Source organism: Vulpes vulpes, chromosome 15, assembly GCF_048418805.1.
Source record: "Vulpes vulpes isolate BD-2025 chromosome 15, VulVul3, whole genome shotgun sequence".
Taxonomy (NCBI): domain Eukaryota; kingdom Metazoa; phylum Chordata; class Mammalia; order Carnivora; family Canidae; genus Vulpes; species Vulpes vulpes.
In genome coordinates, this window is record NC_132794.1 from 4,108,327 (window position 1) to 4,230,222 (window position 121,896).

Genomic DNA, 121,896 nt, shown 5'->3' on the forward strand with positions numbered 1-121,896 from the left:
CTACAACCGCTGAAGTCAGGGAGTGAAACTGGTCTAACGCCGCTGTCTTGCCTGCACACCTAGTCAGACCCCCCAAGTCCCCCCCCCCCCCCCCACCGCCCGTCCCTTTTCTGGTCCAGAGTCACAAGCTGCATGTCATCACGGCCATGCCTCTTTAGTCTCCTTGTATTCTGGGCTCTCTTTGCCTTTCATGATCTTGACTCTTTGGAGGAGTCCTGGTTGGTTATTTAGCAAAATGTCCTTCCATGTGCGTTTCCCAGTGTTTCCTCCTGACTAAGTTCCAGTGATGCATTTTTGGCAGAAATGCCACCTTACCAGGAGGCACTGGTGTCACTTTGTGCTGCTCCTGGGCTGTCACCTGTGCTACCTGCCTCTCACTAGTGCACTTGGGCCATGGTAGTGATGGATCTTCATACAAGACTTTCCCCTTCCACTCAGAATAATAAGCTCACTCTAGGACCATTTGCTGGCTGGCTCCTTCTTCTGGCAGTGGGTTTATTTGTCATTCATTTGTCACTGTACGCCCTGGATATAAGCTTTGGAGATACCAGCTGTCGGCATGGGCCACTATCAGTTTCCCCCCTTGGAGGGCCTGATGCTTTATCACCTGCCTTGAAGCCCTGCACAGTGCAGCTCCCTCTGTACTTGAACACAGGGAGTCCCTGTCCCTGCTCATAGGGCTCACCCGGGCTCCCAGTCCCCTCTGGAGGAGAGATGCACCATCTCCCACTAGGCTGGATGTCTCCAGGGAGTGTGTCTATGAGTTAACAGGCTCCAGGGCCAGAATGACCCGGCCACCTCTCTGTTGTCTGAGTGACCAGCAGGACTGCTTTAGGAGAGGGGATTGAATGACACTCTGGAGGCTCTGTAAGGAGATGAGCAGGGCATAGGAAAAGCTCACCTGTGCTCAGGGCATGCACCTGAGAGCCAGGTGGTCAGTGAGCAGCCGAGCAGCCTAGACACGTCCTCTCTGAGGTCTGGGCACCTCTCAATGCCCTTTGCATGCGGCTGCCAGCAAGCATCTATGCCCACTGCCTCACCAACTCTGCTTCCTCCCCTTTACCCTGGGTCTCCCCACTTCCCTGGGCCTCTGTGCTCATTCTTTCTCTTTGGAGAGGGTGTCCTGCACACAGGAAGGGGGTGAGACAAGCCCAAAGGCCCCAGCCTAGAGAAATACGTCCTATGGACTTTGCCAACCTCCAGGGAGCCGACAGTTCTGGAATTTACCTTAGTGGTGACTGGCTACGTGACCAGGAAACAGGAACCAGGTGTCTGTTTGCACAGCTCCCTTCCATAAAATGGAAATAGTGCCGCAATCTGCTTTGCGGCAGCAGTGTGAACCGAATCAAGTGTTTTAAAGCCTTGTAAAATCACCTGGAACTCAGAGGCGTAATGAAAACGCTGTTAAATGTAACCGAGCTGCATGAGCTGCCTCGAAACACCCACAAAATGCTGGTGAAGTCAAAGTACCTCCTTCCCGACAGCTCTTGCACCTCCACGTGGCCGTCTCCAGCCAGGGGGTGCGCGGGGCTGCCCTGCTCCCCTCCCCGGACGCCCTGCACTGTGCCCTCCGAGCCCCTCACAGCTGCCCAGGGTCGGAGGCCCCCTCCAGTCCCTCTCCCCTCCTTCTGCCTCCTGTGACTGTCTGCCAGGCCCCTTGGGCTCTCATCAGCTCTTGGCCCCACGGCGGTCACGGCCCGGCTTGGTATCCGGAACCCGGACCCATTGTCATACGGAGATGAGGTCAACATGCTAACGGAGTGTTTGCTCTTGAAGCTGAGCGCAAAGCAATTCCCAGGAAAATTAGGAAGATCCGGCTGGCAGCGGGGTCTGTGCAAAGCCTAGCTGTGGAAGGTGTGGAAGGTGTGGAAGGCAGAGGCTCCGGGCTGTGGGACCCGCAACTGGGGTGGCAGCAGCGGGGGGAGGACCCTGAGTCCCACAGGGACTAGGATCACCTGCTGGAGCCACCACAGGGAGTCCCCAGCAGGCAGCCACACCACACAGGGCACTGGGGCAGGGCCCCAGGTGCATGATCCCCAATCGACCCCGTGTAGCTTGGGGATGTGCACTGCCCAGGCATGGGCTCCAGCAGCCCCTTGGGACAAGCCCCTGCCGGTGGCCCACCGCGCATCCTGGCCCTGAACAGGGCTTGGCCCATAATCAATCCAGTAGGAGGAAATGGGACTTGAGGACAAGACAAAGGAGCCAGGGCAGCCTCGGGCAGCAGAGGTAGTGCTGGACGACTTCGGAGCAGGGCAGGTCGGGGGCGTATAGGGAGCTGCCTGGGGACCCAGCGGGCCTGCCACACGCGTGCCAAGTTTCCTGAGCTGGGGTCACGGCTGCTGGCCATTGTCTGCCACAGAGGAGGGAGCGGGGCAGAGGGGGTTGACCCTAAAGCCAGGCTTGCTTCTTCTGCAGTCCCCGTTCTTTACAGTGCTTGGGTACCAGGTCACTTCTCTGGGGCTTTCAGTGGACCCAGGGCCCATCTGGCGAAGACTGTAACTTGGACAAAGATTACATTCAGGGCCCTTTCGTTCCCTCCTGGGACTTTAGGTCTCTAAGCCTTTTATAACCCAGGTGCTCCCCTGCCTTTCTCTTTTCTATGTGGCTGTCAGAGGGCAGGAGGAGGGCAAGTAAATACAAATTCTCACTAAAGTGTAAAAGATGGATAGGGTTTGTGTTAAGTTAGACCTCTTGAGAGAATCCCATGTAACACAGAAACCAGTCCCTAAAAGTGGCGCCCAGGCCATTATTGGCAAGGCTACTAGAATTCATTCACTCGTTTTATTTCACTGGAGAAGCAGATGAAACCACCCCCCCACCCCGCCCCTGGCCCTGTGGCGGGACACAGGCTGTGCTTATTTCCATGCAGGACAGTGGTGCCCATTGCCCCCCACCCTCCCCAAGGGTTCCCGGGTTGGGGAGAGGCCTGGGAGCTGTTCCCTTGACCCCTCCCTCCAAGAAAGCCCCATCTAGGAAATGGGAATCCGGCTCCTGGGCTGTCCTTACTCCTAGGAATAGCCCCAAAGAATTGCGTTGCCTCTGTGCCCTTCAGATTACAAAGGAGGGTTCAAGGAGCCCCGAGGGAAGTCAACTGTAGGATAGTCATCGGGATAACTCAGCCAAGGCCAGATCTAATTTAAGAAAATGTTGAAGAAAAAAAAGCAAAAAAGAAAAAAAGAAAATCTGAGGGAATCTTTATCTCAACGGTTAAGAGCCTGGCTCTGGAGTTCACACTCTAACAGTCACCAGCTATTGGCCTTTGCACAACAAACATACTATCCCCGAGTCCCCATAAAATGGGGCAGTGCCTCCTCTACAGATTTATTTACGGTGATAAACTTAAAAGTGCTTGTGATGGTGAGTCGTCCATTCGGCGCACGTGGCCTCTGCATGACCCGTCCCTGCTTCCCGGGCAGGAGCAGGTGCCCCGGGACCCCAGACGCGTCATCCAGGCCCGCAGGCCAACCGCAAGGGGTGCGAGGGACAAAACCGTAAATTCTGGAGGCGTGAGCTCATCCGAAGGTCAGGGACAGCTTCACGGAGGAAGGAGGGCTCCGAGGCCAGGGCTGAGGGTGGTTTTGGCAAAGAGGATGTGCGGGGTGCCCGAGGCAGGGAGTGTGGCTGGGTCGGCCTGCAGGGGAGAGTTTGCACGTCACGCCGAGGAGCGGATGAGAGCTGGCGTGAGCTTGAGGGAGGGCATCCGCCCGCACTCTCAGCCATCAGCAGGGTTGTGCCAGGAAGACGACGTGCTCAGACAGCAGAGTGTATTCAAAGTTCCCCTTCGCACTCTTTGTCTCCATGCGTGGAATCTGAAAAAAAAAAAAAAAAAACTAAAACCCTATTTCACTGGATTATGGTGACATGATTCCTAAAGATCAAGTAGAGGAAGCGGGTCCAAGAGTGCGCACGGTTTAAACATTTAATTTTGTGTCATCGAAGGGAGATCCTGATGACAAGCGGGCAATTCCGCCGGCCAACTTTAGACACAAATTTTAGACATCATTTAAAATGTATATTGAGGGACGCCTGGGTGGCTGGCTCTTGATTTCAGCTCAGATCGTGATCTCTGGATTCTGAGCTCAAGCCCTACGTCCGGCTCCAGCTCGGTTCTCGGCAGGGAGTCTGCTTAGGATTCTCTCTCCCTCTCCCTCTGCTCCTCCTCACCAACCCCCCCCCCCCAATCTCTCTTTCAAATAAATAAATACATCTTTTTTTAAAATTTTTATTTATGATAGTCACACAGAGAGAGAGAGAGAGGCAGAGACATAGGCAGAGGGAGAAGCAGGCTCCATACACCGGGAGCCCAACGTGGGATTCGATCCCGGGTCTCCAGGATCGCGCCCTGGGCCAAAGGCAGGCGCCAAACCGCTGCGCCACCCAGGGATCCCAATAAATACATCTTTTTAAGAAAAAAAATAAGCAGAATAAAATGCACATTGACAGTTGCTTGAAAGACTACTGTATACTGAAAACTGGTTTGACTCTTTTTTTCAGACTGATTTGCTACAAATTGTGATACTTAACGTGTGAGTAATATTATCAGGGCTCCTACTCAGAGTTTTGGGGAGACGAAGGGGATAATGAGGGCTTGACCAGCAGGTGATGATTCTGCATGGGAACGTGTCATGCGTTGCCCTTGAGCTGTTGGGGAGGGTAAATCATGTGAAAAGAGGAAGATACGGGGAATAAAAGAGGGGACTCCCCGAGGAAGTTCATGCTGTGCTGAGCATCCCTCAGAAGCCTTTTGAAGAAAAAAAAGCTCTAAAAAGAGTTCATATTTAGAAACAAGGAAGCTATCGAGCACTGGGGAAACTTTAGTTCCCAGGTACGAGTGACTCATAAACCGCACCAGTCACCCTGGAAGTCAACCATTTTGCCGAAAGGTGGAGAAAGGCAGGAGGATGTCACTGTTGGGGCAAATGTGTTGGAGGCCTTCCCTGGGAATTTGCAAGAATTATTCTGGTGTGTCTCAGCAAGAAACTGACCGTGAGCTGGTGATGGTGACCAGGGCCCCATTGGAAAAGCCAGACCCAGAGTCAGGTCTGGCTGTGGCCGCCTTGCACCAGTCCCTGACAGCCACCACCTGCCCTTCTGGGGTGGCCTCTGCGTGAATTCCAAAATGTTTTCCTTCACAGAAAATCATGGTCCCCAAGCTGAAAGTACATATGCAGGAGGTCTAAAATCAAAGTGAATCGTAGTGAAAGCTGCCTCTTCTGGAAGCTACATAAAAATGAAGCATGGAGGGGAGTCTGGGGGGCTCAGGGGTTGAGCATCTGCCTTCGGCTCAGGGCATGACCCCGGGGTCCCAGGATCAAGTCCCACATCTGGCTCCCTGCATGGAGCCTGCTTCTCCCTCTGCCTGTGTCTCTGCCTCTCTCTCTGTGTCTCTCATGAATAAATAAATAAAATCTTAAGAAAAGAAGAAGAAGAAGCGTGAAGGGATGAAGGAGTGCACCTGTCGTGATGAGCAGCAGGTGATGTATGGACGCGTTGGATGACTCTATTGTACGCTGATTAATATGCGTTAACTTTACCAGAACGAAAATAAATCACCTTTAAAAATGAGCTCTGAAAATGACCAAAAAGGGAGGAGGTGTGTGAGTCCCCTAGATACGGCCTTGAGAACCCCCCGTCCGTCTCCTCTGTCACCGCTGGCCGTCTCAGACTTCCTGTCCCCTTCTGCTTCCCATCCCTGTGCGTCTTGGAGCACCCACTCCCCCCACCATGACCGTCCCCTCCCTGTCCCCATCTCAGAGCCCGTGCTTGCCTCTGGTTCTCAGGGTAGCCCTTCCTTACTTGCCCTCGAACTTCCCGAAAGAGCAGCATGTGTCCGCGTCATGCCCCCCCTGCTCCGTCCTGCAGCTGGCGGCCACCTAGACACAGTACCAGCTCCACGGAAACTGCTAGAGTGAGAAGCTAGAAAGGACACCTCCCTTCCAGAGCTGCTTCTGCTCCACCAGTCAGGGTCCCCATGCCTCCCAGGCCCCTTGAAACCTGAGAGTTAAGGATCTACCAGCTGGGGCTCCCGGGTCCCCCCAGGTCACAGGTCACCCCCAGTTGGGGGGAGCAGGGAGGCCTGGCTGTGCATACACGGGAGCGAAAGGAGGATGGAGGCAGGACAGGAGAGGGGTGGCTCCGTGCTTTCCTCAGGGCTGGAGCTGCTAGGGGCAAAGAATCATCTTTTCTACCCTCTGTCCTTCAGGCCTCTGCTCAGCAACATCGCCCTGGAGCTGCAGGAGCTGTCTGGCCTCCTGGGTGCACCTGAGCAGCCCCTCCAAGGACGGGGTGGGCAAGCTTCCTGGTCCACAGCTGCCCAAGAGACAGAGCCTAGGACAGAGGTGGAAGGTCCACTGGCCATGGCAGGACACACACGATGCCAACTGGTACAGTGTCAAGGGAGGGAAATGAGGAGCATGGGACCAGGGACTCCTCGAGTGCCCGCCTTTGGAGGCACAGAGGAGGAGCCAGCAGGGGCCCCGGTGCAAGACAGGCAGACATTTCGCGGAGGCACATGTGCTGGCAAAGTCAGGGTCTGGCGGGGGAGGTGGGTGAGGACTGCACGGTGGCAGGGGGACTGAAATGGGGGGAAGGCCCCAGAGCCACCTCAGAGCAACTTCCAGAGCTCCAGGTGGACGCCAGCCTGCAAGTCGGTACAGAGCTGCAGGTAGCAGGTGCTGTTCTGTGAGGTTCAACCGGGACAGGCCAGAAAGGAGCGGCATGAGACAGGGTCTGTGAGAGGCAGGATCCCACACACTGGGTGGCCTATGGACAGAGGGACGGCATTTGTCTGACGGTCCTGCAGGCTGGAAGTCCAGGATCAAGGGGCCGGGAGAGCTGGTGTCTGGTGAGCCCCGCTTCCCGGTTTGCACTGGCCGGGTCTTCCTGCTGTGGCCTCCCGTGATAGAGGGCGGCAGGGGGCTCTCCGGGGTCTCTTCTGTGAGGACACTAACCACCCCACTCACCAGGGCCCTACCCTCATTACCTGAGCATCACTCAAGGCCCCACCCCCTAATACCATCATCGGGAGCGGGAGCGGGGTGGGAGGTGGGGGTGATGCTATTTAACGTAGGGATTTGGGGGGACATGAATGTGCCGACTACAGCAGGGTCACAGTAGACACCACCTGCCACCTGCAGGAACCACATTCCCAAGTGGGTGACCTACTAGGTCAGCATTTGTGTAGAGACAAGCCCAACTCTTGAGGAGCTTTGGGGGAGCTGGAGGGGTGCCGTGAGGGCAACCTTTCGTCATTCTCTTGTTCCATTGAGCGGTTGCTATTTTCTTAAGGGTTGTTTTCTCGCTTGTAAGACAAAACCCTCCCAACTTTGGATGTGGGTTAAGATGCAAAATGCTGTGTCACATGTAAGTGCGGCAGGTGGTTCACATCACTGGCTCCCCGTGACTGTTGGTCCCGCTGGGGGTTTGGCTGCCTGAGCGCCTCGACCACGGGCCCTGGGAACCCAAGGAGCAAAGGCGCATGCATCCTGGCCACCACAGTGGGGGCCCTCAATCCAAGTCGCTGGTCCTCCCTTGTCTGCATTGTTGGGTGGGTAGTGAGGGGACGACGGGATGAAGTGACACTGTCCTGGATGACGCTCCTTCCTTTCCTCCAGAACTGTGATTTTAGCCGGAGTCGACCTGTGGAGGCCTATAATCTTGGAGGTTGTGTGTGTGAGAGACAGAGACAGAGACAGAGACAGAGACAGAGAGGGCTGTAAGCCCATTGCCCTCCTGAGAGATAAGAGTTGGGTTTGCAGACCTGCCAATTCCATTGAGGACTCACTCACGACCCTGGGGGGACAGTGATTCTGCCCCAGGTAGAACCGTTCAAAATCAGCAAGGGGTGTGGGCCATGGAGCGTTCGAGGGCTCTCCCCACTTCCACCTCAGTAGGGTCACAGTCCCCGGCTGTAGACAAATGTCTCAGAGGGTCGACACACCACAGACATCTCAGTGTGGGACCGGAGGGGAGGGGAGCCAATCCCCTTCCCGAGCATCAGTTTCCCTACGTGTAAGATGAGGGAATGGAACCAGTCCAGCGTTCTCAGAGACGCACCAATAATCCAACTCTCACAGAGGCACGCCCTTTGAGGGGCCCCTGAACAAGGCCGATGGCAGCCATTCACAGTGACAGTGTCACCGTGGCAACCGAGGCACGCCACCGTGGCGTCGCCGCACGGATACCTGTAAAGTGTTGCAGGAAAGAGAATCCATACACTGTAGTTCCATATTCTCGCAGCAGTAAGGCAGCCGAGTGGTGGATTTCAAGGTGTTGCAAGAGTGACCCCCACTCTGGGGACTTCAGCCCCAGGAGAGGCACAGCGGACACCCCCGGCCATCGGAGGACAGAGCCAGCGAGAAGGCAGGCCCAAACCTGCAGAGAGCGGAGCCGTGTTTCCCCAGGTGTGACCCCCCTGGCTTAAAATGCAGATTCCTGGGCCCTACCCCGAGCCCACCAACTCGGATCCCCTGAGGGCAGCCCCAGGGAATCTATATTTTGCACCAGGTGCTCAAGCAGTTTTCATGCAAAGTGCCAAAGACAGCGACGAGCCAGCCAGCAGAAGTTGAGTTTTAAAAGGGAGTCCTTGAACCCCGCTAAAGTTGGCCAGCTTTTATTTTATTTTAGCGAACAGGTCTCACCTAAATCAGCCCAGAAATGCCCGGATGGAGGCAGCCGTGTTGATCAACACCTTGATCTGGGTGCACACGCAAACAACAGCCCCCCATGAGCTCATCTTCTCGACCCGCACAGGACCATCGTCTGCTCCTTATGCATTTAAGTTTGCAACTCTTGTTCCAGGAATGCTTATACTTGGGACGGATTTTCAAATTTCAAGGCAGGGATGGCACCTTACTTATCCCAGACTGGGATGTGTCAGGGCCAGAGGCGGTACGCAGTGGGGGTGCTCCATGTAAATGCCTGTTGAAGTGAGTTAAAGAGAGATGTTTGCACAAAGGCTATGAGGCTTCCTCGGAAGCCCCAGATAAGCACCTTATCTTCCATCACCACCCAAGGCTTGCCCCGAGAGCACGCTATCAGGTGACTGCAGCCATATGTACACTCAGGACTGGTCGGGCCTCCCCACTTCACTGTTAAGGAAGTAACCCCAACATACAATAAATTGATGTGTCCAAAGTCCCCCAAGTAACAGCATAGTTGAGATAAAAGTTTTGAATCCATCACGTTCCCAAGAGCCAACAGAGGTTCCAGATATGAAATGCAGAAGTAGGCCTAGGAGACTTAGAAGTCAGCAATTCTTTAAATTAGCCACAGATCCTCTTGATAGTCCCAGTGCGTCCAAAAGACATCAATTTGGCCCATGTATGAATTCTTTGTTTAAAATAAAGATGAGCAGTAATTATTTGTACCTTTTAAAGGGCTTGGCGATCCGTTAAGCCCAGGTTTCCAGAGCAGTTCCACACCTGAGACAGCCTCCTCTGCTTGTTCCCATGTCCTTGGCTGGAGAACCTGTTACTCAGTGGGTGTCCACCGTGGCTACCCCTGGGGAGACCTGAGAGTCCCGTCACTGTGGCCTCACCCCATATGCACTAAAGTAGAACCACAGGGTATAAACCCCAAGCATTAAAAGGTGTGAAACACTCCCCAGTTGTCTCCAATATGCAGCAAGATGGCATCCGCTGCCTTCCTTCATGGCCTCATGCCACTAAACGGAACTTTCTCCTCCAAACAAATGCCAATCATGTCACAAATGAGTGAGAAAAATCCAGTTGAGATAGAATGAAGCCAGAGAGCTTAGATTATCCAATAACCAGCTCACCCAAACCAATGAAGCTATTATAGGGGATTATTTTTTTTTCTGCAAAACAAGAGTCCGTAATATTAACTAACATACTCTACTGATTCCCGTGCTCTTGGGGAAACTCTCCTGGATCCATTTTCCCTCTTCTTCAATTTTTTTTTTAGGTAGCACGGCGATTTCAATGCTGGCTGACTGTCAGACCCACCTCGGGAGATGTGAATGAGCGGACTCGTGGCCCTGGATGTGGCCCGGGCCCTGGAATTTTTAAATTTTCCCCAAAGTGGTTTAAGGGGCACCCAAGAGGTTGAGAGCCAGTGATTCTGTCTTTCATCAAAAGTCTGTGCTAACATCTTCATTCCTTTTAAGACTGAAGTCTTTCTTCCACATTCGATCTTTTTTTTTTTTTTAAATTTTTATTTATTGATGATACTCACAGAGAGAGAGAGAGATAGAGAGAGAGAGAGAGGCAGAGACACAGGTGGAGGGAGAAGCAGGCTCCATGCACCGCGAGCCCGACGTGGGATTCGATCCCGAGCCTCCAGGATCGCGCCCTGGGCCAAAGGCAGGCGCCAAACTGCTGCGCCACCCAGGGATCCCTCCACATTCGATCTTAATCGTAATTTGGTCACTCGCAGAATTCTGGGTTGGAAGTCATTTTCCCCTGCATTTTGCAAGTGTTCACTCACCACCTTCAACTGTCAGTGTGAATGTCACATCTTTTCCTTTGTGTGGGTCGTCTGTCTTTTTTTCCTCCCCAGCACCCCTCACATCGTCTCTCTGTCCTTGACATTCTGCATTCTTACTGCAGTGCATCTGGCTGGAGGTTTGTTGGTGGGTATCCTGCTTGCTTTTCAGTGTTGTCTATTTGGAAAATGCTGCCTTTCTTAAATTTTGAAAACCCAAAAGCTACTACATGTAGGGGTGGAGGATGTAGCCACAACATCTATCCTATCCTATCCTATCCTATCATCTGTCATCCTGGAACTTCTATCAGATGCATGTTTCAGCATCTCAGTTCATCCTAAGTTTGTTTCACTCTCTTTCACATCTTTCCTTTTTTGTCTCATTATCATTAATTCCCTGTTGTAATCTTCTCTTTCACTAACTCTCTCTTTAACTGTATCTACTTTAGAGTTAGTTGTGTTTCACTAAATTGTTTATCTCAATATTTCCAGTTTTTTTAAAATTTCCAGGCTCTCCAGTCATTTTTCTCACCTGCTTCTTGATTGCCAGCTTTGAGAGCTGTTTGTTTCTACTATTACCCCTGCCTCCATGTCTTTGAAAAATGCTGCAGTGAGTTAAAGCCCTTTAATAATGGCTCTGGTGTCACTGGCATTGTCAGAGGCATTGTCTTATTTGTTGTAGTTATTGGAAATGTTTTCAAGGCATTTATTTCTCTACTGTGTTCTGGGATGTTATTTTGCAGTCTCCTATTGTTTTGTCTGTTCAGTGCCTCTACTCTCTCCTTTTATGATTGGCAGGTTCCTGGTCAACTCCACCTGTGTATCCACCCCTCATCAAAGCCAGGAAAACAATCTTTATCAAAAGAAATTAGCTGTTTGTTCACAAGAGGAAAGCAACAGTCCTGCTCTTTGTTTCTCAGAATGAGCCAATCGCAGGCTCTTGTCACACATGGGGCACCATTGGTGTCCTTTGCTGCTTGGAAGTTGACATACTGATGGCACTGCCTGTCTGTAGGCCTAGACCCCATAGGAAGGTTGCTTTGGCCCTTTCCAAGAGTTTGCTCATTCAATTTATAGCATAGCTATAGAATAGAACAGCTGTGTATGTATAGTATTTTGTGTGCATGTGTATTCGGATGCTTTGGGGTGCTAGAAGGAGAAAAGCCAATTTAATGTGACTTTAAAGAACTTTTCTATGTCATGCAGCTGCAATCTGGCTCTACTTGGTCCAGTTGCTCTTCAATGTGTTAGGAAGCTTCCATTCACCCTTCTAGACTGTCTCTCAGCCTCTCTGGTTCCTCTCTGAGCTCTCTACCCCAGAAGCCCACCCTGGAAGTCCCGGATGGACTCCCAGTTGAATTTTCCTAATGATGGCCATCAACAGAAGATCCTCGTGGGAAGTGGCTGTGAGGTTGAGCATTTTGTCTCCCAGCTGTCTCCTTGCAGGGACCCCTCAAGCTGGCTGCAGCCCCCACAGATGGACCCAACTTCTCAGAAGGCCATCTCCACACAGCCTGTCTGCCTCCAAGTTCTGGGAGGGATCCTCTCCCCTTTCAGGACTTGAGGTGCAGAGGGCAGGATGGAACAGCTGCCCTCACTGCTACTAACTACAAGTGGGCACTGTACTCACCTCCCATATAATTTTTTAAATAATTATTTTATTAGACTCTCCACATTATCCTGATTCCAATGTGCCATCTACTGGGAACTTGACTGGTTAAAAAACAAAGTCATCAAGGATCAAGGTATTTTTTGAGTCTCCAATCTGCCATCTACACTATGACCTTCCTCCTAATAGTGGTTGGTTGTCAGCTGGTGCCAGCAATAACCGTGCATACATGTTAACGTTCAGTGAGAGAGAAGAAATCATCTCTTCAAAGATCAAGGAGTCTTCCCCAGGGCTGCCTACCAACCTCCCTTGATGTTTCGTTGTCCATAACTGCTCACGTGTCCATGCCTGAGCCAATTCCTGGCCGCCAGAGGAAGGCCATGTATTGGTTGACTTTCATGCAGTGTTCAGACCCATTGCTATCAAAGAAGCTGCTATGATTGGCTTAGGAGGATGCTCTGAGATCCATCCTCCAATCCCAAGGCTGTTGCTACATGATGGGGCAGGAGTGGAATGGGTGACAAGGAGACATTCACCATTTCCGCTAAGTTTGGAGAGAACAGAGGATAACAACTCTGAATCTGAAGATGTATTTCCATGACAACTCCCTTTTCTTGGCAGTCTATAGAATTTTGCAGCTCTTCTTCTTCTTTTTTTTTTAAGACTTCATTTGAGAGAGAGAGAGAGCGTGAGAGAGCACTACTGGGGGGAGGGACAGAGTGAGGGGGAGAGGGACAAGCTGACCTGTTGCTGAACATTGGTTCCCAATGTGGAGCTTGATCCCAGGACTCTGAGATCATGACCTGAGCCAAAATCAGACGCTTAACCAACTGAGCCACCCAGGTGCCCAGAATTTTGTAGTTCTTCTGAAGACACTTGTTATTTGAAAGTAAAGTCTCCTGTAGCCTCAATAAGTCCCCAGATCTAAGACTACTTCCAAGATGCAAAAATGCTCTTGGTTTCCTTACCTGGAAGAGAATGACTATCACAGAGCATTGCCTTGAATGAGGTCTTGTGTCCCATAAGGACATCCACACCAGGTGGGGAGGCAGCCAGCCAGGTTCGGGTATAGCTCTGGGGCTGGCTTTTATCCTGATGCAGTCTGACCATGGCAGCGATCCAGAGGGCCATTGTCAAAGGCTTGGTGGGGTGGGGGGAGTGTTGTTCATGATGGGTCCAATGCCAACTGAGTGTCAAGTGTCAGACACCACACCCTCTCTCCCTTTCTGTGAAACCAGACCTGGAGACAGTTTTTATTTCAAGATCCATCATTTAAGTAAGTTTCTTCACAAGAAGAGAAATGAGAATTTCCATAAATTACATCTGATTGCTACATATACCTATAAAAGGTGATTCTATATCCAGTGTACGAAACTTGTCCTGATTCTTCACCCTCTTTCCTCCTTCCTTCCCCCCTTCTCTTGTCAGCAGTAAAATTTGAAGCCAGCCTGCTCCCTCTGGGTGAATCTTGACCTGGAGAATAAAACTGTTTTTGTGTAAAAAGAAAACAAAGAATGACAGGAGTGTGTGTGTGTGTGTGTATCTGTGTTGTCATGTTTGAGCATACATGTGTGTGTGAGGCCATGTGCATGCATATGCATGTGTGAGGGAGCATGCCTGAGATCATAATGGGGCACGTGCATACAGGTGTGAAGGCGCATATGCATGTGTGTGTGTGTGCGCACACCATGTGCTCTCCACTATGCATAGACCTCCTCAGCTACTAGAAATTAAAAAAAAAAAAAAACAGGATTTAAAGATTAGCTAACTTTACAATCTTTTTTGATCTCAATGCATTTAATTAGAGCAAAAGGCCCAGAAATCTGCCATCATCTTCCTGTTTTTGTCCTGCAGCAGAAAAGGACTTGGTGACCACAACAAAGATGAACAGAAGTTGATCTCCACTTGTCCTGCAGATGTACATGAATCATTTAATTGTGCCTCCATTAGACAAAAGTATCAGCCTAAATATACTACCCAATATTATAAACTACACTCTATAAAACTTCAAACGACCTGATGGTTTTAGTTATACTTTCCTCGAGAGAATTTTGCCAATACTTGAATCTATGTGGATTTACAAGCAGCCCCAATAAGCTCCCTGAGCGCGAGCTTCCATCCACGCCTGTCTGGAAGTGGGTGGGTTAACACACGTGAATGCCAATGGCACAGGGCTTAGTTATTAGAAAATTCTAGACCAAAAATCCTAGTAAGGCTTTACTGTAACCAAATAACCCCAAACCCATTACATTAATTTAAAAAAACTAACCCAAAGGCAATTGATAAGCAAAAAGTGTAATAGTGATACCTAAGAGCCACCAACAATAAATCAATCAATCAATAAATAAGTAAGTAAATAAGTAAATAAATAATATATAAAAGCCACCGAATGATGCCATGACATCAAAGTCTTCATCAATCACAATCACTGCTTCTATCCATCAGGAGAGTGGCTCCCCCCCCAAAAAAATCATCCCCCAGAAAAGATGAGGCTGCCTCTGTTAAAGTTCGTACAGGGTTCCTCATCGTGTAGGGCACTCCTACTTGCTTTTCAAACAGTGTTTGTATTGTGAAGTACGACATCAGCCTCTTTTTTACAGAAGACAAACTTCTCTTTCCTAGAAGCACGGTGGCCTGAAGTGACCCCAGTCCGTGCTCAGTCCGGATGCTTTGAGTGGCCCCCTGGTTGAATCACTAACAGGAGATAGAGAAGAAAAGCTATTCAGTGAGGATTGAATTAGTCCAGGAGGTCTGACCTCACCCTCCGAGGACGAGGGTGTTAAAAGTAAGTTGTTTTTGTTTTTGTTTTTTTAAAGGCCGCACTAAAAGCCATAGGGTGTCCGTGTTACACCCATTCACCTGGGGAAGGAATGGCAAGAAACCAGGGTTGTTCCCTCAGTAGCACAGTTTGGGATAAGGTTTCTAGTGGCAACACCCTTCTCAACCAACTGGCTGTAGCTCAAAGGAATTAGACAGAACCGAAGACCCCAGGATGGACCCTGGAGGGGTCCGTGGCACACATGCGCACGCACAGAACTCAGGGGCACCTCTTCATCCAACCGGGCATATGCAAAATCAGCCCCACGGTAACTTGGAATTTATTTGTATGCTCTCTGGTTTTTTGAATGTGTGTAAGGAAATTAACAAATGCTATATATATATATTTTTAAAGATTTTATTTATTTATTCATGAGAGACAGAGAGAGGCAGAGACACAGGCAGAGGGAAAAGCAGGCTCCATGCATGGAGCCCAACATGGGGCTCGATCCCAGGATTCCAGGATCACACCCTGGGCTGAAGGCAGCGCTAAACCACTGAGCCACCCGTGCGTCCCCAAATGTTATATTTTAAGTGAAGATTTGACCATTAATCTGTCCTTAAAGCTTATATGGGATTTTTCATATGAGAATGTCTTTGGTGGCCTGTGTCCCTTGTCTTCAGATCTGAAGCAGAGTGGGAGGCACCCCGGGCATCGGCCCTGGACACCGCTTACGCATTTCCAGCAAATGAGCAACATGCTGATTGTATCTAGTGCCTATAAAACATCAGTAACCTTACTCATTCATTTCATAGGTCACAAGAAAATAGCCCACTGTTTTGCACAAAGACAAAAGCCAACATAACTATGCTTCTTTGTGGGGCCCCTGGGTGGCTCAGGGGTTGAGTGTCTGCCTTCGGCTCAGGGCGTGGTCCCGGGGTCCTGGCATCCAGTCCTGCATCGGGCTCCCCTCGAGGAGCCTGCTTCTCCCTTTGTCTGTGTCTCTGTGTCTCTTGTGAATAAAGAAAATCTTTAAGAAATATGCTTCTTTTTCAGATAAGAAGCACCAAAAAAACTCTATTTCTTTCCATCCACCGCGGCTCCCCAGGAGGACCCTCCTATCCTCTGGCTCCTCTCCTAGTCTTCAAATTTTCCCTTGTATAACTTCGAAAGTACTTTTGCAAGATCATATGCAAGATCACTTTCTAAGCTGATAGGTAAACACCCGTATGCCTGTAATCAGTCAAGGATGGAATCCAGCCCCTTGTGAATATTGACATTTTTCAAAAAAAAAAAAAAAAAAGAAAGAAAAAATAAAACCTTCTATCATCTCTAAAGTGTAACAAGTTGAATCTAAATAACCCAGCGACTTGACACCAAGCCACTGGCCATTGGAGAAGCACAAGAGCCGGCTCTTGTTGGATAGTCAGGAATTTTGTGTGGATTCTTTCCTCTCTGAACGTGGATCTCCGCCCTCCCACGTCTACCGATGTCAACCGAACATAGTATATTAAATACTGACACTGTTGAATGTTGCCTGAGGGTTGAGAAATCCCCTGACCCTGTTGTGCCCCAGTAAATGGTTCACTCCAAGGAGTGCCCTTCCTCCTGTGACTTGGTAGGATGCACAGATGCCCTCCTCGTTTACCTATGACCGGTTCAGGCACAGATCCCCCCAAGTTCCCATTCTTTGCCTCATCAATAATTAGCTCAACTGCTCATTCCCACTGATCCACTGAAACAAATGCTTCTTATCAGAATTCATTAAGGACCATCTCGTCTGGGTCACCGAGCTTTGGCCTGAGCCAACAGCCATCCCTCCTGAGCGTAGCAGGTGTCTCCAGCTTACTATGGGATCCTGCGGTCTCTCCTCCACCTCACTTCCTCATACCTTGTCCCTTTGAGTTTTGTCTACCCCTCTGTTGGAACAAACCCCCTGCCCCGGTTGCCTGGCTCTTGAGAAGCTGCCAAATCTTCAGCCAGTGTGATCTTACTGTGCCCACAGTCCCCTCCTCTTGGCCAAGGTGCCTTTCCCTCCCTCAAGACTTCGTTCAAAGTCTCTCCTTACTAAAGCCCAGATTGGTTTTTTGATTTGACAATATCCATTTACGGCTTTTTGAGTTACCTTGACATGCTTTCCTAGTCAAATGTAATTTTTAAATTATCTGGGACGTAGGGCACTGAGTATGGAAGAATGACTCTTGAATTGCGGCCGTCACTCTGATCGATGCACAGCTGGGGGCAGTGATGTAGGTCCGAAGTACAAACTTTGACGTGGTTGTAACATCTGGCTTTACGAAGTGTTTATCAGAAATGCGTCTATTAATGAGACGAACTGATTTGAGAGCAGAAGCAACACACACACTCCTCGGTTCAAGGAAAGGACCCCATCCCACTATGCTCACTAGCATGACTTGGCTTGACTCCTGGCATCTGCTCCCAGGCAAATGGCTTGAGCTTTCAGTGTAGGAAATTCCTGAATGATCCATCAACTTTCAGTGGACAGTATCCACAGACAGTCCAAATACTCTCTCTGTACCCACCCCCCCTCAAAATCCCGGCTATTTCCAACAATCCTATGACTCTAGCCATTTCCAATCAAGCCTACACCTAGCGGGACTTCAAAGTTACAATGAATCCCAACCTTGCCTTTCCCTCAGTGACTGGACTTTCCCAGTGTCTCTGTCCACCATCCACCTAGTCCTGGAGCACCTGGGACAGAGGGACCTGAGCGAGTGACCTCATCCGCTCGCAGCTGAGTCCACAGAGACAGTGCCCTCTCTGCCAGAGGGGGTGACCTATGTCACAGGTAAGCCCCCTGGGTGACATGCAGGTGAAGAGAAGGAATGCCCCAGGAGCCTAAGGCGATGGTTCCCAAACTGTGCACCAGGGCACCCCGAGGAACCTCAGCAAGCTCAGCTCAGCACTGTGGGGTATTTAAAATTTCTCAGGGGTACACAGAGACACCTGCTGGACACCAGACAGCCCGCTGTTATTGAGTTGTTTGGACCTAATAAATTATCAACAATTAATCGATCGAACTATTCGATATTTCTTTTGGTTGAGGGTGAAGGAGTTAGACAACACCTCCCCCAAGAACATGCCGCTTTGACACAATTTCGAGCTAAAGGCAACTGAGACCCTGTTGGTCCTCCCTTAACTCCATAGAAGGATCTAAATTGGGGGTCTTTCCAGAATAAGGGTTCTTAGCAGAGATAAATTCTATCTATATAGCGGAGCAACCATCTCATCACCAAACATCTGCTCTCCTTGTCGGCCTGTGAAGTGCCTTCCTTCCCTCTGAAGCCCCAGACCCCTGGCTGTCTGTCCTTCCTTCAGGATGACATCTGTGCCTCATGCTGCCTGACTGCCTGAACGTCCACATCCGTGTGGACTCCCTGATGCACGCTATTAAATTTGATTTTCTCCTGTCAATCTGTCTCATGGCAACTTGATTCTTAGTCCAGCTAGAAGGACCCTTAAGGGGACAGGAATCCTTCTCCCCGACACCCTCTGCCCCCTCCCCCATGGCACCTGCAGCCCGGGTCGGCCCCCCAGCAAGGGCGGGGCTGCTCCATCAGGCTCTGTTCCATCTTCTGCTCTCTGCAAAGGTCCCCAAATGGTTCCACGCTCCTGTAATTTTAATTCTTTGAGTGCCCATCCTTTTTAACACGCATATCATACTATACCTTTTATTTTTTTAATACAGATTTTATTAATTTAAGAGAAAGACAGCATGAGCAGGGGTAGACAGTTGGAGAGGGAGAAGCAGACTCCTTGCTGGGCAGGGAGCCCGATGCGAGACTCAATCCCAGGACCCTGAGGTCATGACTTGAGTTGAAGGCAGACACTTAACTTACTGAGCCACCCAGGCACCCACTACTATACATTTTCTTAAAAATATATAGAAAATCAGCATTTCTAATCTTCTGCAGGAGACACGGATGGCCTCTAATGATCGCTATTGTCACCTACAGTTCTGGTTTTTCCTATTTTAAACTCCAAAAGAAGGTGTGCACATGTGTGTGTGTGGGTGGGGGGTGTGAGCGCGTACATGTGAGCTTCTTTCTATATGAGTTTTTTTTGTCTATTTTTATTGTAACAAATCACCATAAGCCTGGTGTGTTAAATAATACAGATTTGTTGTCCTACAGTTCTGGAGATGGGGAGTCAGACACAGGATCCCACCAAACTAAAACCAAGGCTCCAGAAGGGCTGTGTTCCTTCCAAGGGCTGTAGGGGAGGATCCAACTCTTTGTCTTGTCCATCTTTGGACAAGTCTAGGTTGTTAAAGTTAAAAAGTGCTTCAAAGGGTTTTGTTTGTTAGACAACTAAAGTACTTGAAGGGAAAATAAAAATATTTTATTTTTTAAGGTTTTATTTATTTATTCATGAGAGACACAGAGAGTCAGAGACACAGGCAGAGGGAGAAGCAGGGTGCCCATGGGGAGCCCGATGTGGCACCCCCAAAATAAAAATATTTTAATATAAGAAATACATTCAAAATATTTACAGACATTTAATAAACAGGTTCAGAGGCTTCCTTTCCCTCCCAAATGATTACTCAAATTCTCCAAATTTATATGCAATAAGGTAAAGTAAACATAAAAGCACAAGAAAAGGGGCACCTGGGTGGCTCAGTCGGTTGAACATCTGCCTTTGGCTCAGGTCATGATCCCAGGGTCCTGGGATCGAGTCCCGCATCAGGCTCCCTGCTCAGTGGGGAGCCTGCTTATCCCTCTCCTCCCTGCTTGTGCTCTTGCGGTAGCTATGTCTGTCTGTCTGTCTCTCTCAAATAAATAAAACCTTAAAAAAATAAAAATATAATGGACAGCTGTGGATAAAGCAAACATGAGATCGTTGCAAATAATCTTTTCTATATGCAAAAATGTCCTCCAGGACATCACAATATCTAAATCGAAAAATAGAAGCTCCTCTGCCAGGTATGGCTGTGAGTAGACTTATGTACCCTATATAAAGCCTTTGTCAGGGATGCCCGGGTGGTTGAGCATCAGCCTTTGGCTCAGGGCATGATCCCGGGGTCCGGGGATCAAGTCCCGCATCGGGTTCTCTGAGGGAGCCTGCTTCTCCCTCTGCCTGTATCTCTGCCTCTCTCTGTGTTTCTCATGAATAAATAAATAAAATCTTTTTTTAAAAAAAAGCCATTATCAGTTCTTCTGTAAAATGAATTTGCCCAGAGAGAATTTTGCAATCTAAAGATGAGTTTTCCTGTGTGTCTCCCAGCATTCGAGTTTATAACGAGGTTCCTGTGTGCAGCCCCTTCTAGGAGAGCTCGCCCACCCGGTGCCCTGGAGCCCTGCAGCTCCCTGTCCAGAGTCAGCTCTAACCTGGGCATCCGGGGCCCCTTCCCGCCCTCACTGGGGAAGCTGGGTGCGACAGAGGGGCTTCTCCCATTTCCTGCTGCAGCTCTCTTGTCCACATACCTCCCGGTTTGTAGGAGCCCCCCAGGAGAGGTCGGTACAGATCTGTCCCAGCCTGTGCTTCGCCCCAGAGTCTGATCCCGGCTCCTCATCTCTCCCAACGCCCCGGGTGTCCGTCTTCCCCTCACCCCGGGAACCTACCCAGAGCACTGTTGCTCCGTGTCAGCCCCTGAAAAAGGTGTGGATCTAGTTTTTACCCTGCATCTGTCTTCTCTTTACATACTTCCTTTTCAAATTGTATTGATTGATTGATTGATTGAGAGACAGAGAGAGAGAGAGAGAGTGAGCGAGAGCAGGGGGAGGGGGAGAGCGAGAGGATCTTGAGCAGACCCCGAGCTGTGCACGGAGCCTGACACGAGGCTCGATCTCACGACCCGAAGACCATGACATGAGCTGAAAGCAAGAATCAGACGCTTAACCGACTGAGCCACCCGGGCGTCTCCTTTTACACACTCTTGTTACTACTGTGTGTTCGAGACAATGAAAATGTTTCAAGGCACCAGACAGCGTAGCAGCTTCGAGTTTCTTCTCATGTATATACATATATATTTCTGCAACATTCAAACTATTTCAAAGATTTAGGTGCCCATTTATTATCGGACAAAAATTCAGAATGCAACCTGGGAGGTCATGGTCAGTCCTCACCTGACGTGACCCCCAACAGCCTCATGACTGATTGTCCCCCACCTCCCGGGGCACAGTTTCTCTTGGATGTCTGTAGGAGTCCCCTGGGGCTGCTGAAGCAATCCCATAGCCTGAGGATCCATCCTCTTACAGTCCAGAGGCTGGAGGCCCGAGAGCCAGGTGTGGACAGAGCTGGCGTCTCCCGTGGCCTCTCTCCGAGGCCTGCAAACGGCCGCCTTCTCCCGTGCCCTCACGTGGTCGTCCTCTGGACACGCACTCCCTGGCGTCTCTGCATTTCCTCTCCCTCTGGCACCAGTGGGCTCGGGCCAGAGCCACTCTAACCCTCTCACTTGAACTGAGCACTTCCTTCAAGGAGCTGGGTCTCCAAACACAGTCACCCGCCGAGGTTCCAGGGCCCAGGCCTTCCGTGGATGAGCTTGGGGGGTGGTGCACAAGTCAGCGCAGGGCCCCACCCTGCCCCATTCCACACCTTCTGCTGTCCCCAGGGCTCCATCAGAGCTGTCGCCACCAGCTTGAGGCTCGGCGACCGGGCCCAACCTCAGGCTTTATTGGCTCTCTCTGCTTCTGAACTCAAATGATGCCCACGTTTCCACCTTCCCCCGGGTCTCTCTGAGCTCCAGATTCAAGCCTTCGTTTCCCTCCCTCAATGCTGTCTCCATCGGGCCTCCCTGGAATCTGCGCTGCAGATGGAACTATCCAAGCCTGAACGAGTCACCTCCCGGCAGACACTCAGTCTCCTTCCCACCTACGTTGATCCCCCCGACGCCAGGCCCAACGGCCTCAGTGCACTACTCCTTCTCGCTAGTAATTAGGGAAAGAGAATGAGCCACGAGTGCTTTTCTTCTAAACTAACCAAGTGAGGCTGCAGAGAAATCAGGGCGCAGAGGCTGGTCATCGCAGAGGGTGCCCGCAGGACGGGGTCTGGGCTCAGTCCTGTCTCCTGTCACCTCTAGAAAGAGACACCAGAAGGTCGGTGGTGGCTAGGCACCCAACAAGCAAAACCTTTGAAGCATTTATTCCATTTTAACAACCTAGACTTATAAACTTGCAAATCATCTTAAACATTTCTATATTATGTTTAAAACTTAGTAAAATTCTAAATAAAAAAAAAAAATTTAAGGGATCCCTGGGTGGCGCAGTGGTTTGGCACCTGCCTTTGGCCCAGGGCGCGATCCTGGAGACCCGGGATCGACTCCCACATAGGGCTCCCGGTGCGTGGAGCCTGCTCCTCCCTCTGCCTGTGTCTCTGCCTCTGTGTGTGTGTGTGTGTGTGTGTGTGTGTGACTATCATAAATAAATAAATAAATAAAAATTAAAAAAAAAAATAAATAAAACTTAGTAAAATTCTCCCCTGCAGGGAGGCCAGGCTTTGTCCTGGAGCCTCGCGGTGGAGCGCAGAGCGGGGCTCACCTGGCAGCCCTGGGACGGCGACCGTGCGGTCACAGCATTTTGCCAACATTGCAAAGGTGAAATATTTTCGCTGCAATCCTGAGGACCACAGCTTCTTTCTGCCCACACGTTGGCTTTATCCCAGGGCTCTTGTGGATGCTGCAGCCGCCGCGGGCACATTTGGACGCGTGCTGAGGGGAAGCTGAGTTGGGGGTACATTTGGGTTGGGATGAGTCATTTTGATGTTGTCTGCCGTCATGTGTAGGTCATTTGTGGTTAACTGTGAAGGGTGGGAACGGCTTCCAGGGACGCTCCGACCACCCGCAGCGCTGGTTCGGGTTCTCCGAGGCTGCCCAGAGTCCCACGTTTGTGGGTTCCAGAGGGCTGGAGACAGAAGCTTCCAGGATGGGGAACGGCAGAGGGTCCATCCATCCCCTCCTTAGAAATGCTGTTTATAAATTGTCATAAGAAGTGAGCAAAGCATACGCACCCCGAAAATGTAGTTCAAATATTATAGAATTAAGACTCTTCGGTCGTTTGATGCTGCAGTACTGCTGGTTTTTGAGCATTTATAATTCATTGCGGGTTCTTTTCTCATTTTAAATAGATACCTGCTCCTGGGCTGCTGTCGTATTTATAATTTTGTGTCATATTTTATAATTTTGTGGCTTGCTTCTTAAAGAGGGTCCTCCCACAGTGGATAAACTGCAGCCCCCGTACGATATGGGCCCGGCTCTAGTAGAGCTTCTTGCAAATACGCACGGCCCTCTTCCAGAAGCATAAGATGCTCAGGCCTTGTGTAAATAGGCCGTTGCTTCAGGGAAGAACTAGAATGTGTCAATACCTAAAAAAATCCAGTCCCACCTGTGCCCAGTTACTGGGTCCTTCCGGTCATGGTTGGGATTTTATGTTTGGTTCTGTGCATTGGTTTAGCACTTTCTTCTCTTTTTAAAATTGCCTTCTGATCCATCATGTCCTGGGACAGCTGGGGCAGTGAGGCAGGACTGGCAGGTCACAAGTCCCTGCTCGACAGAAATAAACACCGACCAAAACAGGGGCTCAGCCATTGGCAATGTGCACTCAAACCTAGGGGCCTGGAATCCAGACTTAGACACTCCAGTCCTTGCCTGGATGCACGGCCAGTGAATATGGACATACCCAGTGAGGGTCAGAGGCTGACATTTGCCGGGGCAGCCAAGATGCGTGCAAGGAAATATTCTCTCCTCCAGGCCCAAAGGAGGATGCTCATGAGCCCCAGGGGTTAATGTACCTCAGCAGGCGTTTCTGGTCCAACTGGAAAAACCAGGCCAGGCCCTGGGTGGTTGCAGGCTGCCCAGTGGGAAGAGGAGAAGTTTCCTCAAGCTAGTAGTGAGAAAAGAAGGTAAGAAAAGAAGCTGAATCACTCAGCAAGTAAACACACACCACCCAGATTCCCACTGGTGGAACCGGTCCTGGGGGGCTCTGGGCCCCTCACCCCGGGCACCCTGGCTGCACAGTCCTGGCCAAGGAAGGGTCAGGGCTCATGCAGCCTCTTCTCCTCACTGATTCCCATTTCTACCATTCCCCTTGCTCTCCATCCCATCTCCCGGCCTCCCACCCAACTCCCAGGTAGGACCCACGACCCTGCGCCTCTTCTAAGACCCCGGCCAGTTCTGCTCTTGTTGCCGAGAAGTAAACTTGGAAATGTGAGAAACCCAACTTCCCGGGCGAGGCTATCTGGGAGTTGGGGAGGGTGGGAACACAGTCTGTGGGGCTCAGGCCTGGGCGTGACTCTCCTGTCGCCCACTCTGGGTGCAGGGGTGATGGTCCAGCCTGGAGCTCCAACTCCGCATCTCGCTCATCTTGATGGTGGTACCATATGATGCCCAGCCCAGCTACTCAGCTGGAGGACATGCAGTAGATGCAGACGGACTCCGGTCTGTCCCATCTCCTGAATGGTGGCCTGGCCCCTGACCACCGTGCAACTCTGAGGGACACGCTCAAACTCTGTGTCGCTTCTGTAGGGTAGGCTAATAGCCCCCAACTTCCAGTATCATGCCCAGAATCTAAGGAGGTCATTTTTAGGAAGCGCCATCAAAGGACCCAGCACATGGTAAACCCTCTTAAACCTTAAAAAAAAAAAAAAAAAAAAAAAAAAAAGATTAAACCTAGTGCCTTAGTCCCTTCGGGTAGCTACAACAAAAATACCACAGCCTGGGTGGCTCAAACAACAAACATTGCTCACAGTTCTAGATGCCGGGAAGACTGAGATCAAGGTGCCTGCACATTCTGTGAGGTCACCTCTTCCCGGGTCATTGCCAACTGTGTTCTCCTTGTGTCCTCACATCGAGCCAGAGGCCAGGGAGCTCTGCAGGGGCCCCCTCCATGAGGGCACTGACCCTATTCATGGGGCTTCATCCTCATGACCTACGGGCCTACCAGAAGCCCCATCTCCTAATATATTGGGGGTTGGGATTTCACCATGCAAATCAAATATTTCATCCATAGCATTATTGTACTGATTACATTCCCATTAAAAATAATAAAATTTTAATTTGTGAATAAATACACAAAATTATTATTATTATTTTGAAAGATTTTATTTATTTATTCATGAGAGACACAGAGAGAGAGAAACAGAGACATAGGCAGAGGGAGAAGCAGGCTCCACACGGGGAGCCTGATGTGGGACTTGATCCCCAGGACTCCAGCATCACACCTAGGCCAGAAGGCAGATGCCCAACCACCGAGCCACCCAGGCGTCCCAACATTTTATTATTTTTAATGGGAATGTAATCAGTGCAATAAGTAGTACTGATTTAATAACTGGCATCACAGATTATATTATAAAAATATTGACCACATACTCTCCTTTCTCAAGTCTTTCTCCTGTTTGGGTTCTCCTGAATAAGAACCAACATGGCACCGGGAAATTATTTTATCCTCCCAAACTCTTCCTTGATAAACCGGAAATTACATTCGTCTAGAGTTTGTAAAAATAAGAATGTACCTGGCTCCCCTTTTACCACCTCTTTATTGGATTTCGGGAGGAGGGAAGACGTTTTATACCTAGAAGTCAAGCTACCTTTGAGTACGTGTCAAGCTTCATGTCGACAGCACCAAGGCCACGGTGAGATTATGAGTTTAAAGTTCATCAACAACCAGACAAAAATGCCCAGGTTCTGAGAATTGGGCCACAGGCTCCTTTCTCAAGGCCAGGACCTGGATGTTTTGCTTCGTTGGACGGGCCATCCGCTGGCTCCCGCCCGTGGCTCCGTGTCAGGCCGTCATCACCGTTATTCTGTAGAGGTAGAAAGACTCTTCCCTTCCCACTCTATCTTCTCGGTGGCTGGTCCCTGGAGAACACCTGTGAGGGCCTTCTAACAGGTGTCAGATGCCGTCCAGGTGTGGTAACGACAGGCTGGGCTCATCAGAGGCCGGCAAGTGCCTTTCTACACCTCGTGTCCCTTGATCGTCTCAGTAACGGGGAGCACTGGGCCCGCCTTGGAGAATGTCATCTACTTCTCATGATTACATTTCAAGGATGACGGTGCCAGGGTTTAAAACCAGTTGTCTGGCTTTAACCAGCTTGATCAGAACACACTGGTCAGGTAGCTCCTCTCCAGGGAGCACCTGCTCATCCCAAGCAAGTTAATTATTGGGATCAAGACTTGGCCGAGGGGCCATGGTGTGCGGCCTCATGGAGATTTTAGCTCCAGCAAAGGTGTCTCTCAGGTAAGGAACTGCTTTTCTGAAGACTAGAAATCACCCTGGGAGGTCATTCACTTTGCTCAGGTTGCTTCTCATCTGTCTCACACTGTTCCAGCCAGCTCCATCCATTCACAAATTAAAATTTTATTATTTTATAATCTATATTATAGATTATATATATCCATATATCTATGTATTATAATCTATATTATTTATTTATGACCCTCTGCCTCCCCAATGAGACTCCATAATGGAGTCTGCTCCCAACCCCTCCTAAAGCCTCCTCCAAATGCTCTCCTCTGCCTGGCACCCAGCAGCCCCCTAAGTCCGCCACCACTCCCCCCGACACACCGTCTGGGCACCTGGCGCAGGTGAGACTTCTCAGGTGGGTTCTCCACTCAATGCTTCCCAATGCTCACATGTGTCATTTAAAAGGAGAGTCCAGTTGGCTTTTAGTATGACTTGTGAAATACGACACTGAGGATCAGTGGTGGATGCGGTCCCTCTGGCTACTTCCCAATGGGACAGAATGTAAATCCGGTCCTCTCTTCATCTCCACGCAGGGAGGGCATCTCAGGGACAGCAGGCCGGCGACGAGGTCGGGAGCTTTGCCAAAACATCGCTTCGTGATTTAATTTAACTTTTAGGTTTAAACCCACCATCACCCCTGTGCCGGTGTAAAAGCCAAGCTGCAAATGTGCCCCCTTAAATATGCCATTTCTTTTCCAATGATTTTAAAATTTAAATCAGCATAAGGAAGCCAGCAAGAGAGAGACCTCTGAGGGCATGGCGGTCCAGGTGGTCACCAGTGAGGACCGGAGGAGAGCCCCCCGGGGAAGTCACAGTGCAAGGCTGGCCCTCACCTTTCCAGGTGAAACCATCCATCTGACGAGGACTAAAACCCTGCTCGGGGCAGCCTCCTGTCCCCGAAGCCCGGAGGCGGCTGGGAGGGGGTGGACAGAGTGTGTCCCGGACCACCAGCGTCAGCCTCACCCCTGAAACCACCATAGAAGGCTCTTGGAGGCAAGGCTCATAAATTTGCATTTTCTATCAAGCTTTTTAGGTGATTCTTACATAGAATGGCCCCCGAGAATTACTGGAGGCATCACACACTCATATATCCATACAGATGACCTCCGTGGAGGCACTTTCCCGATCTTCCATGTCTGATAAACCCTCTTCTGTTTTGTTTGTTTGCTTGTTTTAGCTGGATTCACACTGGATGGAATGAAGGTGAGGTCCCGCTGGTGCGGAGCTGGCCGCCTGCCACCTGACCCCCTGTGACCTGACTTGCACAGTTGTTTTACCATCAGGAAGCAACCGACCCATTATTTTTGAGCCTTTGGGCCACTTCTCCATGCAGGACAAAAAGTGCTTATAAAAAATCTTGTTGTGGGTCACCTGGGTGGCTCAGTGGTTGAGAGTCTGTCTCTGGCTCAGGGTGTGATCCCAGGATCCTGGATCGAGTCCCACATCGGGCTCCCCGCAGGGAGCCTGCTTCTCCCTCTGCCTATGTCTCTCATGAATAAATAAATAAAATCTTAAAAAAAAAAAAAAAGAAATCCTGTTGCTTTTGCTAATCTCACTGTTACACCTGAAGCCACCTCGCCCTACGCAGTCGTGATATCATTGATGGTTTCATGTGTGGCTGGACAGTTTCAGGTATTAATTCATCTGCTTTCCTTACCCTCTCTCTTTCCTCCTGGTCCGGACCAAGCCAGCACTGGAGCCCAAGGAGGAAAGTGGCCAGAAGTGGGTCTTTCTGGTTCTTTTAGTCCAAAAGCCTAAAGCCTTAGCAGAATGTTCTAGACAGCAGCCTTTCAAAAGGCTGTAAAATGAAAGGAGGAAGACAATTTGCTTCGAGGGAGAGGAAGTTCCCTTTGGCAGGGCAGGCCCTCCTACTGGCCCTGCAGGGCCCATGGGGACAACATTCTGCAGGCAATGCTGGTGACGGCTTCACATCTTTTTCAGCAAAACATTGAGGGTAGATGTGCTTCCTCATGGCAGCCACCCCTTACCTCTAGCTGTGCTCTGGGTTTGTGGCTTCCTTTTTAAGCAACTGCGAGGCATCTCACTGTAAATTTTTATATTGAAAAGGGGAGATTCATTCGGTTGGAAAATTCAAGAATTAAGCGTCGCTGTTGTCATGATGACGAGACAAGTCTTAAAAATAAATTTAAAACAATTAAAAAAAAATAAATCCATGTTTTATGTTTTATGTCTATGTTTTATGTCTATTTTAATCCAAATTAAAAAAAAATAAATCCAAAGTTTAAATAAATCTTTAAGAGGCTACACAATGAGGGTACCCAGCCTGAAAGAGCTGAAAGGGACCCAACAGGGAATGTGTTTGCAGAGACTGATTTATATACGGCTGGTCTCAAGAGTTGGATACAAGTATAGAATAGAAAGAAAGAAAAACTAAACAATAAGGTGAGCAACATAAAGAAACAGGACAGGAGGACAAAGAAGAAGAAAAAGCAACTGACCATAGAGGTGGACGCAAGAAATGTGCTTCTGAGCTTCCCGGGAACCAAGGGCGGAGAAGTGGGGGGAAGCTCTGAGTCCTGTGGAGGGGAAAGAGGAGCAGTTCAACTCGGCAGATGATGGTCCTTTCCAGAAGGACCAAATTCTGCACTGCAATCCCCCTGCCGGCACAGAGACAGGGCTGCGTGCGGCCTGGGAGGCCAGTAGGAACGCCCGTTCTCTACACTGGGTGCTCCTTCTATAAACAATACAGAGGGAAATCCTCTATTATTAGACTGGCTGGAAGATTGTGCCTCAGAAGGAGGACGCCTGGGTCCCTCAATGGTTGGGCATCTGCCTCCGGCTCAGGGCGTGATCCCAGGGTCCTGGGATCGAGTCCTGGGATTGAGTCCCCGCAGGGAGCCTGCTTCTCCCTCTGCCTGTGTCTCTGCCTCTCTCTCTGTCTCTCATGAATAAATACATAAAAATCTTTAAAAAAAAAAAAAAAAAAGGAGAAGGGCATGAGGTGTCACCTCCTTCTCTCATGCTCTCCTAATTCTACAACAACCAGGTTTTTGTCACCCTAGAATCCCCCTCACCATGCTCCCCGGATCGAGACAGGTGCAGCCTGGTCCTCCCGCACACCACAGGCACCTGCTTCCTTCTCCTTGGACTCTTTTGTCACGCAGCCTCCCAGATGCTCCCCTGGCTGGGTGGCCCCCTTCCTGCCTGATGACGGGCTGCACCTTCTCATCCTCCTTCTGTGGGCTCCCTCTGACCCCCTGGCAGGTGCCCCCGGGGCTCTGTCTCCCCAAGCCCCTGGCTTTTGGCAGCATCCCCCTGCTGACCCCCAACCCCCCCGTGTCCACTCCCCCGGCTCCGACGGCGGCGTCCCGACCATCTCCGCCTAGAGGGCTGATGGCCATCTCTGTTCACTGCCCAGGGCTGCTGTCACTACACACCACAGGCCCGGCAGCTGAAGCAATTTTCTTCCTCAGAGTTCTGAAGGGCAAAAGTCCAAGATCAAGCTGTCGTCAGGGTTGGTTTCTCCTGAGGCCCCCCTGCTTGGCCTTTGGGTGGTGGTCTTCTCGCCGTGCCCTCGCCCGGTCATCCCTCCATATGTCCAAATTCCTCTTCTTATAAGGACGTGAGTCCAACGGATCAGAGCCGCCCTAAGGGCCTCATTTTAACTGAACCACCCTTTTGAAGGCCCCATCTCCACGGTCACCCTGGGGCTCTGGGGTTAGGGCTTCACCCTATGGGAGGGGAGGGGTGGTGTGGGACCATTCAGCCCACAGCAGCGTCTCAGACTCAGCACGCCCACGGCCGCGTTCTTGGTTTCATCCCCCAAATCTGCCTTCCCCATCCCAGTCAAGGGCACCCCCGTTGCTCTAGCCGTTCAGACCAAAGCCCCTGGGGGCCTCCCTGACTTCTCACTGCAAGGTCCACATTCTTTCAGCTAATGTGAATCTTATCTGCTCCCCCTCCCATCCCCAGGCACCGTGACACCCCGAGCACCACTGGATGCCCCCTCTCCAAGGACCCTCTTCACCTGCACGGGGCCCCAGCAATTCAGTCTTATCGTGGCCGAGAGCACAGTCTTATTGTGCCTCCCGGACACGAGCCGGGTCGTGTGATTTCTCGGCCACCGCCCACCTCGGAATACAACCCAAAATTCTTTTTGTTGCTCGGAGGCCTTGCATCATCGGCCCTACTCCCCATCTCTTATACTTTATGGTTCTTGTCTCTTGGGCTGTTCCTCCGGGCCCCATGTGAACTCCTGCAGGGAGGGACCTCTGCCTGGAAAGCTTTTCCTCTGGCAGATGCACCTGTTACCTCTCCTACCCTACAGGTTGGACGGGAACCATCTCCTATCATCGCTCTGTCCCCTTGCAGTGAGTTTTATTTTTCTTTTTAGCACTTAGCACCCTCTGATTCCATGTGTTTATTATTTATAAGTTTCTACCTTCTCTGATGGGATGAAAACTGCACGATGACTCACAGTGGGCTCCCTCTGTGCCCCCAGCACAGGGCCTGGCACAACACAGGTGCCCAGTAAATGTGTGCGGCCACCCCACAGAGCAGAAGGAGGCATGTGGGAGCGGGGGGGCCTCCTCTGTCGTTTCTCTAAGCTGAGGAATTTAAGAGGCTAGGAGAGAGAGAGCAGAGAAGGCAAGGATGATTCCTACTCAGTAGTAGCTTCTGATCTCAGCCCTCTAGGGAGACGAGGACTCTGGGACAGGCCACGAGGCATCGGGCGTCCACCAGACCCAGCAACTTCTGGAACAGCTCATGACAGTTCTAAGCATGTTCCACGCAGGGCCAGCCCCTGGGAGGCCATCCCTGCTCCTTATGGGCTGTGCAAGCTGGCAGCCAGGTCTTCCAAGTTTTAAAGAGGAGCTGGAAAGCTGCATTTTTATGTGAAGTTTCTTGATTTTAAACTGTTAGTTCAAACGTTCTTAGCACTCTGATTCTACTAAGACACATCATAGCAGGTTTGGCCCGTGACAACCAATTAAGAGGTTTGTTATAAATCAGTCTAAAGTGGCTGGACACATTTTTAAAGTGATTGATGCCTCTACTTCTGGCCTCTAATTATATATTTAAGTCAGAGAACAATTAAGATACAAAACCATGATTCAACTTTACAAACCACGTGCAGGAGAGTAGTGCTGGAGGGTTAGTTTCTCCTATCTTTGCGACAGCGCATGGACAGGCAGCCTCATGAGGGGCTCAACGAGGAATTTTCATATGAATCGGAATAAATTGTCTTTTCCATGAGACATTTCCTGGCTTGTTGGAAACCTGCCATGTTAAAACTGCCATACAGTGTGATCCCGGGGTCCTGGGATCGAGTCCCACATCGGGCTTCCTGCATGGAGCCTGCTTCTCCCTCTGCCTGTGTCTCTGCCTCTCTCTCTCTCTCTGTGTGTCTCTCATGAATAATTAAATAAATTTAAAAAAAATAAAACTGCCATACATATGAGTACAAATGTGGAAGGCATTCCTTGGATTTGGTCAGTACACAACATGCACAGCCACACAGGCCAACCCCAGGTATGAATGTCTCTGTCCAGCCAATCCTAGGCCTAAACTGCTTGAAAGTTGTCTGAATTCTCCCTTCCTTGGAAGAGGTGGCAACTTTTACTTGCCCAGCTCTTCACGGTTTGCAAAGTCTTTCTTCATTCATTGGCTAATTGAATCCCCTGCAATACAGGTATATGTTATTATGCCTATTTTATGGATAGAGGAATTCATTCTCAGAGGATTTCAGCAATTTGCCTGTGAGATTCTGAAAGTAGTTAGAGGCAAAGTGGAGTACAAACCCCAATTCTCTGACGTAAGGAGTCCCTGAGGTCTGGGCTGTTCCACCTGGCATGGTCCGGACCGCTTTGCCCTTGTCCTCATCCTGGCGGGCACACTAACTCACGCTCGGCCCTTTAGCTCACTGAACAGTGATCTCCAGCCCTTCCCGGGCACACAGCCAGGGAGATACTGGGGGTGGGGGCCAGGGACCGTCAATAGTCCCTTTTTTAAATTAGTAAAGAAGGAAGTAGATTTTTGTTTTCTTCCTTCTTTATAGTGGAATCATTTGCTGTTTTACAGCAGACATTTTGTACCCAAGACTGAAAGACTTTTTACAACTGGGAACATGACCAGTTATATTTTCCTTATTACTTTGCTGAGTAACTTATCACTCTCCATTTACATAAAATTGTCCTTTATTGTCAGGTGCGGGCTCCCCAGATAACCGCCAACACACCCAGACAAAGACCAGCTTATCAGTCATGATGATAAGGCCCTGTGATGTCTGGGAGAGGGGAGGGGGGGCAGGACCCACCCAGGCCTGGAAGTGGAGCTTGAGGTGGGGCCTTCAGGGTAGGGTGGGGGGGTGGTTTGAGCGGAACTGGGTGTGGATCCTGTTGCAACATTCAGGACTGGTGGAAACAGCTGGGCAAGGAGTGTGAGGCAGGGATTTGAAGAATCACAGGGCATAAATTAATGATATTTGTCACTGAAGAATTGGTGGGGCCTCCTAGAGGTTTCAGTAGTGAACAATCGAGTCATTTCCCTGGGCCGGAGATCTCCTGGAATAGTGCAGTCATGCTACTGAAGACAGTCAGATCTTGTTAACGGAGACAGTGAGCTGTTTTGAGTGTAGGCCTAAGTGGTCTCTGTGCTCATTCTTTAAAGGGCAGATTCACTAAAGCAGTTATGGTTTCTGAAAACCAGTGAGAAAAAAAAAGTACACACGTGTATATACACATATGTGCGTATGAGCACATGTACGTGCACATTTAAATTGTGTCCAGCATGTCAGAGATCCCCAAATGAATAGAACGAGGAGCATTCAAGGCAAGATGAGCTATGCTGCTTGTCGATCAGTTATGGCTCGTCTTCTAGGTGGACGTCGGTGTGATAGCCAAGTTGCAATGTGGGGCGTCCTCGCGCCTGAAGAAAGGGAAGGAGGAGCAGAGCTCACTGCAAGCTGTTGGCTGTCCCCAGATGTTCCTGTTCTGCTTCAGAGCACATGGACCCACCCCAACATAGCTGTCACCCGCTTCACCTGTTGTAGTGGCTCTCATGGCTGGACATTGTGTGTCTCGGGGGAGAGAGATTTAAGAGTTTTATGAAACTTTGGGCCAACCATTACCAGGAAGGAGACAGAGAACTGGCATAGCTCCCCAAGCTGACTTCCTAACTCAGAGTGGTAGGGCTTGAGGGGGGGGGGGCGGGCAGGAAGGGACTGGGACAATGGTGACAAATTCAGCAGGTGTACCAAGGTCTGGTTACGGAGGCTCTGGGAGTCCCAAATGTCCACTCAAAATCTGAAGGATATTTAAGTGTGAATACGGAAGAGAACATATATAGAATCACCAGGCCGGTTTAATCTTCTTTTTAAAGTTGTGCATTTTAGCCAGAAAAAAGAAAATATATAGAAGCGGGGGGGAGGGGGGGATATGTTTAATGATGAGAAATACCCTTAAAAGAAAACCTTGAATTTAAAATCTTTAAGAACTTACTATGGTGACACCTGGGTAGCTCAGCCAGTTAACCTCTGGACTCTTGGTTTTGGCTCAGGTTGTGACCTCAGGGTCTTGAGATTGAGCCCCATGTTAGGCTCTGCACTCAGCAGGGAGTCTGCTGGAGATTCTCCTTCTCCCTCTGCCTCTATCCACCCCCTCACTCCTGCCCTTTATCTCTCCCTCAAAAAAAAACAAAAAAAAAAAAAACAAACTTACTATGAATGAACTATTTCTAATTCTTCTCTCTTTCAAAAAAAAAAAATTTATTCAGATCAATACCCCTAAAAAGACTTATTTTTGTAAGGTGGGGCTGGCAGGAGGGCAAAACTCCAGGGATCACGTGAGGGGTTCTGTAAGACCCATTTCATCAGAGCAACCTTTCTGGAAATAGAATTGCATTGGTAGTTAATACATTTAATTTCTCTTGATAGACCCTAGGTAACGTGCTGTTGGGGAAGAAAATTTTTCCTTTACCCTCCCAAAGTTCCTGCATCTGGTCTAAGAACCAAATTGGCATGATGCAGATTAACAGGAGAACAATAAAATTTAATTTCATGACTATGGAAGCCAAGTCATGAAAGGTAAAGTGATTCCAAAAGCAAAAGTTTCCAAGACAGAAAGGTAAAATGAGGTTGTCTATGCCCCCCTGAGCTAAGGGATGGGTTAGGGGTCTGGGTTTCAAAGGGAAAGAGAACACTTCACAGGGCGATGAGACGAAGAGCAGATGTTTGGTAATCAGATGTCCACCCTGCCCACAGATGGGTCACCCAGATAAATTCATCTCTGCTAATAACTCCAATTCTGGGAAAGATCCCCAATTTGGATTCTTCTATGGAGTTAAGGGATGGGTAAAAATTTCTCTTGAGCCAACAGGATCTTGGTTGCCTTCAGCTCAAAATAGTCCATATGCCAAAAGGGTGTATTTGGGGGAAGACATACTCTGAACCCCTTCAGTGCATTCTGAGATGAATAATAAAACCTGCATTACTGATTTAGAGACAAATTAAATAAAATGCTAAAAAAAAAAAAAAGAGAGAGAGAGAGAGAGAGATGGAAAAATATTTGCTATACCAATGAAGCCGAAAGCTATTCCTGGTTTCTAACCACCCCCATCCCCTGCAAGCACCTCCCCTCCCTGCCCTGCACCTGGGTGGGGGAACCAGAGGTGCAAATTCATCTCACCTTCCCGCTTAAACCCTTAAGGATCCCCCCACCCCACCCCGCACTGAGGTCAAACCAAATTCTTTGAACGAGTCTTTGAGCTCTGATCCAGCCCCTTTTTAAATGTTGTCAAGGAGCAGTGTTTGTCCTTCCAGCAACATCTGGCACACCCTCTGCAAAACACACCCAAGCAGAGTACAAAGGAGGGGATTTGGACCTGCTGGTGCCTGCCCTGCCTGGGTGCCCACCACAGGCATCTCCTCCATGCCTGTACAGGTGTGGCCCTGCCCTCTGTAGCTTGTCCACACACATGTAAAGTGAGGGAACAGGTCTCCCTGTCTGGGGAGGAAAAGGAAGCAGCCCCTTTACATTCCCTGTCCCACACTAGAGCCACTCGCTGCCTCCCTCTAGCCTCACCTTGATGAGACTGCCAGCCTGGCTTTGTACAGGTGCAGAGAATTCCCAGCCCCTCCCTGAAGAATCCTCATGGATAAGATGGGCAGCAGGTCTGGAGAGCAGGACGTGTGGAAGAGAAGGCTTTGTGACAGCCACCGCACCTTGCAGAGTAGCCCCTGCACGCCTCACCAGTCCCGACTTCTATAACCTTGCATTCAAAGCCCAGGAGCTGGGCTTGAAATTGAATTCTGGAGGCTGAACTTTAAAGAAGTTTGTTTAACCATGAATTGTTATTGTTAGGGCTAGTGCTGCATTTACTAAAATGCTTTAAAGGGCACTGCAGGTACCCATACCCGGTTCGCATCTGCACTCTCCTGGGAGCCTGCAATTATGCTGTCATTTATGTCCAGAATGTTGGCACTCGACAATGTCATGTAAATATTAGTCTTGACACAGTGAAAACAAGTTTTTCTTTCACTACGACGAGTGGAACATATTCCACTGGGCGCCTGGGAGAGGGTAGATGGAGGATGGACAACACTGGGGAGGGCAGACTTGGGTCCTCCAAAGTAGACCCAAAGTGTTTTGATGAGAGGCAGAGCTTAGGACTCCCCAGGCTGAGGTTGGTGGTTCATCCATCTAGAGGTTGATTCTAGAATGGATTAATTCAAAATGGATTAATTCACATAGGTAGGAAGTGAGTACCCTTACTTTATGGTTTTTAGAGCCACAGGTATCATCTTGAGAGTCTAGAATATGTCCCCATAGGGATGTGGGTCTGAGTCAGGGTAGGTGTTTTGCTAGGCATGTTTTAGGAGGAGGGGAGGCATCCTGAGCACTTTTCTAGTAGTAGTAGCAGTAGCAGAAGCAGCAGCAGCAGCAGTAGTAGTAGAAGTAGGATTAGAAGTAGGAATAGCAGTAACTGGGCATTTAGTAGGTGCTGGGTGCTCTTCGAAATCTTTAACACGTCATAACTCATTTGAACAGAGTTGCATCTCTATGAGACTTTACAGAGAAGACTAGGGCATCAGGAGGTTAGGAAATTCTGTCCTGTTGCAGGTTCTCCGGCAGGAAGGAAGTTTCCTGGGGAGTGTTACTGGGGTCGGCCTTCAGGGAGTGAAGGTGGCAGAGTCAGGCAGAGGGAAGCATCAAGCTGTGGGGCAGTCACCCAAGGTGTCCTCCACCACCCTGGGCAGCTCCGGCTCCACCTGAGTTGTCCCAAATTGGAGACAGGGGCTCCAGTCAACCAGCCATTGGATGCAGGCTGCCTCAGAAAGCGCTGAGCTCACAGGCCAGGTGTCTGTCGGCAGGACAGCCGTGGATTTTGTAGGCTGGGGTGGGGTGAGGTGGGGGGATTAGGAATCAGAGGAATGGGCTTCAGCGGGGGCCCGGGGGGTGAGGGGGGGGGTAGACAGGTAGTGGTGGGCACATGTAGGGAGCTGACTAGCCTGCATATGAAGAGCCTGCACACTTGGAGGCGATGGGCTGTGTCCCTGTCCCTTCATCCCCACGCGAGGGTAAAGAGAGTCACCCACAAGTAAGCCCAGTAGCTCAGGAGAGGAGAGAAAACAGACATCAAGCAAGAGAAAGGTCACAAAGTCATGTCAAAGGCAAAATGTGGCCTCCCCTCCCTGGCCTCCTGGGACTGGAGGGGTGTCTCAGGGAGGCGATGGGACCTCGTCCGAGCACCTCTGCTCTTGGGGACAAGACACCAGCTGTAAAGACCAGAAGACCAGGCTCCAGTCTGGCTTCAAGGACTGTGTCTGACTTGGACTCCGGTTGATGGAAACCACACCCAGGAAAGCCCAGCACAGACCCGTGGCCAGAGAAGCCCAGGTCTGGCTCAGAAAAGTCTATGATCCCTCCACCCGGAGGCACAGATGCTTCCAGGTGTTTTCATCAGGCAATAGACGGTTGCTCAAGCAGCTGGGCAGTGGGGGGAGCCCTCCCCTGCCCCACTGGACCAAGGACGTCCCCTGAGGGCAGAGCTGGGGGCTACCAGGACCTCGGGATAGCAGAGCAGGAATCCTGGTCCTTCCTACTGGACAGGGTCCAAAGGAAGCCATGTGACCACCAACTGCTGCTTCTCCTTCCCCTTCTCAAGTGAAGTTTTTTTTTTTTTAATCACAATTACCCCTATTTTTCCTCCATCCTTATGAATCAGGTGTGTTGGGGACAGTGATAATGATAACTTAGCCTCTCAATGAATGCACATCAGCAAGCCCCCGCCGTCCATATGGGGTGTTCCCCTGGGGCTGAGAACCGCTGGGAAGGAGGACCAAGGTTGGCTGGTGGGACTCAGGGCATCGGAGGAGGCTGACAAGGGAAGCCGGAGATAAGAGGTGTTCTTTCTCCGTTAACAGCTTCTGCTGGTCCTCCCCCCGGTCCCTGGCACCCTTTCCCCTGGAACTGCCCGCCTCTGGGGTCTGGAGTCAAGGGGACTTTAGGATTTGGGGGCTCCGATAGCAGAACAGCCTCCCTGGCAGGGGCCTCTACCCAAGCCCTGGGCTGGGAGCCCCAGGCCCTCATTCCCACTTAGCTGCCTAAGAGACACCCAAGACCAGAGACCCAGTTCTGGTCTCCGCACGCCTGTGTGACCCCGGGAGCTCTGTGTCCTCCAGGACACCGTGTGTCCTCAGTTGTGTCACGGGGATACCTGTGCGCCTACCTCCTAACGAGGTCACCGGCTTGGTGACTGTTTAATAAAAGGCCATTGTTATTTTCACAGGGCCCGGGACGCAGTGCATGCTGAGCCTCGGAGCCAAGCCTTGCAACTGGCTTCCACCTCGAAAAAAGAACAAATACGGAAAACTTTTTCCTTTGTTTGAACAACTGGGATGCGGATTTGTGTGAAGAACTTGCTGAGAGTGTGGTGTCTGCCTGAAGGGGCCCACAGGGTGGGGTTCCGGAGGGGCCTCACCCAACTCTCCAGGACCCGCCAAAGGTCCTGCACACTCCCAGGGATGGTTTCAAGTGGCCGAGGCCCTGACACTCCTCCTGCAGCACTTCAGTGGGAATAAATCCTGTGCCCCGCCTTTCCCAGGGATGTGTTCGGTCTCTTTCCGACTGTGGGTACCGATGGGACTCTCGGGGCTCATTAACACAACGGAAGTACAAAATTACCTTCTCCGTCATAAATAGTGCGGAGCCGAAGGTCTAATTAACAGCTGACCATGAATTATTCCCATCAACAGACTTGCTTCTAAGGGCACACATTTTATTTTATTTTATTTTATTTTATTTTATTTTATTTTATTTTATTTTATTTATTTTATTTATTTTATTTTATTTTATTTTATTTTATTTTATTTTATTTTATTTTATTTTATTTTATTATTTTTTTAAAGATTTTATTTATTTGACCCATAAAAAAGATTTTGTTTATTCACGAGAGGCACAGAGAGAGGCAGAGACACAGGCAGAGGGAGAAGCAGGCTCCATGTGGGGAGCCCCATACGGGACTCGATCCCAGGACCCCGGGATCATGACATGAGCCAAAGGCAGATGCTCAACCACTGAGCCACCCAGGCATCCCTAGGGACACACATTTTAAAACCAATCAGTCTAATGATTATGCCCACATCATTTTTATTTTATTTTTAATTTTTTCCCATCTCATTTTTAAAACTATGAAATATTCCATACATATGACAGCATACATATAATGCAAAAAAAAAAAATGAGGTATTAAGAGAAAAGGAAGGGAACACCTATGTCCTCATGGTCCCGGTTAACAATGGTCACCAACACCAGCCCGTTGGTCCCCTCACTTAATATCCTTTCCCATTACATGTCCCCTATTCCCACTGGGGGAAACCACAATATCGAATCTTATATTTGCCCATTTCGTTCTGCGCTTCGTGGTTTTATATGTATGTATATCTGCATATACCGAAAAGCTATAAATATATCATCTAATGTTGAATGTTTAGATATTTATGTAGGTGGAATCACCTGCATGTGTCCTAGGACAACTTGCTTTTTTGCTCAAAAATTTGTAGGAGTTTTTTCATCGTAATGGGTACAGTAATTTCGGTCTTTTGAATAGAGCACTACACATGTATCCCCTTTCCTATTAGCAAGAGCTGACAGGAGTTTCCTGTCCATCTTTGGGTAGTTTCCAGCTTTCTGCAATAGAAATGGTGCTTCTGTGAATATTCCTGGGGAGATTTCTGGGCACAGTTCAAGAGTTTCTTTAGGATGCACACTAAAGAAATTACCCAGAAATTAGGGTGTAGAATTTCTGGGTAAAAGTCTTATGTTTCTTCGACATGGTGGGGTGATACAGAAAAGGTTTTCAATGTGGTTGTAGCAATTCAAACCCTCTTCTTTTCTCGCCCCCTCCCTTCCAGCTGACTCAGTTTTGGTCATACATGGTATTGAGCGACTTTAATTTTTGCTTACCTGGTGTGTATCTGTGTTAAAATATGCTTGACATAAAATTTACCATTTTAACCATTTTTAGGGGTACAGTTCAGTGGTTTTAAAATACATTCACTTTATCGTGCAGCCATCACCACAACCCATCTTTAGAACTTTCCACTTTGTCCAGTTGAAACAGTTGAAACTCTGTCCCCCTTAAACAATAACCCCCTCCCCCCCGCCCCTGGCACTCATATCAGTGGAATCATACAGCATCTGTGCTATCGTGTCTGGCTTAGTGCACTCAACGTGGTATCCTCAGGGTTCCCCTACACTGGAGCACTTGCTCAGTTTTGTGTTCGATGTACTATAACGGGGGGCGTGTGTGTGTATTTTCCAGAGTTTGGGGTAGAGGACTTGAGATGGTGCAATTGAGGGAGCTGCCAACCAGCCCCTGTGTGCCCCTTGTCTCCGCATGTGATGCTGAAGCTTGATGACCACAGAGCAGGGAAGGATGTTGTCTTGGCTCGGGCTGCTCTAGCAAAATACCACAGGCAGGGCAGCTTAAACGGTGAACGTTTATTTCTCACAGTTCCAGAGGCTGGAAAGTCCAAGATCAGGATGCTGGCCTGTTTGGTTCCTGGTGAGGGCTCTCTGGCTTGCAGATGGCAGCCTTCTGATGTGTCTTCACATGGCCTTTCATTGGGGTGCACACATGAAGAGAGGGAGACGGAGACCGAGACCGAGACAGACACACCTGCAGAGATCTCTCTAGCTCTTCTTATAAGGGCCATCAACCCTGTCAATCACCAGTCCACCCTGTGACCTCATTTCTGCTGGATTAGTCCAAAATCCAGCTAAAAGCCCTATCTCCACATACAGTCACATTGGGGGTCAGGACTTCTACATGGGCATTTGGGGGATCATCATTCAGTCCACAACAGATGTAAAGTGGGGGACAGAAGAGGCAAGCTAGAACCCAGATGCATGGGCTGGAGCCCATGAGGCCAGACGGTTGCCCATGACCTTGATGAAAGTGTCCCACGGAAGCTGGGGCAAGGGCTGGTCATCACAGAGCTAAACACACACCAACAACCAAGGAGTTGGAGAAGCTGAAGGACCTGCGGGGAAATGCCTGGCCGTGCCTCGTGCAAGGAGGAGTGTCAACCGACCAGCAACACGATACGGGAGCAAAATCCAGTCCTGCTTCACTTCTGCCCTCCAGATCCCCCAAGACCCCTTCTGGCCCAACCTAAACCCGTACACACAAAGTAGGGAATTCTGGTGAAGTCGTGTCATTGCAAAGCTACTACATCTCCTAGAAGTTCTAGCACGTTTATTTTCACGCATGGTCTTTAATCCATCCAAATGGACTTACGCCTATAATGGGAAGGAGGATTCTTTTTTTTTTTTTTAATTTTTGTTTATTTATGATAGTAACAGAGAGATTGAGAGAGAGAGAGGCAGAGACATAGGCAGAGGGAGAAGCAGGCTCCATGCACCGGGAGCCCGATGTGGGATTCGATCCCGGGTCTCCAGGATCGCGCCCTGGGCCAAAGGCAAGCGCCAAACCACTGCGCCACCCAGGGATCCCGGGAAGGAGGATTCTAACTCCATCTTTTTCCATACGATCCTCGGTTTCCGTGAGACTTCTCCACAGACCTGGATGCCACCTGTTAACACGTCACATCTCCATACGCACGTGGTTCTGTTTCTTGGCTCTGTTCTTCCCCGTCACCGTTCTTCTTTTCCCCACGCCAGGACCATTGGGCTGCTTCTTATAACAAAGTCATTAGACTCATCTCCTGCAATTGGTGTTCTGAGACAGTTTATTCGGGAAGAATCCTGCCATGTCTTTGCTTTTGTTGGGCGTGTTTTGGTGATTCTTAGCTCTTTGTTCTTCCATGCTCTTGCATATATATTTTAACTCATCAGTGAGCTCCAGGACACATGCATCAGAATTTTGGTTGCAACTGTGCTCAATATATGACATCAATTTGAGGGGACAGTTGACATCCTTATAATACTACATCTTCTGTAAATGCAATGTATTTCTTTCTTTTTTTTAAAGGATGTTATTTATTTATTCATGAGAGACACAGAGAGAGATGTAGAGACACAGGCAGAGGGAGAAGCAGGCTCCATGCGGGGAGCTTGTTGTGGGACTCGATTCCTGGGACTCCAGGGTCATGCCCTGAGCCGAAGGCAGACACTTAACCGCTGAGCCACCCAGGCATCCCTCTTTCTTTCTATTTATTTAATCTTTAATACCTTTCAGCGAAGGCTTATAATTTTCTCTCTAATGGTTTTCACATATTTGCGTAAGATTTATTCAAGGCAACTAATTTTTGTTGCCATTTAAGTGGTAAACCTTTGTAGGCTTTTTTTTCCCCCAACTTTTTTGATGACACATTTCAAAGATGCAGAAAATCTGAAAGATTAGTACAATAGACACATGTCCACACTCCTCCTAGAGCCAACAACCCTTAACATTTCCCCATAGGTGGCTTTTTCTAATGAGCCATTTGAAATTAAATTGCAAACATCATGACACTTCGTTCCTCAATATTTCTACATGCCTCTTCTAAAAATGACATTCACTCACAAAATCATGCTACCATGATTAAACGATACATTTTTAAAAAGCACTTCCAGTGGCTAGTTGGTGACATAGAAGAAAGCAAGTTATTTTGCGCATTGTCTCTGCGTCTTGCATCAAATATAGACCACTAAACTTCCTTTATAATTCTGTTTTTCTCTTGAATCTTTGAGGTTTTGTAGGTACACAACGACATCAACTTCAAATAATGACAGACTAATTTCTTCCATTGTAATTTTCATCAGGTTAATTTCTCCTTCTTGCTAAAAAACATCCCATACAAAGTTGAGTAGAAGAGGTGCTAGCAACAATGCCTTCCTTTTCACCACTAAGAGTGATATTTTTGGAAATTTTTATAGATCTCCTTTATCAAGTAAGAAGGCTTCCTTTCATTTCATCTTTGTAAAGGACCTTTTTTTTTTCATTATCATGGAGACATGTTGAATTTTATTGAATGCTCTTTTTAAATGTATTAAGGTAGTTTATGATTTATGTTGTCATGTTGAACTGTAGTGAGAGGTTTTCTAACATTAAAGCAGCAGTATATTCCTGGGATAAATCCACCTTGATTGTAATCTTTCTTGTAGAATGTTGGATTCATTTTGTTAATATTTGTTTAGGATTTCACATTTATATTCATGAGTTAGATTGGCTTGTGATTTTCCCTTAACTATCTTTGCTGGTGTGGGCATTGATAAATAAATGAATATTTTCTGTTTTTTTGATTCCTTGGAAGATTTTTGGAAAACTAGAATACTAAATTTCTTAACTGCTCCTAAGAATTAACCTGGGAAATCATCTGGCCAGTTATTTGGTGTAAGTGTCTATATATGTCCATCAATAAAGTCTGCTCGTTGTGTTGTTCACATCTTTTATGTTTTCACTGATGTTTGTTTGTTTGCTTGACCTTTGATGGTCAAGAGAGAAGGTGGGAGATTTGGAAAGATTTTGTAATTCTATAAATGTTTCCTTTATACATTTTTGGAAACTATGTTGTTAGGTATATGCAAGTTCACAACTACTATACTTTCCAAGCAATTTGTTTATTTTTTATTATAAGTGGCTCTCCTTATTCTCAATAAAGCCTTTTGTTTTCAGGTCTATTTTGTCCATTATTAATATAGCCAAACGAGCTTTCTTTTATATATGTCCATTCTACATATGTTTCATAAGTAGCACAGCATATGGCTGTCTTAAAAAACTAGATGATCCGATAATCTATGTATTTTTAAAATATCTATTCATGGTAACTGGGCAGTTCAGAGTATATTTTTAAAGATTTTATTTATTTATTCATGAGAGACACAGACAGAGAGGCAGAGACATAGGCAGAGGGAAAAGCAGGATCCATGCAGGGAATCGGATGTGGAACTTGATCCCAGGACCCTGGAATCACACCCTGGGCCAAAGGCAGATGCTCAACCACTGAACCACCAGGCGTCCCCTAGTTCAGAGTATTTACATGTACTATCATTGCTCATGTATTTTGCATACACTTCTCCACGTATATTTTGTGATTTCTTTTTGTCCTGTTTTTTCTGGGTTCAGTCTTACTCCTTTCACCATCATCCTTCTTTGCTTCATTTTCTTTGGCTTCATTGAGTTCTTTCCCACTTATTACATTTTTTCTTCTTCGGGTTGGACATATCAACATACACTGTTATTCTTATACCTTATACCTTATTGTTTGTTTCCTTGTTTTAAAGATTGTATTTATTAATTTGAGAGAGAAAAAGAGAGAAAAGGCATTTATTTATTTGGGAAAAAAAAGAGAAAAAGCATTTATTTATTTGAGAGAAAAAAAGAGAGAGAAAGCATGAGCTGGGTGGGGGGAACGACAGAGGAAGAGGGAGAAGCAGATTCCTCAATGAGCAGGGAGCTCGATCCCAGGACCCCGGGATCATGACCTGAGCTGAAGGCAGATGCTTAACGGACTGGGCCACCCAGGCTCCCCTATTTCTTATTCTTCTGTAATTATCCTTTTAACAAGCATTTCAGCAATGTCGAACATTAATCAGTGTGTTTCTTCTATTCCAGAGGAATACAATCATCGAAATGCCTTAATCTTATTCATTATGCTAGGGATAACACTAAGTTTTCACGCTTTTATTTTCTGCTATCTCCTTTCTACTTGTTGCTGCTGCGGCTGCTTCTTCTACCTTTGCAAATTAAACATTATCAGAGGTGCCGTATTTTGCTGGCAATATTGGTTTAGATTGACCCACATTTTTACCACGTCCTTCACTCACCACCGCCTCTTGTGTGTCAGGCTTCCCTCTGGGATCGTTTTCCTTCTTCCTGAACTGTGTCCTTTTCAGGTTTCCTTGTGGTTAATACTGTCTTGATTTGTCCGAAAATGTCTTTTCCCTCTTTCTTGAAGGATATTTTTTGCAGGATATAAACTTCTAGTTTGACAGTCACTTTTTCCTGATGCTTTGAATATTTCATGCCTTCTTATTCTGACTGCCCTATAGGGAGCCAAGTCCTTTGCCCCAGGAGGTTTTTTTAGAGTTTCTCTTTATTTTAAGGATTCTGCCTTCTGACTATATTATGTTTAACTATGGATTCCTCTTTTTCCTGCTTTGAATTTGTTGTGCTTCAATAATCTAAAGACGCATGACTTTTATTAATTTTGGGAAACTTTTTAAAAAAGATTTGTTTTATTCTTTTAGAGAGTGGGGAGGGGCAGAGGGAGAGAGAGAACCTCAAGCAGATGCCCCGCTGAGCGCTGAGCCTGATGAAGGGCTCAATCTCCCAACCCTGAGAACATGACCTGAGCCAAAATCAAGAGTTGGACACTTAACTGACTGAGCCACCCAGGTGCCCCAATTTTGGAAACCTTTTAGTCTTTATTGCTTCTGCCTTGTTCTACCTCTTATCACATTTTGGAAGTCTAATCAGACCTATTTTATTTTATTTTTAAGTAGACTCCATGTCCAGCGTGGACCTCAATGTGGGGCTTGAATTCCTGACTTTGAGCCTAGGACCTGAGCTGAGACCAAGAGTCAGATACTTAATGGACTGATCCACCCAGACTCCCTTAATCAGGTCTATTTTAGATCTTCCTCTATCTCCACAGCATACAACATATTTTTCAGGTATTTAAAAAAAGACTTTGTCCTCTTGTGTGAATTTTGGATAATTTCTTCAGGTCTGTATTCCATATCATGAAGTCTCTCTTTGGCTACTGAAATTCTTTTTCTTCTGGAAGTTTTCTTTATTATTTCCCCCTCTAGTTCTACTAATTTTTTTTTTTTTTTTTTTTTTAATATTTGCTTCCAGGGCACCTGGGTGACTCGGTTAAGTGTCCAGCACTTGGTTTCAGCTCAGGTTGTGATCTCAGGGTCATGAGATCCAGCCCCACTCTGGGCTCCTGGCTCAGCACGGAATCCCTTGGGATTCTCCCTCTGCTCTTCGCTCCACTCTCTCTTTCTCTCTTTCTCTCTCAAATACATAAATAAGTCCTTTCAAAAAAAATCCTTGCTTCTTATTCATTTTTAGATTCTCTGTTTTCAAACATAATGAACATACTTATTGTCTCATCTGTGTCTAATAATTCCAATATGTATGGTCTGATTCCATAGCTTATTTTTCATGATGTCTTATTTTAGTTGTTTTTAACTAAATTAAAGCTCATTTTAATTGTGACTGTATGGGACTTTTTCTCCTGGGCTGAGCGGCAAATACTCAAGGTTATCCAGAGAAAACAGAACCAATACGCTATATCGCTATATCCATCTCTCCCTCCCCCTCCTACCTATTGAAATTGGAATCAGCTCATGTGATAATGGAGGCCACAATCTGTTCTCTGCAAGCTGGAGGACAGAAAAACCGGTGGCATGATTTGATCTGAGTTAAAGGTCTGACAACCAGGAGCACCAATGTTAGAGGGCTGGAGAACATGGATGTCCGAGGTCAGGCAGAGAAAGCAAATTAACTCTTCCTCTGCCTTTAGTTCTACTCAGTCCCTCAAGCGATTAGATAACGTCCATCTACATTGGAGAGGGCAATGCTCAGTGTATTGATTCAAAAGCTAATCTCTTCCAGAAGCACCCTCACAGCCACACCCAGAAATGGTGTCTTACCAGCTATCCCGGCAATCCTTAGCCCAGGGGAGTTGACACATAAAGTTAACTAGCACATGGGGCGCCTGAGTGGCTCAGTCAGTAGAGCGTCTGCCTTCTTCTCAGGTCATGGACTCAGGGTGCTGAGATCCAGCCCAGCATCGGGCTCCCTGCTCAGCAGGGAATCTGTTTCACCCTCTCCCTCTGTGCTCTGTTCCTCTCTCTCTCTCTCTTTCTCAAATAAATAAATAAAATGTTTTAAAAAAATTAACCAACACAAACAGCATTCCACTAGAGAGGCTCTGAGTATGCTTTGGCCATGTGCCTAGGGCATCACCAAAGTACACTATTTTATTTATTTTTATTTTTTAAAGGTATTTATTTATTTATTTATTCATTCATTCATGAGAGGCAGAAAGCAAGAGGCAGAGACATAGGCAGAGGGAGAAGCAGGCTCCATGCAGGGAGCCCAACGTGGGACTCGATCTCGGGACTCCAGGATCACGCCCTGGGCCGAAGGCAGCGCTAAACCACTGAGCCACCCAGGGACCCCCAACCTACACCATTTTAAACTCTTGGCCTGAGATTTTCTGACCACAAAGGTGGGAGTTTGGGTTCAAAACCTAAATTATGATATAAATTGTGATATGAGGACTCCCTTGTAATTACAAATTCTCACGAGACCATTATTCCTTCTGTAAACTATAGACAAATTTATACCTCCACGTTCCAGTAGGGTGTAAATCAATTTTTAAAAATCATTCTTTTTCTGAGGGAAGAGATTTTTGGGTGTCCACTTGCTAGAGTGATATCACAGCCACCTCGCTGAGGCCTGTGACTTTACTCACCACTCACCCTCACCCCCTGTGCACAAAACTCTGCAGTATTTGAGAATGGTTTCAGGATGCCTGTCACTAAGATTCCTTCTTCACTTCCCTAGATACATATGCCCACTTCACTTTTGTGCCTCAAGATTTCCTAAGTTTTCTTGCAAATTCAGCTGTAATTTTAGAGGACGTCACAACATATATCCTAGCCAGCCTCTTTGGTTGTTTTGTAGTATAAGCATTATTTCAAGATATCGACCCTGCCATATGAACAGAACTCTGTTGCTTATTTTTATTTTATTTTTATTTTTTAAAGGTTTTATTTATTTATTCATGAGAGACACAGAGAGAGAGAGAGACGCAGAGACATAGGCAGAGAGAGAAGCAGGCACCACACAGGGAGCCGGACGTGGGACTCAATCCCGAGACTCCAGGACCATGCCCTGGGCCGAAGGCAGGCACTAAACCGCTGAGCCATCCAGGGATCCCCTGTTGCTTATTTTTAACATTTAATAATAGTATTTTGCTTTCATTGCATCACAGCTACTCCCCTTGGTGAGCAATCCTGATTTTCCACTTGTAATCATGAAAGAAGTGGTAATGTGGGCTTAACTTCGGAGCCGATTTGAGTCAGTGGTTCAATGACACCATGAAGAACCGGGTTTCTAGTCTTCTCTGTGCTGTCGTTTTTGATGGAGGAACTTTGTTTATTGGGCTCTACCTTCCTGGTGATGGAAAGATGATGATCTGCAATTCCTGTGACCACTAGCTTCTTTTTCCAAGGACAAGGAAGTGGTTCTCTGGAAGTTTCCTTAGAAAAGTTAAAAGAAAAAAAAATCCAACCTCCTTCCCCTAAACCCCACATCTCGCTGGCCATAAGCATGTTGTGTGTTCATCCCTGAAGCGGGAATGTGATTAAGCTGCTGAGCCAGAGACTAGCTGGCTACATGCCCACCTCTAGCGCCGAGGTGACGTTGATTATGCAGGCTGACAGTCTGCCCCAGGGAGGTGTGCATACTGCAACAAAAATTCCATGAAGCGAGAGGAGAAATGCATGTTGAGAGAATAACCTTCAGGAGAGCTGAATATAGGGACCCACATACCACCTGGCGTGAAGGTGGACATTAGGGGTTTACACATTGGGGTCACTCCTAGACAGCTCCAAACACACCCCTCTGGACAGAAGTAAGCAGGTTGCCCGGAGGACGGCATCTGACCTGAGCGTATCTGCCATACATGGTCCTGAATTGTCTCCTCCTTGGGGCAACCTGGACACCTGTGAGGTATGTGAGATGGGTGGGTTCCCCGCACATGGGACGGTCCCCTTTAAGGATCTAAGGCAGAGCTGCCTCCGGGACCACCTGCCTTCTGCGCCCAGGGAGGGGGGGTGTGAATTAGGTTTTCTTCTGCTTCCACTTCATTGTAAAGCCATGGATGCTACTTAGTGTGCTGCAAACTGCATTGGAGAGAGTCTGCAGGACAGGGAAGAGCCACGCCTCTCCTGCACTGAGGCTTATCTCACCGCGTGTCTTGCCTGCCGTGCTGGGAAGACCTGTCCCCGCTCCCTGGGGTGTCAGGAGGGTGGGAGGAGCTGGGGACCTGAAGGCCAGGAAAGGTGGGCACCGGCGGGCTGGAGGGGCCTTGGCGCGCGGCGCTGTGTCCTGGGCGCCAGGGCCAGGGGTCCTGGGGGCCTGGGTTCTGCTTGTCGGGTCCAGGAGCTCTCGGAGCAGCTGCTTCTGGGGCTCCCGCGGGCTCAGTCAGTGCTCCCCAGAACTCTGCTCCTCCATCCAAACTCGAAGCGCTCACAACCGGAGCGGTGCAGGGGACAAGGGCAGGGACACACTGCTCCCAGCCCTGCACTGCCGCCCGGGGGGCCCGGAGCTCCATGGGGTTCCCCCGCCGGGCGGGGGCCGGAGCGCGTCCCCGGGCAGTCCCTGGGGCAAACTCCTCCCCCCCGCCCCCGCCCCCGCCCCAGCCGGGACCCGCCCCGCCCGGGGCCGCCGCACCTGCCCGTCCCCTCCCTCTGCCAGAGGTGACCTGGGACCGCGTTTAGGGGTGTCGCCCTGGGCACTTGGACACCGCCTCCCGGGATTAAAGCGAGAGCCGAGGAGTGCAGGGCCGAGGAAGACGAGCGCAGCGGGAGGCGGAGGAGGCGGAGGCGGAGGAGGAAGGGCGAGGGGCGGGGAGCGCCGGCCGAGCCCCGCAGGTGAGCCGCGCGCGCGGCTGGACGTGAGTGAGGCCAGGTGTGAGCAGCGCCAGCGCAGCAGGTGCGTCCTCCCGCGGGCGGGACCCTCCGGGCCGGGCCGAGCGCCCTGGGGGGGCTGGAGGGCGCGGCGCCCCCGGGACCCCTCGGTGCGCAGCTCCCAGGTCCCCGGGGCCCCACGATCGCTCCGCGCGGCCGGGACACGCTGCCCGGAGTCTCTCGCTCACTGGTGGGAGCAGGGGGTGCTCGGGGTCCCTCGGGGTCGGGCCTCTCGGCCAGAGCCGCCTCCCGGCCCAGCTGCTTCTGCGCCCCGGAGCTGGGGAGCTCGCGTGCGCCTTTATCTTGGGGGCGCAGGGGGGGACCAGGAGGACAGAGAGTGGCCTGTCCGTTTCTTTGTTTCGGGAAAATCTCTGCAGCCCCGGAGTGTTACCTGAACTCCTTCTGCTCCTTGGTTCCCTCCGGAGGTTCCGGGAAACTGGAAACTCGCTGAGATTCTGGGAGCGATAGGGCGGCGCGGCGGGGATGGGATCCCGGAGGCCCCCCACCCCGTCCCGGCCCCAACCCTGGGCGAGGAGGGCGACATCGGCTCGGCGGCGGGGACCGGCGGTGGCCATCAGAGCCAGGCGTCCTGGGCACCGGGGTCCGCAGGAGGCCGCCCCGGAGGAGCCGTCCTGACCCCCAGGGTGTGCTCCCTGCGGGGACAAGGGGACCCGGGGCGCCTGTCGGCCGTGGGCACCAGCCCGGCGGTGGGCAACCTGCCCGTGGCCCCACGGGCCCTGCACAAGAAGAGTCCAAGCGACCCAAAGCCCGAGCGTCCTCTCTGCAGAGGGCCCTTGCCTGCCCAGAGCCCTGAGCCCGCCCTGAAGCCGGCTGCGCCTCCCCAGGGCACAGCGCATTGGTCCAGAATTGCAAAGCCCAAATGCCTTTTCCAAGACACAGGCAGCGGCCCGCCGGAGAGGAATCCTAGTGGCTCCTAGTGGTTCCCCGCCCCAGGTCCACCCAGTGGGCAGGTGGCACCCACCGCTGGGCCCTGAGACTGCGGCCTCTGGGTTCCAACTCGGGCAGTGGTTGAGGGACTTAGGATGAGGACACCCCCCGGGGGGCGAGCTGAGCCTTATGGTCACCGTCCTGGCAGCTGTAGAGGGTCACCGAATCATGGAAAATTGTAAGGGCTGCCAAGCGGAGTTCCAAGGTGTTTAGGAAACTCGAAGTGAGAGCAGGCTTGTTGACTTAGCCGGGGAGGTTGGGAAGGTTCTCCAGGAAGCGAGGCTGTCGCCAGCCTCCCCTGAAGGCGAGTGGCCGCTGGGAGTGTGGGCAGAGATTACCCAGGCCCAGGAACCTGGGGGCGCAGGCCCCCATGGAGCCAGGCTGGGCCAGGTGATGGAGGAGACTCCCCCTAAGTCACTGGGGAGCTGCTTCCCTTCCTCCAGCTTTTCCAGGGGTGAGGGCTGCCTCCCCGCCCCCAGCACAGCAGGAGGTTGGGGTTATCTAGGAAGGCAAGCTTGCAGAACTGGGGGAGTCCTCACTGGTGCCTGGAGATCCATTCAACACCTTCCTCTCCGTATTTGTTTTTAGTTTTTAAATATCAATGGGTGGGCTGCATGGGCCTTCACCAGTCCAGCCCAGCAGCTTTGCTCTTCCGCATTTCCAAGGTCAGGCTTCTCCTAGCAGGGCTGTGCTGTCGCCAGAGCCCTGGAGGTGGCCTGGAACCCTGGGCTTGCCCAGGGGCTCAGTCACTGGAATGGTAGGAGAAAATGTGGCCGCGTTAGTATTATAATAACAGCAAAGGTGGATGAGGCACCTTCTTCCAGCCAGGTGTCATTCCAAACTCTTGATAACATCCTTTGCTTAGTTGTGAGTTAACTGAGGCAGAGAAGCAAGATCCTCGCCCAGGGTCCTGTAACCCATGGGAAGCCCTAAGGGTGAAGCCTGGCGGCCAGGCTCCGTAGGGCTGTGGCTGGTCTTGTGACCTCCTTTTCCTCTGAGAGATTGGAATGTCTCAGGTACAGGTACCTGGATGGAGCACTAAGGGAACTGAGAAAGGGACCCAAGGGACCCAAGGAATCCTCAGGCCGAAGGGGTGTGCTGGTGCGCTGGGCTGGTTCCCCCTGCCCAGACAACGGAGCACCTGCCTACAGCCACCCCCCGCCCCCCCGCCGGGTTCTGTGCTGAATCTTCCAGAGTGACAGGGCAGAAGGGTCTGGGACTCCTCGGTAGGGCGGTGTAGACAATTGAGCTCCTTGGAGCAATGAGGGACAAGAGTCAGATGAAAATATCCAGTAGACGGTGTAGCCTAGACACACACGACGGGCCTCCCAGGAAGTGAACACCAGGAGTCCAGGCTGGTGGCTCTCACTCTTTCCACCCAAACCTGTGTCAGGAGTCCCAAGAGAGCTTCATAATAATATGGGGTCCTTGCACCCGTTCCAGTCGCTGCATCAGATTGGCAGTGGAGCTCACTTCTCTATTTTTTTAAGCCCTCCAGAAAATCACAGATTTGGGGGGACCAGAGTCAAGTCCAAGCCTTGGCAATGGAAGCAGAGAGGAAATGGACTGGGTCAATTTAGTGGCCGATCAGTTTTGGTTAAGGACGGGAAGCTGGCCTGCTGGTGAGGAGGGTGAATTGGGGGGTGGGTGCATCTAGAGAGGCACTCAGGGTCTCCGTGCTTTCTGAGCTTTCTGACCTCTGTTTGCTCCCACTGCTCAGGGTCTCCGGGAGTCATCCTGCCCCCCCACACTGCTAAGCCTTTGCTGCTCATCTTTCCCCCTCCTTTCCAGGGCACCCGTGGGGACCCCCTGATGTTGGATCTGCCCCAGGACAGGCTGGTGGCTTCCGGGGATGGAGGAGGGAGGCTCACACCCCTCTGTGCTGTTGACCGTCCCGGCCCCAACTACATATGGAATCCCGGCGAGTAGCAAAGGGCTTGGCTGGTCAAACAGGCAGTTATAGGGGACAACGTAGAGGCAAAGCTTGCAGTCAGGAAGGAGAAGAGCCAGCCTGAGATTTGGTCTGTCCCAGCCTCCAGACAGTGGTCGGGAGCCGAGGGACTCGGACCGGTGGAAATGTCACAGTCAACCTTAGAAACACGGAGGGAGAAAGAGGTGGAGGGTGTGGGCAGTTACTTGGATTGTGAACAGTGTGGACTTCGAAGAGGGAAGGTGGCTCAAAGTCACACTTGTCGAGGTGAGTCCGGGAGGAGGAGGACAGGGCTTGCTCTGGGTGAGAACTCCAGGCATTCTGCTGGTGTGGACGGAGCCCAGCCATGAGGCGCCTCCCGGGCTGTGTGTGCAGGAAGGTGAGGGTACAGAGATGTGATAAGAAAGCACAGAATGTTTGAAGGGCACCAAGTGTTGGCAGGTGCCGGCTGCTGAAGTCTGGAAGCTCCTGGAAGTTCATGCAAATGCAGAATTGACAGAAGGATCGGGAGCTCAAATGGAACTGAGAAGAGGCGATGGCATCCAGCTCAACAGAGAAATATTTTCCAGTGAGAGCTGAACTGGAAGATAAAACGGCCCAGGTTGCACGTGGGCACGAGACCTGGTGCCAGAGGCCCTCCCGGCCACCACTCCCAGGGCACCACACCTGACCTCATGTCAACTCTCGATCAGACTCCGGGCACACAGAGCCCCTGTTTTCTAGGGACGTCGGGTTTGGAGTTCGTTTTGCGAGTGTCTCATCACAGGCGATAAAAGACCGTCCTGCCTGGCCCCCGACCAAACTCAGTTCTGTTCTAGAATATACTCGGATAAAATACGCGCGGATAGCCCACCTTCCGGAAACATTGGATCAAATGTTTCTCAGTTTGGAGAACTCTGTTCTTTCCAAGGCAACTGGTGGACACTTACACCTGCCTTGTTGGAAATGTGGTTTTCCTGGGTTGAGTTGAACCTGCCTTTCTACCACTGAGATCCTGCTTTCTTTCGCCCTTTGGATGTACACAGAATAAACTGAATCTCCTTTGCACGTATTCGTCCCTTTGATACACCAGCAGGTAAAAGCTTAGTTGCCGTCGTGATGTTATTAGCGTGTGCCATCGCGTGTCGGCCCCGGCGCTGGAAGCAGACACACTCGTTCCTTGGAAACAACCTTGTTTATTGATCATCCCATTCCACGGATGGGCCCCGGGCAAGGTCTTTAGCCCTTAGCACAGCCTGGGACTCCTCCCTCCCGGAGGGACCTGGGCACCTCTCCAGCCGGCATGCCACATTAGGTATGCAGTCAGTTTTGTGCACCTGCGCCTCTGAGGTCACCCACATCCCCACCTTGGAGGCTGGTTCTGTCCAGGTGCGGGCTTCCCAGCCTGCTCTCCTCTCTCTCTCTCTCTCTGTCTCTCTCTCTCATATTCCATCTTACTCATTTGGCTTCTGGAACTCGAAAAATATCAGAACACTTTTTTTGTATGCTACAAAGCTTAGCTTGAAAGAAAGAAAGAAAGAAAGAAAGAAAGAAAGAAAGAAAGAAAGAAAGAAAGAAAAAAGGACCCGACCCAATTCCTGGCCTAAAAAGTTTGTAATCTCACTAGGACAATGGGGCATTCATAGAAAGAGAAACCTGGAAGATGCGGGCAGTACCTCTCCGAGGTGATGTCTCTGTCTCTGTCTGTCTCTCTCATCCCCGTGTGAATCACTGCGCAGGCCTCTCGATCGCTTGTCTTATATTTGTTTACGTGGAACTGTCGCTTGCACCCTCCAGTGTCCGATAACCGGCACCTAACCTCGCTTGGTATCCGCAACAGGATAGGAGAGCATCTTTGCATATCCTGTGATTTTATGCCCTGGTTGGGGTGTAGGCAGCTCATAGCGATCGTTTGTTTATTGGACAGGGAGCGTCTATTGGTGTTTGCTTCGGGGATTGAAGGAGGCGGACAGGGGTCAAGGAAGGTAGGGCCTCGCCGTCTTGTCACACCTCCTCATGCCTCCTCACACCCCCGGCGTCTTGAAGGTGCTCAGTGGGGCTCGGGGCAACAGCAAATGCATGATAGAGGTGCGTGGTGGGGTCCACGGGGACCCCGTTATGAGGAATAATACCCCGGGGCCCCCTGGATGGGAGTCCGGGTCGATGAGATGGATCATTTGCATTGGTTGGGTGGTTTTCAAAGTACCTCTCCAGCAAATGCTTTCAGAGATCCCCAGAGAAAAGACTGTTCTTGGTTTGGAAGAGCTTCGTCATGTCATGGGGGGTGGGTGGGTGGCAGGCAGGGGCCCCGCAGGTGCTCGGGATGACTCAGCTCTCTGAAAAGAGAGCCCGGAGTGACCGAAACCAGCCAGCGTGCTGTGTGGTGTGGTGTGACTCAAGTGGGCCCTTCTGTTAGTGTTGGCACGGGAGCTGGCCGAGGGCCAGGAGGCACCAGGAGCTTTGTCACACATTTGCTCTATTGTCACTTGAAGGAAACGTGCTTTGTTAGGTCTGGCTTTCCGGAATCGAGGACAATCATCCGTGTCCTTTAAATGACAGGAAAGAACGTTCGAGAAACTGTCCTCTCTCGCTACCTCAGGCTGTCTTGCTCTGTTCAAAAAAAAAAAAAAAAAAAAAAACCAAACCAGTTAAAGAGATGTGCTTTGCTACGGAAAGACTCGGGGTTTTGTGTCTGTTTTGTTCTGTGCGGGTGTTGTGGTTTGTGTGTGTGCGTGGTTTTGTGGTTTGTTTTTTGTTTTTTTCACACAACATTATTCATGTAAATGCCTGTTTGGAAGATGAACGGGACGCAGCGGCCTCCTGGTCATTTCGGACGGCGGTGCTTCTTGTAGGTCCAGTCCCAGAGTGAGACACTTCCCCTTCCTTGCTTTCGGGCCCGAGGAATTACAGGCAGCTCGACTCCCGTCTTCTGTTCCAAAGTCCGCGGAGGCCGGTCTGGGCGCGCTGGGTGTTTCTGGTTCCACGGTTTTGCGGGTCAAGGGATCTCTGGATGAGACAGGCTTATCCTGCGATTACTTCTGGGTCCTGCGGCGTTTACTGGACAATTCGCAGCGGCGGTCGCCTGCGCTCCTTCCTTCCTTGGCTACCTGGCCCCTCGCTGTCGGGGATCGCGAGGGAATAGGAAGCGTGGATTTTGAGCGTTGACCCATCATCCCCTTCAGAGGGCTCTTAACCGGGTAAAGCCGCCAGGAGGATCGAATTTTCATTTCCTGAAACTTCACCCCAAATCTATAACTGGTGAGCTAGCTCAGAGGCACGGGGAGCTGGAGACCGGAGGGCTGAGAACGTGTGTTCAGGCGGGACGCTTCGGGAAGCAACGTCAGGGACGTGCTGTGAGGGTCTCCCCTGCTTGGACCGGAGGGGAGTGGAGGGGGGGGTCCTGTCTTGATGGCGAGTCTTAGATAGAGCCCCCGTCCTTCAAGGAGTGGACATCGGACAGGTGTCTTCATATGCGATGTATGTGATGATCACACCGTTTAAAGGCTTACACGAGGATCCTCTCACCTGTATAAGGGTCACTTTTCTTCATTCCCAGAAAAGTGTTGACCTTTTTTAAAAACTTAAAAAAGCCTCAAAGCTATCAATACGAACTCATTCTTTTTTTTTTTTTTTTTTTTTTAAAATCTGAGTGGGCTCCATGCCCAACGTCGAGCCCAACACGGGGCTTGAACTCATGACCCTGAGACCAAGACCTGAGCTGAGATTGAGAGCCGGACGCTCAACCGACCAGGCCACCCCGGTGTGCCTCATTCTCGTATCTTAGCTTCACGTGAAAAGTAAATAAATGACCTGGTGCATTTTTATTGCGACTTGTTCCTTGAGGTTTCCCAAGATTAAAAAGCCATACTCACATTTTTATTTATAGCAAGCCAATGTGGGGGTTTTTTGTGTGTGTGTGGGGGGGGGGGCGTTGTTTGTTTTTAGTTTAACGAGTCCAACAACCATTGTGCTCACGAGGTGCAAGGCAGTGAGTGGGCCGGAGCTGGTCCTGTTGCATGTAGCTCCCAGTGGACTTGGGACTTGGGGAGAAGTGCCAGATGCAAATCTGCAAACCTGCAAATGCGTCCTATCGGTCACCTCCTTCCCTACCCCCTTGGAGGCCACAGTTATCAGCTTTACAATCACCTTTATTTAACAAAAATGTCAGCAGCCCTCACCGTATGCCAGGCACCAAGAGTACATTGGTATCAACTCATTTCACACCCCAACGACCCTGCTCTTATCTCCTTTTGCAGACGAGAGCACAGAGGCCTGGGAACATTTAACCGGCCTGCCCTAGGCCCCAGGTCCCAGAGGTCATGGGCTCAACCCCCGCACTGTGCTGCCCTTTGAGCACCTACTGTGCGCCAGGCACTTGGCAGGTGCTAGGAAGCCCAGAGCCTTCTCATCGGGAATGTGGTCTTGTGGGTGGAAGGTTTGGAAGGCCGTATCCTCGAGTCTTCTTTGGTCACTCGGAGACAGCAGGGAGGGGCGGAGAGAAACCCTCCGTGAGCACCCGGAGGGCGAGGGTGATGCCTCGATGGGGGTTTTACTATAAAGCATTCCATGTTGATGGTTTTTCTAGAAATTACCGTTAACTGTTCACAAACATCTGCAAACAACAGAGCCTTCTTTTCATTCCCACTAACCTTAGAAACTGTCAAAGAAACTGGTTCGTTCTGGAATGTTTTCTTCTCTGGGTTTGGGGTAGCACGTGACTTAGTGGGTGCATGTGGGTGAGCTTTATGGAATTTTGTTACACATGTTTATTAAGAAGTGGGAGATTCCATACGGCTTATTTAGAAAGAAACGTGTGGCCTCCATCTGGTACTAAGTTCTGGACCACTTGCTGCATGGTGGGAGCGTCCCCCTCGTCCCCGTGGGTGGGAAGCTTCCCCTCGTCCCGGTGGATAGGAACCTTCCCCTCATCCCTGTGGGCAGGAGCCTCCCTCTCATCCCATGGGTGGGAGGCTCCCCCTCGTCCCGTGGGTGGGAACCTTCCCCTTGTCCTGTGGGTGGGCACCTTCCCCTCGTCCCTGTGGGTGGGAGCGTCCCCCTTGCCCCGTAAGTGGGAGCATCCCCCTCCGTCCCCGTGGTTGGGTGCCTCCCCTCCGTTCCCCATGGGCAGGAGTCTTCCCCTCGTCCCATGGGTGGGCACCTTCCCCTCGTCCCTGTGGGTGGGAGCCTTCCCCTCACCCCTTGGACCCTCTGCAGGAGGGAGCAAGGAGGGATGTCTCGTGGGATGCTGTTGCTCACCTGGAGCATGAGCCGGACCCACCTGGACCCCCTGGTTAAATCCTCACCCGAGCGAGACCGTGCCCAACTCCACATCCATGTCCATCCCAGAATCAGAGAGGCTCGGGCACTGGCGTGATGACACTGCCAGGAAGTGTCAGTGCCATGAGGTGACCCCAGGTCTTTGCCCACCCTTCCCCTCCCTTGACCTTGATGGTCTGTGAGTCACTTTGTGCTTCACGTCCCCGGGTCCCCTGTCGCCAGAGGCAGCCCGCGGACGTCTTGGCCCCGGCGAGAGCTGAGCTAAGTACAGCGGCCCCGGCCTTGAATGCAGGCAAGCACCCAGCTCCTTCCGCGAGCGTTGGGTGGGGCAAAGGCAGGTGGAGGTGAGGGCCAAGGTGAGTGGGTAAAACTGCTGTTTGCTCCGAGAGAGCTAACTCTCGTCTGGAATATCTTCTGGTTCTTTCTCCACGTGTCTCCTAAATATTAACCGGTCTCGAAATAATACAGTCTTATCATTCTTTCTTCTAGGTCATCTCGAACGTCCCAAATCTTTGCCATTACCTGATGCTGCTGATAAAATCAAGATGGCCTTAAACTCAGTAAGTGGTTAATTATTACTCTCCCAGTCTTCTCTGTTTCCTTATTCCTGCTGTTATTTTCCAAAGCGTCCGTTGGGCAGCATTTTAAGAGCTGGCTGCGGGGCTGCGTGTGCCCCGTGGACGCTGGTCCGGGCTCTCTCTCTGGGGCGGGTGGGCGGGTGGGAGTGGGTCAGGGTGCAGACAGACCCAGAGCTGTCGGGTGGGTGTGGGGTGTGTGCACTGCTCACCTGGGCCCCTCCTCTTCCTGCCCTGCAGGTGAGTTTCGGGGTGAGCTGTGGCGACAACCAGGGGCAGAAGGGTGTGGGGAGTAAGTCCCAAGGCGGAACAGGTGTGGGGGTCACCGCCGGCCGGCAGACCCCTGTGCAGCCCCTGTGCAGCCCGACGTCCTGATAAAACCGGGGGAGGCTACCCCTCTCCCCGGACGCCCCCCGACGTCCCCCCGCAACAACGCTGGGGGCAAATGCAGTCCCTCTGCTCCCTATTCTATCTCACCGACTCATCTCCCCGGGGATGCGTGCACGCGGTACAGAGTCGCGGTTCCTAACCAACAAGATTTTCCATATCTCGGATCTGGAAAACGGACCTTTTGCTTTTCCCTCTTTAGCAGTTGCTGGTTTTTATTTTCACTGGATCCATTTTAAAATTCCTGTCCATTGCCCCGGGGCTTCGCTGGGACAGACGCTGTGCTGCCACGAGCTTTCCCGGGTGGGACGGCGTGTTCTTAGACGCTTCCGATAGAGACCAAACACATGCTCTAGGTTTTTTTTTTTTTTTTTTTTTTTTTTTTTTTGGCCTTCGGTGGCCTGTTTAGATGAGAGATTACACTGTTTCCCTCTCTGTCCACTGCTCTGGTTCAGAGTTACGGTCTTTGGACTCGTGAAGGAGAGCACCGGTGAGTTATTAAGCAGAGGTGAACTGCGGCAGCCCGCACGCGGCTCCGGCTCCGGCTCCGGCTCCGGCTCGTTCCCGTATAATCTTGCTTCCCGGGAGGCCCCATTTAAAATGCTAAGCGGTGCCTGGGCTCAGAACCCGGGTCCTACCCGAGACCCCGCTCAACAAGAAGCAGGAGGAGAAGTGAACGAGGGGAAAGAAGTTTGAGGGTCCCCCAGAGAGGACGGCCCAGCTGGTGGGCGATGGGGGAGGGCGGGGGGGGGGGGCGGCTCGCAGGTGCAGCCAGAGGAGGCAGCGTTTACCTGGGCAGAGGGCGAGGGGGAGGGTGTTCCAACAAGCTGCACCTCTGCAGCTGGGGCCAGCCGCTTCCACTTCGTGCGCACAGACCCAGCGCTCCCCTCGGAACTGGCTCGTTGCAGCAGGACTCCTGTGCACACGGTTCAAGGGTCCCCCGGTAAATGGTGACACATCGCCTAAGGGAGGACGAGGTGGAAAAGGAACTTTTAGAATAACATGGATAGCATGAGCCTTTAGGTAACTTCTTAACCTCTATCACGCACGCTCCTCCCTGCAAAATGCGTCTGTCCCTCCAACCTGCATCATCCGAGGGGGTGTGGCCCGGTTTCCAGGAGGCAGTGAACACAGGCTCACATCCGGACCTCTACACAGTTTTTTTCTTTTTTTTCTTTTCTTTCCTTTCCTTTTTTTTTCTTTTACTTTCTTTTATATCATTTCTTTTTCTTTTTTTTTTTTTTTTTTACTAAATCTCGGTATTGATCATTCACTTTATTTCAAAGTAGTTTATTTATCTCTGTTTCCAAAAAAAAAATTAGTTAACAAACACACACAAAAACTGTTGACACTTTTTTTTTTTTAAGATTTTATTTATTTATTCATGAGAGACAGAGAGAAAGAGAGAGAGGCAGAGACACAGGCAGAGGGAGAAGCAGGCTCCACGCAGGGAGCCCAACGTGGGACTCGATCCCGGGTCTCCAGGATCACACCCTGGGCCGAAGGCAGGCACCCAATGGCCGAGCCACCCAGGAATCCCCAAAAACTGTTGACACTTATTGAAAGTTCTGGTTAGTTCTTGGTCTAGGTGATTTCAGTGTTTGAACCCGAGGGGAACCTGCAGCAGCTTTTCAGCACCTTGTCCAAGTGTGATGGATGCACACCTAACCTCTGGGGTAATTGGGGTTTCCTAGCACTCACCTTCTCTTTCATCGTTTAGGGGTCACCACCAGGAGTTGGACCTTACTATGAAAACCATGGATACCAGCCCGAGAGCCTGTACCCCCCACAGCCTGCCACGGCCCCCAGAGCCTACCCGGTATATCCGGCCCCGTACTACCCGCCTGCAGTGCCCCAGTACACCCCGAGGGTGCTGACGCACACTTCGACACCTGCCATCCACACGCAGCCCAAGTCCCCGTTGGGGACGGGGTGCACCGCAAGTAGGACCCTTTTGTGTTTTTTTCCTACAACAGCACCAGCGCTGGGGTCTGCCTTCCCCAGGGGGCTCTGTCGCTGACTGTCCTTCCTCTGCGGGGGCTGGTCCCGCACCCTTCCCCTCTCCCTCGCTGTCACAGCTGTCACTGCCCCTGTCACCTCCAGCCTGGGGCCCTGTGAGGGCTGCCAACCCGCAAAGCCCTTCCTTCACTTTCCTTGACCACCCGGGGTGGTCTTCCGAGCCGGGCCTCTGCCCGTTCTTGCCAATGAAGGGTAAGCTCCAGGGCAGGGATCCTGTACCCCCCTCCCTTTCTTTGTGGCATGGTCCCCTGGCTACAGCAAGTCATGTTTAAGATGCTGGACGAGGGCGTGGTGCTCAGCCAGTGAAGCGGCTGGTGTGGTTGGCGCACACGGAAATAGGTCTCGAATTCAAGGATCTCACGGGCAGAGTGCAGTGCGTAGCGCAGGGCGAGGGCTCCCAGGACTGATCCCCTCAATGCCACGTGCTTCCTTCTGACTCTCTCGTTCATCTCCTTTCTTCCTGCAGCCCTCCCAGCTCGTTGTTTTTGTTTTATTATTTTTTTAAGATGATTTATTTTAGAGAGAGCACTTGGAGGGAGAGAATGGAGAGCAGAACCCCCCCAACCGAGCGTGGAGCCCAACGTGGGGCTCGATCGTATGACCCTGAGACCGTGACCTGAACCCAAACCAAGAGTCAGATGCTCAACCCACTGAGTCACCCAGGGTTCCCACCCTCCCAGCTTTGACTGCGGGCTAGGGGAAGGGTGAAGAACTGCCCAGGGAAACCAGTATAGCTGGTACCAGTACCAGCCACTGAACGGTTACCATTTTTGTTGACGATGTTTTTATTTTATTTTGCAAGCTCGTGTGTACACGCAGCTTGTACAGTCAAAGAGCAATAGCGAAGTGAATCTCCACACGCCCCCAGCACATCGTAAAGCATGGAAATGAGTCCTTAACACCTGTGCTGCCTAAAGTCCCGGCATGCCCCTCCCCAGGCCCCGGCAGCCCTTAACCAGCGCTGTCACCCTTAGTCCTGCCCGACACTCACCTTTGCAAACGGCTCCTGGTCCTTCCTTCTCTTCCATAATCTCTACTCTCATTCATTCCCTCATTTCCTACCCTTCAGTCTTCCTCCTTCTTTCCTATGTGGTTCCCTCTTTCCCTCCATTGCTTGCCATCTCCAGGTTTTACCCCTGGAAGACTTGGGGATGTAGGAGTCAGGCAAGTGGGCTCCTCTTGTCTGCCTGGGTAGGACGGTCACTAGTATGGATTCCACCCTCTCAATGTACTAACCTCAAGAGGGGACTCTTGGTTTCTGACCATTGCCCCCCCCCCTTTTTTAGGACTTTATTTATTCATGAGAGACACAGAGAGAGAGGCCAAGACACAGGCAGAGGGAGACGAAGCCTCCCTACAGGGAGCCCAATGTAGGACTCGATCCCAGGACCCTGCAGGTTGAAGGCCGACACTCAACCACTGAGCCACCCAGGTGTCCCAATCAATAGACTAGTTTTTAGAGTAATTTTAGGCTTGGAAAATTGAGGAAAAATTGAGTCCTGAGTTCCCACATAGCCTTTCATTCACCCCCCAAGGTTTTCCCATCATCTTGCCTTAGGGTGCTACACTTGTTGCAATCGATGGACTGATGATGTGGATACATTATTATTAACTAAAGTCCATAGTTTTACTTTAGGATCACATTCCTAGTACATTTTGCAGCTTTTTTGACAAATGTGTAAAGACACGTGCAGTGCCCTCAAAATCCCCTGAGGCCCGCCCATTCATCCCCCCCTTATTCCCCCAACACGTGGCGACCACCGATCTCCATCGTTCTGCTTCTTCCAGAACGTGGTGTGGTGGGAATCGTGCCGCACACAGCCACACATAGTGTCAGGGCCTTGGCAGTGTCTAGCGAGTTACTCACGAAGCACAAATCCAGAAGAACCCATCGGGAGTGCCAGGGCCACCCCGGGCCTCACTGTATCTGTTTGCTATGGCAACGGTCCCAAATGTTTCACAACGAGTCCCCTCGCCTATACATCCTGAGGTCTGGGTTTTGGAAAACTGAAGGTCAGCGGTCTGTGAGGCAGGTCGTTGGCCCTGGACGTGGTAGGGCTGCATCAACAGACTAAATTGAGGATGATGAGGGTGCACGAACAGTATGTCGTAGTGAAATGCAACAGGAGCACGACTGCAAATCATGACCCGGCGTGGACTGAGCAGACCCTGATGGCAGGTGCCCGTCCACCAAAAGCAGGGTCGGGGCTTCCCACTGCCTACGTGCTCCTAGGGAGAGCTGGGCAGACGGCCGTACGCTCAGTGAGAGGTTAAAAATGCTTAATTTAATAGCTTTTAGCTCACCAAGTGTGTTATTTTATCCCAGATAAAATACGCAGGAAACCCCCTACTCCCCTCCAACGGAAGAGATCGTCCTTGGCGAGTGAGTTCCAAGGAATTTAGAATTTAGGATTTCCCCCGTGAGCTTCCCCTGCCACTCCACCCAGCTCAGCCCTGACACGTAATCACCAGAGGTCTGGTTCTGATAACGAGGCTTTCAGTGTCACCTGGCCCTCCTCAGACCAGTGGCCTCCGCCTCAGCAGTGCACCTGTTACGACTGTAAATTCACACCTCCCCTCTCCCAGCGGAACTGAGCTCCTGGTAAGGAGGGCCAGGAAAGTGGTTAGCGGACTCCCAGGCGATCCCTGAGCCTGCTGCAGTTCCAGAACATGCTCACCCAGAGGTGAGCCCAGTGGGCGGCTTGGAGCCCAGGCGGGTGGGTCAGCCCCGTCCACCTGTGTGCAGAAGCACAGATGCGTACAGGGGGTGGCCGGCCTCCCCGCACACTCTGGGACACCTACCTACAGGGTGTCCTGCTGTAAATTGAGGGGCTGTTGAGGGTCTGTTGAATGCCCCCACCCCCCCACCCCACCCCGGCCTCTCCACCTTTCTCCTCTGAGGAGGGCTCGCAGGAGCTGCCCTGTAGGAACTGCCGGGTGTGGTGTGTCTGGCGCTGCTCTCTGAACCTTGATACGGCGTTTGGTTCACACGCTGACCAACAGTGACCTGGCGGTGTGTTTTGACTAGAGAGCATGGGTGACTTTCTCCAAATGACGTTACTCTTGGCTGAGGTGTGAGCCCAGTGCTCCTGCCTCAAACCAAAGGGCCGATGTCAGCACTGCCGGTGGAACATTCTCGCCCCCCGTGGAATGTTCCATTCCACTCCATGGGGGGCGAGAATGTTCCACAGCTGCCCTCTCCGGTAGGGCAGCCCCTGGCCGCACGTGACTGCTGAGCTTTGGAATTGACATAATGACCTTTAATGAATAGCTACTCAGTACGTTTCATGATAAGTAATCGAAGTGCAAACAGACGTACGTGGCTGGTGGCTGTCGCTGGGACTCTGTGGGTCGGCGGCATCCACTCCCTGAACTGTCTTGGGTAAGACGATTTATTCTACCTTGAGGCCATAGTTTGGGGGCATTATGGCTGTTTTCCTATGCCTGGAATTACCAAAAACAAGGTACTTTCCCAAGTTTTAGGCGATGTTCTACATTAATCATGTATTTGACTATTCTAAGACCAGACATTTAAAAAAAATTATTTATTTATTATTTATTTATTTATTTATTTATTTGAGAGAGAGAGACAGAGAGCACACACGCATGTAGTAGGGAGCCCAGTGCAGGGCTCGATCTCACGACTCTGAAACCATAACCTGAGAGGAAACCAAGAGTCGGAGGCTTCACTGACTGACGGCACCACCCAGGCGCCCTTAAGACCATGGCTTTTTAAAACTTAACGTAAGGGTAGGTTACTTCATATCATGGCTTCAAAAAGCATGAAACTGGGACCCCCGGGTGGCTCAGCGGTTGAGCATCTGCCTTCGGCTCAGGGCGTGACCCCGAGATCCTGGGATCGAGTCCCGGATTAGGCTCCCTGCAGGGAGCCTGCTTCTCCCGCTGCCTGTGTCTCTGCCTCTCTCTTTCTCTGTGTCTCTCATGAATGAACAAATGAAATCTTTAAATGAAAAATTCAAAGTCTCATTTCTCACTGTATGAGAAATTACTGCTTGACATGCTGTACTATCCAAGTGGCGGGCACCGTTGGAGAGCGTGACTTTGAGCAAACGCTGCCGCTCCACGGTGTGCTCCCCCCTCCCTTTCCTAGAGACTAAGAAAGTGCTGTGCATCACCGTCGCCCTGGGGACCATCCTGGCGGGGGCAGCTGTGGCCGCGGTCCTGCTCTGGAAGTTCAGTAAGTGTGGGAAGGGGGCCGAGGCTTCGTGGGGGGCCCTGCCCTCTCTCTGCTTCCTGCAGTCTCTCCCATCAAACCAGCTGTCTTCTCTTCCCCTCTGTTCGGTGACAGGGAGGACCCCTCTCACCCGATCTCCTTGTCTGGGTTGTTAGGAGTCACTTGCGTGCATCATCCTCATCTGTGGGTGGTCAGCACCCCGTGATGTTGGTGGCGGGGTGACACACGCCGTGGTGACACACTTTGGGTAGATCCGGGGCGCTAGGTGCTTCCTGGCACTGGTGAGCACAGACTCCCCGCCGTGCAGCCACACCCATCCCCTGGATCTCAGCGTGCCGTGTCACCTGCTACGTGCGGGGGCGAGCCTTGCCTGTGCCACCTCGTTAACCACAGCCCGGCTTCTTCCACCAGAGCAGGGCACTACAGGCTCATGGAGTTTAAGGACCACAGGAGTCACCTGTGTGGCAGACAGGAGGTGGGGTACTATCCAAGTCCAAGGCCCCGGGCCCTCCTGGAGGTGATGCTGCGGGGGCTCCTGTGGCTGCCAGCCCTGCCTCCCTTGCTATCCACCATGGCGAGGACACATCTGCTCCTTATTAAACCAAAGGGGGGGAAAGGTTCTTCTCTCCTGTTGCTTCGGGGCCCAGAGAGTGGTCTCTGGAACTCGCGGCAGGTGCGTGAAGTTTGCTCGGTGTCTCTCGGGCTGACCGGTCTCCCTCCCGTCTCTCTGCAAGTGGAGGACAAGTGCTCGGTGTCCGGGATAGAGTGCGGCAGCTCGGGGACCTGCATCAGCCCCTCTCAGTGGTGCGACGGGGTCCTGCACTGCCCCAGCGGGGAGGACGAGAACCGGTGCGGTAAGTGCAGGGAGCCCCAGGCGTCCACCACCGACACTGCGGCCCCTACTGGGCACGGTGGCCGGGCCTGGGTCCGGCCCAGCCACCCGTTCGGGACCCTGAACCTTTGCTCTAACCCCAGATGAGGAGCGGGTCTCAGAGAGGCTGCGTTCCTGGCCCGGGGTCACACGGCGGTAGGAGGGAGACCGCGGGGCCCGGGCCATGCTGGCGGTGTGCGTCCGACCGGCCCAGGACGTCACCTGACAGCAACTCCTTGAGCAGAGGCTTTAAGGTGGAGGGTCGGGAGTGGCCTCTGTTATTTTCCAAGCCAGCTCGCCTTTACGGCGACGTGTATCTCTCGCCGCGGAGGTGGCCCGCCTCATTTTCCCATCACTGTTACAAGTGATTTCCAGGTTGGAGGAGCGGCTGTCCTGAGCAGGTGTCGTGCTCCTACCCACCGACGGCCACCCCCAGCGTGACTCCCACCCAGTCGGGCACCTGCCGAGGGGCCTGAACGCGGGGGGCTGCTTGCTCCCCGGCCGCCTCCGTGTCCTCTGGGTGGGCCGAGGTGGGCGAGCCAAGCGTCATCCGCCGCGTGTTTAACTGCTCTCTGCCCCTGGCGTGCAGCCCGCTTATGTGTTCTGACGAGCTTTTAGCTTGTGGTCCTCCAGCAGAACGAGGGAGCCAGCCAGGCCGACGGCTGCGCCCCCGAGTCCCGCTTCCTGCTGCGCCCTCTGACACCTTCACATGAGAACCTCAGTTTTCTAAACAGACAGAAATTTCAAAATTGTGGTGTCAGAGGGGTCACCAGAAATCGGACAAGCAGCTTTTCCTCTTCTGCCCTCAAGTGTCCCCTCACTCCTCAGGGCTTTGTTTAAACACGAGGAGGGCTGCGGCGGGCGGGGGATGGGGGTCCCCTCTCTTGTTCCGGGCCACCCCGGGTGAGGACTGCCCCCCTGCCCCTCCTCCCCACCCGGTCACGCCGCTGGCATGGGGCACGCCGCTGGGCCTGGCCGGTGGGACTCCCCGGAGAGGAAGGCTGGGCCCTGGCTCCGTGCGGCCCCTGGGGTCACCCGTGTCCCTTGAGCTGTGCCTGCGTCTGGAGCATATCCACACTTAGCAGCGACCCATGTGCTCCTTACACTTTCAACACAGCGCCCTGCCTGCGTGTCGGTGACGATGTGACCCTCCCCATTCTCTTAAGTAGGGGGCGCTGAGGTTCATAGAGCACCCTTAAGCTATCATGGGTGATGGCTTTTGGTGTTTTCATCTGTGTGCACACACGCGTGCAAGGAGAGACTCCGGCAAGACACATTTGTTCTATTTCCTGCAGACTCTCCGCCTCTTTCCTCTCTTCTTGATGTTTAAGTTGTGTTTATTTAAATACTTGGAGTTGACATCCTCAAGTAGATTGATTTCGGGAAGGACCATAGGGTGCAGGGAAAATTCAATCTCCCCCACAGTGTTCACACACACAAGCACACGCACATGCACGCGTGTGTGCCCAGGCACCAACCAATCACGCTACTTTCTCAGGAGCAACACAGACTTTTTTTTGTTTTTTGTTTTTAATTTTTATTTATTTATGATAGTCATACACAGAGAGAGAGAGAGAGAGAGGCAGAGACACAGGCAGAGGGAGAAGCAGGCTCCATGCACCGGGAACCCGACTTGGGATTTGATCCTGGGTCTCCAGGATCGCGCCCTGGGCCAAAGGCAGGTGCTAAACCGCTGCGCCACCCAGGGATCCCCATAGACGTTTTTTTCCCCTTTTTTTTCTTTAAGGTTTTAAGTGAAAAAGCAAATACGCGTGTGCGTATTTCCCACGGTCCTCATTTTCCAGTGGTCACTGCTTAGCCGACCACGCAGGCCTTGATGCCACGTCCTGAGGACCACTTCTGGTTGGGACGCGGGTCCCCGTGTTCCCCGCGGCGGCCCACCCCGTGCTCCCGTGTGTGGCTCCGGAGCCACGGGAGCTCTCTCTTCTCGGCGGACATAACACGCGTGTTCCAACCAAGGAGCACATTGGCAGGACACACGCCCCAGAAGCAAAATTGCCGGGTCGGAGCGTTTGCACATCTGTAATTGGATAGACTCACCTTAGTTGCGGTTTATGTCCTTTCCACGCTGATTATTTACATAAGACCAAGTAGATGAACATGACGTCGTGTGCGTGTTCTGCATCCCATCAGAACACGCATCTGGTGTGCTTCTAAGTCGCCCACCTCGTAGAGCAGAAATGATTCTCAATGAAATGCACGTCTTCTGGTGCTCAGGAACATCCCCCATCCCGTGGAAAGCGTTCAGATATACGTGCAGAGCGTTCTCTGCCTCGGAGCATATATATTCTCGAATATATTTATGTGCGTATTGAACGTGCGAGCGTCGTTAACATTAGTTCACTTTCTACATCTGTTGCCGTGGTTTCTGTGACCTTTACCTGTCACGAGAGAAACAAGAATGGCTCGGGGTGGCCCAGCGAGCGCGCTGTTTTGCACGCTTGAGATTGGCCGAGAGGGAAGACGTCAGATGTGCTCGCCACAGAGGAAAGCGAAGCCGTGTGCGGAGATGGGTGTGTCACCCCGCTTGATTGTGGCGCACGCGTCACGGCGTGTGCATGAATCCAAGCGAACGCCAGGCCGTACCCCTTAAGTATATACAGTGGTTCTTCATCAATTGTGCCTCAATAAAGCCAAACAATCCCTAATACTTAAAAAAAAAAAAAAAACAAACTTGAGCTTGAGACCATTTCCAGCTCATTGGCACATCCGCTGTCGTGTTTTCCCAAGTTGCATTTTTTTTTTAAGTTCTTACTTAAATTCCAGTTAGTTAACCTATAGCGGAATGTTGGTTTCAGGTGTACAGCATAGCGATGCAACACCTGGTACAACTCTGCGCTCATCACAGCAAGCGCCCTCCTTACTCCCCATCACCTACCCTAGTGAGCATTTGATGGAAGGGGAAAAAATAAATCTCTAAGAGGGCCACAAATCAAGATACAAATCAAATAGTCTCCTTTACTATCTGCTATGCCACAGTGTCAGTTTTATTTTTAGTTTTGCAATTATGTTTAATTCCAGTTATTTTTATTTTATTTTTTTAAGATTTTTAAAATTTATTTATTCACGAGAGACAGAGAGAGAGAGAGGCAGAGACACAGGCAAAGGGAGAAGCAGGCTCCCCGGAGGGAGCCTGATGCGGGACTCAATCCTGGGACCCTGGGATCATACCCTGAGCTCACCCGCTGAGCCCCCCAGGCGCCCCTAATTCCAGTTATTTTCTTTTAATTTAATGGACTTTATTTTTTAGCAGTGTCAAACGTACAGAAGATTGAGCAGAGAGTACAGACTTCCCGAATCCCCGTCCCCCACACACAGCTGCCCATTTTTGACCCCTTGCACTGGGGTATGGGGCTTCCATTTTCATGGATGAGCCAATGATTAATTAAGGACATTCTTATTAACTAAATAAGGACATTCTTATTAACTAACGGTCTTAGTTCACACTGGAGTTCGGTCTTGCCCTTGTGGACACGCGTATCGTGCATTTGCGTTTGAACAAACGTGCACTTTCCAGAAGCTCATGTGGGGGAATCAGTCTGGAGCCTCTTTAGGTTGGCTCCTGTCACTTAGTGACGTGCACTTAGGTTTTCCTCCCTGGCTTTTCCCGTCTTGGTGGCTCATTTCTCTTTAGCACCAAATAATACTCCATCATCTTGACGGGCCACAGTGTGTTTATCCACTCACGTAGCACGTGGCTAGCCTGCACGCACCTGGTATGTGGGATCGCTCATCCCGGAAGCATCAGGAAATAATCCGACCTACAGATGCTCACCTCACAGGGGATGAGCCCCCAGGTGTCGGTCCGAACGTCCAGCGAGTGGGCTGTGGCCCCAGACGGGGGGTGAGGGTGGAGAGTGTGAGGTCTGCAGTCACCAGGTCCTCATTTTATATTTTACATCACACGTAGTCCCCCCACTCAGACCTCAGAGCACGGTTTCACCCGCTTTTAGACTTTGCTTAAGTGACGTCGTGCGGGACACAGCACTCGGCAGCGTGCCCTCCCTCCTGGCGTGCTGTCATCAAGGTCGTTTATATTCATGCACGACACCTGCCGATCCTCGAGCCATACGGGACCCTGCTCTGTGGCTGCGCCCAGCTGCCCACACGAGGAGAATGCCCAGAATTCTGGACTGTGGTGACCTCCGGGGAGGGGAGAAGGCGCTGGAGTAGCGAGAGGCTTAACCTATGTTATGTCTATAATGTTTCGTTTCTTTGAACAAAAGAGCTGAGGTCGCTCGGGCAGAGCTGAGTTGCTGGATTTAGAGGTAGAGCCATGGCCCAGGGGACTTGACTCATCTCTGGGTGCACTGCCCGGATCCAGGGTGTTGGGCAGGAGGGGTCAATTTATTGTTCAAAATGATTATTTAGAAGATCATTTTAAAAAAATCCTTGATCCTATTCATTTATTTAAAAGCTTTGGGACGGCCTGGGTGGCTCCATGGTGGAGCATCAGCCTTCAGCTCAGGGCGTGATCCCGGGGTCCCTGCAGGAAGCCTGCTTCTCCGTCTGCCTGTGTCTGTGCCTCTCTCTGTGCCTCTCATGAATAAATAAATGGAATCTTTTTTAAAAAGCACCACATTAGCTTTATCAAGGTATAATTCACATGCCATAAAATTCATCCTACAATTCAGTGGCTTTTCCGTATCCACAGAGAAGTGCATCCATCACCATTTCAATTTTAGAATACTTGTACCACCTGCTCAGGGAAGCCGGAGCGGGGATCCCCCCACCCCCCCTGCCCCCCCGGCTTGTTCCATCCCCACCCGGGGCCCTAAGCAGCTGCTAATCTACTCTCTGTCGCTATGGATTTCCTACTCCGGGCGGGTCACAGAGCCTGGGGCATAGGGTGTCCGGATGCTCCACGCAGCAGAGTGTCGTCATGGCTCCCACGGCTTGGAGCGTGGGCCGGGGCCTCGCTCCTTTCCCGGCTGATGACGCTCCTCGGTATGGATGGACCACATTTTGTTCGTTCATCCGTTCGTGGCCGCTTAGGTTTTCCCACCTGGTGGCTGTTGTGAAAAACGCTGCTGCTGCACATCCGCGTGCAAGTCCTTGTCTGAACACCTGCTGTCAGTCCTTTGGGGTGGAGAGCACTTTCAAGCCGGGAAGGGATAGACCGGGGACCCCCCTCATGTGTGGTCAGCGCCCGGGGAGCAGGGGGCCTGAGGCCTGGCACCTCTGAGCCTCTGTGTCTGGGGCGGGGGTGGGGGGCGGGCGGGAGGGCCCGGGTGGCGTTCGGACAACCTGCAGACTCACAGACTGTCTCCCTTGGTGTGCAGTTCGCCTCTACGGACCGAACTTTATCCTCCAGGTGTACTCGTCCCAGAGGAAGTCCTGGCACCCCGTGTGTCTGGACAATTGGAGTGACAGCTACGGGAGGGCCGCGTGCCAAGACATGGGTTACCGGTGAGTTGTGGCCCCAGACGCAGAAACAGAGCAAAGAGTCTCTGAGCCCCTCCCCGGAGGTGCCACAGCACACACCCCAATGCTGGGGACAGCTGTCTCCTTCCCAGCACTGGTCGGGGAAACCAGCAGGTGCCCACCCTCCCCTTCATCTAGAGGACCCGACTCACTGCACCCAGCCCTGCCACCTCCCCACCGCCATCCGCTCCCAGATACCCGGGGGCGTCTAGTGCCGCGGCCACCAAGGTCCATGGCGCTGGCCGAGGGCCGAGGGCTGGGTGACGCCTGGCTGGGGACAGGCAGGGGGCTCTGGGGGAGACACAGGGGAACAGATCGTGCTCGATCTTCACGGCGGGCAGGCTTGGGGGATGGCCCTAGAGCTTTTGAACAGGAGAGCAGTGACATCAGATTTACACAGAAGGGGATTCAGTCCTGCAGGGGGCCCCAGGGAGGGTGGGAGAGGCAGAGGGTCCCTCCCAGGGGTTCCCAGTCAGGGGCACGTGGCAGCCGTCTGGCCCCACGGGGAAGAAGTCTGTGTGGTTTCATCACCATGGCCTCTTCCTCGGGGTGTCCCCGTGTGGCTTCCCTGCAATACTAGGGGGATCTCCATATGTCATTTTTCAGAATTAATTACCACTTGATAAGAAACTTGGCATCTTAGCTAATGAAATATTTCAAAATGCCAATCCCCAAATCGCCAGGGAATGACACAGTGAAGCCCTCATCACCGTTCAGGACCTGATGGGATCGTGTAGCTGATGGTGTCTTAATACCTGCAAATTTTCTTAAGTTACACGTACTCGTACATCCCTAACCCAAACCAGGGACGCCTGGGTGGCTCAGGGGTTGAGCATCTGCCTTCGGCTCAGGGCGTGACCCCGGGGTCCTGGGATCGAGTCCCAGGTCGGGCTCCTTGCATGGAGCCTGCTTCTCCCTCTGCCTGTGTCTCTGCCTCTCTCTCTGGGTCTCTCATGAATAAATACATAAAATCTTTAAAAAAATTTTTTTGAAAACATCCCTAACCCAAACCAGATTAGAGAACAACCGGCAGAGAGAGCTTCTCCCCGACAGTTGCGGGTTATCAGGTGCAGAGAGGCTTCTCACACCCGACGTGGCTTGATTAGACCTTGTGATCTTCGTCTTCCAAACGCTCAGCTGTTCCTCGAAGTCTGAGCACCGCCGGAGAGACGTGCGACGATAGGGCACCGGATTTGCAATGGCTTGTGACGAAGCCCTCATTTCAATGAACACTTTCTGCCTCTTTTAGGAATAGTTTCTATTCGAGCCAAGGAATAGCGGATGACAGCGGGGCCACCAGCTTCATGAAGCTGAACATAAGCGCCGGCCATATGGATCTCTACAAGAAACTGTACCACAGGTAGGTGGCGATTTCGTGTTTCCTTTAGGAAAATTTGTCCCCAGAGCGAGTAGGAGACACCACGGAGAACCACGAGGTCCCGAGGCTGGTTGCTCTGCCCCGTAATTCCTTGCATCGCTGAGTTTCTCATGAGGAGACTGGACTCCACGCAGGGCTGGTTGCTGTGGGTTCGTCCTTGGGAAGCAGCTGTGGGTTATTTGTCATTTTTTTAAAAGATTTTATTTATTCATGAGAGACACAGGCAGAGGGAGAAGCAGGCTCCATGCACCGGGAGCCCGAAGGGGGACTCGATCCCGGGTCTCCAGGATCACACCCTGGGCCAAAGGCAGCACTAAACCGCTGAGCCACCAGCTGCGCTTATTTGTCATTTGGTTTGTGCCCTTGCTGCCACTGGATAACATCATAAAATGGAGAGTCCTCCTTACTGCGTTTTTTTTTTTTTTTAAGATTTTCTTTATTTATCTGAGAGCGAGCGAGCATGGCAGGGGCAGGGGGGTGGAGGCACAGAGGGAGAGAGAGAGAAAAACAGGCGGCCTCGCTGAGCAGGGAGCCCGATGCGGGACTCGATCCCAGGACCCCGGGATCATGACCCTAGTGAAGGCAGGCGCTTCACCGACGGAGCCCCCCAGGCACCCCCCTTACTGCTATTCTTTACTCCCCAGACATTAGCATGTCAGGGTGTATCTCCAGGAATCCCAGAGAAAGCCTCGGGGTCCCAACCGGGGTGACCAACTGAGCCTGCTTTGCCCTGGACTTTGCCAGTTTCAGCCCGGACGTCCTGCTGCCCAGGGACCCCTCCATCCCAGGCGGCAGGGGCAGCTGGTCCCTCGCCCTGGGCCACCTGCCAGAGGCCGCCGTGCCGGGGGGGAGGGCAGCATTCCAGGGGCCTGGGCGGGGCGGGGAGCGATGTGTCTTGCACCTCGGAGCCAGCGTGTGGCCCTGGGGAGGTCACGGTGTGTCCAGCGGATGGAAAATCACCCGAGCAACAGATCCCGAGACGGACGGCTTGACCGGCCAGCAGGGCCGAGGGAAGGAGCGGAAGCTCCGCGTGCTGTTTGGCGTATGTTCACCGGGTGTGCGGGCTTCCTAGGATCGTCGTTACTCCGTGGCTGTCCTTTAGTGGCAAAGTCACACAGCGTCCTTTGTGCACGAGCCTTGGTCAGCTCCCAGGTCCCCATCAGTCACCCCCAGGTGGCTGGCCGGGCCGCCTCCTCCCCGCCGCCCAGGTGCCAGCGGCTGCATTTCGGGGCAGGCTGCGGTAGCCACGGCGCCCCTCCTTTCCTTCCAGGGGGAGCCTAGCGGCCGGTTTGCATTCCTGGCGGCTGCGTGGCTGGGGGGCTGGCTTCCGCCCGGCTGTCCCCAGGAATGTGACGGGGTGAGCCCGGGAGGAGGGCCGGCCTGGCCAGGTGCGCCTGCCTGCCCGCCCAGGAAGCCAAACGCAGCTGCCCGGGCTCTCCGTCAAGGCCAGGTGTTCCCGTCCTCCCCCGAGACGCTCACGCGCGGAATCAGGGCTGAGCAGGGGGCCGCTGGCACCTCCCCGCAGGAGCCTCGGGGCCTCACAAGGTGGCAGCCGGGTTTGGGGGGAGGACGAGGCGCTCTTTGCCTGGCACGGGGTGTCCCGGACATGGAGAAGGGGGCCAAGGCTCCTTTCTCTTGGCTTTGATACCCGAGCCACAGGCTCCCGGCGGGGCTCACCTGCGTGACCGCGGGCGTGTCCACACGCTGGTGGCTGCAGGGCTCACCTCTGTGTCCACCTCCACACGGAGGACAATCAGCCTCATGACTCTTAGAAAACTGTTCTTTTATTTACTTTTGTAAAGATTTTATTTATCCATTCATGAGAGAGACAGGCAGAGGGAGAAGCAGGCTCCCTGCGGGGAGCCCGATGCAGGACTCGATCCCGGGACCCCGGGGGGTCATGCCCTGAGCTGAAGGCAGATGCTCAACCACTGAGCCACCCAGGTGCCCCCAAAACATCTTCCTTTAATGAAAGCTTGTGTTCTCTTGGCGTTGTTATGTCTTGCAACTGGAGGCCACAGAGTGTCCTTGGAACTGTGGGGCCTCTCGGTGTGAGGGTGTCAGAGGTGACTTGATATATAGGACTCAGGCTGGTGTTGGGTCCTTTTGGGGAGGTTCGAGGAAGCAGGGGCTTTGCTCTGGATTGGATGCTGTTAGGAAGCGAGATGATTTTGTGATTGTTTTTTTTTTTTTTTTAAGATTTTATTTAGTTACTCATGAGAGACCCAGAGAGAGAGGCAGAGACCCAGGCAGAGGGAGAAGCAGGCTCCCTGCGGGGACCCCGATACAGGACTTGATCCTGGGACCCCGGGGTCACGCCCTGAGCCACCCAGGTGCCCCTTGTGATTGGCATCTTCACGCTTTTTCCTCTAGAAGGGGGCTGGCATGGAGCCAGGCTGCAGCGGGATTGGCCAACTGGTGCCATCAGCCCCGCTGGCCAGCGGAGGAGGCTGTCGCTCACCGCGTGGCTTGGGCACGGCTCGGCCTGGCCCCTGTGGGTCTGACCAGCTGCAGACGCCCGCACGCTAGGGCTGCTTCTCCCCCTCGAGATGTATTAGGGGCAGCTCCCCCTGGGGCAGGACGCGCGGGTTGTATGTAGCCTCGAACACTCTCCTCCCAAACAAGTAACTGCTCTTCGGCTCCTGAGCAAACGGTCGATCGGTGGTTCTTGCTGCATGTGCCGTGAGCGCACAGCAGTCGCAGGGGCCTGCACGTGCAGGGGCGGGGTGGGGGCTCCCGTGCAAGACCGGAGGCTGACTTTTAAGTTCTGGGAATAAAAATAGTAGCTCGTGTAACTGGGTGCTTCCCCCTTACAACCAGTCCAACCTGCTACCCTCATTCTCCCGCTTTATGGATGGGGGACACTGAGGCACAGGGAGATTAAGTAACCAGCCCGAGGTCACACAGCGGAGACTTGAAACCCCCCACTTGGATCCACTCCCCTTGAGTCTTCAGTCTTGGGGAGCGGGGGGGACTGAGAACACGGGGAGAAAATGTTTCTTTCTAAGAGTCGAGCATCCCCTGCTTATCACAGTGACCAGAACGTGCCCTGTTCTTTTGTAGTGACGTCTGTTCTTCAAAAACGGTGGTTTCTTTACGCTGTATAGGTAAGTGATGCTTGGTTACTCCTTTTTTTTTTTATCTTTCCCTAAATAGGAACAGTCACTCTGTACCTTCAGAAATGCCTCCCCTGGGTCTGGGGAGGCGGGGTGATGGGCTGGGATGCGCCCAGAGGCCTTGTGCCCCTTCTGCAACCCCCCCCCACCCCCCCCACCCCCCCCCCCCGAGGGAACACCTGTCTTGGCCCGCGGTGTCCTGGAGACGCCGCCTTCAGCCTCCAGTCCAGGAGCACCGTCCCGTGAGGACGTCGAGCTCGGGAGACGGATGGGCCCTGGCGATTCCCGTCTCTGTGTCGGGATTATGTACGGCTCCCACACTTTTCCCAGGGTGGGTGCACCGTCCCTGGGCTCCCCTCTCTGGGATGGCCCCAGAGCTCAGCTTTTCAGGGTGAGCAGATGGAACTAGCAGCTGCTCTGGGTGGGCTGCGTGACCCCACGGTCCCGGCCCCACGGTCCCGGCCGCCGCCTCCCGGCTGAGCACAGCTCAAGCTGCTTTAGGCCACAAGAGAGTGCGGCGCACAAGTGGCACCAGGCCAGGCATTGAGGGTCCCACACTCCCTCCCCCTCTTCTTCCTCCCTCTCCTTCCTCCTTCCCCTTCCTTCCTCCTTCCTTTCCCTGTTCCTTCTTCCCTTCTCCCCTTCTCTCCTTCTTCCCTCCTTCACTTCCCCTCCCTCTTCTTCCTCTCTTCCCCTCCTTCTTCCTCTGTCTCCCTCCATCTTCCCTCCTTCCTCCCCCTTCTTTCTTGTCCTCCCTCCTCCTCCCTCCCTCACCCTTCCTCCCTCTCCCTCCCCATCCTTCTCCCTCCTCCCTCCACCTCCTCCCTCTTCCTCCCCCTACCCCCTCCTTCCCTGTACTTCCCCCTCCTTCCTTGCCTTCCCCCTTCTTCCCCATCCTTCTCCCTTCTCCCTCCCCCTCCTCCCTCCCCTTCCTCCTTCCCCCTCCTTCTTCCTCCCTCCCCCTCATTCCTCATCCTTCTCCCTCCTTCCTCCTCCTTCTTCCCCCTCCTCCCTCCCCCGCCTCCCTCCTCCTTCTTCCCTCCTCCTTCCCCCTCCTTTCCTGTACTTCCCCCTCCTTCTTCTCCCTCTCCTTCCTCCTCCCTCCTCCTCCTTCCCTATCCTTCTCCTGCCTCCCTCCTCCTCTCTCCCCTTCCTCCCTCCCCCTCCTCCCTCCTCCTTCCCCCTCCTTCCCTGTACTTCCCTCTCCTTCCTCTTCCTCCTCCTCCTCCCTCCCTCCTGCCCACCCTCCTGTGCTTTGTTCTGAGCATCGGGTCTCCCCATGACTCAAGCAGGTGCAGGCCCTTTACTATCCAAGGCCCCCGGGCCGGGCCTGCCAGAGACACTGATGGGGTGAGTGCTGAACAGAAGGTGGCATCAAGTGCCCGCAGAAGCGGGGCTGCCCCGGGGCCTGGGGGGCTGGAGGGCCATCCTCTCCTCCCCTCCACCGGAAAGAGATCGGGACACATTCTCTCAAATTCGGACCCCAGACCAGTGGGAATGAGAGGCAGCGAGAGCAGCCACCCGCTGGCTGGGCCCAGGCTGCGGGGTCCCGGGGAGGCCCTGCTGTGCTCACCGGCGGCGCTTGTGGCTTTCAGAGTGCGGGGTCTCTGCGAAGGTGACGCGTCAGAGCCGGATCGTGGGCGGGACCAGCGCCTCCCTGGGGGACTGGCCCTGGCAGGTCAGCCTGCACGTCCAGGGCACCCACGTCTGTGGAGGCTCTATTATCAGCCCCGAGTGGATCGTGACAGCCGCCCACTGTGTGGAGGAGTAAGTCCCTGACAGGGCTGGGGGGGGCGGGCGGCTCTCAGGGCCGTGAGGTCATGGGTTTGGAGGTGGCTCTGGGGCCGTGTGACCCGGAGGGAAGTCTCTGACCTCTTCAAGCTCTGGTTTCTTTGCCTGGACGTGGGCATGGCACCCACCGCGGAGGCCTTGCCGGAGGGTCGGGTGAGCTCGTGCGTGGGGAGCGGACGCCAAGCCCGTCCCTTCAGCAGGTGCGCTCCAGGTGGGCTCCGTGTGCGACAGGTGCTGCTGTGAGCGGGGCCCCTTCCAGCCCGCACCCTCCCTGGGTTCTCAGCACCCGTGGCCCCGTGGGAGGCCTGGTCTCTCCTGGATGCCCGTCTTCAGGAGCACACCAGGGGACCTCCCATCGCTCTGCCCCAAGGTTCCCTCGGACGCCGGCCGCGCAGATGGGCAGGGAGTGGGGAGGTGGCCATAAGGTATAGCGCTAGCTTTTGTGGAAGGACTCGTCTTCCTCCTTGTTCCTTAAACATAGAGATTTTTGGTCACGTGCCTGTTCTGGAGGAAACTTGGCACAGCAGAGCTGCCTTTCTGATTTGGAGTGAGCTCGAGCCTGGCTGGGGTCCGGTCTCTGCCATTCCCCAGCCACGTGGCCGCGGGCTGCTCACTCAAGGTGGCCGGCGTCACCTCTGCACACCTGCCGGACAGGCGAGCCGGCTCCTCCCGAGGGCTGTTGGGAGGGTGGACGGACCCACATTCGTTACCCAGCGGTGTTCCCTCTCTGACCTCCTTCCCCCTCCCTGGGACTGGGATTCTCTCGAAAGGGAAGCACCTAGATAAAGCTAATGCCCTGATGGCTGTTAGGCCTGGAGCCCAGGCATCCGTGCACATTTATTATTAAGCACCTACTGTGTGCGAGAAGATGCCCCATAGGTAAGACCCAGTCCTGCCAGAAATGAGGTTTGAAACCTCAAGGAGGCATCAGGCCCAAGTGAAACTGTCCTTGGAACCCGGAGGGTTTGTAGGCCGGGGCAGGAGCACAGGAGGGACAGGCCTCATGGCAGGGAGTGGGGGGGTGGGTGGGAGCCGTGTGGAGCTGAGGGAGGAGCCTGAGACCTCCTCGCCTGCCCTGCCCTGTCCTGAAGCTCCTAGTGGGTCGTGTCACCTACGGGACACGTGGCTCCCGCTTTTGAGTGTCACCAAGTGAGTGACGTTCGTGCATCTGAGATGCTGAGCGTTGTCCGGCTCTGCCTTCCAGACCTCTAAACAACCCGCGGTACTGGACGGCCTTCGCGGGAATTTTGAGACAATCCTTCATGTTCTATGGACACGGACACCGGGTGGGAAAAGTGATTTCCCATCCAAATTATGATTCCAAGACCAAGAACAACGACATCGCCCTCATGAAGTTGCAGACGCCTCTGACTTTTAACGGTATGGACCTGCGTCCCTGGGGCTCAGGGTGCACGGAGAGCTTTGGCCACATCTTGAGGACAGAGGTCGATCTCACCGGGCGGAGGGGTTTGCGTTGAGTGATGATTTCATCAACACGGGCAAGTCCAGAAGGGGTTTCCAGCCACAGCGCTGTTGACACTTGGGGTCGGATGCCTCTTGGCCGTGGGGCCCTCCTGCACATAGTAGGACATATAGCGGGATCCCAGGTATCCACCCACTCGGTGCCCTTTATTGTGACAAAAAAAGTGTCCCATCGTTGTGAAACATCCCCCGGGGGCCAAGTCACCTCCGGTTGAGAACTATCTGTCTAAAATTCATCACTACTTTGCTTTCTTTACATAAATCCCGAAAACCAGATACTTCACAGTTTACAACAATAAAAAACAACACCGATTTCCTTCAGCTTCTCATTCGGCCCCCGTTCTAGTCCATCCAAGGGCCCCGCTGGAATGTTCCGGCCCACGTGGGCACAGATGAAGCCCAGCCTCGTCCCTCCCTCGTAGGGGTTTGGATTCAAGCCGGGATACAGTGTAGACCCCAGAAGGAATCGGTCCAGGGGGCATCGGAGGTGCGGGCTGGGAGTGCCCGTCAGCTTCTCGGCCGCTGCCGCCCGTGTGTCCTTCTTTGCCACCAAAATACACCGACACTGTGTGTTTTGAAGTGTGTGCTCCTTGAAGATTTAAGCTTCAAAAAAAGTTTCATTGTTTGAAACCTATTTGCTCTTTTTCTCGAAGGTTTAAGTCTGGAAAAAGAACCAAAAAAAACGTTAGTTGTGAGTTTTTAGAAGCAGAGCTTGCAAAGAATCCCATTGCCAAGGAGAAGGGAGCACCTTGCTCCTGGGAAGGAGGGGCCTGGCAGGGACAGGAGGCAGGATTTGTCCCTGAGCCATGGAGGCGGGTACCAGGCCCCCGGTCCCACCGGGCCGAGCTCACCGCGCTTTCTCTCCCGGGAACAGACAGAGTGAAGCCAGTTTGCCTGCCTAACCCGGGCATGATGCTAGAGCCGGAGCAGTCCTGCTGGATTTCCGGGTGGGGGGCCACCCTCGAGAAAGGTGAGGCTCCCCGGGGTCCCCGCGGGGACACAGCACCGGGTCTGGAAGTGGGAGGTCCTAGGTTTAATCCTCCTAACCCCATGATTAGAGGACTTCGGGCTCCAGGCTCAAGAGAGGAATCTGCTTGAGGATTTTCCCTCTCTCTCTGCCTCTCCTCCAGCTCAGGAATCAATAAATCTTATTAAGAAAAGAGGAAGGAGGGGACGCCTGGATGACTCAGCAGTTGAGCATCTGCCTTTGGCTCAGGGCGTGACCCCCGGGTCCCGGGATCGAGTCCCACATCGGGCTCCTCACTGGGAGCCTGCTTCTCCCTCTGTCTGGGTCTCTGCCTCTCTCATGAATAAATGAATAAAATGTTTAAAAATAAAAGAAAAAGAAAGCCCACATCGGGGAGCGTGAGGGGCCCGGGGAGGGCAGCTGCTTGCTTCTCGCTCTGAGCCCCAGGGTGGGCCGTGGTGCTGCTTCCCGAGCCGGGGAGTCCGGGGCGGTGAGGATTTGGGGCGGAGGAGGGCAGGGAGGGGCCCCGTGTTGGCACGTGAAGCCCGCGGTGCCCGGAGGACACCCATGTGGAGGCGGCCAGGTGGGAGCCAGGCGGCGGCGGTGACAAGAGCCCACGCTGGCTTAGAGACGTCTTGACGTGCAGGGGAGCGGAGAAGTGGGGCCGTGGGGTTGTTGAGGGTGGGAACACAGGAGCAGGGTGGTGTGGGACGGAGCCTCAGGGCCCAGTGGCTGGGGGGGGGGGGGGGGGGGGGGAGGTTCTAGAACACAGAGGAGGCCCTCTCGGGACAGGAAGGGTCCGGATGACCCAGCTTCCCCGGGGTGGGGGGTAGGAGGGACGGGACATGCCCAGGGCGCTGCTGTCGCCGCGGTGTGTCCCGGGAGGGAGTGCACTGTCCCCTGCGGGCCGCTGGCCACGCGGCAGCTGAGCATCATCCTCTGTCCCAGGGAAGACCTCGGACGAGCTGAACGCGGTCATGGTGCCCCTCATCGAGCCCTGGCGCTGCAACAGCAAGTACGTCTACAACAACCTGGTCACTCCGGCCATGATCTGCGCGGGCTTCCTGCGGGGAGGCGTCGACTCCTGCCAGGTGAGTGCCCGCCGTCACCTGTGCTGCGGCCCACCTGGCGCCGCCGCGTCCCCCCCCCCGCCCCCCCCCCCCCCCGGGGTTTTAATTTTGTCAGCTTGTCGGTGGGACAGATAGAAGCTTCTGGACTATTTTAAACTACGGCCGACAATTTAGGTAGCAGCTCCTACCTGGTACACGCTAGTCTCGGGGTTATAGGTCACTGTCCCTCGGGGGGGGGGGGACACGAAAGCCGCACACCCACTCGTAACTCCCATGGTGACCCCGACCCCCACCCTCTGTGCATGGCCGGCTGCGTGCACGGGTTGCGGCTTGAACCCCTGCTCTTGCTGTGTCCCCCAGGGTGACAGTGGAGGTCCCCTGGTCACTCTGAAGAGCCGCATCTGGTGGTTGATCGGCGACACGAGCTGGGGATCCGGCTGTGCCAAGGCTAACAGGCCGGGGGTGTACGGAAACGTGACTGTTTTCACCGACTGGATTTATCGGCAAATGAGGGTAACTTTCCCGCGCTCCCAGGCTGCTGTCAAAGCCCAGAAGTCTGTGGGGTGTGGGCTCCCGGCGGGGGGCACCCAGACTCCACCTCCCAGGCTCTGGTTTGCAGTGAGCACCGCCCTCCGTCCTTCCACTGTGCACCCTCGCTGCTGCGTGCGGCCCAGGGCTCACTCAGGTGGAAAAACTCCAGGGAAGAGCTTTTCAGAGTCCAGAGCCAGCTCTAGATGGGCTTCCCCGCGCTCTGCTGGCCCGTTAACCCACCCAGACCTCACGGGATCACCTTCTGGGGATGGGCGGAGAGCAGAGCAAGGCCAACCAGCCACAGGGGGCGTGGCCGTGCCCGGTCCCGTGGGCCCTGGGCTGGAGCTCTCTGGCACGAGGAGAGGAGGTAAAGACAGGGAAGGGCCCGGGGGGTTCCCTGCAATCCTTCCCACCTGCCCCTCACCACTTCGCAGAGTCCTTTTCTCAGGCTCCGCCCAGATCTTGGGCTAGAAACGGATCTCACCCCCCACCCCCACCCCGAGGACTCCCGGTGGGCGCTTTGCCCCGATTTCACCCCTTCCAGGGCCGGGCTTATTGGTTAAAGAGAAGCTTCTGTTGTCTCCTCTCTGCTTCCCAAGGGGCCCACGCAGTTGAGGGAGGGGCACATCCTGTCCACGCAAGATGAACAAAACTTTTAGAATTCCTTAAAAAAAAAAAAAAGAGTTTTATTCGAGCCCAAGTAGTGAGGATGGCTGCCCGGGGTGGTTCAGAGTGAGTGCTCCGGGTTAGGGACGTAGACTAAGGGCTTGTACGTGGCCTCAAGAGGGACACGTCATCATGACGAAGAACATCCCGTAAATTTGCAAACTGTATCCCATGTTTTCAGTGTGTGCGAGGCTGCAGGCCTCAGAGGAGTGGGATGGAATTAATGGACATTCTTACTCTTATTTTTATTTTTTATTATTATTTTTTTAAGTATGATTTTTATTCTTTTTTTTTTTAAAGATTTTATTTATTTATTCATGATAGTCACAGAGAGAGAGAGGCAGAGACACAGGCAGAAAGAGAAGCAGGCTCCATGCAGGGAGCCCGATGTGGGACTCGATCCCGGGTCTCCAGGATCACACCCTGGGCTGAAGGCGGCGCTAAATCACTGAGCCACCCGGGCTGCCCACATTATTACTCTTGTTTTTAGTTTGAACCGTGTCTGTGAGGTTAGTCGCTAACAAAACGGACGTACAATGCATGCTCAGGGCAGTAATAGGGCCCAGGCTTCGAAGTCTGGTTAAATCATTCTGACCGGGGTGAAAATTAGGGTGTAGCTTCCCTGGGAGGCCAGGAGCAGGGCTCACAAACACAGAAAGGTGCAAACTTCCTTTATCAAACCAGAGGGGTGGCCTGATGTGGCGCGGCCTGCATGTCCCGCAGATCACACACCCTGGGACCTGATACCTTCACGTGACCCCGGGGCGGAGGGGGCGGGGCCAGGCTGTGGCTGGTAAAGGGCCGAGCGCTGGAAACAGGCCACCACCTCTGTCCTGCTGGGGGGGCTGCGGGCTGGAGGGGGAGCCGGCTGGGCCAGGCCAAGGGGCCGACTGTCCAGCACATGGAGTGACAGGCCCGAGTGGCACTAATTAAGCACTTGGGCTGCAAGGACTCAGGTCACGTTTGAGGTCCCCGGAGGAGGCCCACGCGCCGGCTGTGCTAGCCACACGCGTGCACACGCCACGTCCTCACACCTGCCCTGTCCACCTCCTCCAGCCCAACGCCTTGGCCTCTGTGCTGTGGGAAAAACACCTCGTGGCCCCTCTTAGCTCGCTCATTAGGTTCTGAGTCAATCTAGGGAGAAGAAAAACCATTGGCTCCCCTTTTATGTCTGAAGAAAATAACGTTATTTCTTTTTTTCCCGCCAAACAGGCAAACAGCTGATCCCCGTGGCCTTTGTCCTTGTTCCTCGAGGAGATGCAGGGGCTGATTCTCCATTCCTCGCACATGATGTATTTTTAGAGATGCTTCGAAGGTCCTTTCATGGTTATTAAATAGTGAATTTGTCTGTCTTTGGCACTCTCCACGGTTCTGCGGAACTTGCTCCCTGACCCCTCATCCATAAAGGGTGGCCAGGCCCAGCTGGGTGCAGGCACCCAGCGCCAACGCAGAGCAATGGGGTGGGGGCTCCCCCGTTGGGATCTTCCTTCCGAGCCCTCTCCGGGGTCCACCTTCGGATGCACGTGGGGCCAGTGACTTCTCAGCTGCTGGATGACTTGAGATTGAAAGGGAGAAAGCCAGGTGGGACCGTCAGGGGCAGGCTCTGAGGCCACTGCTCTGGAGGGCTACCCCAGGGCCAGTCTCCCCACAGGGGTCTTCATTGATCATTTTTTAGTGCCTTTTCAGTAACCCCGGATGGTGGCTGGATATAAAGGGACCAGCCCTTCATGGCTGAGGACGTGAGGGCGAGGGTGTAGACAGAGCCCTCGGAACAAGGAAAGCCATTGCAGACACGTCCCGCATGCGCGCTGCTGGGCAGTTGGCCTCCGCGTGTTGGGCGGGGGCGCCCCCAAGGGAGACCCAGCCTCACTCCCCATCCTCGTCCTTGGGGGTGCCGTGCTTGACCCTCTTGGGGCCTGCCAATCACATGGAAATTGAGGCCACCCCCGGGGGAAATCAGGGATGTGTGATTCAAGAGACACTGTTTCGGTGTGAAGCTTCTACACCTTACTTACCTACCTCAGTGCTCACCGAGTCTTGATGCCTCCGCATAGTCGCTGCCTTTGGCTCTTTGAGACTATGGTCCCGGCCAAGTGCCATCGGTGGCGGCTAGAACGGGCTTTGCAAAGGGTTCTGCACACAGGTGTTGCTGAGGAGCAGCACCTGGGCTTGCAACAGAGCAGAGGAGGGGGTGGGGACGCCCTGAGGCCCCTTCCTGCCCTGAGGCCTTTCCCTGGAGGGAAGGGCCAGGCCTGAATGCCGGGCGGGGAGCAGAAGCGCTCTTGCCCCGTGCGTACTGCTTTCCCCAGGCTCTGCCTCTGCTCACGCACGATTCTGCTGCTGGGGCTTAACCCCGAAAGGGGAAGGTCGTGGGGTCCCATCCCCGGGCGGGGGTGCGGGATGCTTCAGATCCGTGTGCCTCCTTGGCCGCAGCATCCCTGGGGGCCTTCCCAACCCTCGGCACCGCCGGGTCCCGGCTCTCCAAGCCAGATTTTGAAAAGCATCGCTGGGGTGAGAACGTGTTCCTTCCTTAGCTTCTTTGTATGTGACACTGTTTGTCTTCTTTGGTTTGTATCTTTTTTTAAAACTGTAAAATTGAATTGTGAGCATTGTACAAATAAATTATACTTTTTTTTTTTTTTCCAAATGTTTATTGAGTCTTTGGAGATCTGCATGGGGAGCCGACCAGGTCTGCACCTCCTTGTCGGGCAAGGATGCTGAGTAGCTGCTGCCCCTGGAGGCAGGGGCGGGGCGGGGGGGGGCTGGTCTGAGGACCGAGAGGCGCAGGGGTGGCGAGCGCAGATGGGGTCTTACGGTTGGTCCTGTCGGCCCTCAGGCCTGGCCGGTCGGAGGTGACCCGCAGCATCTCCTGCATGGGCATCACCCGTGGCTCCCGCTTCCCCTAGACTCACACCCTGAGACCCAACTCCCTTCCAGACCTCTCTGCCCATTAGCCCACACATCATCCCCAGGCCCAGCCTGCTAAAAAATGCCTTCAGCATCTCGTCCCCTAAAGTTGTCCCCCAAAGCCCCTCTTGGTTCTTGGTGACAGCACCGCCTCCTCAGCCAGTCCCATGGAGTCGGGACCGTGAGCAGGAGAGAAAGACTGACTGGATGAGTTTTTCATCTGCCCGAGAACAGAAATCCATTTGGAGCCTTCATTCCACAAACCCCGTGGGCCCTACATACATGACAGGTGATCGTCTTCATTATATCAAGATGGGTTAAAATTATGGAAAAAAAACTGTATTTAAAAAAAAAAGATTTAAAAAAATAAATAAAACATAAAAAATAAAAAAAAAGATAAAACACACATTTTTGTCAGGCCATGCCCTGAAATACAGTCGAGTCTGATGGTAATTATGTCCCACAAAACCGTCAGGAACGCTGAATTAGTGAATAGCGAATCATCGCTTCTAGGGGACACGCAGAGACAGGTCGGGGGCCTTCACAGCCGACAATCTTTTCAGTTACTTTTTTCATGCTGGAGCCGCCTTGCCAGTGGTTTTACTTGTGCGTGATGCCGACTCGACTTAGGGGATCTCGCCGGAACGCTGAAACTAGGGAGATCCTGATAGTTTTGCATTAAAACCTTTATCGACGATGTAAGTTCATTGGCCTAATATAAACAAACCCCAAGGGATCCCTGGGTGGCGCAGCGGTTTGGCGCCTGCCTTTGGCCCAGGGCGCGATCCTGGAGACCCGGGATCGAGTCCCACGTCGGGCTCCCGGTGCATGGAGCCTGCTTCTCCCTCTGCCTGTGTCTCTGCCTCTCTCTCTCTCTCTGTGACTATCATAAATAAATAAAAATTTAAAAAAAAAAAACCCCAAATACTAATGAAAGTGAAGACACGCGTGTTGATAGAAAGGGAGTCATGTGTGCTGGTCCTCATGGTGCCTCTTGCGGCTGGCTCAGCAGGTGGGTTCCCAGCATGGAAACCTGCACTCCCCTCCGTTTGCCTCCGGTTGAGTTGTCCATGCGGGACAGTCCTGCCTCGAACCCAGGTTCCAGGCCTGTTCTCAGCTCTCTCTCTCTCTCTCTGTCCTTCTAGGGCTTACCTGATTCCGCTCTGATTTCATGGCCGCTTCCCGTTCCAACCAAGGCCTCACCCCGAGCCTGGCTTTGTAAGGAGCTGCACGCACCCCGTGGGTGGGGTAGGCCCCAGGCCCCAGCCTTTCACTGCATTGCACTCAGGGAGGGTGATGTATGACGCAACACACGTCGGACCTTCTTCTCCTGGTAAACCCAGTGTTTTGAGAAAAAGCCAGAGTCAAGTGACATTTGAAAATTCACTAATGGGGGCATCTGGGTGGCTCAGATGGTTAAGTATCTACCTTCAGCTCAGGTCATGACCCCAGGGTCCTGGGATCGAGTCCTGCATCGGGCTCCCTGCTCAGTGGGACGTCTGCTTCTCCCTCTCACACTGCCCTTCCCCATGCTTGTGCTCTCTCTATCTCTCAAATGAGTAAATTAAAAAAAAAATTTTGCTTATGTCCCAGCTGCCTCATTTTTAACGAACCCATCCCACAGATGGTGTTTTCTAGAAGCTCGCTGTGACTACAGAGACTGAGCTCATAAGCAACCCAGAGCCCACGGAACCACTTTGATCTTTCTTCCCGGGGAGGAAAAGAATAGGTCTGACCAAGGGAACGCCAAGGGCGGTGTGGTGTGCCTTTCGCTGCCTTCACCGTTACCTGGTGGAGGACTTGCCGCCTGGGTTCCTTTCCTCTGAAATGAAAACTGACATTTGAGGAACTTTTCTGGCTGGCCGGTTGCATTTACTTTCCCTCGAGAGCGACAGTAATCAAAGCGGGTGCTCTGAAGCTCCTCGGGAGATAGTCACGAATCCAGAAAGTCCTCTGAACAAATGCCAATGTGTCCCACGCCCCGTCCCCTCTCCCAGCATTTATTAAGCACCTACAGCATGTCAGACCCTGTGTTGGAAAACCAAGACTTTCTATTTTCATCAGTTCAATTCTATCTGGCCCGTCTCCTGGTCTGCTCTGAACTCAGCGCCATCCTGTGGGGTCAACGGAGCCCCAGACTTACCTGAAGAGAGGGTTCAGGAGTGGGCATCTTGGATATTCTACTAGATTCTGGACAGATAGATGGACTTTCCTTCTAGAGGAAGGGGCAGCAGCAACTGGAGATGCAGGTTCTGATCCTGGCAGTGTCCCTCAAGGGCCAGGGGGTGGCTAGGGACAGCAGATGGGAGAACCGGAGGACATGTCAACCCCTCGTCTGAGCCCGGCTGCCGTCTGAGCAAAGAAGTCACCCCAAGTGGACTCCAGAGCTGTCTCTCCCTGAGTCTGAACACACAAGAGAAAGGACATTATGCTTCCCTGGGGCAGGCCTGGGGGATCCCTAAACACCTGCTGTTTGGGATCCAAATGAAAGTGATTGCTGGGACGGCTGGGAGGCTCGGGGGTTGAGCGTCTGCCTTCAGCTCAGGGCGTGATCCCAGGATCCAGGATCTAGTCCCACATCGGGCTCCCCGCAGGGAGCCTGCTTCTCCCTCTGCCTGTGTCTCTGCCTCTCTCTCTCTGTGTCTCTCATGAATAAATAAATAAAATCTTTAAAAATTGCATAAAACAAAAGGAATTACAAGCACCTCGTGAGTCTGCAGCAGGCATGTTCCCTGGGAAGTTCCATCCTCGGGAGCACACACTCTCAGCTTCCTTCATCCACCTTCTCTTTCAAGCTCCAGCAACATCAGAAGCACAGCAAAGAAGACCCCCGGACGACTCTGACATCCCCGGCTGCTCTGGTCCCAGCAGAACCCTCCTGGGGTGGGGGGATGCCTGGTGCTGGAGATGTCACCCAGCCCAGCCCCGTCCCCCACACCCCTCCCAGAAGCGGGCCGCATCCTTGTGCTAACAGGAGGGACCCGGGCCTCACATGCTGTAGGAGGGCCTGCTCCTCCCCGACTCTTGCAGAAGTCTGTGCAATAGGGATCCCTGGGTGGCGCAGCAGTTTGGTGCCTGCCTTTGGCCCAGGGCGCGATCCTGGAGACCCAGGATCGAATCCCACGTCGGGCTCCCGGTGCATGGAGCCTGCTTCTCCCTGTGCCTGTGTCTCTGCCTCTCTCTCTCTCTCTCTCTCTCTCTCTCTCTGTGACTATCATAAATAAATAAAATTTTTTTTAAAAAAGTCTGTGCAATAATGTTTCCTTTCAGCAGGAAGGAAACCTGCCCCTGCCCCTCAGTGGTTGTGAGTCAACCCTCAGGTGTGTCATTGGCGTAAAAGGCATGAGGTGCGGACTGGAACCTGTGGAAAGCCCATCAGCTCTCCCGGCATCCTCCCTTGTCAGCAAATTCTCAGATTGCGCCAAAGCACTGGGGGTCGTTAGCATCCAGAGCGTCAGAAGAGACCTGGGGGGTGGGACTGGCTGCGGAGGGGACAGAATCACTAGTCTGCTTCCCCCAACAAGCGGTTGGCTGGCTCGGCCTGAAGCCCCCGTTGCCTGGAAACGCACAGCTCCTGGGAAGCTTCTCCCTTTCCGGACACCTGGCAGACGGTGCTCCCACCGCCCACACTGCTTGTGCAGACAGAAATGTGTCTCCCCGGAGAGCACCCGCTCCCAGCCCTCCCTCAGGGGCTCTCCCGTGGGCTCGGACAATTTGACCCCCTCTAGGGACATGGAGGCAGATCCCTTTGGGCCCCGCATGACCACAACCCGCTGTTGGGGTTCCCACGCCTGAGCCGCCCACAGCGGGGTGTCTGCACGTGTCCCCAGCCCTGGCCAGACCAAGGAGGGCAGTCGGGACTCTGCAGGGCTCCCCCAGGGCAATTCAAGGTCAATACCCCGCCTTGTCCACCTCCCGGACCCCCGCCACAGCCAGAGCATCTGCCTGCAAAACCCCGCTGGGCGCCCCCCTTCACGGGCTTGTGTGCTTTTTGTCTTTTTGTGAAATAATCATCGCATCGAGTCTGGTTCATTAGCATCCACCACCTCACAATTCTCACAATTCTTGTGATAAGAACTTTGAAGAACTACGCTCTTAGCGACTTGCAAATGCGCAATATAGTATTGTCAGCTTATGTGTCTTCGAACTGGAAGCCTGGACCTTTGACCCCCTTCACCCACATTTCTTGTTTCATTTATATTCCATTTCTTTAGCTTGAGTCCTTGGCTCCCTCTGGCCTCATTCTTTGCTTGGCTCCTGCGCTCTCCCTGGCCGGGCCACGGAGGCCAGCGCCCCATCATTTACCGCACTGGGGTCCCACCCGCTGTCATGTTCAGGTTTCTCCACCCCCCACCCGAACATAAGGCATCAGAGCAATGTCTGGTATAAACAAATTTATTACAAATCAGTGAAATACAGCTTCTAAGAGCACCCACACGTGGCGTTAATGCTCCCAAAACAGGTGCATGAAAGAAGTTGCACAAAAGCAGGAACTAATCCTTCTACGATGCTTTGCATGCACTGGTCCCCTGGTGGAAGATGGAGAGGGTTCAAGGGGAACAACCCCGAGGGCAGAAAATCATTTCTCCTAACCAGGAGGGCGGCGGCGTCCACCCCCAATCTGAATCTCGTTCTTCTTCTTTTTCTTTTTAAAGATTTTTTTCATTTATTTATTCATGAGAGACACAGAGAGAAAGGCAGGGACACTGGCAGAGAGAGAAGCAGGCTCCATGCAGGGAGCCCGACGTGGGACTCGATCCCTAAGTCTCGCTCTTAATCATGACCTGCGTCTTCTTAGGAGGTCCTTGCCCACTCAGGGACAAGCATGGATGGTGACCGGGAAGACTGGCTACTAACTCCTCGAGTATCTGCGATGTGGGTTTGGGGAGAGAGGGCGGGTGCTGCTCCTGCAGACGTGCCCTGGAGATGCAGGCGGGACAGGGAGCCGGCCTTAACCAGGGAATTTGGCTAAGCGGCGCCGAGCCTGGGCCAGCCGCGCCAGCCGCTCCTTCAGGAACTTCCTCTTGTCGCTGGTGTCACTGCGCTCCTTCAGGAGCCAGCTGTAGGTGTCCTTGTCCTGGAGCAGCTGCAGCATGCCGTTCTGCAGCTTCTGGCCATACACTTGCAGGATGAAGTACTGGATGATCAAGGGGATGTGGCTGGAGATGCGGTTGGTGGCCTCCTGCCAGGGAAGAAGAGTTCACAGAGGGTTGGGGGGTGCTGGAGGGGCCGGGCCTGGCAGGTGCAGGTCCCCCCTGCCCGGATCTCTCAAACCCAGCACTGTCCTCTGGGCTGGAGGCAGCGGGGAACCCACAGTACAGCGGGGACCCCCCCAAACCCAGCCCTGACTCCACCTCCCCGCCAGGGATTCCTGACCCCTCGGCTTCCTTCTCTGATCAGAGATGATAAAATGCGGGTGAAAAAGGTAAATGGCCGGATGGAGTAAGAAAACTCCATTTTCGATTTATTTACAATTCCGCTGAAAATATTTTTTTTAAACAACACAAAAGTTATTTAGCAGAACAGAGGCTGGGCTGTGAAAATCCACAGAGGGGAACCTCCTGCGGGGTCTGCGTGTCCAAAGTCAGCCTCGCCAACCCCACCTCCCTCCCCAGGCCCCACCTGCCCCTGAAACAAGCCTCTCTTTCCTGAGACAGGCTCATCTCTCGGGAAGCCGATTCATCCCGGCACCCCAGCAAGTTCAGCCTCACTATTCTCCAGGAAATACTGAGGCTACTCCTGGCCTTGTGAGATGGTTAAAAAAGGATTAAACAAGCTGAAACACCAAAGTTTAAAAAGATGCCAGGTGCAGAAAAGTGCATAGTGAATGCAGCCCGAGGGGCAGTGCTGGGACACATTGCTCGTGCCGGGGATGACAGCTAGCGAGGGACGTGGCCGGCCACCCCATGGAGGTGGAGGGAAGGAGACGAGGAGCCAGCAGCAGAGGCTGGGGCCCCACGGAAGATGATGCTGGAGGATGGCCACACAGAGGACCATGCAGACCGGCCACATTTGCAGGAAACTAGCTCCTTGGGGATGGAGGAGAAGTTTCTGAGTGGTGACAACAGGCGCCCTGGACCCCTACCCTGGCCCTCCCCAGGTCCCACCGAGCCGGGCCGTCATGCCAACCGCTGACCCCAGGGACACCCCCTGCCCCCCATCCCCGATTTCACGATGAGCACACCCGGGACAGGGTCGGCTGCGGGGACACCGCATCCTGACCTCAGGACGGCACACGCTCTCACGCCGCAAAGGGGAGTAGAGGATGCAGGTGCAATGAAGATCATTAGCTGACGTGAACCTCAGGGAGAGCATCCCGGATGATCTGCAGGGCCCAGAGCAAAGGAGGGAGGCAGGCAGCGGATTGGGAGGGGGTGTGGTCGGGAAGGAGGGCCGTGAGGGGCAGCACCGCTGGCATCGTGTTCATTGGGAAAATACACGAGAATTGGCTGCAAAAGTCCTACAGGCAAGGGGAGCGTCCGCACGGGCTTGGCGTGTGAAAGAAGACGCGGAAACCGTATCCAACAGCCAGCAAGACACAGTGGAAGAAAAGGCTCACAGCGGGGACAGATGCGAGGAACCACGTGGGAACAAACTTCACAAGTGTGCACCGTCGACACCAAGACAAAACACCCCAACACCTCTGGGCCCCCCACCCCACCGCACCCAAAAAGGAGATCGCAAAGCGGAGAGACCCATGAGGCTCTTGCACAGAAATCTTTCCCGTCACAAAGATGTCAGCTCTCCCCGGCACAGCGACAAAATGCACAGGATCGCCAGGAGGATGCCAACAGCTCTCTTTTCTCATCAGGAATGGGGGGGTGGGGAAGCTCATTCGAAAATTCATACCGAGGCTGGGAGGAGCAAGAACCGGGGGACATTTCTGCCTAAAAAAGACGGCCACAGCGGGAGTCCCGGGGTGGAGTCCCACATCGGGCTCCCTGCATGGAGCCTGCTTCTCTCTCTCTCTCTCTCTCTCTCTCTGCCTGTGTCTCTCATGAATAAATAAATAAAATCTAAAAAAAAAAGACGGCCACAGCGGCCTTATCCAGAGCAGCCCAACAGCGAAAGCAACTCCAATGTCCATGGACAGGGGAGTGGAGAAACAAAACGTGGTCGCCCCATACGACGGAATATCACTGTACGGGGAAAGGGGGGGCAGGCTGGCACACGTTACGGCACAGATGAGCCTTAGGAACGTTATGCTGCGTAAAATAAGCCAGACACACAAAGAGATTGCAAAAAAAAAAAAAAAAAAGCGATCGAGATTGCACGAGTCTACTTCCAGGAGCTACCTCCAATAAGCAGATCCATAGAATAGGAAAGCAAAATGGGGGCATTGGGAGGGGGGCAGGAGGGGATGCAGACTTAGCGTCCCGTGGGGACGGGGTGGGGACAGTCCCAGAGGCAGGCGGTGTGCAAGGCCGCGCAACAGCGTGAGCGTGCTTAATGCCACTCACCTGGACACTTAAAGATGATTAAGATGGTAAATTCTACATGATGCACATTTTACCACACCATGGAAAAGAAAAAGAAAGAAGTGGGCAGCATTTGGTGGGGGGGGGGGGGGGGTGGCTGGCGGGAGGGTTACCAGCTGCATTAGACATTGAGGCCTTGTGTAAAAAGCTGCTAATGTAATCCTGTCGCTCCTGACATATATAAAAAGCAAACCATGAGGGATCCCTGGGGGGCTCAGCGGTTTAGCACCGCCTGCAGCCCAGGGCGTGACCCTGCAGACCCGGGATCGAGTCCCACATCGGGCTCCCTGCATGGAGCCTGCTTGTCCCTCTGCCTGGGTCTCTGCCTCTCTCTCTCTCTCTTTCATGAATAAATAAATCTTTATTTAAAAAAAGCAAACCAGCAGAATTCAGGTTCTGGAAAAAGACTCCAGGACAAAGAGGGGGAGGGTGATTGACAGGGGCCCATTGCACATCAGTAGGGCCGAGATGGGATCTTCAGGACATGTCTGGGCCCACAGGACTGGAGGGCGAGCCGCCGGCTGGCGGTGGCCACACAGACCGGTGGGGGGGCCAAGGGGAGGCATTTCAAGGAAAGGACACGGGGTGGAAACCGTCTCTGGGAGATGCTTGCAGACTCACCTGGCGGTAGGCCAGCAGATGCTCCAAGATTTCAGACAAGGAGATGTTGACGGAAGAAACCTCGTCATGGCTCATGCTGCTGGTCTTCTTGTTCTTCTTCTCCTCGTCCGAATCCTTCTCCCTGACCCTCTGCAGGGCCCGCTGATAGACCTGGTCCTGGCAGTAGACGATCTGCTCCATTTGGAAGTGAAGTCGGATGGACTTCTCAGCTTCTTTCTCCAGCTCGAATTTAATGTCTTCGATTTTGGACTACGGCAAAAGAGAGGCAGGGCGGTGTTCCCTCAAACAAATCCCCGGGTCGAGGAAGGAGGTCCCCCGCGAAGCCCACGGCCAACCGGCTCCCGCGTGAATGAGGACGGCACCTCTCTTTGAGGTCTGCACCCCACGCTGGCCCATCCGGGCTGGGGCCCCCACCCCGGCCGGGGGTCACAACCTCCCGGGAGCCTGGGGCCGCACGTGTGCCCAGACCGCGACCCCCCACCCCTCCGACCTGAGCCTGGGAACCCGCACGGGCCCTGCGTGCCGACCTGATTTCTCAGATTCTTTCTCTTTTGGGATCTTTTCCATCTAATCAGGAGTTTTAATCTAATCGGGATTAGATGGAGTCCCAAATAATCAAGGGGCACCTGGGGGGCTCAGTCAGTGAAGCTTCTGCCTTCAGCTCAGATCGAGCCCCGCATCTGGCTCCCAGCTCAGCGGGGTGTCTGCTTCTCCCTCTCCCTCTGCCACAGCCCCTGCTTGTGCTCTCTCTCTCTCTCTCTCTCTCAAATAAATAAATAAAATCTTAAAAAACAAACAAAAAAGGAGTATATGCCCATCAGAGAGCTCACGGGGTAAAAGTGGGGTCAAATTTAAATCCATTTAATTCTGTACGCTTCACGTTCCTACAGTTCAGAGAAACTGGCTCCCCAAGGCCGGGGAATAGGTCTCTCATGCAGAAAATATCTGGTGTCCCCGGAGCTCACTGGCGGCCACCAAGTGTGATGCAAACTGCTAGGTGCACCCCAAACATTTTCTTCCATGTTCCTTCCAGAGACCCAGGCAGCTTAAGTGACAGGCCCCAAGCCCCCCGGCCCAGCCCGCTTCTCCAAATACCCAAGAAAGTGAACATGGTCTTAATCCAAGGCATCTGTTTTCCAGCATCAGGCTGACTTTTTTTTTTTTTTTTTTGGAATAACATGTGGTCAGTTTTACCTTGGTAGTTCTGTAAAGGTTGAAAAATTCATCAAAATTTGCTTTTGAAATATCTCCGAAGGCAACCTGGACCATATCTGAGGAAAAAAACAAGATTCATTCCTTATTGTAGGTTGTAAAAAAAAAAAAAAAAAAGAGAGAGAGAGAATGAGAGGATGAAATCTTGAGAAATGAGGTTTCCTCCCCCTACCGCCCTTTTTTCCCACTCGGGGACAGAGGCCATGCTGTACCTTCTTGCTAGAGAACAATCTGGAAGAATTTTAAAGCCTAATCTTTCCCTGTATATTTCTTTGACATTTATAACCTGGGTGGCCCAGTCAGTTGAGTGTCCAGACTCTTGGTTTCAGCTCAGGTCATGATCTCAGGGTTGTGAGATCTAGTCCCAGCTCGGGGTCTGTGCTCAGTGGTGGGTCTGCTTGGGATTCTCTCTCTCTCCCTCTCCCTCTGGCCCCCTCCATTCATGCTCTCTCTCTCTCTCAAATAAATAAATAAAATCTTAGAAATTGTTTTCATCCTAAGCAAAAATAGTTGCAAAGAATTTAATTTCTGTAGTTATAAATATATTCATATTCTATAGTAAAACACAGCACCCTTAAATGTATCAATAGGACCTAACCGTCCATGTTACCCATTTGAAAAAAAAATTATATGAACATGCTCTTACTCAATCAGAAAATTTACATTATTTCTTTTTATTTTTGAAACTCCTCATATTTCCATTTCCCTTCCTCACAGAATTCTATCCTAATAAGATGTGCATAGCATCTTTATGCTCAAAATTTGTTTTTTCAAGTAGGCTCCGCACCCAGTGGAGCACCCTGAGGACAAGACCTGAGCCAGGATCAAGAGTCAGACGGCTCGACCGACTGAGCCACCCAGGTGCCCTGAAATCTTTCATTGACTCCACATCATATCTCTCTGAAACCGAAGGAGGTAAACATATATATGTGGGTTTTAAAGGTTTTTTTTCTATGACTATAAGGCTCTAAGCACTACGAATTTTTTTCCAGAACAAATTAAGAGTGAAAAATTGATCAACACAACGCAGTTACCAATCTTGATATACACTTATTAAGATTCAAGGTCACATTTTATCAAAAATACATGTTGTAAGCTGCTGCCATGGGACTGGCCCCAACATCTACGGGTTCACCGATCCATGAATGATTATTACTTCTTGCTGAAATGAGCCAGCTGAAGTCTGGGCGATGATGGCATCAGCTACGGTGGGGACAAAGAAAAGAGATTCAGTGGACGTCTTGAAAACCCAAGAGCATGGCAGTTCCAGGAGAAGGGATTGGCCAGTCCTGCGGAATGCCACATCGCTCCTCACCATCTGACGTCTCCCACCGACTATGACAACGGCTGTGACACCCTACATTCATACGGCACTCTAGAACACCCAACACTCTCCCCCAGTGGACAGTCAACTGTCAACCTTAACCCTCAGAGACTTCAATACATGGAGTATTTTGAGACTATGAAGTAATCCCAGCTGTGGAGCTGCCTGGGGGTGTGGACCATGAGAAATATGCATCTGGTCAGTGTTCCTGGTTCCTGACCCGGAGCTCCTAGATCCCTCAGAATCTCCTGGGTGATAGGAGCGTCTCTCGTTCTAATTCTTGGTGGGCCCCGGACAGCTTCAGGATGGGGGTTGGTCACCAGAGAGACCAAGCCTGGCTGAGAAGCCGGGAGCTTCCAGCCCCATCTCTCCACCCCACTGTCCCACCTCGCCACCTCTGGGAAGGAGAAAGGGGCTGCAGATGGAGTTAATAATCGATTATGTCCTTGAGATAATGGATTGCACCTCCTTTGAACACCTTAAATGACAGGGTTCAGAGAGCTTCCAGGTTGTTGAACACAGCCACGTGCCAAGAGGGTAGTGCCCCCCACCACCGTGTCACAGAGCAGAAGCACCTGCCCTGGGGACCCTCCCAGACCTCCTCTACGTATCTCTTTCACTCCCATCCTTTATAATAAACTGGCAAAGGTAAGTACATCCCTTAAAATAAGCCAGTAGAGAGAAGTAAAGTGTGTTTCTAAGTTCTGTGAGCTGTTCTAGCAAATTATAGAATCTGAGAAACGGGCTGTGGAAACTCCAATTTATAGTCTGTCCATTGGAAGTTCAGCCTAGAGATGCCTGGGTGGCATCTGCCTTTGGCTCAGGGTGTGATCCTGGGGTCCCGGGATCAAGTTCCACATCGGGCTCCCCGCAGGGACCCTGCTTCTCCCTCTGCCTGTGTCTCTGCCTCTCTCTGTGTGTGTCTTTCATGAAAAAAAAAATTTTTTTTTAAAAAAAGGAAGCCCAGCCTAAAGTGGGGACCCTCCTGTGGGCCTGAGCCTTTATGCTGTAAGATCAGTGCTAACTCAGCATCGGAACTGAACCGAGATGTTGAACACCCAGTTGGTGTCCAGAGGACCAGAGAATTAGTCCGGTTCTCGGATGCTGGAAAACACCCCCAGGCAGAGGACTCTGGAGTTCAGCACTGGTTTGGGTTCAAGCCTTTCCCTGCCCTAGACATAAAATGCATAAAAGCAAAATCAAGAACTCACCAGTTATCGTGTGCAGCATATCAACAGCTGGCTCTTCCAGTTCTTTGATTTGTTGTTTTATAATAATTTCGAATGTCTTGTAATTTACAAATCCTGGCAGCTCTCTGCCACGATACCGATTTTCAAATTTCTCCATTTGCTTATATATAGCTTTGTAACCTGGAAGACAATGGTTCTGAATTATTTTACAGAAATAACCTTGCGGTTCTTTTTTTTTTTTTTTTAACACACTACCATTTGAGACTTTCTGCAAACACAGAGAGGCAAGGGGCAAAAAAAAAAAAAAAATTCTTTTTCAAATCTGATTTGCAAAACTGAAAGAAATTCGGGGTTTGCAATAAAAAGCCAGATCTCAAGACCATTTTCCTTAGTCATCTCCAGACGGCAAGTATAGGAGCTGGGGTGTGACACCAGAGGGCAGTGAATGCACAACCCAGGAGCAAGGAAGAGGAACTTTCCCAGGAGGAAATCCTGTAATGTTTACCAAAGAAATTGTATCACAGGAAAAATAAAAACGACCATGAACACCACCCAGAATCAGTGACATATCATGAACGAAGTCACGTGCAATAGTGTGAGTGGAGCGTGTTTATAAATCAAATATAAATATAGCAGAGTCACCAGGCACATAAGGTCACTGTCTGCCATAAGACACTTTTCCTTTATACTTTTGGAATTCTTTTTATTCTCAACAAACTGGACCGCGGAGGCTACCTCCGCTGGTAGAAGTTCAGGAGGGCTCTGGTGCCTCTTTTCGAAGAACCAACCAGGAATCAAGGTCTGGGTATCATCCTCTTTTGGTCGGGAGACATTTTCTCATAGGATCTTTGTTTTTGGTTTTGTTTTACACAGAGACATAATTCAGATGCTACAAAATCCACCCTATAAAGTGTACAGGTCAGTGATTTTTAGAACATTAACAGAATTGTGCAGCCATCCCCACTAGCTAATCCTCACACACCTCTGTCACCCCCAAGGAACCTGTGCCCATCGGCATGTGCCCCCCCATTCCTTGGCCCTACAGCATCTGGAAACCACTCACCTGCTTCCTATTTCTATGGATTTGCCTGCTCTGGGCATTCCATATCAACGGAATTTTTTTAAAAAGTGTATTTTTGTGTGTCTCACTTCCTTCACTTAGCAAGATGTCATCAAGATTCATCCACGTGGGAACATGTTGAATGCTTGATGCCCTTCTGTGGCTGAATAAAGATTCCGCTGTCTGCGGCTAAAGGCTGAATTGTATCTCCCCGAAATTGGTATGTCCTAACCCCTTGCACCTCAGAAATGTGACTGTGTTTGGAAACAGGACCTTTAAAGAGGCGATCAAATCCAATCTGACTGGTGTCCCTATAGGAAGACGAAAGCAGGGCACAGACCCACACAGGAAAGTCCACATGAAGATACAGGGAGGAGGTGGCGTCTACAGGCCGTGGAGAGAGGCGTCTGGAGAATCTGAACGTGCCGGTTCCTTGATCTTAAACTTTCAGCCTCCAGGATTATAAGAAGATAGGTTTGTTCAGACCCCCGGTCTTTGTGATGAAAGTCCCAGGAGACCAGTAATGGGGACATGAACACGCGCTAGCCATCCTAACATGCGAGTGAGACGGCGTCTCCCCGTGGCTTTGGTTTGCATTCCTCCGATGGCTAATGACGCCGAGCATCCATGAGCCCCTTGTATGTCTTCATTTAGAGAAATATCTCCTTTAATCCTTTGTCCATCTTTAATTTGGATTATTTGTCTTCTTGTTGTTGACTCCTATGAGTTCGTTGTATAGTCTGGATTCTGGACCCTTATCAGATGTGTGGTTTGCAAATATTTTCTCCTGTTCTATGGGGTGGGGTGGGGTGGGGTGCCTTTTCTCTCTCTCTCTCTCTCTCTCTCTCTCACACACACACACACACACACACACACACGAGGATTAAAAACACACGTTTTTAATCTTGATGAAGTCCACTTCGTCTAGTATTCTGTAGTCGCCCATCCCGTAAGTGCTGTATCTAAAAACCGCCACCTAATCCAAAGTCACGAAGATTCAAATCTACATTTTTGTTCTAAGAGTTTTAGAGTTCTAGGGCTCATATTTTGGTTTCTTATCCATTTTGAGTTTATCTCTGAATGAGGGGCGAGTTAGGAGTCTAAATTCTTCTTCTTGCAGGTGGGGGCCCAGCGATCTGCAACTGATCATTCTTTGGGAGGAACTTAGCCCCTTAAAAAAAAAATGAGCTACATTAGCTCACGGGCTGTGTGCCGTCGCCAGCTTATTGAGCAATGCATGAGGGGGTTGCTGGAGGTCAGGACCCTTGTCTTCCTTGAAAGGGACAGTGGAAAAAAAAGGGGGAGACAGTGGTCCCTCCCTGATGTAAGAACACACCGCACGGCAGGGGTTCGACCCTCTGCGCCGCGGATCAGTAAGCAGTATGGGAGCTGTGCACACGTGGCGAGTGGCCACCTCCTTAGTTTTTTTTCCACCAAGAAACACTGTTATTTATCTCGTCCCACCTTCCATGCCCTCTGCCAAGGAGCAGACAGGACCGAGAGGTGTGGCTTTTGAATTGTGCAAAAAATGGCACGATCTATCTTCCCACGTTCATTACCCAAAGCCAAGGACAGCGGTCAAACCGAGCCTCGGGTCAGCTGGAATAAGTCACGGAACCCACCAAGCTGCCTGAATGAAAGCAAGTTTCCTTAAAATTCCCTCAGCGGCTGCAGCTTCATCACTGGTCTGTATACGATTAACTTTGAGCTTCTTGAAATATGGAAACAGGGATCCCTGGGTGGCGCAGCAGCTTGGCGCCTGCCTTTGGCCCAGGGCGCGATCCTGGAGACCCGGGATCGAGTCCCACGTCGGGCTCCCGAGGCATGGAGCCTGCTTCTCCCTCTGCCTGTGTCTCTGCCCCTCTCTCTCTCACTGTGTGCCTATCATAAATAAATAAAAATTTAAAAAAATATGGAAACATAAACTTCAGGTCACACTTCCACCTTTTTCGGACTCTTGAGGATTTGGTGCTGCAAGGCGATGCCTCGGGTATGTTTTGCGTCCTCTGTGTCGCCACCGCTGCCACCACAACTATGAAATGCACTGAGATACGCCCGGCCTTCAAGGCCATGGCCAGCAGACCGAGCCCAAGGCGCTGTTGTTCTGGGGCCAGCAGCACTGGGGCCCCCGGGTGTGTGTGGCAGGTGCCGTGTTGACCCACCGCTGTCGAGGGAGGGCTGGTCCTCGTGGAAGCCTGGGCTGACCTGGGCCGATGCCCCTGCGTGTTCTGCCCGGTGTCCTCTGAAATCTGCAGCAGACACCTGCTGGCCTGAGCTCAGGGATGTGGGCCGGGGCGCACGCGGCTTCCACTCACCTCTTTGGAACTTCTTTTCAATCACAGCGCTCCATTTGTGGAACTCATTTCGGATTTTGGTGAACAGCCGGCTCTCGTCCTCCCCCACGGACTCCTCCCCTTGGATTAAGGAGTTGATGTCTTGGTTAAAGGCATTCAGTTTCTATCAAGAAGAATGGGAGTATAAGTGGAGACGTTCCGAACACAAGTGAGGGGGGCCTGGAGGGCGCGTGACTCCTCGCCACCTTGCTGGGGTGACGGATCCCCGCACCCTGCCCTGACCGCCTCGGGGTCTGGGGGAGCATGCTAGACACCTGTCACTCCCCGCTCACTGTCGCTCAGCGCCCCGGGCCCTCTTTGGTGCTGAGTGGGCAGACTGAGCCCGAGTCGGCTTTCGGGGAGCAGGATGAGAGTGCGTGCGGCACAGGATCCCTTTCTGGACAACGAGGTGCGATTCCCCGACTTGAGGCGATGGCAATACTCACATCTATCAGGAAAAACATTTTCTCGTGCTCGTCTTCGGGCACATCTGAGCCGTACTTTTGTAATTCCTCTGTTATTTTCTCATGATTCTCCTTTATCTGATTTTCTAACAGGGGCAGGGTTTTCTGAGGAAAACAGAAATTAATGCAAAGACATGAATATGGACAAGGAAGGAGCAGGAGCTCCCAGGCCTCCTCCTGCAAAGTGTGCCTGACTGCCTGGCTTCCTCTAGGGAGAAGATGGGGGGGGTGTCCTCAGGTGCCAATGTCACCAAGGCCTCCCCGCACCCCCGCTCCCCAAAGGACAGCCTTCGGGATGTGCTGAAGCAACCACCCCACGTGAGGCCGGGAAGGATTCCTTCTGTGACCACGTTACATACACTCTGCAGGGAGATGAGAAAGAGCCACTTAGCAGCAGTTAGAACAATCTGAGATCCAACCAACTTTTTTTTTTTTTTTTTTTTTTTTTAGATCCAACCAACTTTTACGCTGTTCACAAACTAACTGTATCAGGGACTTCTGTCTCTGATAACGTGGTTGATGGCATGCATGAGCTCCCTCTTCTACTGTAGTCATTGAGAACTGCGGGCTGACACATCAAAGCATCCCTGGAAATGCCTCTGTGAGTGGGCAGGCACAGAACAGACACCCAGAGGCACAGCCAGGTGACATGAGCACCCAGGGATGGACGAGGAGGGAGGAGTAGAGCCTCACGGGGCATTTGTAGGCGAGAAGAGTTGAGCTTACGTTTCAGAGCCTCCCTTGGTTGGGGCAAAGAATAAATCCAGGTAAGCTTGCTCAAGGCGGGGAATCCAGTGAGCCAGCATCTTCTTTCTAAGTAAAGCCGGGCCCTCAAGGAGCCAGGCTGTCACGACGTTGGGATGCTGAGCACCACCCCACCCTCCATCCCCATTCCTGGGGACTGTACGGGATGCCTGAACTCCACGCTGAGTGGGACAACATAAAATCTCTATTGAACATCTGTAACTACAAGCCAGCCCTCAAACGGGGTTGCTGCTCAAATTCCCACTCCCCGAGGGGTCCCCCCAAAACCTCAAGCTGAGAATTTGTAAAGCGGTTCCACCGGGAGGCCCTTCTTGGGGATTGGCTGAAGCAAATGCTGCCTCTCTCCCTACACAAACCCATTCTGAACCCGGGCTTCCACGAACAGCTGCAGATCACGTTCCAAAACAGGCCCAAAGTCAAAACCCTGACCCAGGTCCTCGTAGGGGCTGGCCCGCAGAACCAAGGCTCCTGACATTGGAGTTATCGAGCGCAAAACACAAGTGACAACTCTTTCTGAGGGACAGCAAATGTGAAAGTGCAGGAGAGTTCTGGCCAGACAAATTTGAAAAAGAACCCACAGAGAGATTTAAAATATGAAATATATGCACATCACAATTACCGGGACATTATGGACAGTGGCTGGCTAGGAGAAAGGCAAAGTTGGTGCAGTGCCCTTAAGGTTTTAATTTTTAATTAGGCCACGTGGATATAGTCTATCAGATCCCACCCAACCTGTGGTCCTGACGTGTTGCATCCACACCATCTGGGAGCTTGCTAGAAATGGAGAATCCCAAGCTGCACTCCAGACCCACTGAACCTGAGCCTGCACCCTGGAGAGATCACCGGGGAGATCCGTTAGTGGGTTAGTCAGGCCCCCGTGGTGGAGCTTGGGGCCTGTGGGATTCTAGTCAGAAAACGGACGGCTCCGCACGTGCTTACACAGATGTGCGTGATGAGCTCAGAGGTCAGTTTCTCCGCCAGGTTGGGGACTGTGGCCCTTCCTTCCTCCAGGAGAACCCTGCAGACAGAGAAGAGAAGACATGCACACATCCACCGTGGTGTGGCCAGGAAACGCAAGTCGGCTCTCCGCTGCAGGGACAGTCAAGTTCCTTCCACCTGGAAGGGATGTCCTGCAAGTGGCACCCAATGGAGGGTCAGAACTGGCTTCCACGGACTGGTGACCGAATTGTAGTTATTTTGGATACTTCAACAGCGGCATAGAGTTGTACCGAATGGTTGAATCACTTTATAATTGTTGAATCAATTATACACCTCAGACTAATATAACACTGTATGTTAACAACTGGAATTAAAATAAAAAACATAACTTAAAAAATGGTACAGGGGACCCTAGGTGGCTCAGTCGGTGGAGCATCCAACTCTTGATCTCAGGGTCATGAGTTCAAGCCCTGCATTAGGCTCTACACTGGGCATGGAGCCTATTTAAAAAAATAAAAGGGATGCCTGGGTGGCTCAGTGGTTGAGCATCTGCCTTGGGCTCAGGGCGTGATCCCAGGGTCCTGGGATCGAATCCCGCATCAGGCTCCCTGTAGGAAGTCTGCTTCTCCATCTGCCTGTGTCTCTGCCTCTCGCTCTGTGTCTCTCATGAATAAAATCTTTTTAAAAAATGAAAAAAAATGTTTAAAAAAATAGTATTGAGTGATTCCTTCCAGCTGATACATTAAATATGTCTCATGACATGTGACTATAAAACCAGTCTATAAAAACACACGTGATCACTTACAAATGTATTTTCATAACATTCACATCCTTTTGTGTGTGATGCACATGCCGGTCTACACAATGCATGTCAGTATAGGGCTTCACAAAAATACACTGACGCATACCTACGTAGGAGTGTGCAAGATACGGGTTTGCGGGACACGGCCCTTCCTCAAGATGAGATCTTAAACCATGAGCTGCTTGGAGGAAGGAAGCCTTATTCTTACTCCACCCAAATCTATGTTCGCTGAGTTATTACAGGATTTTTGTTTTTCATTTTTTTGAATGAACATTTTTTATTTAAAAAAAAAATAAAGCTAAATCCTCTTTGACCGTGGTGCTCATCCCTTTTTTATTTATTTTTAATTTTTGTATTTTACAGGATTCTTTATATTTATTTTATTTATTTATTTTTAAAGATTTTATTTATTCATAAGAGACACAGAGAAAGAGAGGCAGAGACACAGGCAGAGGGAGAAGCAGGCTCCATGGAGGGAGCCCGATGCGGGACTCGATCCCAGGACTCCAGGATCACACCCTAGGCCGAAGGCAGGCACTAAACCGCTCAGCCACCCAGGGATCCCGGATTCTTTATATTTTAAAGGATTTTTTAGGCTAAAGGACAGCAGGGAACCATGAGTTTACATGTCTATTTGTGAAAGTACACACATGGCTAAGTGTTGGTCTCTACAACTGTCAACTTTTTAAATTGTAATAAAATGTACATAACATAAAGTTTATAATTTCCTCCAGTCCATTGATTGATAATCAAACTCATGTGGCCAGTGATTTGAAAGGCCATGTTTATCATACATCAAATATATGTATCTGGGTCAATTTCCGGGCTTTCTAAATTTTTTTCTATTCTGAGGCATTTACGTCTTCATTCTGGTTCAAACACCATATATAAATGACTATAGCAAATTCCCTCCTTATCTGATTTTTTAAATTTATTTTCTGCTATACTTTGACAATTCCTCTTTTAAAAAAAAGACTATTTATTTGACACAGAGATATCGAGAGAGCACAAGAAGGGGGAGCAAGAGAGGGAGAAGCAGACTCCCCACTGAGCACAGAGCCCTACGCATGGCTGGGTCCCAGGACCCTGGGGTCATGACCTGAGCCAAAGGCAGATGCTTAACCGACTGAGCCCCCCAGGCGCCCCCATGTCAATTCCTCTCTTATTCTTCCAGACGATTCCCAGGGTCATTATACAAGCCCGCTCACACATACACTCCGAATATCTCCTTTGTCCCCAGGCAAAACAGAGGTCCTAGGTTTGGGTTCACCCATAAGAAAACGCAGCCAGGGTACCTGAAATGTGGGTGGTCCTCAAAGAAGTCTTTCTCCTTCTGCAGAGCCTCGGCCAGGCTCACTTGGTCCTGGATGTCCTGCTGGCCCCGGCACTTGACGATCATGTAGCCCTTCTTCAGGTGACAGACAAGGTTTTGTGCCACGTCCACCACCTTGCCTTCAGTCCCTCTGTCCACCAGGTCAGGCTTTGTCAAGATTCCTGCAAGCCGGGGCCTTTTGATTAGAGAACACTCACAGCCTAGCCTGAGGGCAGACCACAGCCCAGTGTGACGCAGAGCCCCCCCCCACCCTCGCCTGCGACAGAACCACAGCTCAGGCTGCACAAAGACAACTTGCCCTCGTGAGTGGCGGTGGGGGGCCTACCTCCCCCAGCTCTTGGCCCTTGCCAGAGAGACAGCAGCATATGATGGCCTTTTAATTTTCTTTCTGCCCAGTGGCAAAGTTCAATCTAGTATTACTGCAGTGGTTTTCAAATATCCCTGTGCAGCAGAACCCCCTTCCCGAGGCAAGTCTTAGGATGCAGGGCCCTGCCCCGTAGAGTCTGACACAGAAGAGTTGGCGGGGTCGAGGCACTTGAATTTCTAAACATTCTGCATTTATTCCTGCAGCAGGTGGCGCGTGGCCCACCCTCGGAGAAGCACAAGTCCAGCCAGGACCAGCGGCATCATTGGCTGAGGCTGCTGCAAAGTGAAGACCACCTATGGTGTCTAGGTTCTTCCTTCTTCTTACCTATGGTCCTGTCTCCATCAGGGTCCACCTCCTGAGCCATGCTCAGTGCCTCCGTGGTGGCAATGTCCACGTTGCAGGGGACCACCACCAAGTTGATCGTCTCCTGCTTAAGGATGTATTTCCTAATGAGTTGCTTGGTCTGCGGAAAAATAAGAGCATATGAGAGCAGGGACAGGGCCTGACCTTGCACTTGCTTTGGGACCTCAGAGTCCCAGGAGTATCTCCCCAAAAGAAATGAGCCCAAGGCAAATCCTGGTGGCACTTAAAACTCATGCCTGGGTTACAAGAATCAAGTTTCCCCATGGCAGAAACAGCTCTGGAGTCCGGAGCTCTGGGAAACCACCAGATCTTAGCCCAGTAACTGCCTTCTAAGACTCCACAGCTGATAACCACAGGGAAAAATAAAACTCAAAAAAGCGCTCAGTTGTGCCCTAAATCTTTAGTTCATCTATTGGGTGACATTCGCCAATACGAAAATATCATTATACTTGTTTCTAATGCTTTCTCTCCCCACATAAAACCCCTTCCTAATACATATTGGTCTAGATACGCCACAAAATGTAACTATAACCAAAAACGAGTCATGGGGTAAAACCCAAACGTGTGTAAAATGGATTTTCAGTCTTGCCTGTTGGTCTCACACTCCCCAGAGTGCCTCCATCTGACTTGGTAGAGGCCACAGAGACCACCACGCTCTCCCCATCCCCTTCACACCTCCTGAGATTCACTATCCCGGCTCAGCCCTGAACCCACTGCTGTCTGGGGCACCACTCTGCACCCCTCCCAGACCAAGGTTTTACCTGGCGTCCGATGTCAGCTGGCTGATTGCCCACAGCCACCCTGGTGATGCCAGGGAGGTCTATCAGGGTCAGATCCGGGACATGAGGAGAGCTGACCTCCAGGCTGATTAGCTCATGACTGATCCCCTGTCCTTCCCCGGCAATGGCATCCTGGGCTAGGGAAGGGGGAAATGAGAGAAACTCAACAGAGCTTATAGTGGAAGCATCTCCCTACAGCCCTACAGCAAAACTTCCCTGCCATGAGTCCTGGACAAGGCATATCTGGAACATATGTACTTTTCTGGAGCTAAAAGGAACCTCAAAGGATAACTCAGTATTTTCTTTGCCAATGGGCAGAACCACATGCAGAGAGACCTAGTGAAAACATCCCTCAAGATCACCCCCACCTGTACCAGTTCAGAGCTGGGCAGACCTGAGTTCTTCCTGCTGTCACACCTAAATCTCCCCATTGATGTCATTAGGAAATTACCAACAAGGTAAAATGAAAGCAAATAAAAACACACAGGGACTCTTGAAACATGATCTGGGAAGGTATGGAGGGGAACGTGCTTGTTTCAAGCAAGATGAGCACTGGTATTCCATTATGGGATTTCATTTTACTTCTTCCTCCTTAATGATGAAAATTTCAAGATATAAATGGATTTTGTCAAATTATTAGCTGCTACCATTTGACTTCTTTCTACACCCAGAATGCCTTTTTGGCTTGTTTTATACAGTCAGGAACTTGGGATGAGAGTGACAGCAATAGCGTGTGTGTCATCATCTGATAACTGTGCCTCCAATTTCCATTTACCAGACATGTGGTTGTGAGATTAAGTCTGGCCCATGAGGTAAATGTGACAAAGGCATAGGCAACCTCCAGAAACTCTCCTGAACAGGCAGGAAAAGCCCTGTGCTGGTGTCCAGCTGGCTGGGACAAGGGAATTCTGATTAATCATGCGGCTTTGGGAGTGACAGCCACACACAATGAGAAACAACATGGGAGGCTGGTTCCTGACGCTGGAACCCTCAAACCAGCTCTGGTCTGCCCACCTCCAGACATCTATGTGAGAGAGAAATAAAATGGGCACATTGTTTAAACCACCGTGTTAGCAGCCCACTTGCACAAATGGCCTCAACAGTTCCTTCCATCGCTGTCTGCATGCTCCTCTACAGGGTGACCTTCTCCCATTCAGACAGTCTGTCTCTTGACATTGGGCTTGCCCATGTGATCCCCTTTGGCTGACAGGACATCACAGAATGGATTGCAATAGAGATTGAGAACTTGTGCATGGGGCTCCTCCTCCCTTGCTGCTGGGAACCCCTCTACCACCATCTAAAGAGCCCAACTTGGCCTCCTGGAAGAGGATGGCCACCACATGGAGTTCTCTCCTGGGCTTGGGTATGTGACCAAAACCATCTTGGACTGCTGGCCCCAGCCAAGCCAGCTGATCCTCCGAATCACGAGTAATGAACAGTTCCAAGCCATTGGGTTTTGAGATCAGTTTGTTACACAGAAAGGGCCAATTAAGTATACACAGTGGTTTTGAATTTTCTGCCCCAGGAGCCAACCTGACCCCAACAATCACACAATAGCGTTTTGACTATAAAACATCCCTTAACTTTTGTAAAAACAGTCTGTAAATACGACTTAGGGCTTCTACTTCATAAAAGTCAAACTCCTTTTCTGCTGCTCAATGTTATGCTACTTTTGAACCCTCCTCAAATGATTGAAAAGCTTATTTATTCTCCTCAGTCTCAGCAGCAGCCAATGGGGTCACTACTGGTCCTTCCCTACTTCAAGTGCTATTTCCCCTTTCAGATGCTTCAAGTTGGCAGCGTGACCTGCGTGGCTTGCATTCACTGAGACCTATCGTAAGTCAGCCCAAGCTAGGATTATGCACACACATGCATTTCACTCTTGGCAGAAAGGGCTCCAGGAAAGCTTCTAAAGAGGGTTCAGGAGTGTTCCAGAATGCCTTTCAACCAGGTGAATTCCCACGTGAATGGGAAAGAGGTTTCCCAGCCCCACAACCCGATTCTTCCTCCATCAGATCTGTGGAGGGGGAAAGCCCTTGAATAAAGGACAGCTCCTCCTTGTTTAAATTTTAAAATTCACATTACCTCCAGATACTTACTTACAAACTAAGCAATAAATTGCTGAGATCAGATCCTGTCCAAGGTGCTGGTCATAATGAGGGTCAAAGAAGAGAAGCTAAGAGGGAGCCAGGGCCTGATGCACACAGGGTGAGAGGAGGACCAGCCCAGAAAGGGAAGGTAGGAACAATGACAGATGGACCTCCTCCCACTTCACACAGGTGACCAGACATCCAAGCAGATGATGACAAACAAATGTGGGGCACTCACCTTTATTGATTTCCACTTCCACCTCTGAAGGGTCTGAAATCTCCATCTCAGTATCCTGGTAACTGACTTTGCCTCTCCACTCATCCTCATTTATGAGCTTCTTCAGCTTCAGCACCAGAGGACATCTTGTAACAATACCTGGAGGCCACATGCACATCAGTCCTATAAACTCTGCTCTTAGCGGTCACAGAGGGTGGCCTCAGACCAGTGGTGTGCAAACTTTTCCATGATCATCTGGGCAGACTGCTAAAGCTTTCTGATCTTATTTTGTCACATTCAGAAACATTATGTCTGGGGTGGCCTTAGAAATATGCATCTAGAGTATGCATCCCAGGTAATTTTTTGCTCACGAATGCTTGAAAGCCATCACTTTAGGTTTCTCACTTCATCTCAGTGTTTTGCCATCAGCTCAGGTGGCACACTGCAGTGGGAAACCCCCAAACTCAGGCAAATATCCTCCATTATTCCCCAGGATACAGGATCTACTACCATCAGGGACGTGTACTGCTGTCACCAGGCCATCCTACCATAATCCCTTTGCTCCAAACTTCCAGATCCCACCCTCTACATCTGACCTGTACTTCAAGGTCCATCTCAGGTCTACCTCCTTCCCTTCAGCCCTCACTGATCCCTTGGCCTTGGCACTCAAACAGCACCACTAACCAGAGCACCAATCTTGACCTCCCATTCAGAAGGTCACTTCATGAGAAGGGGCTCAGGAAAGACACCCACATGCACATGGTTCTAGGGATCCAACTACATTTACTTAGACCTTCTACAAAGTGCAGGTTACATACAATCCATACAAAAATATGCAACACAAGGGTGCTATGGACTGAATCATGCCCCCCCCCAATTCATATGTTGAAGCCCTAACCTTCAATGTGACTGTATTTGGAGATGGGGCCTTTCTTCAAAAGGGTAATTAAGGGGCACCTGGGTGGCTCAGTGGTTGAGCACCTACCTTCAGCTTAGGGAATGATCCCAGGGTCCTAGGATTGAGTCCCACATAGGGCTCCCCACAGGGAGCCTGCTTCTCCCTCTGCCTATGTCTCTGCCTCTGTGTCTCTCATGAATAAATAAATAAAATCTTTTTTTTAAAAAAAAGGGTAATTAAAGTTAAATGAGCTCATAAGAATGGGGCCCTAACAAATATGATGGCATCCATACAAAAAAAAAGAAAGTCATCAGACATCTGCATGCACAGAGAAAGGGCCACATGAGGACACAATGAGAGGATGATCAACTGCATGAAGAGAAAGGTCTTGGGAGAAGCCAACCCTGCTAACACCTTGGTCTTGGACTTCCAGCCTTCAAAACTATGAGAAATAAATTTTTGTTGTTTTAGCCTTGTAGTCTGTGGCATTTTGTTATGGCTTCCTGAGCTGACTAATACAGAGGGCAAGTTCTTACCACTGCCTCTTGGAAGGGCAACTCCTGACAGAGCCTCCAGCACAGAGCTCTTGCCCGAGCTCTGGTCCCCAATGACAGCAATGGCCGGCAGGGCCAGGTCCTGCTCCACACCCAGCGCCCGCAGGGAGTCGATGAGGTCGATGCATGGGCGTACCTTCTCCTCATATTGGCTACACAGGCTGTTCCCCTAAAAAAAGCAGAATCAAAGAATTCTGTCCTGGCCTGGAGGACTTGTTCCATCAAAGATGAACAACTTCAATCATCCTAATACCATAGGTTCATGGAGCTCACAAAAGAGAATGGGAAAGGAACAGAAAGAAATATGTAAAGAAATAATAGATAAAAATTTCCCAAACTTGTTGAATGATGAACCCAAAGACCCAAGAAGCACCATGAATCCCAAATGTAAGAAACATAAACTACATCAAGGCCCATTTTAAACAAATTGCTCAAAACTGGTGATGGAGAGAAAGTTCAAGCAGCCAGGGACTATGTTACACATTAAGGAGCAAAGATGAAATTTACAGTAGATTTCTCATCAGAAACAATACAAATAAGAAGAGAGTTGAATAGCCTTTTTTAAATACTGGGGGATTGGGGAGAAAAAATCCATCAACCTAGAATTCTATACCCAGCCAAAAAATCTTTTTAGCAAATGAAGGCAAAGACTTTTTCAGACATAAAAAAGTAAATGAATTCATCACCAGCAGTTCAGCACCATAGGGAATATTAAAGAGTCCTTCTTTAGAATCATAAAAAATAATTTGATTACTTCAAAGAAGGTAGGTACAGAGAAAAAGAGAAATAAAGGACAGATAGGTCAAACGGAAAGCAAATAGTAAAATGACCTCAAACTTAGTTACATTAACATGCACAATAAATATAAATGGTCTAAATATGCCTAGAATAGTCAAAGTGATTTTGAAAAAAGAAGAACAAAGTTGGAGCACTAACATTATCTGATTTCAATATTTACTTAAAAAGCTTCAGTAACCAAAACAATGTGATACTGGTACAAACATAAAGAAAGAGATAATAGAACAGAATATGTATTCCAGAAATAAACTGACATTATGTATGGCCACCTGATTTTTGACAAAAGTGCAAAGGCAATGTAGTAGAAGGATAAGTTTTTCAACAAAGGGTGCTGGGAGAACTGGGCGTATATATACATGCACAAAAGAATTTTGTCTATATTCCACATCATATAAAAAAAATTAACTCACAATGGATCATAGACCTAAATGCAAAACCCAAAACTACAGAACTTCTAGAAGAAAACAGGAGAATAATCTTTGTGGCTGGGGATAAGGCAACGTTTTCTTAGATGTGGCCCCCAAAGTACAATTCCTAAAAGAACCATTGATAAATTGGACTTCATCAAAATTGAAAAGACCCAGTCTTTAAAAAAGACTTTTAGGAGAATAAAAGCAAGCCATAATCTGGGAGAAAATGTTTGCAAAACATATATCTGATAAAGGACTTATGCCCAGAATATATAAAGGACTCTCAAAACTCAACAAGAGAACAACCTACCTGATTAAGAAGAAAATACGAGAATGGGCTTTGTAATATATATATATATAGTTCCTTTATATCATGGTGAGAAGCTATTTATAGTTTGTGCCAGATCAGCTTTCATTGTCGGGCACCATCCTGTGCATTGCAGGAGGTTTAGCAGAACGCCTGGCTCGTCATTCACCCCGAGGTGAATACCACCAAAGTGGTGTTTGGAGACCCCAAAATGATTTCAGACATTGCCATGTGTTCCAAGGGGATAAAGCAGCTCTGGTTGAGAACCACTACCTTACAAAGTTCGTGAGTACAAAAGTTGATACACAGACAATGCTGACAGATTTCTGCAGAGAAGGGGGTTCATACAGACAAAGACCCCCTTGACCCAATGTTAGTGGGGCCCCTTTGAGCCCTCTTCTCTGCTTTACCTCTCTTGGGGTGCTGAGTCCAGACTTAGCAAAGAATCCACTAAGGCAGTTCATCCAGAATCCACTCACCGTTTAGAGTCAATCAAGTTCCCTCCCCTGGCCCCTTGTTGCTAGCCTGATCTTAGTAACTCTTGCTCCTCTCTCTCACCCTTCTGGTTGTCTATATATCCCCATTGTCCCTTGCTACCCTGACTTCGATCTCTCTCCCTTATAGCCATAGCCTCCAATAAAATCCTCCTGATCGTGTTTTTAACAAGCGCCTGCTGTGATTTTTCTCTATAATAAACTTCAGAAAGGTCTGGAGAACACCTCCACAGGAAAAGCCCTGTGGTGGTCATGCTGGAAGCCTGCCTACACCTTTGTACCCACCAGACACCATCTTAGCCTTCCTCATGGGTTCTTTTAGGTTTTCATTTCTTTATATCACCCATTCACAAGAGTTTATAAAACATGAATAGCAGTGCTTGTGCATGAGCCAATTACCTGAATTAAGAAAACACACAATCTAAAAAGAAAAAAAAGAAAACACCAAAATTCCAGTATGCTCCCCCATCACCTTCCTGCTGTCACCCCTCCCCCCACCCAGGGTCCCTCCATCCTGAGTTCATAAGAACCTTGTTCTTCTGTATGGCTCTCTCACCTACCCATCTTGAATCAATACACTGCTTCCCGCTGCCTGACTTGGAACTTTATATAAATGGGACCACACCATACATTTTTTCGATGACTTGACTCTGTTTCACCATGAGGTTTTTCAGACCTCATGCCTTGATTCTGACTCCTATATAAGAATTCTACTGCATGAGCGTACTGCTATCTACATATGTGTCCACCATTCACGGGTGCTTGTGCTGATTCTGGGTTTTGCTATCATAAAACAACACCATTATGAACATGGCTCTCAACAAGTACACCTGCAAGAATTCGCATAGAGGTTCTCGAACCTGAGCACCAACAGGATCACCCAGGAGGGCCCATGAAAACACAGATGGTAGGCGCCACCCCTGGAGTTCCTAGTGCTTTAGGTCTGGGGGAGGTGGCTGTGTGGGGATGATATTTGCATTTCAGACACATTTGCATTTCGAGCTTTCTAGGCCTTATTGAGGATGCTGGTCTCCACACTTGGAGAACCAAGGTCTACAAGGTCTACATGTGGAAATAGAATTGCTGAATTATAAAATACACCCACTCAATGTGCCTGGAAAAGGCCAAGCTCTGGCCAAGTAAGTGCTTACGAGTAGCATGAGCTCTTACCGCCCCATATGCTGCTGGTTAGAGTCAGGCAAGAGACCCAGTTATATTAGGAGCCCTCTTATCTTTCTATGCCCTTCAGTGTGGCTTTTAATATTGTTTAAAATACTATCAAGCATCAATTACAAAGATGGAGTCAATTTGAAAGAGGTTGACGACCCATGTGACTTTCAGATGCCTGACAGCAGTAAAGAGAGCTCTCTCTCTCTCATAGTCACATGAAGTAAATACTATTATCATTCCCACTCGGGAGATGGAAAACCAGGCTTTCAAACCAGGGAGGAAGAGCCATGTTATAAACAAGATCCTACAGCTGGAAGTGTCCGCATTGGGATAAAACTCAGGTCAGACCAATTCCACAGGCCAAGTTTGGCTCCCCCCACCCCTGCAAAAATCCCCCCTTGATTCTGGGAAAAAGGGCACCACACGGCTTCCATGTGAGGGAGTGTCACAATGACACCTCAGGGTTGCAGCTGGAGGTGGAGCCATGTAGTGGGCACGGGACAGCACAGTGGTCCTCGAACCAGGAGCCTGTCAGTGTCTCCCGTGGCTTCCCAGGCTGAAACTGCACCCCATCAACCAGCATCAGCCAAGACGGGCCCCAGCTGAACAAGGGAGGGATCACACAGGCAAAGCAGGGCAGGAGGGATAAGGAAGCAGCATCTGACATGGGGTGGGGGCAGCAGGGAGGAAGCACGGTGTACATGGACAGTCCTCACACAGCACAGCTCATGTCCACACAGATAGACGTTTTCAGATAGCAACTTACTATTCCCTGATTTTTCTCTGCCTTCTCAGTAAGTCCGTTTAGTAACACATGATTGGGTACAGGATTCGAGTCAGTGATTTTTCCTTGAGAATTAACCATCTTCTTCCTTTATCAATGCAGCCTAAAACCAAAGCACATCAGAAGTAAGACAGTTCAGAAGCTGAGCCACCCACCGTCAGTCACAGAAATACGCCTACCGCAAGACACAGCGGGGACCCACCCTGGGCTCCTTAACTCTTTAGGAAAAGAGTTAAGGAAAAGAAATGACAACAAGGAGCCGAATGATGAATGGAGACAGACCTGCCTCCCAGCCCAGCGCTCTTCAGGAATGTGCTCCAGAGCCCAAAAGAGTCCTTCCAACTACATACTTCCTGTTACAATTTGAGGTCGAACATCAAAAATCTTTTTGCCATAAATTTAAATTGTGGCAAAGAATACAATTACTGATGCGCTTTTGAAATTCAGGTGTAAAAGTAAAATTATTACAGAACCACTTCCAATGTAGCTGCAGGAATCTGAATATTATGGGAATTTGATACCCAAAATTATGGTTGAAAAAAATACCTGACCTTTAGGTTCTTTTACTTTGTTCCTCTAGCTCCAGACTTCATATTTTTATGCCATTTCCCCCATACAAGTGTATCTTACTGCCTTTTACTTTATTTTTCCCAGTTTCATTGAGGCATAACTGACATCCATCACTGCATAAGTGTGAGGTGTACAGCACGATGGTCTGATTTATACATTTTGTGTATTTTGAACCTATTTTGATTACCACCATAGGTTCCACTAACACCCACCTTCTCCTATAGATACAATATAGATACAGTATCATTTTCTTTTGAAAGAAGTTAATCAACCACTTTAGCATACTCATCTGTATCCAAAAAACATATACATACATATTTGAAATTCATTTTTCATAATTTCGGGGACCACAAGTCTCTAAATATTAAATTTTACACATCTAAAAATCTCGGGTAAAAGTACGTGAGAATTTTTCTGTAACTTGAAATAAATGTTATGAAAATTATAAAACACGTACTTACCTCCAACACAACTTCCTTTTAACTTGACGACGTAGCGCTGACTAGCTGGACCGAATCGCAGAGCTGTTCTCTCACGCCCGGTGACCACAACCTGGGTGAATAAATGTGAGCGCACATCAATGGAAAGTCCCACTGCTGAGAACGGTGTGCAGGGGATGTGCGTTGAAGCGAGGTCATGCTTCTCAGAATCCTTTTGGTAAATCTTAAATATCTTAGTTCTAAGATAGATGGACAAGGCAGAGCCTTGCTATAAATTTACTGCCTGACTCCACGATTTTTTTTTTTTGATGCTCTCTATGCTTCTTTTCACAAGACCCTCCCCCAAGAGCTATGCAATCTTCCTTTAATATCAGGGCAGTTGAGGGGTGCCTGGATGGTGCAGTCAGTTGGGAAACCAACCCCTAGCTTCCGCTTGAGTTGTGATCTCAAGATTGTGGGATTGAGCCCTGAGTCGGGCTCCATGCTCAGTGTGTGGGGTCTGCTCTTCCCTCTGTCCCTCCTGCTCATGCTCTCTCTCAAATAAATAAATAAATAAATAAATAAATAAATAAATAAATCTTTATAAACAAACAAACAAACAAATATTGGGGCAGTTGAAAGAGCCAGGTTAAAAAAAAGGGTGAGGGCAGAGAGGGATGTATTCCTTTTTTTTTTTTTTTTTTGGATGTATTCCTTTTAACGCAAGTGGGAGAAAGATTTTCTGAAAGGCAACCGATTGTAACGACTACTTACAGAATATGGAAATTTGGAAATTTACTTCCTTAGCTCCCCTTCCTTCCCCTCTATGCTTTTGGAATTGCTCTGTGCTCAAGAGGTCCCAGACTGGAGCTCCAGGTTGAAGACCGCAGCTGCCTCAGTTGGCCTTAACGCATCCAGTCAGGACATCGGTGGTCCCCAGGGCTTGTACCTCCGTGACCACAGGTTCAGATTCGGTCAACACAGGATTTTGTGAAAATTTCAGGAGCAAGGTGATCTCCGTCATTAAAGCCCATTTCTTTTTCTTTTTCTTTTTTTTTTAAGATTTTATCCATTTATTCATGAGAGACAGAGAGAGAGAGGCAGAGACACAGGCAGAGGGAGAAGCAGGCTCCCCTCAGGGAACCTGATGTGGGACTCGATCCCAGGACCTTGGGATCCCCTGAGCCACCCAGGTGCCCCAATTAAAGCTCATTTCTTACTCATCCATTACACTCAGCACCCCATGGCAGCTGTCAAACTCAACTGAATGCATTCACTAGTTCCAGCCTTGGTGGAGTCAAACTCCCAGCCCCAAACCGCTTATAAAATGTCTAACCCAGGGTAGCCCGGGTGGCTCAGCGGTTTAGCGCTGCCTTCGGCCCAGGGCGTGATCCTGGAGTCCCGGGATGGAGTCGCACATCGGGCTCCCTGCCTGGAGCCTGCTTCTCCCTCTGCCTGTGTCTCTGCTCCTCTCCCCCCTCTCTCTTTCTCTCTGTGTCCCTCATGAATAAATAAATAAAATCTTAACAAAATAAAAATAAAAAATAAAATGTCTAATCCCTATCGCATGTTTATAGACAAGACTGCGAGGAGTACTGAGGTAGGTGCACATCACCCCCAAGCCTCCATCCTCACCCATCTTGCTCAACCCCAGCAGCCAGGACGGACGGCCTCTTCTCTCACTGCCAAAGTTTGGGGCAGGGGTGGGGGAGACTACCCAGGGCAGGTCTGTGAATACTCAGGGCCCTGCTGTCCGCCGAGGCAGCTGTCCAGCTGCCCCTTGAATGTTTGATTTCAGACGGCAGAAGTTTGCCAGTGGCTTCCAGACCCAGACACCATCCAGCAGCAGGGTCACTGGGCAGTCTCCACACTGGGGGGTGGAGGTGGCATTCAACAAGTACCAAGTGGGTTGCCACCCTTGTGCGAAAGCCTCCTCAACCCAGATCCCATAGAGATCTCCCCACCCCTCATAAGCACCACCAACCAGTGCGCATCCTGCCAAATGACCAATTCAAAGTCCACAACGTGCCCAACAAAAATTAAGTCCAGTTTTAAAAATAATCCTCGCAGAACTTAAATTTACCTATTTCTCTTGAAACCCCCTGACATTTAAATTTTTTATAGTGTACTATAGACCTAATGCTCTCCACTTAAAGCTCAGTGCTGGGAGGTGAAGGGAGGGGGTGTTAGAATGGGAGGGAAGCCAGGATGAAAATGGGGGGAAGGGACGCCCGCATGACAGGGGCTCCTGGCCATCCCGGCCAGCAGCTTGGATCCAAAGTGGAAAAAAAGAAAATGAGGGATGCCCGGGTGGCTCAGCGGTTGAGCGTCTGCCTTCAGCCCAGAGCGTGATCCTGGAGACCTGGGATCGAGTCCCACATCGGGCTCCCTGCATGGAGCCTGCTTCTCCCTCTGCCTGTCTCTGCCTCTCTCTGTGTGTCTTTCATGAATAAATAAATAGATAGATAAATAAATAAATAAATAAATCTTAAAAAAAATTTTTTTTTAAAAATGACACAGGGCTCCTGGGTGGCTCGGCGGTTTAGCACCTGCCTTTGGCCCAGAGCATGATCCTGGAGTCCCAGGATCGAGTCCTGCGTGGGGCTCCTTGCATGGAGCCTGCTTCTCCCTCTGCCTGTGTCTCTGCCTCTCTCAAAAAATGACACAGCTAGACATTTCAGGAGCCGCCTGGAACTGACAGCTGCGGGTCAGAATCACTTGACAAAACCCGATTTAAAATTTAACCAAATTCCTAGAATCCCACGGGCACAGCTCAGCGGTCCCCCGGGGTGGACAGAGCGCAGGTGTCAGAGCCTGGTTCCCTAGGTCAGCCCCCAGGACTGTCTCACCTCCCTCCATCCCTGGGGACTAGCGTGTTCGCGGCCCATTCCTGGGCAGGGGTCCCTCCCCAGACGCCTGGCCCCCCCCCCCCCCGAGGGGGCGGGGGGGCGGGCCTGGCACCTGCTGCTCCTTCCAGCTGCGCGGCTCGGGACTCGGCGCGCCCCCTAGCGGGGACCCTCCGCTCCACCCTCCGCGTCCGCAGCGGCTCCCGCGGACCCCGCGTCTACGCAGTCCCAACCGTGTGCCCGCCGGGCTTGCGCTCCCCGACAGTGGGAAAAGTGACAAAGCCAAAACGTCCCCGGAGCAATGGGGAGGCCGGAAGGGGTCTGTACCATTCCTCCTCAATCCCACCGAGGACCCTCCGCGGCGGGCCTCCGCGGAGAAAGAGGCAATAGTACGTCTCCCACCGACATCCGCCACTCCTGCACCCCGGCCCACGAGAAGCCGCCATCACCCCGAACCCTAGCATTGCTCTCGGGGGGACTAATGGTCAAAACAGCCCCTCCCCACCCCCTTCCAGGAATCATTCCTGCCCTTGGTTGGGCGGACTGCTCTTACGCTTTTGCCAAGACCTTGCGTGTCCCGGATTGCGCATCTCGGCTATTCCCGAACAAACCCACTTCGGCGGGCGAAAGAACTCACTGCTTTATTTTTCGGGTCAACAGCAGGAAATAAAAAAGGGCCCGAGGGGTGGTCCACCCTGGAGGTGGCCGTGGAGGCCCCGCCGCGGTGGATGTGAAACTTTCTCAGTGCGCATCCCCTGAGAGACCCCCCCCACACCTGGCCGCCACCCCCTCCGCCTGCCCACCTTCCCCAGCAGAGGAGCCCGCAGGGTTGAGGGGGGCGCTGTTCCTGATGAGTCATCAGAGCCTCGGCAGCCTGTTGGCCCGAAGAGAACCAGGCGCGCCAGAGCGCAGCATCCTCATCCCCATCCCCATCATCACCAGGGCCAACCGCTACAGTCTCCCATCCCGCATCTCTCCCCCACCCGCCCGCGCCCGCCGCCCCGGAGAGCTGGTCTCTGCAGCCAGCACCGCCCCGCCCCCCCCCACCAGCCCGATGGAAGATGCTGGGACCCAGGAGCGCGACACTCACCTGTCCCCGCGCAGCCGCGAGGGCCACCGGCTGCCCCTCGGCTTTTATGCAGCGCCAGGCGCCGCCCCTCGCAGTCCGCCCGCCCCCGCAGCCGCCGCGGCGGAGAAACGAAACTCTGCTGGACGCCAGGGAGGGGGCTCGGGCGGCGCAGAAACGAAACCGGGCACCCCGCCCCCCTCCGCCTCCCCTCTGCCGCTGCGCCCCGGGGAGCCCATCGCGGGGGGGGGGGTGGGTGGGGCGCAGGCCCCTGGGAATAGCACAGGATTGCCAATCACTAGCAAGCTATGGCAAAGCCACAGGCAAGTCCAACACACAGAAGGGAGGAACGTTATTTTATGGAGAAGATGGAGGAAATGGGGGGGGGGGGGGGATGTTGAACAAAAGTCTATTGGAGAGAAGCGAGCATGGGGGTGACGGCAGTTTCCCGTTGGCTGAGATGCACGGGTGGCCGATTTCTGGTCCCAGGTGCCGCGCGCACGCTTCCCTGTTGGGCCCTAACTGATGGTTCTCCCCTGTCGTGAGTCTGCGCTGGATCTGCGCCTGGCCTGTCACTGACACCCAGTGGCGCCACCCTCCCCACTTAGCATCCCGCTTCCACTCCAGTGAGCTTCTCTTTATTAATTTTCACCAGATCCTCATCCTCTGCCTCCTTGTCTACGTCAGGTCCTCTGGGGAGTTGGGCGCATCTGATTTCTCCAGGATGGAGATGGAGGTGGGGGAGGTGGAGGCAGAGAGCAAGCAGGCCCAAGAGTGGCCCTCCCTGGGCGGGGAGGCACATTTCCTCTTGGAAGGCCTCTCCATTCTCCTTAGCTCGGCTTGGAGTCCCAGACAAGAGGCTCCCGGAAGGCTGTGATGGGAAAGGGCCACCCCAGTCTGCTGGAAGACCCCAGAACCCACCTCAGCTCCAAGCCCCCCAGGGTCAGGGAAAGCCCAGATGGAAACAAAGGTAGTATGGCCCACCCCAGAGAAGGGGAGGAGGCCCCACAGTTCGACTCTCTGGTTGAACTCTGCTTTGCAGGATCCACTGCGGGGGTCTGGGCAGCCCAGCCAGGAGGGGGGCAGAAGGGGGGACACAGGCTCTCCCCATCATCAGGGAGGACTTTTGGTCTGGCCACTCACTCCTGTGAGCCTCAGTTACTCTCCGGTCAGGAGGAAGAATGACACCAATTCCTGATGGGCTGTGAGCAGGATGGAGGAAAGGTGCCCACGGGTACACGGGAAAGTGTGGGTGCGCGTGCAGAGGTAGGACACAGAACTCTGAGGAACGATGGTCCTTTTGCAAACCCAGGAGGCTCTCCCCAACCACTCAGGTTGAGGAATGACATCACAAAGTGCTCTGGGTCAAAAGTGACAGCCAGGTGGAACCAGTCAATGCCCGGGCCAGGACAAGGGGAAGGTGGCTGATAGGTCTGGTGTGCCAAATTTAAAAGGCACTGCTCGACTGGACTGCCGGCTATTTGGCACCTCCCTCTCCTGATGCCAGGGACTCCTGGTGTGAGATTTTAGTACTTCCCTGTTTCTAATCTGCTCATTATAGGAAGTTCCCTGAAGGGCCCAGAGGCTTGTGAGGGGGTGCAATTCAGAAATAACACAATAGTAAGTCCTAGGTCCTGAGTAAGGCCGTGCCACACGCCAGCCCCAGAGAGTAAGTCACCCGCACGGCCCTCCTATGACACGAGGAAGGCTATCACTCCCAGTTTATGCATGAGATGGGGAGACCAAGGAATGAGGTCCCTGCTGGGTCCCAGGGCTAGGAAGGGGCCAGCATGCAGGAGAGCTCAGACTGCCACCCCAGGCTTATTCCTCAGCTCTGGAGCATCTTCCCTTTGCTCCTCCACAGGTTCACAGTCTTCCACCCGAATTACTGACGATTCCTTCTCTAGGAAAAAAAAAAAAAAAAAAAAAACCCTCACTGATGACTGTGTATTCTCTCAAGTAAGTGTCAAACTCTTAGCCTTTGAGAACTGTCTTTCCGGCTCCACACCCCTCTCAGACATCCCTGAATGCAGCCCACGGTACTGTTGCCTGTCCTTCCTCCCAGGCTCCCAGAGACACCCTCTCCTCCCCTGCCAAGTCCCAACTGTGATGCTCCCTGTCTATGCAGCCACCCTTGGGAGCTCCTTCCAAGCCTGGGTCATGCCTCTTCCAGCCCATCAGCCCATCTTAGCTCAGTCTTAGATGTTGTTGCTCTCAGGTGGATGTTGTTGGGTGGTGGGCGGGAGGGACGCAGTTATCACCTACCTCCACGGGGCTGACGCGTCCACAAAGGCAAGCCTGCATCCCTCCAGTGCCTACCACCTACCAACAGCAGGTGCTCCGTAAGCATGGGCTGAGTTTAATGGACTGAGGTGCCCAGCCCCCTCCCCCCGGGCCACAGGGCCAGTGGGCACTGCCCTCTTACTGTTGTTTCCTGTGTGCATTAAAAGACATCTGGCAAAAACCCCTGGAGAAGCACATTAGTAGACAAACAATCACCCTGCTGCCAGGACCCAGGTGCCCAGGACACCCCAGGTGTCTCTGGTCCTTGTCCAGCCCTCTCTCCACCAGACAGGCCTGGCCCTGACCTGCTGCGGACAGCTGTGCTGGTGTTAATGGATGGAAAGCCATGCCTGGGAAGCTTCGGGGGCCGCTCCCTACCTCCTCCAAGCCAGTGGATTTTCCCCACTACCCCCCCCCCCCGTGGAAATGGACAGCACCCGGCTTACATGCTGTAGGGAGTGGGAGTGTGTGGGGTGTTCCCAATTGCTTAGCTTGGCGCGCCAGCCGTGCCCGTGCCCAGCCTCCCCTGGCTCAGCCCGGCTCCCACTGCTTGTTGCTCACTACACACAACTCCTCCAGCTACTCCCCCAGCTCAGGGGTGCTCCTCCTCCTCCACCTGCACGCTGGGCTCCTTCCCAGCTCACAGCCTCCAGCCACCTTTCCCAGACCCAGGGGGCGCTTCCTGAGAGCCCCAGGTTCCCTCCCATTCCCACCCGCGGACCGTGGCCTCATCGCTCGGCCTCGACCTCCGTGAAGGCCCGTCGAGCCCCCAGGTTGCCCCAGGGCCGCAGCAGGCCGGTGCAGCTGCTGCTGCACTCGGGTCTAGCACAGCGCGGGGCGCATAGTATTTCAATACACGTTTCTAGGATGAGCGCCTGAATGGGGAGTGGGGGGACTGGCTGTGCTCCTCAGGCGACCCCCGGGGCCTTTACCCTCAGCACCTCCTCCCTGATTTCCTTTCCCTGTCACCTCGGGTTCAGTTTCAGTTTCTTTTTCCCTAGGTTCCCAGAAAGGAAAGTCACGAGAGCGGAAGGCGGGGGGCGACGCCGAGGAGGAGGAAGGGGAGGCACCGGGATGAGGAAGGAGCCGAGCCAGAGGAGGGAGGGGGCGGCCCTGGGAGGAGGAGGGGCGGGGCCTGGAGGGAAGGGGCGGGTTCGGGGGCTTGGGACGGGGCCTGGAGAGGGGCGGGGCCAGAGGTGGATGGGGCGGCCCTGGGAGGAGCGGGGGCGGGGCCTGGAGGGAAGGGGCGGGTTCGGGGGCTTGGGACGGGGCCTGGAGAGGGGCGGGGCCAGAGGTGGATGGGG

The 121,896-nt window shown here is 51.7% G+C and overlaps 2 protein-coding genes and 1 long non-coding RNA gene across 7 annotated transcripts; 1 reads left to right on the plus strand and 2 right to left on the minus strand.

Moving 5' to 3' along the window:
• The first annotated feature begins 49,000 nt into the window (after positions 1 to 49,000).
• On the plus strand, positions 49,001 to 84,396 carry TMPRSS2 (transmembrane serine protease 2). 2 transcript variants are annotated; one of them, XM_025983380.2, is made up of 14 exons: positions 49,001 to 49,147; positions 57,746 to 57,816; positions 59,939 to 60,161; positions 64,349 to 64,435; positions 65,167 to 65,286; positions 70,607 to 70,733; positions 71,998 to 72,108; positions 75,190 to 75,233; positions 76,838 to 77,009; positions 78,238 to 78,413; positions 79,390 to 79,485; positions 80,431 to 80,573; positions 80,913 to 81,065; positions 82,962 to 84,396. In XM_025983380.2, exons 2-14 carry the CDS (start codon positions 57,802 to 57,804, stop codon positions 82,971 to 82,973), a joined length of 1,479 nt encoding a protein of 492 aa, XP_025839165.1. In that variant the 5' UTR covers positions 49,001 to 49,147; positions 57,746 to 57,801; the 3' UTR covers positions 82,974 to 84,396. The 2 variants fall into 2 exon arrangements, with proteins under 2 accessions (XP_025839165.1, XP_072596111.1); XM_072740010.1 differs by lacking the exon at positions 49,001 to 49,147 and adding an exon at positions 54,918 to 55,237.
• Positions 84,397 to 89,035: 4,639 nt separating this feature from the next.
• MX1 (MX dynamin like GTPase 1) lies at positions 89,036 to 118,557 on the minus strand. 4 transcript variants are annotated; one of them, XM_072740012.1, is made up of 15 exons: positions 118,334 to 118,557; positions 114,440 to 114,530; positions 113,391 to 113,511; positions 109,428 to 109,614; positions 108,015 to 108,152; positions 105,669 to 105,823; positions 104,869 to 105,007; positions 104,140 to 104,338; positions 102,043 to 102,121; positions 100,321 to 100,443; positions 99,857 to 99,998; positions 96,503 to 96,661; positions 93,950 to 94,026; positions 92,756 to 93,004; positions 89,036 to 89,838 (listed from the first exon to the last, which is right to left on the minus strand). In XM_072740012.1, the coding sequence occupies exons 3-15, from the start codon at positions 113,487 to 113,489 to the stop codon at positions 89,608 to 89,610; spliced, it is 1,977 nt and encodes a 658-aa protein (XP_072596113.1). In that variant the 5' UTR covers positions 113,490 to 113,511; positions 114,440 to 114,530; positions 118,334 to 118,557; the 3' UTR covers positions 89,036 to 89,607. The 4 variants fall into 4 exon arrangements, with proteins under 4 accessions (XP_072596113.1, XP_072596114.1, XP_072596115.1 ...); XM_072740013.1 differs by having other exon boundaries at positions 118,047 to 118,341; XM_072740014.1 differs by lacking the exon at positions 118,334 to 118,557 and adding an exon at positions 117,797 to 118,053.
• A 91-nt stretch (positions 118,558 to 118,648) lies between these two features.
• LOC140595725 (uncharacterized) lies at positions 118,649 to 121,612 on the minus strand. Its single transcript, XR_011997578.1, has 2 exons — positions 120,575 to 121,612; positions 118,649 to 120,212 (listed from the first exon to the last, which is right to left on the minus strand). It is a non-coding gene; the product is annotated as an uncharacterized lncRNA (long non-coding RNA).
• Positions 121,613 to 121,896: the final 284 nt, after the last annotated feature.

Excerpts from the sequence above, each read along its gene's own strand:
- TMPRSS2 (XM_025983380.2), top strand. Across the intron at positions 60,162-64,348 it reads GGGGACGGGGTGCACCGCAA|AGACTAAGAAAGTGCTGTGC; the intron begins GTAGGACCCTTT and ends TCCCTTTCCTAG. Across the intron at positions 72,109-75,189 it reads TACAAGAAACTGTACCACAG|TGACGTCTGTTCTTCAAAAA; the intron begins GTAGGTGGCGAT and ends GTTCTTTTGTAG.
- MX1 (XM_072740012.1), bottom strand. The coding sequence starts at position 113,489 with ATGGTTAATTCTCAAGGAAAAATCACTGACTCGAATCCTGTACCCAAT. Across the intron at positions 100,444-102,042 it reads AGCTCATCACGCACATCTGT|AAAACCCTGCCCCTGTTAGA; the intron begins GTAAGCACGTGC and ends TGTTTTCCTCAG. Across the intron at positions 93,005-93,949 it reads ACCTTTACAGAACTACCAAG|TCCAAAATCGAAGACATTAA; the intron begins GTAAAACTGACC and ends CTTTTGCCGTAG.